A 136,313-nucleotide genomic window follows, 5' to 3' on the forward strand; every position below is an offset into this window, starting at 1 on the left:
ACCTCAGCGTTTTAGCGCTGCCTTGGGCCCAGGGCGTGATCCTCCTTGCATGGAGCCTGCTTCTCCCTCTGGCTGCGTCTCTGCCTCTCTCTCTCTCTCTCCCTGTGTCTCTCATGAATAAATAAATAAAATCTTAAAAAAAAAAAGATAAGGTTACCTTTAGGTTTTAACAAAACAAACATTAAAGCACTAAGCCAGCCATGAATATGAGGAAGGTCATGCTCTGCGGTTTCAGGGATCAGTGGGCTGCAAGTTGCAAGGAGACTTAATTTATTTATTTATTTTAATTTATTTATGATAGTCAAAGAGAGAGAGAGAGGCAGAGACACAGGCAGAGAGAGAAGCAGGATCCATGCACCGGGAGCCTGATGTGGGATTCGATCCCGGTTCTCCAGGATCGCACCCTGGGCCAAAGGCAGGCACCAAACCGCTGCGCCACCCAGGGATCCCCGAGGAGACTTAATTTAAGCTACATTTCTCTCTTACCTTTGTTTCTCTCCTCATCTGGATTCTGATTTGAACAAACCAACAGTAAAAAGACATTTATGAGGGGCGCCTGGGTGGCTCAGTTAAGGGACCAACTCTTGATTTCGGCTCAGGTCATGAGCTCAGGGTCATGAAATCCAGCCCAGCGGCCAGCTCCTCCTGGAGTCAGCTTGGGATTCTCTCTCCCTCTGCCTCTGCCCCTGCCCTCCTCATGCTGTCTTCAAAATAAATAAATGAAATCTTAAAAATAAATAAATAAATAAATAAATAAATAAATAAATAAATAAATAAAATCTTAAAAAAGAAAAGAAAAGAAAAAAGATATCTATGAAACAACAAGGGACTTCTGAATACTGACCTATATTAGATAATATTAAAGGATGGCTTTTTTTTTTTTTTTTTTGGTGTGATGGAAACGCCTTTTAGAGATACATACAGAAACATTTCCAAATGAGATGACGTATTACCCAAGATTTGCTTTGAAATAATGAGAGAGGAGAGGGAGCAGAATAAATAAAACAGGACTGGCCATATGTTTGAACTACAGAAGCTGGGTGATGGGTCCTTGGGAAATCCTTAACTATTCCAATTTAAAATTCTCTTAATATGTTGGGGGGGGGGGAGATTTAGCTGTTTAGAAGAGAGAAAAGAAAAAAGGGATATTTTTTCAAGTAAAACGTGAGCGCCTTCACCCGGCTTGACTGCCGGCCAGCAAGCCTAGGGTTGAACGACCCGCCGAGATGCAGGAGCGAGGGAAGACGGCCCCGCCCGCTCCAGGCCACAAAGTGCCCTCGTCTGGGTTTTTCCAAGAGGTTGGGGCGCCCCCGCCAGGACGTGGGTTCCCACCCCTGGACTGCACCCCGCGGGGCCCGGCAGCCGTCCACGCCTGCGCAACACCGCCCTCCGCGGAGGAGCCCGAATCCCTTCATCCCACAATCCCCCGCGACCTCCGCTTGAGCTTGCGTGGAGCAAAATGAGGCTGGGGTTCTCGCATGGTTTTCTGGGAAATGCAGTTCGCGTGCCAGGCTGGAGCCCCCGCCCCGCCCCCGCCCCGCGCCCGCGAGACTCCGCGCTTCACCCGGCGCCGCGCGCGGTTCGCTGAGCAGCGCGCTGCTGCCCCCACGTGGCGGCTGAGGGGCTACTGCACGCGTCTGGGACGGTGGGGACGCCTGAGGTCGCAGGGACCTGGGAACTTCTGGGAATCTCCGGAGGGGTGGGGTGCGGTAAGAAATTAGGGGCAGGTCCCGCCGTGGAGATTAAATAAAGGGTTCCCAATGTTGGCTGAGAGTAGTTCTTATACCTACTGCTAATATTTACCGAGTGGGCATTTACCTGCAGCCGACTTCAGCACTTCCTATGCCTTAGCTCACTTAATGCTCACAGCAGCCGTTTTGTCATCAGCCTCAATTTATAGGAATGAAGCTGAGACCCAGAGAGAAGGAACACTTACTTGTTCAGTCACCCTGCAGGGCAGCCGGGGTTTGAACCCAGGCTGCCTGGCTTCCGGGTCGTGCTCTTCCTCAGTGTTCCACCACCTCTCCCAACCTCCTCAATAATCCCAAGTTGGTAACCGGTGCGTGAATCAACTCCAGCAAGCCATTAAGCACGCTCAGTCACTGATTTAGCTCAGCTTCAGCACAAAGGTGGCATTCAGCCTGTTTGTGGTTAGCACAGGGATCAAGTTCCTGATGGGCACGAATCACCAAAGGGATTATTTCAGGCCTACAAGGCCTGTCCCTTTTTGTTCAGGTGACTGCTATTCAAATGTCCCTATCCCCATTCCTTCTCTCATACCAGCACCACCTGGCAGATTTGGTGATTTTTGTTTTCCTTCCCCCACTGCCAGCAACTTGATTCATAATTATCACAGTTAAAAACAAGAGAGAGAGAAATTACTTGATCATTTTTTGTCTCCCTTTAACTCCCAAGCAAGGACTGTGTCCGATTCATGAATGTGTCCCTAGTATCAGGCCTGACATCCACGGGGGGGGGGGGGGGGGGGGGGGGGGGTGTTCATAAACCGTACAGAGCGTTGGATATTTACCGTCTTCCATCTGCAATGACCTAAAGACTTCTGAAATCAAGGCCCATGGACTCTGGATGAACTTAAATTGGTGGGTGCTGGGGGGAAGTTGGGGGACATCCCCCCTAAGGCTCCTCACTCTGACAACTCCCTAACATGGTAGGGGCCTAACCCTTGGGATCTTTTTCTGAAATAACCAGTTTTGGGGGTTATTTTTCGGTTTTTGTTAACATTGAAAATTCCAGTGGTGTGTGTGTATGTGTGTGTGTCCAGGTGTGTATCTATTACTGTGGGTGTGTGATGTGAATCTGTGTTCCCTGTGTGAGACTGTGTGTGCACTGTAACCTCTCATGTCTGAGTGTGAGCCTCCGGTGTGTGTCTCCAGGGTCTGGGAGTCCAGGAGTGTGAGTGTTCTGTGTATCTAAGCAACTGCGTGCATTACCGAGGGCGTCAGAGTATATATACAGCAGGCCGTTTGAGGATGTGAGCAGTACCCCCCGAGGATCCCCTCAGCCCTTAAACAGTTCAACTTCATTCTTCCTAGCATGGTTGTGCCTGCCCCGCCTGCCGCTGCCAGCTCCCTCTCCAGAAGCTGTAATTAATTGCAACAATTAAGTGGAATCTCCCAGACAGCCACCCCACTGGGAATTACTTCAAAGCGCTAACAAGGCTCCTTGCAGACAGACACACACACACAGTGGGATTCAGGCTCCCCGGAGGGCAGGGACTGCCTGCGAACAAGTCACACAGCTGAGGGCACAAGGTACTTTGCCCAGCTCTACAATCCTAGGGGGGGCTTCATGCTACTTCTAGTCTTCTGATTTCTTTCTTTTTAAAAGTATTATTAAGGGGCGCCTGGGTGGCTCAGTCAGTTAAGCATCTGCTTTCAGCTCAGGTCCTGATCCCAGGGTCCTGGGAGGGAGCCCCATGTCCCTGCTAAGCAGGGAGCCTGCTTCTCCCTCTCCTCCCTGCTCATGCTCTTTCTTGCTATCTCTGTCTCTTTCTCTCAAATAAATATTTTGTAGAAAATAAAAATAAAAGTATTACATGAACAGGTAAGGTCTCCCACCCACAGGAACTGTGGTGGAACTACTTACTGACCCCCAATATTCCTTCTCCCCAGCTTCTGCGGTATAGGAACTTTCTTTTTTTAAAGATTTTATTTATTTATTCATAAGAGACATAGAGAGAGAGAGAGAGAGCCAGAGACACAGGCAGAGGGAGAAGCAGGCTCCATGCAGGCAGCCTGACGTGGGACTCAATCCCGGGTCTCCAGGATCCCTCCCTGAGCTGAAGGCGGGACTAAACCACTGAGCCACCGGGGCTGCCCGATATAGGAACTTCTGATATTTGGGGAGGAACATGGCTGCCCAGAATAAAAACTACATTCCCCGGTCTACAAGTGGCCAGGAGACAAAATTCTGGCCAAGGAAATAGAAACATGTTCTGAGTTGCACATATTTCTGAAGGGCAAGAGGTGTCCTCCTTCCCCTTCCCCTCTCGATGTTGCCTGGAGCTGACGATGTGGGAATCACGAGAAAGAAGAGCAACAAGATACATGTATGGAGACTGGCCTCTGACACAGAGGGATCACCATACCAGCTCTTGGTGGTTACACGAGACTTTACATGAGAAATAAACTGCCTTATTTAAGCCACTATTATTGTGGGCTCCTTTGTTACAGCCGCATAGCATTACAGTAACTAATTAAGGACAAAAAACAGTCTCATGGGCCCCCAGCTATCAGGTAAGGAATAAAGCCTCGTCCTGCCCAACCTCTACCTCATCCAGCCTATTTCACCCTCACCTATCCCCTCCCCCCACCCCATATTCATCAAGTCCTCCAACACTTCTCAGGTTTCCAGGAAATTTAATGCATGAGTCTCAAAAGTCAATAGCAAGGTGAATAAAATAAAAACGGGCTTGGGGAAGAGGGCCATGGGCACACACAGGGAGGGGCAATGAGTAGGCCAGTTAGTTGGAGCTGGGGGATGCCTTTCCTCAGGTGTCACATCTCATCCAACCCGTAGTCTTCCTCAGGAAAGTCCCCCACTGTCACAACCGATGGCTTGACGAAGGCGCCGTACTTGGCCTGGCATTCGAAGTAGCGTTTCCCATTCACACTGCAGGGCAACATGGGGAGGCAGTGGTCAGAGGGGCCCCAACACGGCTCCCACTCAGGGATGGGTGGGATGCCAGGATGGGCAGGCTCAATCCAAACGCACTTACACACAGAAGCACACGTATGCACACATAGATGCCTGAATGGGACCGTTCATTACCTGCCGTCGTTCTTCCCTAGGGGCTCATCATAGCGGACGCCAATCCAGTAGCCAGGCTTGAAATCTGTGAGTCCTGTCCAGGGAGGAAAGCCCAATGAAACTTCTAGCTGCAGTTCATCCCAGATTCATGCCCACTGACTCAGTATAAAGCCTATCCTGGCAAAAACCACTCCTTGTTAGCACCCAGGGCCACCTCCATCTCCTGCCCAGACTAATATGATAGCCTCCTTCATTGGTCTCACTGTTCTAGCTCAGATACGTTTTTTTTTTTTTTTTTTAAGATTTTATTTACTTATTCATGAAAGACACACACACAGAGAGAGAGAGAGAGAGAGAGAGGCAGAGACACAGGCAGAGGGAGAAGCAGGCTCCACGCAGAGAGCCTGATGTGGGACTCGATCCTGAGACTCCAGGATCACGCCTTGGGCTGAAGGGGCGCTAAACTGCTGAGCCACCCAGGCTGCCCTTCTCAGGATCCGCTATTTACTCAACATCCCCACTCAGAGGAGTCTTTGTAAAAATTTAAAGGAAACAGCACTGCTACCTTGCCTCAAATTCCTCAAAGGCCGCCCATCCCATTCGGCATAAAATCCACACTGCTTACGATCAAATGATTTTTGACAAGGGTGCCAAGACTGTTCAATGAGGAAAGAATAGCCTTTTCAACAGATAGTTCCAGGACAACTAGATATTCACACTCAAGAGAAGGAAGTTGGATTCCTATCTCATGTCACACATGCAAATTAACTCAAAGTAGGTCTAAGACCTATATGCAAAACACATCACTATAAAACTCTTAGAGGAAAATACAGGAGTAAAACTCTGTGACCTTATCTTAGGCCCTGGCTTCTTAGATATAATACCAAAAGTGTAAGCAACAACAACAAAATAAATTGGGACTTTAAAATAATTTTTTTTCTTAAAGATTGTATTTATTCATGAGAGACACACACACACAGAGAGAGAGAGAGAGAGAGAGAGGCAGAGGGAGAAGCAAGCTCCGCGCAGGGAGCCCGATGTGGGACTCAATCTTGGGTCTCCGTGATCACACCCTGGGCTGAAGGCGGTGCCAAACAGCTGAGCCACACGGGCTGCCGCCAAAAATTTTTTAAATGTTATGCTTCAAAGGACACGATCAAGAAAGTAAAAAGACAACCAACCCACAGAACGGCAGGAAAAAAAAAAGGAATGGGAGAAAATGTTTGTGAATCATATATTTGATAAGGGAGTTTTATCTAGAATATATAAAGAGGGCAGCCCGGGTGGCTCAGCGGTTGAGCGTCTGCCTTCAGCCCAGGGTGTGACCCTGGAGACCCGGGACTGAGTCCCATGTCAGGCTCCCTGCATGGAGCCTGCTTCTCCCTCTGCCTGTGTCTCTGCATCTCTCTCTCTCTCTGTGTCTCTTGTGAATAAATAAATAAAATCTTAAAAAAAAAAAAAGGATATATAAAGAATTCTTAAAACTAGGTAAGGGCTGAACTGTGTCTGCCAAAACTTACACGATGATATCCTAACCCCCAGTACTTCAGAATATGACTGTATTTGGAGACAAGGTCTTTAAAAAGGTGGTAAAGTTAAAATGAAGCCATTAGGGTGGGAGATATAATCCAATCTGATTGGTGTCTTTATAAAGAGGAAATTTGGACACACAGACACCAGGGATGTGCCTGCACACAGAGGGAAGAGTGCTGGTGAGGACATGGAGAAACCAGAGCCCTCACACACTGCTGGTGAACTATGGTGTGGTGCAGCTGCTCCAAAGGTTAAACAGAGCTACTGTGTGACCCAGCAATTCCACTCCTTCTGCAGAGAAATGAAAATATGTGTCTGCACAAAAACCTATTCAATGTCCACAGCAGGGGCACCTGGGTGGCTCAGGGGTTGAGCATCTACCTTTGGCTCAGGTTGTGATTCCAGGGTCTTGGGATCCAGTCTCGCATTGGGCTCCCCACAGGGAGCCTGCTTCTCCCTCTGCCTATGTCTCTGCCTCCCGTGAATAAATAAATAAAAATCTTAAAAGAAAAAAAAAAAGAATGTCCATAGCAGTATTATTCATAATAGACAAAAAAGTGGAAAGGACTCAAAAATCCACCAGCTGATGAACGAATGTATAAAATGAGGTGTACCTAACCAATGCGGCATCATTTGGCTATAAAAAGAGACGAAACAGGATGCCTGGGTGGCTCAGCAGTTGAGCGCCTCCCTTTGGCCCAGGGCATGACCCTAGAGTCCCGGGATCGAGTCCCACATGGGTCGGGCTCTCTGCATGGAGCCTGCTTCTCCCTCTGCCTGTGTCTCCGCCTCTCCCCGTGTGTGTCATGAATAAACAAGTAAAATCTTTAAAAAAAAAAAAAAAGAGAGACAAAACCCTGACATAGGCTACAACACAGATGAAGCCTGAGAACGAAGTGAAACAAGCCAGTCACGAAAGACCACCTACTACAGGATTCAGTTTATGTGAAACGTCCAAAATAGGCAGGTCTACAGAGTCAACATCGACTAGTGGCTGCCCAGGACTGGGGGAGTCGAGGCTTCAGAAATGGGGAGTGGCTGCTAATGGTTATGGAGTTTCTTCCCGGGGAGATGGAAATGTTCTAAGACTGGTGACGGCTGCACACTTCCGTGAGCACACGTAAGACCAACAACTTGTATACTTTAAGTTTCACGGTATTTGAATTACACCTCAATGCAGCTGTTATAAAAACAAACCCCACGCTGCTCCCCACTGTGTTCAAGGCCCTGCACGTCCCACGTGCCCGTGCTCGTGCCCAGAGCTCACGTCTTACCTCTCCCCCCATGTCCTCCCCACTCCCCACGCTGACTTCCTCTCTCCCCCTTGGATGGGCCCAGCCAGGCCCAGCCTGTCCTAGCTCCTGGTTCTTGCTCCTGGGCCTCTGCACTCACCACGCCCTCTGGCGGGAGCACTCAACCCCCTCCTCACCCTTTCGCGCCCCGCCCCAGCTCCCAGGAAGCTCCCCCCATCACCCACAGGAGGGCAGGGCAGAGCAGGTGCTGCTGCCGCTGAGCTCACACAGCCCCACCCTCATCACCTGGGCCCCTGCCTCCCCCATCTCAGCTCTGACCCTGCGCCCTGTGCCCTGTGCATTCACCTCAGAACCAGCCCCTCTGGCCTCCACCTCATCTCACAACCCCACTGTTCTGCCTCTGCCCCCCACTTCCCTGCCAGGAACACTCTGGGCTGTCACTGTCATTGCTGGGTCTGTCTTCCCAACCGGCCGGCCTGGGATCTCCCTGAGGGGCCCAGTCTCCAGCATCGCCCACCTCAGGGCTGAACACAAGGCCTCAGTGGGCCACGTACCTACATACATGACGGTGCCCCGGCGAGGGGGCTGCCCAGGCGCCCGCACTTCACAGCGGCTGCCCACAGGGATGGCACTGGCCTGGGTCTTCTCCTCGTTCAGGCGCTGGGTGGCCTCGGCCTCCTGCTGTGCCCGCTCCTCTTCGTTGTACCGGCCCAGCTTGCTGCGCTTCAGGAAGGAGCGGACCGAGTCTGAGGGCGGGGTGGGGGACAAGGCTTAGACGTGCGTGCCCTGGTCTCATGGGACAACTTGCCACCCAGGCAGGGCCAACATTCAGAAGAAACTCTTCTGTTCTGGCCCCCTGGGCCTCCCCACAATCTAGATGCTGCCTCCTGTCTTCCCATGACCCCACCTTCCTACGTCCCTTCAGCATCATATTCCCTCCCCAGCCTCTCGTCTCACCCGCTACACATCCGATCTGTTCTGCTCATGCCACCATGTGACACTAACTCCCCTGCTACGTGTGACCCCCCCCAAGACTCCCCTCTCATGCTCCCTCTGCCTGCCCACACTCCCTCACACCTCCTAGCCCCCATTCACACCCCACGCCCTGTGCCCCTGCAAGCCCTATCTGTCCCCACAACAAACCCATCCCACGCCCTCCACCTGCCATGTCTGTCTGTCCCCACTGCCCACACCACTGGCCCCCCTCCCCTGTCTGCCCCCCACCCCTGTCCACTGGCACAGACTCCTTCTGGCCCCCACAAGCCCCCATCCAACCCCCTGCGCCTGTACCTTGCCTCTGGTCGTAGGCTTCTTGTGAGATCTGGTATTTCTCCACCTTGGACACATCCTCATACTCCCCAAGGCGGGCACCACTGTGGTCAATGACCTGTAGTGAGGGGAGCGATGTCAGGGGGGATCCAGGCCTGGCCATCCAGCTTGGGATGCTGGAGGCAGGGGCTGCACACTGGAGCATTCCCGGGATTTAAGTCTCTCCATCTAGGAAAGACCATATTCCTCTACCCTCACCTTTACCCAGGGCTCCTCTCCTCTCCTGAGCCCAGCAGAAGGGGTGAGAACACCCTGGCCATCTCCCCTCCCTCACCCCCATCCAAGCCCTCAGAGGCTGGATCTGGACCCAGACAATCCCCACATGCTGCCGCCAACATCACTGGTGGTCCAAGATAGTTGGAATTGAAGACAGAGCTCAAGTTTTGCTCATGAGACTTCTGGGCAGCACATCTGTCCCTCTCTGGGTCTCTGGGACCCTCCTAAGCTGGACCCAACCTCCGGCCTCCCCTGAAGCATCTCTTCCTGTCTGTCCCCCCAATATTCACTCACTCACTGCTGCTATGCTCTTCCGTAGCCCCCAGCTGGGCTCCATGCTGGGTGCTAGGGACACAAGCTCATCTGCTGGCAGCCCGACCACAAACACATGCACGTACTAAACACCAGATGACAAGATTCTACGTAGATAAATACCACCAAGAGGCTCAGGAGCATGAGAGGGTGGTCAGAGTAGGTTTCCGAAGGGAGGGGATGTCTGAGCCAAGGCCCAAAGGCAGAGAAGGAAGGACAGGCACCAAATCTTGGTGCAGAAATGACCTTAGCCCTTTTCAGGAACAGCATGGAGGCTATCGCAGCTGGAGCGGAGACCCAGGGGAAGGTGGGAGACACGACGGGTCACTGTAGACTTTGGTTTTCACCCAGATCAAGATGCAGCCAGGGAGGCGCTGAGCCAGGAGCGCTCTGACCCAACTCGGAGCATCACAGGCTCCTTCTGGCGAGCCGACTGCAGAGGGCCCAAGGGTGAGAGGATGGAGGCTGGGCCAGGGCAGGGGCAGTGGGGGAGAAGAGTGCTAGTCAGGATCACTAAGAATTTCTACTTTCTATATTAAAGATCTTGTGAATTTGACGTGGGTATTATTATAAGCAAAAAATGTAGATAACGTTATATATGTGTGTGTGTGTATATACGCACATAAACACACACACACACACACATATATATATATATATATAAACATTTTAAAATTGTTTTTAAGTTGGGACGCCTGGGTGGCTCAGCGGTTGAGCATCTGCCTTTGGCCCAGGGCGTGATCCCGGTGTTCCGGGATCGAGTCCCACATTGGGCTCCCTGCATGGAACCTGCTTCTCCTTCTGCCTGTGTCTCTGCCTCTCTCTCTGTCTCTCATGAATAGATAAATAAGATTTTTTTAAAAATTGATTTTAAATAATCTCTATGTCCAACATGGGGCCTGAACTCACAACCCTGAAATCAAGTCACATGCTCTACCAACTGAGCCAGTCAGGCACTTCAAATATATAGGAAAAAAAAAAAAATATATATATATATATATATATATGTAATATTTATAAACAGAAAAAGAATTTAAAACAACAAAAAAAAAACCTCCCCAGAGGCTCTGCCTCTGGGAAACCTTCCTCAAATGACCTCAGAAATTAAAGGCCTGTCTACACCTGAATCCATGTGTGAAAATCTCCTGTTGGAGGATGCCATGACCCACACCCGACCCACCAGCGTGCGGAGGCTGAGGCTGCCCCGGTCAGCCCAGGGACTCCGTCCTGTGCCCAGCACTATCCTGACCCATTCCCACTATGATCCAGGCCCCACCGCACCACCTGGACGGTGGAAGCAGCCCCCTCCCAGGTCTCCCTACTCCTCTTGTCTTCTGTAGCCTGCTCCCCACACACAGTCAGAGGGAGCCTACGAACATCTGAGTCAGGCCAGGACTCTGCTGCCTCGGAGCCCTTCCCTGCCTCCCCTGATTCCCACTTCCCCCCACCAGAGGAGAGGCCCCTCTTCAGCTCCTGTACCTAACTGAGCTCCCTTCCACCCCATGTTTGCACATGCTGGGCCCTTTCCCGGGGTGCTCTTGTCTCTTCTTCAGTTTTTTGGGTTTTTTAAAAATATTTTTTTAATTTAATTTATTTATGATAGTCACAGAGAGAGAGAGAGAGAGAGATAGACAGAGGGAGAAGCAGGCTCCATGCACCGGGAACCCGACGTGGGATTCGATCCCGGGTCTCCAGGATCGCACCCTGGGCCAAAGGCAGGCGCCAAACCACTGCGCCACCCAGGGATCCCTCTCTTCTTCAGTTAACTCTTCCAATTCTCCAGGTCTCTGCTCAGGCGTCACCTCTTCCAGGAAGTCCTCCCAGACCTCACTGATAGGTCAAGTCCCCCAGTATCGGCTCTCTCGGCTCTGTGATCTCTTCCTAATGGCCCCGGGTCTCTGACATTTCATGTTTGTTCCTGTGAATATCTTGCTAACATCTACCTCACACACTGGACAGAGCTAAAAACAGAGACCTCTTCAGACTTGGCCCTTGGCATGACACAAATGCTCAAAAAACACCTAGGAGGTAAAAAAGGAACCAGTTCTCTGAGCATACTGACTCCCACAGTCATGCAGACTGAGGCGATAATTCTAACTATAGTTCATTCTTAGGAAAGTAAATTTCAGTAAGTTTTTTATTTTGCAATATGAAGTTAATTACACCATTTTCTGAGTCTTATTTTATGGATTCAGTTCAGTATTCAACAATGATTCATTGAGCATTTTCTCTGTCCTCGGCATTATTCCAGCTGCTGGCGGAAATGCACAGTATGTTACAGGGTGCTAGGAGCTAAGGACAAAAATCAAATAAAGTGGAGAACAGAGAAGATTTAAATTTCATACTGAGATCTATGAAGGCCTCACATTTGGAGGGTGACATTTAGTGGAGGGGGCGCCTGAGTGGCTCAGTCGGTTAAGCATTCAGCTAGGGTCAGGATCCCAGGGTTCTGGGATCGAGCCCCACATCTGGCCCCCTGCTCAGCAAGGAGTCTGCTTCTCCTTCTCCCTCTATCTGCTCATGCTTTCATGCTTTCTCTTTCTCTCCCACCCTCAAATAAATAAATCTTAAAGAAAGAAAGAAAGAAAGAAAGAAAGAAAGAAAGAAAGAAAGAAAGAAAGAAAGAAAGAAAAAAGACTGGAAGGGTGGGGTGAGCCATGTGAAGCCATATAAAAAAGAACTATGCGAGTGTGGGGTACACAGCATATGCAAAGGCCCTGAGGTGGAGGTTACCTGGGATACTGGGATGTCTGAGGAGTAAGGGGGGGACAGAGAGGAGGATGTGAGTTGATGCATGCAGAGGCCCTCCGTGTTCCAACTTCTCCCAACACTTCCAATCTCATCACTTACCCTGACCCCCCTCACACTCTATGCTGTTCCCTCCACCTGGCATGCCCCTCCCGCTCCTTATCTTAAGTTGTCCTTTCCTCATCTTTCGGGTCTCAGCTCAGGCATCCCGTCCTTCAGGAGGCCCCTTCTGATACTTCCAGGAGGAGTCAGGCACCTCTCTGGGCGCCCCCAGTTCCCTGGGCCTTTCCCAGGCGGGATCGGACCCCTCTGCCTGTCACTGTCCAGAGATGGCTAGGTGTCTCTCCCTGCTGGACTGGGGGCTCCACGAGAGGAGGGCCTATCCTGGTTATCACACAGAGCAACGTACAGCCAAGTATTTGTTCAATAAATAAATGAATGAGGGGGGTCTCACGTGGATGCGGCAGCCGTCGTCTACGGGGTACGAACCCAGCAGCGCATCCTCCTGGTCCAGCTTGCTGTAGAACTTGTCGTCAGCTCCATACAGCTCCAGTTCCATGCAAGACGCAGGACTGCCCACCACCAGCTCTAGTTTACACTGCGCGGGGAGCAGCCGGTGGAAGCCGGTGGAAGCCGTCAGCGGCCCCACCCTCTGCCGGGAGGCTCCACCCCTCGCTACATACATTCGCAGGTTTGTACTTGCGAATTTATTTATTTAGACATTTTTTAATGTAAACGTGGGCCTCGGACTCACGAGCCGAGATGGAGAATCGCCAGCTCTTCCAGCTGAGCCCGCCAGGCGCCCCGAGGGTCCGCCCCTTGCAAAGACCATCACCCCATCCCCGCTCCTCCAAGGGACCCACCATTTAGGAGCCACCCGGTTATCCTTGGCCACGCCCTATGCAACCTCTAATTTTCCCTGGCTTCGCCCCCCATTTCTGGAACTTCAGGTTCGCCCCGGCCCCGTCCGCCCGCGGCCCAGCCCCCAGGCGGTTCCACCGGGTTGGTCCCGGCCCCTCCTCGCGGTCGGGAAGCCCCTCCGTGCCTTCCTCGCCCCGCCCCTCACACCTACGCCCCGCCCCGGGCCCCGCCCCCACGGCCACACCTTGAACTCCGCTATGGTGAGGCTGCGACTGTACCGCTTTTCAGAGCGGAAGCTGTTGAGAGAGCTGCTGATGAACACGGTCACGGTGGGCGCCGACAAGCCCGTCACCTCCATCTCGCCGCGCCCTGCCGGGGTCCGCAGCCCGGTCGGTCGCCTCACACCGGCTCCGCAGCCGCCGCCGCCGCTTCTGGGATATCGGCCCCGCCCCCTGCTCCGGACCCGGCCAATCCTCGCCCTCCCGCGAGCAGGGCCCGCCAATCGCCGCCGTCCCTTTCCACGCCAGGAAGAGGCCTCCCCCGTGCTTGGGTGGGCCCAGCCAATCCCGAGAGGCCTTCCATGGAGCACAGTTCTTCCAATAGCCGCCCGGGAAACGGCCCGGCGGACCGAGGCTGAAGCCCACAGGAAGGACTGGCAAGAGTTACCTCGTCCGCGCATGTGCACTGGCTGTCAGCCAGGGACTGTGCAATGGCTTCATTCATGCTCCGCGCCTTGCTTATTACGAGAAGCATCGTGTTCCTGGCTCTCGTCCCATACTGCTCTACAAACTGCGGAAGCGAGGCTCGAAAGTCGGAAACAATTACCGCAGGATATCAGAAAAATTAAAGCAAGTTGTTAATGGAACCTGGGCGCAGAGAGCCGAGCACAAAGCCACTGGGAGCCGGTGCACGTGTGTAGCCCCGCCCCGCCGTAGCGCGAAGCAACTAGGCGTGACCCTTCCCGCGACCCGTCGCGCGGCGGAGCCTGTGCGCAGGGCTCGGCGGGCCGGGTGTCGCTATGGAGCCAGACGGGACCTATGAGCCCGGTTTCGTGGGTATTCGATTCTGCCAGGAATGGTGAGGCCGGGGCTGCGAGTGCGCAAGGGGAGCAAGTAACGGCCCCAGGACTGACCTCTGGCTTCCTCCCCCCGCAGTAACAACATGCTTTATCCCAAGGAGGACAAGGAGAACCGCATCCTGCTCTACGCGGTGAGCGCGGGCGGCCGCGGCGCCCGGGTCCCCCCAGAACGGTCCCCGGTTCCCGGCGTGGCCCCAACCTACTCCACGTGCCCTTACCCCTCTCGACGCCCCCTTCGTGTTTTGGTCTCGTTTTCTATCCCCTGGGTGAACCCTAGTCTCTTGTGTGGCCCATCCCGGAGGTGATTCCTAACATACTCCGTTACCCCAACTTGGAGACCCCATGCTTTAGTCATCGCCTCCGGGGAAGGCCCAGCCTTCCCTTCCAGTCGCCCCGGATCTCTCCGTGACTCCCTCCCGCCACGCTCGCCCTCTCTAGTGCCGGAATTGCGATTACCAGCAGGAAGCCGACAACAGCTGCATCTATGTCAACAAGATCACGCACGAAGTGGAGTGAGTGGCAGGACTAGAGCCTGGGGACGGGGTTGTTGGCTGGGGAGGCCTCATCTGGGCCTAATTATTCACTTCTCCCCCAGCGAACTGACCCAGATCATCGCCGACGTGTCCCAGGACCCCACGTTGCCGCGGACCGAGGACCACCCGTGCCAAAAGTGAGCGCGCTGTTGGTGCTGGGGATGGAGAGCGGCTCGTCCTTAACGGGTGTTCGGAGGAGGGGAGGGTATGGTAGGCTGAGCGGCTGCCTGTCCTCCCAGGTGTGGCCACAAGGAGGCGGTGTTCTTCCAGTCACATAGTGCCCGGGCTGAGGTGAGTGGCAGGAGGACTTTGCAAGTCGCAGGGTTGGCCCTCCCCGGGCAGGGATGCCAGTGTTGGGGGGAACCCTGCCCTTCCGGATGTCCCCCATCCCAATGGGGAAAGCCCCTTTGCCTGTTATCTCGGGGTGAGGGTCTGCTGGATGTTCTGTGTTGTACCCTTCTGTGAGGTCCAGACCCTTCCTAACTGCAACCTTTCTGCCAGGACGCCATGCGCTTGTACTACGTGTGCACGGCCCCACACTGTGGCCACCGCTGGACCGAGTGAACTATCCTCCCCCGTGTGTAATAAATGCTGTGTTTTGTGCGTGCATTTCCTGCATTTATTTGCCTCTCGTGAGTTGTGTGGGATGCACATTCTCAGGCAGTGCGATGTAGAGCACGGTGCTGCACGTAGGCGTCGGGCCTCGAGCAGGTGAAGCCACAGTCCTCACACACATGCAGCTTCTCACGGCGCTCACGGTAAGCATAGCTGGCCGGCTGCCCGTGCACCTTGGCGAGATGAGCTTCAAGGGAGCAGCGCTGTGTAAATGCTTTCCCGCAAGCTCCACAGCGGAACGGCCGGATCCCTGTGCAGAAGGGCAGAGTGGGGAGGACAGACAGGGGAGTGGCCTCCAAACCAAAGCCTTCCCACCGTGCCTTCCAGGAGCATTCCTGCATCCCTAATCCTATTTGTCCAGACTCCTGTGCCCATGTCCCACCGTGTGCTACCTCCACCCAGTGCAAACATGGGCCAGACACGTGTGTTCCCCCTCTGCTCATCAGGAGTTTCCTTCCCCAGGGGGAGAAGGAGAAGGAAGGAGGCTCTGCCTTACATCTTTCTGTTTAGGACCTAAATCATGTAACTACTACGGTCTTCATCTGTACCCCTCAGCAGGCTGCTACCCTGGCACCACCTTATACCTACTGGCTGGGATCCTTAAATAGGAGGTTTTCCAAGCCTCCTGGTAGCTGAGTCTCCACCCCAAACACACAAATGCTGGAAACTCCACATCCTGGGGACCTTTCTCCCAATTTTGTTCCCAACCTTCCTGGGGCCCAACCGCCTTTCCCTATCCCTGCCCCTCCTCACCAGTGTGAGTCCTCATGTGACGCTTGAGGTCGAAGGCATCGTGAAAGCCTTTGCCACAACAGCGGCACACATGGCGGCGTGCAGGGCTGTGGCACTTGAGGTGCCGTGTCAGCATGCGCTGCAAAGGGAAGGCCTTGGGGCAGAGTGGGCAGCCAAGCGTCCCGGGGCCCCTGGGACTGGAGGCCAGACTGCCCTGCCTTGGCTGTGGGAGGCATATGGGAGTTAGACCCCCTGGGTGGGGCAAATGGAATACCTAGAACCAGGAACCAAGGAGGTCTGGGAAGGCCCGAGACTGCTCTTTGTGTGTGAAAATGCTACCCTCTCTCCAAGGCCTTCCCTGGCCCTTCCCCATTGCCTTTACCTTGCTTTATATTTCTCCATAGCACATCTTCCAACATGTATTTTTCTAATTTTATTATCTATAGCTATAGCCCCCACCAGATCCAGGAAGGAATGAATTTTTGTCTCATTCCTGGTAAATATCCATTCAGGAAAGCCGTTCCTGGCTTTCAACAAATACTGATATAATCTCAGTCACATATATAACCTGGCTAGTGCTTTCCTTCTTCCAGGTCATGCACAGCTGAATACCCCTTCAGAGGGTCCCCAGCCTTCCCCCACCCCCCACCCCTATCTTGTTCCTGTCACTTTTGTCTGATCTGACATAAAGCAAATCACCATCCACTTGGCTTGAATCTTGTTCTGCCCCCTGGACAGAGAGACCTCTGGGGGTAGGAAATGTGGCTGCCCACTCGGGAAATGGTGCCTGGGCTGAAGCCTAACAGTGAGCTCTAATAAAGGAAAGGCATTTCCAGCAGAGAGAACAATAGATGGAAAGGTCCTGAGGCTGGAGAGGCATGTACAAATGGGCTCAGGAATTAAGGGGCAGTCAGGTTCTGTCTCGGCTGAGAGTGGGCAGGGATGAAACTGAGCAGGGTCCTGTGGTCCAGCTGCAGACTCACCGCCGCCCAAGAATCCCGGAGGCCAGAAGATTGGCGTGCCGGTGGGCCCTGCTGGTTGCTGCAGTCTAAGGAGAGAAATCCAGATGGTGATGCTTTGTGTCTCACCTACCCTTCACCTCCAGGCCCAATGAGGGGCCCACCTGGAACATAGGCATCTCCTCGAAGCTGGTCAGGCAGGTGGCCCCAGTTGGGTGGCTGTGGACGCCGACTCCTGACCAGGAAAGCACGGGGCATCACCTCCAGGAATGGTGAGATGGCCTTAGATGGATGCCTCCCTCTTCTACTTGCAGTCACACCTCAGCCCCAGGATGACTAGGAGGGGGAAGGGAAGGAGGAAGGGGGGAGCCTTGGAGGAGCCTCATTCTCTCCATGCAAATATTGTGACCAGCCCAGGGAGCTGACTTAGCTGGCTCCAGTTACCTCTGCCCCAGGACCCACCATTCCTCTCCCTTCTACACCAGGTTCCTGAGGGCACTTTCCCACTACCAGGGGTCTGCCTAGTGCTAGGACCCCCAAGAACATCAAGCAAGGGCAAGATTGGAGCCTAGACAGCTCCTGGAAGGGGGATAAAAGAGACTCCAGGCGGGGGCTGTCTTCTCAAAGTAGCAGCAGGGCCCAGGACCTGAGGGTCTGTTTGCCAGGCAAATCAGCCGCCAATCGGACATCCAACAGCCTGCTTGGTTATTCAAATCACAGCAGCTGTCTGAGGAAGCTGAGGGGGTGGGGTGGGGTGGGGTGCTGTGATTGCTTGCCCCAGAGGGTGGAGGGACAGTAGGGTCCACAGGTAAGGACAAAGGGAGGATAGAGGCTATGCATCTTCCAACAGGAGGCTCTACCTCTCAGATTCTCAGACGCCCAGAGCGGACATTCGGGCCAGAAGCTGTTGAGGTGGAGCAGGTATTAAAATATTGGTGTGTTAGTAGCCCAGCTCCTAGTGCTTGCCTGCCACGCCACTTCCCCACTGTCCCACAGTCCAAGAGCCAGAGGGGGTCACCTGACACAGCCAGGGCCTCCCAGACCTACCCCCACACACTAGCGAGTGAGTCTTGTTCTGGACTGATCGTTGTCTGACTTCTTAACCAGTGGTTAAGGATTTTTAATATTCTCTGTGCAGTTACTTCCTCTCATTTATCCAGTCAGCAATTTCCTGAGCTCCAACTATGGGCCAGGCTAGCTCAGCACTAAAAACGAGCACATAACTTAGCCCACGGGGGAGACACGCCAGTAACAGCCCAGAATGACAGGTTATGATGGGGCATACACAGGCAAAGTGATTCCAACTGCAATAGAGAAAACTCATGGGGCTCAAGGGAGCCCAGAAGAGGCTCCTGATCCAGCCTAAACGTTGAGATGACTGCTGGGGTGTAGCTCTGAAGGAGGATGAGGTTTCTGGTGAAAGGGGGAGGGTGTTCCAGGCGGAGGAGGGAACAGTCTAGACAAACGTTTAGTGGTGAGAGCAGTGTTATTTCTTCACACTCCCTAAGCGTCAGTCCTGCTGATTCATTTTTTGGGGCAACAAGGGAGGCAGAACTGACAGTCTATCAGCCCAGAGCTTTGCCACTTTATCTCTACAGGACCCAGGCAAGTCACTTCTTGCTAAGCCTGTTTCTTCACCTGGAAAATGGGACAAATGTGTCTCCCTATCACTGGTTTGTGTCAAAGATCCATGTAGATCATGTGGGGAGAATGCTTAGCATGCAGCATATGAACAGGGTGGTTGTTAGGAAGGCTTGAGGGGTAGCTAGGCAAGCATCTGAGTTTCAATCAGCCCATCTGGAAAATGGGGTTTGAAGTGTCTCCATCTCACAACTGTGGATTTCACACAGCCGTGGCTGTCCAGTGTGGGAGCACAGGGCGGAAGTCGCACTGATGAGCTAGCAAATGGTTGGGGGGAGCCATGGTCCCTTTCCCGGTGCGCAGGTCTCCCTGCCCAGCACCATGTCTCTTGGGGCAGCTGGTTCCTGTAATACTGAAAACACACTAGGGAAGAAATCCAGGGCTGGGGAGCTGGATTGCCCCCAGGCCCTCTCTGTCCCATTCCTCCCCGCTCTGCATCCTGGAAGGCTGACTGGGGTGGGCCACATCATCTGGGCTCCCATGCCCCTGGCTCCCAGGAGGACTTGGACAATGGGGAGCCCCCTAGAAGATGGGGGAGCAGATTCTTTCCCTATGGAGTTACCAGGCACCCGGCTCCCCTCAGGGCAGCCTGCTCTCCAGGCCTGGCTCTTCTGGGTCCCACTTTGCCCCCCTTGTGGCTCCAGCTCTCCGGGTACCAGTACAGGATACTGTACCAGCCCTGTGATTTCCTGGTTCCCTGCCCACTTCTTTGCAAATGATCCCTTCACCAAACTGTCTTTGAAATACCCCGCGTGGAGGGCAGCCCAGGTGGCTCAGAGGGTTAGCGCCGCCTTCCGCCCAGGGCGTGATCCTGGAGACCTGGTATCGGGTCCCATGTCGGGCTCCCCGCATGGAGCCTGCCTCTCTCTCTGCCTTTCTCCTGTGTTTCTCATGAATAAATAAAATCTTAAAAAAAATACCCCGTGTGAGCATGCTGGCTTCTTCCTGCTGGGACCCTGGGTCCCCAAACCGCACGCGCACACATTCATCAGCAGTGGCTTCTTAACCAATTTGTCCAAGGAGAGTCTGGTCTTTCCAGGGCTGAAGAGCTTAGTATTAAGTGGAGAGTGGTAGACACACTGGGTCCTCTCTACAAGCCCCCCTCCTCTTGGGCTGAGAACCCTTTTGTTTGAACAGTGGTATGTCCAGGACAGATGGTTGGTCCAAGCAAGTCAAAGCAATCTCCATTCTTCTTGCCCACAACTACTCTAGAAGGGGAAGGGTCTAGGAAGGCTTAGGACTTTCCTCACTACCCTGGCAGCTGCCCTCCTTTGGGCCTTTGGGACTGGTTGGGTGAGGGCACACTGCTGAGTGCTGGTATGGCAGCCGTATGGCGGCCAGCAAGGCCTAAGCCGGAGGTGGAACTCCAACTCATAGGGTAACAAAGCAGGAACATAATCAATAACAAGTATCCCTACAGCTTGGGCCCCCCTAAGCCAGCTGTTTGCTACGTGGGACTCAAAGGATGCAGGGGAGAGGAGGGGTACATTCCACAAAGGCTCAAGATGGTCTTCTGGGTGTTCAGGGGCCTGGATGCCAAGCCTTGCCTCAGGGATCTTAGAGGACTATGGCCAGGCAAGGCAGGGGCAAGGAGAATGGGCCCCCAGTGGCCTGTAACCTGTGGGCCTGGGCGGAGAGTCTCCGGTGGGGCAGGGAGAGGGACTTCAGGAAATAAGTAATACTGGGCATCTCCTTAAATACCAAGATCAGGCATCTGATTTAGGGGGGGAAATTGTGCTGTGAAAGTTTCTTGGATTTAAATGTCACAAAGCAATGAAGACCCCGCCCCTTGAACCCCATTCTTCCTCCCACCTCCTCTTGCCTTCTTCATTACTGTCACATACATTTGACCCCCTCAATGCGGTTGCATTGGCTATTGTCTGCTTGGATACTTCCCCAAGACATCTATGTGACCTGTGCCTTCCCTCAAATGTCACCCCGAGAGGCCTTCACCGGCCCATCAACCAGCAGTTAACTCCCTCAGCTTACCCACAGTTCCACAGATATTTTAATTCCTATTTGGTCTCTAGAAGGGTAATGCCATGAGGGCAGATGCTTTGCTGGTCTTGTTCCTTATCCTGTAGGAGATGTAGACAGACACAGGTACCCAGCAGTGTTTTTTGAACTGTACAGTTGGTGCTGATGTGTGTCAGTGTTTAGGGAGACAGCAGAGGACCATGTCCTTATGCCGAAGGGTCTGGCTCTGGCATTAGGCAAGTCCAGGTTTGAGTCTCAGCTCTGTGGAATCCGGGGCAAGACTGGCTCTCTCTGAGCAGAGGAAGTCAGGCAAGTGGTGGTTCAAGTCACAGCAAGCCGCGAGGCGAGGCTGTGTTTTAGGAGGGGGCCCTGCCCTTGCTGGCTTCCTCTTGATAGAGAATTGGGGCAGTGGGGGCTTTTGTGGTCACAAGAGTGGCCTTCTTGGCAGACATGCCACATGGCTAGATGCCTGCTGCCTGGGGAAGCTGGTACCAGAGCTGGCAGCTTAGGAGATGAATCTGGATGTAGTCTTCCCACTGGACAAAGAATAATTTGTCCCAGCTGCTGGATGGCCTGGGCATGTGGCCCGACTGTCCAGTCAGTGGGCTTGCTGGTCTCTTAATCCCCCTATCACAGATGGAGACAAAAGCCTGGGCTTGGCCTGGGGACCATGAACCAGTGGTATAGCAGGTGTGTCCTGGGAGTCAGGGCCTGGCACCTGGTGACAGCAGTGGCTCCAGTACATTCTGGGGCACTGGTAAGGGGCAGAGGAAGGGTTTGCCCTCTCCTTGGGGAATAGTTAGGCCCCACCTTGGGGAATAGCAAAAGGACCACAACTGATCCCATAGTGGCTCAGCGGGGATGGGAGACATGGGATCCAGGTGTTGGGATCATCATTACTGCAGTTCCTGTATTTCTTGGGAATGTTGGTCCCATTGATGGAGTCCTGGAACAAGGCAGGGCACTGGGGCTGACATCCTCCAGGGGAGACAGGAAGGGGACAAGTGGGTGAGGGTACAATGCTGGGCAGCCAACACCTACAGCACACAAATTTCACCCCTTCCAGGGTTTATCCACCTGTATTCCCTGGGCAGTCCACCCTGCCCTCCTTCCCCGCATCCGCCTGAGGGGGCTCTGTGGATGCACCCTGACAGGCACCAGGAACCATTCCTTGAAGTTGTCAGTTTATTTGCTTCAGACACCGATTTCCTCTGAAGCGGCCGGGCTGTCTTGGGGGGGGGGGGGGGGGGCGCCAGCCCTCAGTGCCCCCGGGCCTTCCTCCGCACAGCCTGCACCAGCAGCTCTGAGTAATGTTCCAGCAGGGCGTGCAAGTCTGGGCTGGCCAGGGGGCACAGTGTCGGTGGGGAGGGGGAGCCCAGGCCAGGCTGGGCCTGGGGTGGGGCCACATCACTCCTCAGCAGCCAGCTGTTGGCCTCTAACTGGCTATGGATCCAAAGGAAGGTGGAGGCCAGCTCAGTCCGTGCCTGCCGCTGCTGCTCAGTGCTCATCTGGTCGTTGGAGACCACCTGCGAGGGGTACCGACCTTGTCAGGGGCCACCACCCAGCCAGCTCAAGCAGGCCGTCCCAGGGAGCCCCCCGGCCCACGCCTCTGACCCCGGGGCTCGGCTCACCAGGTTGTAAAGGTCCATGGCTTCTTGGAAGGCAGTCTGCAGTCTGTGCACGATGGTGCTCACACTGCTCAGTTCAAGGGGAGTTGGGGGCAGGAACCTCAATGGCCCCCCAGGCTCCTCCCAGTGTCTAGGGCCGCCCTGGACCAGACTGAGCGCATCTGGGGTTAGAAGGGAGGGAATGAGAAAGACACCTCCGCTTTCCAGCTGGTCTCAGAAAGGCCGGGATGGCTGGGCTGCTCTCAACTGCTGTCCCTCCACCTGGAACACTTCCCTCGGTCCCCTGAGGCTCACTTCCCTCCCGCTCTGCTCAAATGCCCTCCTTCTCCAGATTGAAGCCTTTTCTCATTATCCTTCTCTAAAACTGTAACCACTGCCCCCTGCTTGTTCCCTAAGCCCTCTCTCTTATTTCTGTCCTTAGCACATACTCCTTCGTGACACACTAAACACTTTGCTTCATGTCTGGCCGTCTCCCCAGTTAAGGGGTCAATTCTTTGTGGTCTTGTTAACCACTGTGCCCCTAGAACAAAGCCTAACATGTATGAAGTGCTCGCTAAAGATTTAAGTGAACGAATGGTGCAGCCCCCGTGGCCAGGTCAAGTGCCCACCGTTGGAGCTAAGCCAGCTGTACAAGGGATGAGCCTTGCCCAAGAGTGGTACTCACCAGGGGCGGGCTCCAGGAGGGAGGTGACATTGCCAGGGACCCCGGGCCTGGTCTCTGGAAGCGAGGTGCTGTTGGGGTGGGCAGGGGTGTTGGGGGACTCAAGGACCAGGAGCCTCGGGAGAAAGGTGGAACTGTGGAGCCCCAGGGAGCTTGCATCCACGGGGCTGGGGACTGGGAAGGTGGCTTTTGTGATGCTGGGCTGGGTGGCCACAGGATTCAACGGGGGAGGGGACAACAAGAGCCTGTCGCAGATGCTCGACAGGGTCAGCTTTAGGCTGGCCCGGGCCTCGTGGTTGCCCCCCAAGGAGAGCAAGGCAGGTTCTCGGCCCTCGCTGTTAGAGCCCGGTGCTGCCGCGGTGGGGATGGCCTGGAGCTCCTGGCCCAGGGACACCAGTTCCCCAACGGAGGACGGCCTGGGGAGGGGCCTGGCCAGCTCAGCCAGCACGGGACCCTCATTGTCCTCGAGGGAGATGCTGCGTGACATCTTGGCGCGGGAGCTCGCAGCAGCTGCCATGTAGGAGTGGGAGGAGGGGCTGTGGACACCCTGAGTCAAGCCTGGAGTGGGCAGGGCTGTGGGCATCAGAGGCTTCCCGTCAGCAGGCAGCACTGAGGAGGGGGCACAGGGTGCCAGGCCTGAGAGGCAGGAGGCTGTAAAGGAAGCAGCCAGCTCACTCTCACACCCCAGCCAGAGAGCTGATGCGAGGGGCCCACCCCAGGAGGCTGCAGGGGCTGAGTGGCCTCTGCCCATCCCTACTGCCCCATAGTTCAGATGGGCACCGGGGCCATTTGCTGAGATGCCCAGGGCTGTTTATCTGCAGATGGGGGCACTCACTCAGTGGGAACCAGGCCTCCAGGGTCTCAAGGGGCTCCTCAGTCTTTTTCCCAGTGAGGACCTGCAAGCACGACCAGGAGGTGGGGACAAGAAGGCCTCCTGCTCCCAGCCCTAAGTCCTGAAAGAAGTGGCCCCATACTCACGCTGGTTCTGCCTGGGGAGGTGTAGCCAGCGCCTACTCTCAGAGGCTCTGCCCTGGGCTGGCTGCTTCCAAGGTCCGTGAATTTGACCTCTGGGGACTTCACCAGGTGCAGGGGCAGCCGGGGAGGGAAGGTGTGGGTAAACCTGTGGGAAGGAAAGCAGGGGTTTGTGGCTGGCCTGGGGGTTCCTAAGGGGACACAGTCCCGCCCTGCGGGAGAGAGCGAGCTTGGGTGGGAGGGGCACCTGCTCCTACCTGGATGTTTTCTGGAGACTCGAGAGGAACTGAGCTGAAATGCTCAGCCGGGGATTGAAGAAGTCTTCAGCCTCAGGGGCCTCCAAGTCTCTCAGGGATCCATGGAAGAGCTCTAGAGGAAGAGGCCAACAGAGCCCTCAGAATCCCTCCAGCTGCCCAGCCCTGAGCCCAGGAAGACCCACAGACCAGCAGGTGGATCCCCAGAAACGCCATCAAGAGCCTACACCCATGCCTGGGGAGCAAACACAGCATGGAGAAGAGCCTGCGTGGCTCAGTCCTGAGGATAAAACGCAAGCCCTTCTCCACCCTTGCTAGCCATGCAGGGAAGCCCTACCCACCCTACCCGAAACACCTATGCTTTGCCCAGCACTGGATGGCCTGCCCAGGCAGGGCCCTACCCTCGGGGTGAGCGTCAGTAAGCGTCTCAAAGTGGTGGCGGAGGAACTTCTCCTGCTCAGGGGTCTGGGGCAGGGAGCCGTTGGATATGCCCAGCACCTCAGGCTGGGATAACTCTTCTGCGGTACCTGGGCATCCTGGGGAGAGGCGAAGGGGAGGCGAGGGGGCGGGCAGGAGAGAGTCGTCAACACCATGAGTCATGGCAGACGCCCAGACAAACAAGCTAGACGCATAACAATGGAGAGAGCTAGACTGGCCCATCACACACCCTGCTGCCACTAGACCGAGGAGAGGCTAATGGCTCTGTCTCCCCAGCGAGGAAATGGAGGCTCAGTGGGCATCAAGTACAGGGCTGATGTGGGGAAAGTGATTATACCTCATGACCATCCCCCAGCCAGCCCCACACCCCGTCTTCCCCATATCTGGCCCCATATCTTACCCGGTGTGCCGGGCATCATCATGTTAAACCGAGGGGTTGGCTGGGGAGGGGACGAATGGATGGTGGTGAAGCTGCACTCCAAGTCGGTCTCTGACTCCCCAGAGTCTGGAGGGGCAGAGCGGGAGTCAGGAGTCCAAAGCCAGGCCCTTACTGGGTGAGTCAGGTAAGTGGCTCAGCTTCCCAGGGCTTCAATTTTCCCATCTGGAGAATGGGGGTTAATAATATCCTCTCTCCATTTTTATGGACCAATAAGTTCTTTGAGGAAGCGGCAGAGCTGGGCTCCTGCCAGTGGGCAATAGGGCTCCAGAATCCTCAGGTAACAGAAAGGACCCATGCCTGTCTCTGTGATAGGACTCTGAACTTCAGAAAGACGGAGTCAGGTCACCATTAACACCCAGAAGGGGGCCTGGCTGAACCAACAGATTGCTGCAGGGTCTCTGCCTATCCCCACTCACCTTCGGGTGAGCTCTGATCCTTCGAGCTAATGGAGGAGCCTCTGAGGTAGGAGTCACCCTGCTGGTCTCTGGGCTTCCCCTTCATGTCCTTTGTGCAGTAATCGCTGCAGTGGGGGTGAGAACATATTAATAGTAAAGAGCTGGCCCCCACCCTGAACCCCCAGACATCTGTGCCCTGCTCCTACTGGGAGCAAGGCCTCGCCTTTCCTGCCTCCTGTGCAACCCAGGCCTACTCCACTCCCACAGGCCTACTGGGAGAGCAGAGAGCAATTCTTCCGGGGCATGCCTATCAGCCCAGGCCTCCCCTCTCCAACACCGTAAGGCTTCCCTTGGTGCAAAGGACACCCACCTGTCTGTCCCTGTGACTGTCACCTCTGCCTCCAGAGAGTAGATGATGAGTTCACCGTCCTCAGAGGACTCCCGCTGTAGGGGCAAGAAGGAGGGGTGCCCACAGCCATTCTCCTGGGGGCTCTCCGACTGTGGGGTGAAGAGAACACAGCCATCTAAGGTAGCCATGGCATCTGGGGCCCTTTGGGAGCCAGCAAATGGGCCACCAACACCCATAATAACAGGAAAGATGTGCTGGCCACTCACGGGAAGCCAGGGCCTGGCCCCTTATGTGCTCATCTTGAGCTCATTCTGTGCTCCTCCTGCACGACCATCAGTCAGCCCCTTTACACGTAAGGAATTGGTATGGCTCCAACCCTCCAAGAATATGTTTGCATGACATTTAAGAACAAACTAATCCTTGGTGAGAGATGAGAAGACTGCTCACCACAGGTGGGGGTACTGACGAGGAGGGGCACGGGGGGGTCTTCCAGGAGGTAGAAAAGACTCTATATTTTGGCCTGGGTGGGGGGCACATAGGTGCATACATAGGTAATAATTCTCCAAGCTGTATACCTAGGGTTTGTACACAAAAGGGCACGTGTATTATTCCACAAAAGTTTGTACAACAGAATAAAAACTAATTTTGTTTGGAAAATAACAGAACAAGAGCTAAAGTTGCTTCAGGACTTCTGAGGGCCCAGGCCCTATTCTCAGCACTGGATTCCTATCAAAGCCCTCTGGAGGCTTTCTTTTTATGACCATTTTTTAGAAATAAATAAATATATATATATATGTGTGTATATATATATATATAATCTTTTTTTAAATGACCATTTCCTTTTTTAAAAGCAGAAGCCTAGACAAGCCTTGTGACAAGTCACCACATAGCCAGGAAGGGGTAGGGCCAGGGCTCTATCGCTCAAATGCCCCCAGCCAGGTATAGGCCTGTTCTCGGACCCAAGCTTTTAACCCTCAAGCGACCCACCCCCAGGCTCCTAGTCTGCCCTGGGAAGTCTCACTTACCCCAGGCCCAGGGCCTCACCCTCTCGCCCCCAACCATGTCACGTAATCATCTTTCACCCCCTAGAGTGGGACGGGTTAGCCTGATTTTCAAAAGGAGACTGCCAAGGCCCCGAGTCCAGGGTGGGCAGTCACAGTGCAGGGCCTGTGGGCTGGGCTGGGCGATTTGTACCTCACTCAGCAGGCCCACCAGGCTCTGGGGCTCCACTGTATCCAGAACAGAGTCCTCCAGGCTCTCAAGCTTCATGGGGGTGAAGTAGCAATCCAGGTCCTGGGCATCCAGGATGGTCTTGAGGGGATTCTGGTCAGCCCGCTCTGCCCAGCGGCCATGTGGCTTGTAGCTGCGCTTGGCATGGAAGGCTGAGCCATCTGTCACATCGTTGTCTCCTAGCTGAGGGTGACAGAGGATGGTCAGACAGCTGGCCAAGAGCTCACCAACTCCAATGGGGCCCAGGGACTCTGCATAGACTCCATCCAGTCTCTTGGCTTTATTTTTAAATTTTTATTTATTATTTTTTTAAGACTTTATTTATTCACAGGAGACACAGAGAGAGAGGCAGAGACATAGGAGGAGGGAGAAGCAGGCTCCCTGAAGAGAGCCGAATGCGGGACTTGATCCCAGGACCCCGGGATCACAACCTGACCTGAGCCAAAGGCAGACGCTCAACCGCTGAGCCACCCAGGCGTCCCTAGTCTCTTGGCTTTAAATACCACTCAGCAACAACTTCCAGATAAACGTCTCCAGCCCAAACCTCTGTCCAATTACAGAAGTGCATACACAACTGCTTTCCATCTATATGGATTCTTAGTGATACTTCAAAGTAGGCATTTGAAAGCAACTCCTGATCTTTCCCCCAGATCAGCTTCTGCTGCAGCATTCTCTGTCCTATTCCCACTGGTGGCTCGGGCCCTAAACCTGGAGATCACCTCTCACCCTTCTATTGTCCCTCATACTCCATACTGTATTTCTTCAACAATTCTCTCAACACTGCTATCCCAACAGCATCCAAGATATGGCCACTTCTCTCACCCTGGTCCTGCCCAGTGTGGCCTCTGAAGAAGACTGGCTTGAGAGACAGTGGAGGGTGGGTGTTTCTGAGAACTCAAGCTCTGGAGCAGCCCTTGTTCACTAATTCCTGTGTGACCCTGGACAAGTTACTTAACCTCTCTGGGCCTCAGTTTCTCTATCTGTGAAACAGGGATATGAAAAGCTCCTGTACCTCAATGGGGATCAGGTGAGATAATACACATAAAAGACTTAGAACTGGGATGCCTGGGTGGCTCAGCGGTTGAGTGTCTGCCTTTGGCTCAAGGCATGATCCCGGAGTCCCGGGATCGAGTCCCACATTGGGCTTCCTGCATGGAGCCTGCTTCTCCCTCTGCTTGTGTCTCTGCCTCTCTGTGTCTCTCATGAATAAATAAAATCTTAAAAAAAAAAAAAAAAAGACTTAGAACAGAGCCTGTGCAGAGTCAAGTGTGCTACGCATATTCACTGGCTGTAATTCCGCCTGTTGTAGTCACTGATAAGGAGGAGCCTGAGGTCTTGAGAGACCTGGTCTGCAGGGGAGGGGATGGCAGAGATTTCCCAGAAGGAAAGGTTTTGATCTGAGGACTAACACTGTTACTGAAATAAACTGTCCAACCTAGGATGTAGGATTCTGCTGCCAGCTTCTTCTTTTTAAGGATTTTATTAAAGAGAGAGAGAGGGAGCGACCGTGTGCATGAGCAGCGGGGAGGAGCAGAGGGAGAGGCACACTTCCTACTGAGCAGGGAGCCCAATTCGGGGCTAGATCCCAGACCCCAAGATCATGATCTGAGCTAAATGCAGATGCAAAACAACTGAGCCACCCGGGTGCCCCTCTGCTGTCAGCTTTTAACCCACCAGCTCAAAGCCTGCCCCTCCCCCAAGTAAACAACTATTCATTCAATCCTAGTATCATCTTTGTCCCTTTCTTTCTCTCACATCCAGTCATTGGGTTCCACCCTCAAAATCCACCGAAAATCCACCCATTACTGCCCACCCCCCAACCCAGCTCAGCCTCCAATATCTCCTGGATGATCCTAACAGCCTCCTCCCTGGACCCCTGCTTGCCCCTCATGTTCACTTTTGCATTAGATCATGGCTTTCCTCAGCTCAGAGCCCTCCCTTGCCTCCATCTCACTCAGTGCCTGGGATAAAAATAAGTGGGGAGGACGATAAGGAGTGTTTGAGGAACGCAGTGCAGCCCACATGGTGCCATGTCATCTGGCCCCCATCACCTCTCTAAGCCCCTCTCTCCCCACCCTGCCCTCATTCACACTCAACCCAGGCAGCTGGGCCTCCCTGCACCTCGGAACATGCTAATAAGCACATTCTGCCTCATGGCCTTTGTCCTGCTTACTGTTCTCTGCCTGGAACATTCCTTCCCAGGACCTGCATTTCTCCCTTGTTTCAACTCTGTTCAAATATAATCTCAGTGAGGCCTTTTTTGTTTGTCTTAAAGTTGTTGCCCCTTCCCCCCAACCCTTGCTATTTCCTTCTCATTTTTTTTTTCCTCTGCAGCATTTATTAACTTCCCAAATACTATGCATCTTACCTGTTTAATATGGATGCTGTCCATCTCCCACACTAGAAAATGTCTGCCTTGCTACCACATATAAGGGTCAGAACAAGCCTGGCACAGGTGTAGGTGATATCTACACAGGTGTCGCATGAATGAATGGGTGTCTAAGCTGAGACTGGAAGGATGATGGGGCTCTCCAGGGAAATGAGAGACAGGGAGAGGGATATGGGCTCCCAGAAGAAAAGCATGAAGGACAGCACCCCTACTTTGCCAGCCCTAGGTGTCCTGGTCTCCGGGCAGACTCACCAGCCGCTTTGCCCACAGTGGCAGTTTGCCATTGGTCAGGAGACACTGAGGATCTGGAGAGAGACATGGAATCCATGAAAAGAGACTAAACAACCCAAAAGACAATGGGCAACATACATAAACAGGCAATTCTCCAAAGAGACAATACAAAAAACAAGAGACATAACAAACGATGCTCAGCCTTGTGAACAGTCAGGAAAATGCAAATTTCCATAAGACATCAAAACTAAAACGCTTCATATTACCAAGCATTGGCAAAAGTGTGGCAGGTCAGAGGGCTTTACACTGCCAGGTGGGGCAGTAACTGGATTTGGAGGGTCCTAGGGGTTCCCTTTTGAAATAAAGTGTGTACTAACCCCATGGCCTGGGAGTGCCAGCCCTTGCCTCTGTCCTGAACGAACACTCTCACGTGTGCCTGAGGCCGAGGAGCAGTCAACAAGGCCATATTCACAATGGTGTACAGTTGGCAAAACCCTAAATGTCCATCCAGAGGTGAATACCTTAAAATATCCTACTATATGCTGTTGGTTGAAAGAGGGAGGCCTCTAGGGCGTCTGGGGGGCTCAGTCAGTTGAGCATATGACTCTAGATTTTGGCTCAGGTTGTGATCTCAGGGTCGTGGGATCCAGTCCCATGTTGGGAGTCAGACTCCTGATCAGTGGAGAGTCTGCATGAGATTCCCTCTCCTTCCCCCTCTGCTCATGGTCCTGCTCTAAATCAATCAATCAAATCTTTTAAAAAAAGAAAAAAAGAGGGAGGCCCCTGTTTTGTATCCACTAACATACAGGTTGAGGTTTTTCTTTCTTTCTTTCTTTTTTTTTTTTTAAAGATTTTATCTATCTTTCTACCTACCTACCTATGAGAGAAAGAGAGAGAGCAAGCACGAGGGTACACACATGGGGAAGGGCAGAGAGGGAGGAAGAGAAAAAGAATCTCAAGCACACGCCACACTGAGCGCAGAGGGTGACACAGAGCTTGATATTACGACCTGAGCCGAAACCAAGAGTTGGACTGACTGAGCCACCCAGGTGGCCCCCAACAACATATTTCTGAGAGAAAAAATATACAGAATGATGTCTGCAATAGAATAGAATTTATGTACCTAAATCTGACATGTTCTGAAGGCTGTGTGCATATGTATACAAAAGTTCAGGAAAAGGCCTATAAGGATTCATACCAAACTGAAAGAAGTGGTCACCATGGAGAGGACATGGGATTGGGTGTGAGGGTGGCAACAAAGAAAATTCACTCACTCTGATTTTTTTTCCAAGGCTGAATTCTTTTTTTTTTTTTTCCCCCAAGGCTGAATACTTACATTCATGTTGCCTACTGTCTAGTCAGCCCCTATTGGCAAGGCCCCCACCCCACACTGAAGCACCTGGCCTCTCTCAGCTGGAGAGTCAAGGCCAATGGGACCCAAGAGAAGCCTGCAGTGGGCTTCTGGGCAAGTTTCCTCTCTAAAGGAGACTGTAGGATGGACCATCCTATGCAAGCAGCAGCCATCTTGCAACCATGAAGCCTAAGCCCAGGGGATGTATAGAAGGGCAGAAATTTAGAGAAAGCCTGGCCTGCTACAAAGTCATTGAGCTACTACTATTCTCCCTTTTGAACAACAGAATCTGTTGTCTTCTGGGGAAGAGCGCCCTGTTTTTTCCCTGGGCCATCCCCTGCACCCCTGCCCACCCTCTTTGGTCAGGTGGTCCCAGTGGAGCTGAGTCAAGCCTCCCCCTTCAGGGAAGACCACATGACTTAGACCTGGCCAATCACAGCCACTGGCTCAGAATTGGGCACCATGTCTCACACCGGAACCATGAGTCACAAGCCCAGGATTCTGCTTGAGCTACTGGGAAAGAGATGCTCTTTTTTCTATCGAGTTTTATTATCTAGAGCTGCTGGGAGGATCTTTGCCCCCAGGAAAGGGAGAGTCTGCCTGAAAGCAAAGCTAACATGGAAAAAAGCAGAGCCATGAGACAGAAAAAAATATATTCCTTCAACATCACCTGACTACCAGGATCTGGCCATTGCCTGAACCCAATGCTCTGATTTTCAGGTACATGAACCAATAAATTCTCTTTCCCCTAATGAGTCTGGTCGCTATTACTGAAGGAGTTCTGACTGATAGGATTATTGAGCTACAATTCCAGGCTCTGAAAGCCAAGTAGTAGGTGAAACCCAGCAACGATCCTTACACTGAGAGTCCAAAATAGGGCCCCCTTGGAAAGGTGCCTTTCCCAACCTGGGTCCAAGCTGTCTTTGGACGGGGTCTTCAGCAACTCTTCCGAATCACACTCTTCCTCCAGCTCCTCCTCCGTCTGCTCTCCAGGGCTTAAGGAGCAAATCTCGCTGGGCATGGATGTATAGGTCTCCTGCCTGAGGCCAGGAATGGGGGCAGCAAGGAGAGAAATAGGTAAATGGGGTGGGGGTGGGATGGACAGGGATCCGCCTAGGGCTGAGCCCTGTGCTAGCTTCCATATGAACATATTATAGACTTCTGGTCAAGATGGGGCCGGGAGGGGCACTTGGGTGGCTCAGAGGTTGAGCATCTCCTTTTGGCTCAGGTCATGATCCCGGGATCCTAGGATAGAGTCCTGCGGGGAGCCTGCTTCTCCCTCTGCCTGTGTCTCTGCTTCTCTGTGTCTCTCATGAATAAATAAATAAATAAAATCTTAAAAAAAAAAAAAAAAAAAAGGGATCCCTGGGTGGCTCAGTGGCTTGGCGCCTGCCTTCAGCCCGGGACATGATCCTGGAGTCCCAGGATCAAGTGCCGCATCAGGCTCCCTGCATGGAGCCTGCTTCTCCCTCTGCCTGTGTCTCTGCCTCTCTTTCTCTCTGTGTCTCTCATGAATAAATAAAATCTTTAAAAAATAAATAAATAAATAAAATCTTTAAAAAAAAAAAAAGATGGTGCTGGGAGATCTCACCTGCCACATCTGTTCTGCTGGAAATGCCAACACAATAAGTACAATATAACAAAGCCTGGGCTCAAAAAATAAGACAAACTCTCTAAGGGCCATAGCAACGTAACTGAAAGCAAAGCAGAGATTGGGGCTTGAGTACTAAGCTGCCACATTCTGTTCTGGAAAGTGTGTGTGAGTGTGAGTGTGAGTGTGAGTGTGCGTGGTAGGATGGGTAGCAATGAGGTTTTATCTTCTTTGGAGTACAGGAGCCTAAAACACGCTTGACAAGAGGTGGGCAGTGGAGGACACCGAAGGCAGAGTGTAAGCCCCAAAACCAGGAGCCAAGGGGAGCTGCCCATTCCCTTGGTACCTAGTTCTGTAAGACCTCCAATGCTACATAGGACAAGAGGCTCATGGCCTGGCCTGGTCCCTGTGGGGAGGCAGTGGCAAAGCCTCAAAGCAGAGAAGGACAAGGACGGCTCCAGAGGCAGAAGAGAGGATAAATCCCCAAATCTCCCCCTCAACTGAGACATCTATACTAAAATCCCTAACAAAAATCAGAATATGAATTCATGCCAAATAAAACCGGTCTTGCAGCAGAAAGACTTTGAGGAATAAGACACATCAACTCCACTGGATGCTTCTCCGACTCTGTCCCTCCCCACTGCATACTGGGTCCAGAGCCTCCCCTTGGTCCCCACAGTCCCCTGGAGTGTCCCCACCGCAGTGTGCACAGGCTCTCCAGGCATCCTGTTTTTCTACTTCAAAACCCTTCTCACATGTATTATCATAAATTTGTACTCAAAGTCTGCAAGTGTGCAGAGGCAGGGCCTAAGGCTGTCCTGGCCACGGCTGTGTCTGCAGCATCAGTCCTCATGGGGCCCAGGGCGGGAAGCCATTTCTTTTCTCTAGCAGACAAACAGGGGACAGCCAAGTGACTACAGGACCTGGGCTGGCTGCTCCACCTCTCGTCCTTCCTGTTCTGCTGCTGCTGTTGCTCCCGGTGGTTAATCTCCAGCAAGTGCTGCTTCATGCAGTTAGTGATCTCTGGGCCCAGGTGCCAGATGAACACACAGCTGGAGACCAAAGAGAGATGTGGAAGGAGCAAGAACAGTGAACATGAGGCCAGCGGAACCTGGAGCCACCCAGGTCACCGCAGCCAAGACCCCATTCATTCCCTGGCCCCTCCCGGAAAACACATCCCTGCAGCTTAATGCAAGGGCTCCAGGCCACACTGGGTCTACATCCTGGGCAGGGTTCAGAGCACCCCAGGAAACCAGGACCTGTTCTGAAGACCTCAAGACTCAAGGAAGGGGTCTGGGGAAGGACATAATAAATCAAAGGGAGTGACAAAAGGGACTTCCTTGGGCACCAGCCACATGTCAAGGACTTTATACACTATCTTATTTGATCCTCACTGCAGTTTGTCAAAGACATGGGGGTCATCTTTTACAGAGGGGCAAACTGAGGCTTAGCGCTGGGAATTGACCTGCTCAAGGTGCCAATTAAGTAAATGGCAGATCTGGGATTGGAACTCAGGGCTGGTGTGACACCGAGGTACATGCCATCAAAGGAAAGAATAGTAAGCTGGAACCCACGGTAGAGCTCTCTTAACGGACAGGTTTGGAGTTTGGTGTTCCTGCTGTCTGAGCCCCTGCACTCCCCAAAGCAATGGTCTTGCCCGGTACTGGAGGGAGGCCAGCCAGGGGTGGCCTCTAGGCCTTTCCCACCTGTCTCCAGATACTGTGATCAAGTGACGACAGTCGTAGGTGAACTTCATGCTGGTAACAATTTCTGAAAGCAGAGCAGAGAAGCTGTGCTGGCTTTCTGACCCAGAAGGCTGTGTGGGGACACATGGGGAGGTGTCTTCCCACCACGGAGGGAGGCACACCCACCTGAATGACCAAACATCTTGGCAATGCACTCGCCTGAATAAAAGTCAATCACCGAGATGCTTTTGTCGGAGCAGCTAGTGGCCAGGAAGGTGCCTGAGGGGTCCACGTGGACCTGCCAAGAAGAGGACCCACATGACAGTGCAGCTGCTTCCTCCCTGTGGCAAGGCCTGGGTCAAACATCACAGCCTCCACAGGATGGATGACCCTCTTATGCCGGACACTTGGCACCTGACTTGTCCCAGGTAGCCCTCGGGACATACACCCTGGTTAGGATAGGAACTCCTGTTCCCACTTCACAGGTGAAAAAATTACCAAGCACCCCCCGTGCCAAGCATTGTACACATGCAAACTGATTTCTTCCAGAGAAGAACCCTATGATTCTTTTCTTTTCTTTTCTTTCTTTCTCCCTCTCTCTCTCTCTCTCTCTCTTTCTTTCTTTTCTTTCTTAAGAGACTCTTTCTATCTGCATTTTACAGATGAGGAAACAGGCTTCAGAGGAGATGACCCGTGGCCAAGGTCACGGCCTGAGACAGAGCTATTAAGAGTCTGACCTTAAAGCCTAAACTCAAAACAACTCCCTTACTTCAGGGGCTCTGAGAAGGTTCCCCAACCTTGTCCTGAAAACGTGGCAGGGGGCAAGCCTAGTAAAGGAGCCCAGGCCTCTTTGACTGTTTCCACCGTACTATGGCCACTCAAAACAGAAACCACTTAAATGTGCCCGTTTGGGGAAGGGCTCAGTAAATAAAGGTAAAACAGTCTGTGATGCCCTCAGCTCCCAAGCGATCTTGGTCAGCTAGGCCAGACTGGGTGCTGGCCAGCTTGTGATCCTTTGATCAGGTGCCCAGGAGGCCACAGGTCTCAGGTGACCCATCAGGGTGGCAGATGGACAGGGGGAACATGTGTGGTTTTCACACTAGAGATCCTAGCTACTCACCTTCAGCAGGGACCCTTCGTCACCCTGGGAGCCTTTGTAGCACTTCTTCTGCTTTCCATTCACGGTGTTGTAGACTCTGGGAAGGTGGGGGCATAACGTGGCCAACGCGGCCCTGCCCACCTGCCCCCTCTTACATGTGGTTCCAGACCTACCGACCAACCATCTTCCTCTCCCCTCGAAGCCCCTTGTCACCTCTTATCCCCATCTGATGCCTGGACTGAAATCCCATCTCAGGGAATGAGATGCTGTCTCAGGCTGATGTCATGGAGGTTACATACTGGATATTCACTGAGTTAGTTGTCTGCTGAGTTAATGTCTGTCTTCCCTGCTACAGAGCAAGCAGGATGCTGGCACTCAACTTGAATGAGCAGGGCAAAGAGGTGGAGAACCTCTTTGTACACGCTCTCCCCATGCACACCCCCTTTCTCCCCTCTCCTGGCTCACTCCACATCCTTCTCAGTCTCACTTCAGATGTTCTCTCCATCAAGCCCTGCTTGATCCCCAGGTAGGATCAGGTGTCTCCCTAGGATCCCCCAAGTCCCGGCCTCTCCCAGCCCTGACCGCTCCATGCTGTCACTGTCTAGTGAGGCACCCATCTCTCCTTCCTTGGACTGTGAGCTCCATGAAGGCAGGGCCTGGGGCTGCCCTGCTCACTGCTATGTCTCCTATACTATCCATCCCAGATGGGTGCTCAGGGAATGTAGGTGAATGGATACATCTGAGCCACATCAGCCCCTCTCAGTCACCCCACATAGGCTTCCGGAGGGCCAAAAGGAACCCCTTTCTGGCCTGGAGGCTAGGCCTGGGTGAGCTCCATTCCTAAGAAACACCCAATAGGTCCTTCCACCCAACCCAGCTGCCTCAGGGACCAAATGGGCAGGGGAAGGAGACTGACACCTCATGAGCACACAGACCCAACTAGGTCTCATACAGGTCCCACTCAGAAACCAGGCCAGGGGCAGCCCAGGTGGCTCAGCGGTTTAGTGCCACCTTCAGCCCAGGGCATGATCCTGGAGACCTGGGATCGAGTCCCATGTCGGGCACCCTGCATGGAGCCTGCTTTTCCCTTGGCCTGTGTCTCTGCCTCTCTCTCTCATGTCTTTCATGAATAAATAAATAAAATCTTAAAAAAAAAAAAAAAAAACCCAGGCCAGGCCGACTAAGAGCCCAGGGCAGCTCCTTACCTCACATTGCGGTCCTGGCAGGCTACAGCCACATACTTCTGGGTGATGTCAATGTCCATGTCATACAAGGTGGTCTTCTCTGCCACATGGTGGGTACGGACAAAGTGTAGTCCATCTGAGGTCTGGCAGGACAGGCAGAGCCTTCAGAGGACACCCATGACAAGCTTCCCTCCCCACCCCTAAGGAGGAAACCCACTCTACCCGCTGGGCACTGCGAAAGTAGATGCTCTTGTCAGCCCCACAGCTGATCATCTGGATGTCTCTATTGCCTGGAGGAGAAAGAGGTGGTACATTAGACAAGGCTGGGCCACTGCTGAGCCTGACTGGGGTCAGGGTCCCTAGTTAGGAAACTTACTGCAAGGGAACTCTGCTGCGGGATCAGGGAGGGATCCCTGGAGGAGGTGCAAGTAGTATCCTAAGATGTGAGCTGTGTGCATGAGGTGGTACAGATAGAGCAGTGGCATTGCAGGTCTCTGAAGACCAAGGGCAGAGAGGGAAACAGGCCAGGGACACAGAACGGGCACCACGTCTGATTTGGGATTTGGAAAGGTGATTTGGGTGACAGAGGGGAGGCGGGACCAAAGCAGGGGACAAGTGGAGACAGGTAGACTGCTGGGAGGTTCATGCCATCATGAGCAATCAGAGCATCCACACATACATCAGGCCAGGCCCCATAACATAGGTGCCTCCCCCTTGACTGCTCACAGCTCACTCCATTGTACAAATGTGAACCCAGGGGCTTAGAGTCACACAGTCCTGGTCTCAGGGCACACGGAGAGTCGGGACAGGGTCAGGATTAGACCCAGGCGTTTTCTGGCTAACCACTGTGCTCTGAGCCCTGGCTTCCTCTCCATGCCTCTGATTCCAACAGGCCAGATTGCTAATGTGTCAGGACATGACCTCACCTAAGTTCTATTCCTGCCAAGAATGTATCAGCGGAATGAAATTGTGACGAAAACAAATTCAAATTGAAGGAAATTCTATAAAATGACTGGTCTATAGCCTGCAGAAAGCCATGTCAGAAAGACAAAGGGCCTGACAGTCCCCACCCCATGGAGTTCTGTGAAGCCTGTGGAACAGTGGCTGCCACCTGGTTAGCACTATAAATATTCTTGCCTTTCTTCTTTTTTCTTTATAGAATTAGAATAATAACAGCACAAATACCTCAGGTGTTGTGTTGAGGATGTAAAGACAGAACAGATATAAAACACTTAGAGCCCTGGTACCACAGACCTGCTGCTTCATGGCAGGATACCGGAGAAACTCAGGCCTGACACACAAGATATAACTCAAGCAGGAGTCACTGGCCCACAGAAGGGAGTGAGTCCCGTGTGGGGGAGGGAGCGTGACCTGGGAAGGACCCAGAGAGGCCTGCAAGTTACTGGTAATGTTCTGCTTCTTAACCTGGGGTGGGGAGCCCACATGCTTAGCAATGTTAGAACACAAGCGATCAGAACAGTCACTGGTTATAAACAATAGGTATGTCTGTTCTAGTTCATACCCACTGATTATGAACCTTGATGGGGAAGTTCAATGTATTATTCTGCAAACTACGCATATTGTATTCATTTGTTTGGATATGTTTCAGATAACACTGTTAAAGACCGAATCCTTTTTTAGCATGGCAGCACCATCAGGTTTCGACCAGCTAGAGTCCAGTTTATACTGACAATAAAATTGTCCGTGTTGTGAGCATAGCCCAGCTGGAACAGAGCACCCAAAAGCTGGGTTTAGGATTCATGTCCTGTCAGACTGGCTGGGAACTCTGATAAAGCCTACACCCTGTAATGCAGAAGGTGGCCTTAAGGACCAACTCCTGGGCTACCCCTTGGGTCATCATCACTGCTCTCGGATCCAGACTGTTTGTTAAAGCTGAGGTCACTGGTGGCCAAACTGCTAGACTTGCTGACTTATTCCAACTCTATCCCATGGAACGAATAGGTTTTTAAAGATGTCTGAGAAGTTTTAGCTGATCAAATCTGGCTGTCTTCATCGACACATCAAACATTGTTAACTTCTTTTAGCTACAGAGAGGTAGGGCAGGAAGTAGGGAGGACCAAGGGACAGTAGTACATTCTCAGTCATAAGATTACAGGTAAAAAAAACCTCTTCACAGTCAAGAACTTAGAAAAGTACATGGGTATATTCTCTCCATGAATATATTCTTCTGGAACATCATTTTGAATATGCTCTTGGGTTCGATCAGTTAACCCTACAGGACCCACCTCCCCTCCCCTTGGAATCCTTTAGGGCCAAGGACCTCTATACTGAATCCTTTGAGTCTAGAGGAAATCCCTTTGATTTCCTAGTTGAGTGTGGGCTTTGTCAGCAGCCCTACACAATATCCTAAGCCTGCAAGCACTGGCTCTGTGACTCCAGCTGTAAGTGTGAGGATCCTCCCCAGCACAGAGTTAGCTTCCAGCAATTTTCATGGTCACCTATTTTTCTGCCAAGGTCACCAGTGCCCACCCTGCCCTCTCACAGGATTGGCACCCTGGTTTCCTTTAGGGGAGCAACATTCATCTAATTCCGGTCCTCCTGGATTGGAGGCAGAGGCAGATATGGGCTGGGGGTGCATGAGTCAGACCTGGTCCAAGAAAACATCCCAAAGCCCTGGCACTGAGAGCTGTTCTGAAAAGAGCAGATGCCTCAAGCCAGCACAAGGGAAGTCAGCTCCCAATTTCTGCCAAAATAGACAGGAAGAGGGAAAATCTCTTTTCAGTGGCACAGTGATAACCAAGATGCTGCCCATCACAGAAAGGCACAGCTGACAGAGGCAGTCTTGAAAGGTTAAATAAACAAACCAACCAACCAACCAACCTTTGGATCCAGCTGGGCCTGAATCCAGAGCTTGCTTTCCCCTCTTGTTTAAGCTAAAGGGAGTCTTACTGTTGTTACTTGCAGCCAAAGGAGCACGCCAAACAAGGCGGAGGAAGCAGGAAGGGAGGGGCTCACCAGCAAATTTGATGGCCGTGATGGAGGAAGAGTGGTCATCCAGGGTCTGCTCCAGATTGTAGTTCTTCTCCACATTCAGCACATGGATCAGTCGGTCCCGACTGGCTGAGGCCAGCAAGGTCAGCCCTGTGAGTGGACAGGGTAGCCTTGGGTTCCCAGGAGGCTGCTCAATGCCTTGGCCTCCCACACGGCAATGAGACTGGGCTTCCCCAGCCTTGAAGAAGGGGTCTTTGGTTCTGTAACTGCAGCCAACTTGCCCCAAACCCAGGAAGGGACAATTTCCTCAGCTATCTGTAGTCCTGCCTCAGGGCCCCCAAACCCTGGCATTTCACACCCCATGGCACCAGTTCAGGAGGATGAATCTTCACGTACATACGGACGCTCTGCCACCTGTACCCATAGCAGATATCCTAGCAGAGCCCAGAGCTCCTTCCTGTCAAGTCCAACTCTTTGGCTTCCCATGTGAAGCCCTGTCAACTTCTCAGGCTCCCCGGAACACTGTTCCCTCACTCCCTGAGCTCTGGCTCTCTGGGTCTCGACCAGGTCTTACTGATGACCACACTTCTGCCAGTACGCCACACTTCTGCCAGTACGCCCCTCAGACAGTGGTACCCTGGTCGCCTGGCATGTCTGAGGGCTAATACATGACTGGAGGCAGAGGAGAGCTTGGGAAGGATGCACTGAATGAAGACAGATATAAAGAACTGCAGAGGATGGGGGAACAGGGTGTTTGAGGAAATGGAGGAGGAAAGAGCATGGGACAATTGCTAACGTATCAGGACACGACTCCACCTAAGTTCTATTCCTGCCAAAAATGTATCAGCGAAATGAAATCATGATGAAAACAGACAAACTCAAATCGAAGGAAATTCCATAAAATGACTGGTCTATACTCTGCAGAAAGCCAAGTCATAAAGACAAATTAAGGCTGTGGAAATGTTCCAGAAAAAAGGTGACAAAAGAGCTATGAAAACTCAAGTGTGAACCTGGACTGGAAAAGAAAGGTGCTATAGAGGACAATACTGGGACAGCCTGTAAAATAGGAATAAAGACCACAAAAGGGAGGACTATAGGATAAAGTGAAACCTCCACAACTGATGTGCACATGGCCATGTAAATGGATGTCCTCATTGCTAAGAAATGTTCACAGACCCACTGGAGAGTGAAAGGTCATGTCTTTAACTACTCTCAAAGAAATCAGCAGAAAAAAAGAAATGGATATGCTAGTATTCTATTAGCATGAGTATATGTACACACACATGCATAGAGACAGAAATGGAGATGGGGAAGCAGATTAAGTCATACACACAGTTATAGGGTCATACAGAATTGAAAAGAAAAAAACCCTGAGGAATCTGGGTGAAAAGAACATGGGTATTCATTCTAGTACTCATGCGATTTTTCTGTAGGTATCAAACTTTCCAAAATAATATGTTTGATATGTGATCTATAACTGTTGATCTATCTTTTCCAGTGGAGAATGAGCTCATCCATACATTCTTTCATTCAGCACTCACCTCTTTAACCTGAGCGCTGTTTGGGGCGCTGAGAACCAGGGCCAGCAAGTCCAGCCCAGTCCTGCCTTCCAGATTCTTGTATTCTAGAATCCCAGCTACCCTGACTCAGGGCCCAGCAACAGGGGCGCTTACACAGCCCCATCAGACATCAACTACCTGTTTCTATGGCTCTGCTGGGGGGCCCTGCTCCCCTGCCTTCCCCCTTCTACCCTGTATAGGTTTACCTGTCTCAGGCTTGGAGTACTCCAGGCACAGCACCTCAGCATCATGGGCTTCCACTTTGACCAGCTCATCCATGAAGTGTAGCTCGTGGATCCTGGGAGACATACTGTCCACTGTACCCTACCCAGAGCCCCCGCCCCTCAGCTCTAGGTGCTCTGCCACTGCTAGAAAATGTCAGAGCTGCCCGCGAGGCAACATGGGGGACTCCCTGCCCTGGCCAGCTAGTCAAGAGATGCCCAACCATTCTTTTCCTCTAGAAACCTGCTTTCTCAAAGGTTTGAGAATGGTTTGCCCACCTCAGTGAGTGGGCACCCAGACCCTTATGGATCCATGGGTCAGGTCTAGGATAGTCCTCTGGGGGAAGAGGAGTGGAGCAGGGTGGTGTCAGAGGAGATCCCTGGGGGTGGGGGAGGGGCTGGGGGTCAGAGGTCATAGGTCAGACTAAGGATAGGACCTCTGGGTGGGGAATACTTCACTACAATCTCTCATTCTTAAAGACTCAAATCTAAACTTTCCTCGTTCTCTCCAAATGAAATCAAACCACCTACAGGCTATCTAGGATGATACAAGAGCCAGTTATCCCAGGTCCTCCACTCTAGCTGTGTGACCTTAGCTTAGCCACCGGCCTTTCCTGCCTCATTAACCTATCTGGACATGGAGCTAATACCAGCACTTGCATCAGAGGTGGGTGAAATGACTATGTTGGTTGATGCAGCATCAGGCCACATGGAGCATGTGCTCTCTACCTTCCCACCCTCAACGGCCTTCCATTCCTCAACAGGCCTCGGCACCCAGGGGGTCACAGCCATCATATTCTGTCAGCAGCTACTGGGCCAGTAATATCTTAAAAAAATCTCATAGTGGGGGTAAACAGCCTGAGCTCTCCAATGTCCCATCCTCCTGGCCCCCCTCCTGCGCCACCAGGACCCCTCATGCCCCAGCTGGCATCCCCTCTGACTATTCAGCACCAGTATCACATGGCTGGTAAAAGTGTCACCCTAGCCTGCAATTGTGCAAGTTTGCCCATCTACAATGCAGGCACCATTCGCAAGCCCCAGCTGCTGAGGTCCTGGAGCTACACTATCTCAGCCCTCTGGAAGACACTGCTTAGCTTACGTTCTCAGGGATGGCTGGTTTCCAGACTGCCATTCACAGTCCCTCATTCTCAGTGGGGAAGCAGAGGTGCCCAAGTCAAAGCTCCTTCACACCACCCTCAGGACCCAAGCCTGAGCTGGGAAGTGTACATTAGTCATCTGCCAGGGCTCACTTGCCTCAGATTTCCACTTCGGTCACCTGAAGCCAAGTGCTGGCCATCAGGACTGACCTGCATGACTCGGACCCCAGCCTTCACATCCACAGGTATTCCATTCTCACTCCCTCGGTCTGGGAAGTGGGACATGTCCTGCAGGTGCTGGATGTCATTCTCTACATACACTACCTTCAGCAGGGTCTGCAGGGAGGAGAGGGCTGAGGTCAGTGCTCTGGGAAGGTCTGAAGCACATCTGCAATTCTGTCTCCCAATAGCCATGCTCTCATTCTTCATAGTAACAGAACTCCATTTTTTAAAAAATATTTTATTTATTTATTCATGAGAGACACAGAGAGCAGCAGACATAGGCAGAGGGAGAAGCAGGCTCCCTGCAGGGAGCCCGACGTGGGACTCAATCTCAGGACCCCGGGACCACGCCCCAAACCAAAGGCAGACACTCAACCACTGAGCACCCAGGAGCCCCCAGAACTCCAAATTTAACCTTCTCTACTGAGAATAACTGTTTCCTACCCTCCCCTGCAGCTAGATGAGGCTCTGTGAATAAACTCTGGTCAATGAGATATAAAACAAGTGAGAACCCTTCTGCTTCCTTTTCCTTTGTTCTTCTACCTGGAGCTCTAGCAGCCATATTGGATGACAAGGTCAAGGGCTATTCCAAAATGACAGAGTGGAGAGCTGAAGGCTCTTGGGTCTCTAAGGACTTCCTGTAGCTGCCAAAACAGCTTGGACTTCAGGCTATTTAGGAGTCAGAAAACCAAACGTTTACCTCTTATTTTGGATTTTTCTGTTGTATGCAGCTAAATGTAACATATCACAGGTATGGAAAAGAAGGTAGTAATACTAGGTGAAGGGGATGAGGGAGTAAAGGGGCACCTGCTATACACACCCTGCATAAGGGTCAGCCACACTGACCATTCAGGTTTTTCAACTCATCAGACTCCCACCTCAGGACCTTTGCACAGGCTAGTCCCTTGGCTTGGACACTCTCCCCTCCCCTCTTTACTCATTCCAATCCTCCATATCTCAGTTGCCTCTTCCTCTAGGAAGCTGCCCTTGACACCACAGATAAAATCAGATGACACTTATATATCCTACTAGCATTTCGCAATTTTCTTTCATGGCGATTATCATGCTTGTGATCATATCATAGGGGCGGCGCCTGGGCGGCTCAGTGGGTTAAGCATCTGACTCTTGATTTTGGCTCAGGTTATGATTTCAGGGTTGTGAGACTGAGCGCTGCGGTCAGTGAGGAGTCTGTTTGAAGATTCTGTCCCTCTGCCCTTTATCACTCTTCTTCTCAAATAAATATTTTTTTTAAATGATTATTTATGGGGTGTTTGGGTGGCTCAGTCAATTAAGTAACTGCCTTTGGCTCAGGTCACGGTCCCGGGGTCCTGGGATGGAGCCACACGTTGGGCTCCCTGTTCAGTGGGGAGTTTGCTTCTCCCTCTGCCCCTCCCCTGCCTATTCTCTTTCTCTCTCTCTCTCAGATAATAAAATCTTTAAAAATGATTATACCATAATTTGTGCAGTTACTAGTTCACTGCACAGCGCTTAGCATAGATCTTTTTTTTTTTTTTTTTTTAAGATTTTATTTATTTATTCATGAGAGACACACAGAGAGAGAGAGAAAGGCAGAGGGAGAAGCAGGCTCCATACAGGACGCCTGATGCGGGACTCGATCCTGGGTCTCCAGAATCACACCCTGGGCTGAAGGCGGCACTAAACTGCTGAGCCACCCAGGCTGCCCCATAGCGCAGATCTTAATAAGCATCTGCAGAGAAGATGAATGCACAATTCACATCTCAGCTCCTAAGAGAAGCTCCCTCACCGACCTAGCAATATCAACTATTTCTTCAGCAAAGTTTTCTCTATATCCTCCCATCATGGCTCTCTTTGGGGTCCTGCCAGCACCCTTACCCAAGGCTTCACAGTTTGGCAGCAAGGTAGACAGGGGAAGCCTCTCCCTGGTTTGGTCCACCAGGTGCTCTTCCAGGAAGTTCTGACTTAACACTTAGGGAACAATTTCATTTCTATTGAATATGGCAAGTTGCCTGGAGTAGCTGTGTTGACACGTACCTGGAGGGCAGGAGCTGACTAGAAGAGAGAAGCCGAGAGGAGAGACCATGCTACTTCAGAAAGAAAAAGAAAGGAGAGAGAGAGAAACGAGAGAGGGAGACACAGAGTGCTTCCTGGTCCCTGCATCCAGGGAAGCTTAACACCAAGGTCCATAGGATTTTCTCCTACCCCTCTATCCTAGCTTAAAGTACATCTCTGTTCCTCCTAAAATATGGTTCACAATTAAGCCACTCACGTTACTGAAGATATTCTTCTGCCATTCAGAGTCGGGACTGCTATCCATGTTCCAAAAGCGGATGGTGTTGTCTGAGGAACAAGTAAGAAAAGATCCTGATGGCAGACAAGCTCTCTGATCTTCAAACTCAGGATACACCTACAGTTCCCAGAGAATAAGGCAAAGAGTGATTCATTACAACCATTTCCATGACAGCACTGGGATATTCTATTGTATTTTGGTGGAGAAAAAAAAAAGGCATGTTGCAGATAAATAGGCATAGTGTAATGTCTTCTATGTTAAAAATAAACAAGAAAAAAAGGACACTACATGCTACCATATGTTGTCCATGCACCATCTTCAGCCCAGGTCATGAAACATCCTCGCACATAAATTTCCAAGGCAAATGGGCAGCCCAGTCAAAAATCACTAAGCAAAAAAGGAAACAAGGTACCATGGGCAAGAAGCAGCAGAAAAAACAGTCCACCTTCAAATACTGGAAAATCAGACAGAATATAAAATAACTCTGTTTAGGGATCCCTGGGTGGCGCAGCGGTTTGGCACCTGCCTTTGGCCCAGGGCGCAATCCTGGAGACCCGGGATTGAATCCCACATCAGGCTCCTGGTGCATGGAGCCTGCTTTTCCCTCTGCCTGTGTCTCTGCCTCTCTCTCTCTATCATAAAAAAAAAAAAAAAAAAAAAAAAATTTAAAAATAAAAAAATAAAAAATAAAATAACTCTGTTTAATGTGTTTAAAGAAATAGAAGAACTTTGACAAAAGTAAGAGTAGTCAACCATAAACTAGAAAAAATAACCAAGCAAACCTGAAAAAGAACAAAACAGAACTATTTCTAAAAACAAAATACAGCTCAGAGTCAGAGAAATAACATATAAAGGAATTTCAAAATATGGAATACTGAGTTCTGAGATGATAATAGCAGCAGCATAGATTTTTTTTTAATCTAAAAAACCCACACAAGGCACCTAGGTGGCTCAGTTGGTTAAACATTCGACTCTTGGTTTTGGCTCAGGTCATGATCTCAGGGTCATAGGGCCGAGCCCTGCCTCAGACTCTGCACTCAGCTTGAGTCTGCTTGAAGATTCTCTCCCTCTGTCCCTCCCCCAACTCGCACACATGCACTTTCCAAATGATTAAATTTTAAAAATCCCCACATAAAAATGAGTGACCAAAAGCACATGAACAACAATACAGCAAAACTAGGTGATAAGATATCCTCTTAACTCCCAAAAGATAAGCAGGTAGGGACAAACTATCTCTAGTCATAAGATCTACACATCATCAACATGTGTATGAGAGAAAGTAGAGGGAAGCAATGAAGACCCTGACAGATCCAACAAAGGATAACCCAAAGTAGCCAACAGGTATTCATGGGAAGGTACAACAGGCCAAACTGAACAGTTTAAATTGGGAGGGTTTTATCCTCTCCAATAGTGGTTTAACTGCAAGGTTTGGCAGTTAGGTCTGAAGGGGAGTTTGAAGAAATAGTTGATATTGCTAGGTCAGTGAGGGAGCTTTTAGGAGCTGAGATGTGAATCAAATCAGGAGGGTTTCATCTTCTTCAATAGTAATTGAGTGCCAGGTTTGGCATTTAGAAGTCCAGGAGCAGTGAAGCCCATAAACTCAAAACTGACCTGCCAGGGCTCTCTTTGAGGACAAAGGCCTATCCTGAGGGCAAACTACTGAGTGGAAACAAAACTGATCAAGAGAGAGCCAGGAGAGCCAGAGTAAAGGGAAGGCTTAGAACAGAGTAGAGGTACACATAAACAGGAACATAACAAGGAAATATCAAAAGGCAAGCTGCCATATTTTTTTAAACAGTATAAAAATCATGGAAGATGGAATCTTTTCCTGAGAAGTAGGAAATGTTCTGAACACCAACTTCTGTGTTTTGTTTTGTTTTTTAAGGAATGTCTATACCCAAGATGGAGCTCAACCTCACAATCCCAGATGAAGTCTCATGCCAGGCACGCCAACTATACCAACTTCTAAAAATTCGGAAAAACCAGTATTACATAAAAAGGAAAACAAAAAAAGGACCAAACTCAAGTCCCAAACAAAGTTAAAATAAAAGGAAAAGAAATAAAGCACACCAGAAACATATTTCCACAAAACAAATCAAAACTGTAACTTACTATTTCAAGATAAGCTAGAAGACATTAAGAAAATGATCTGAGATATGGATAGCAACCTAAATCACAATTAGAAAAACCAGAAATAAAGGATGCCTGGGTGGCTCATGAACCGTTCCTGACAAGTCTTCCAAAGAATGAACTCTGAACTACAAAAACAACTGGAGATGTCAACAAATATCTGTATGTAAATATCTGTTACTTGTAGAACAAAGAATAAATATGGGTCAAGTGACATCACTGAAAATGGCACAGTAGGGAACTCCAAAAACTATCCCTCCACCAAAGCAACCTTAAGCTGGAAAAAAACTATCAGAATCAACTTTTTCAGAACCCCGAATCTAACTTACAATAACCAGGAGGAGCTTAAAAAAGAAAGAAAGAAGCTGCTGAATTTTGACATTTAAGGAAACTACTGTAAAATCATTAGCTGACTACTCAGATAATGGAAAAGAGACTTCAGTGACCACACATGAAAAAGAATACAATCTTTACAAAAGTAGTTCAGAAAAATCACTAAACAATTACAACCCACATAACAAACCCTAGCGGGGAGGAGAATTTGATTGCCAGTCATCACATTATAATAGTCAAAATACCCAGTTTTCAACAAAAAAATAATGAAAGAGAAGAAAAGAAGAAAGCACAGCCCATTCATAGGAAAACAAAAATTAAGAGAAACTGCCTGAGGAAGCCCAGATTGGACTTATTAAACAAAGAATTTAAATCAACTGTCTTAAAAATACTGAAAAAGATCAAGGAAATTGTGGACAAAGAACTAAAGGAAACCAGAAGAACAATGTCACATCAAATATGGAATATCAAAAAAAATTTTAAAAAGGAACCAAATAGAAATCTAGAGCTGTAAAGTATAATAACTAAAATAAAAATTCAGTAGGGTTCAACTGCAAATTTAGTGAGCAAAAGAATGAATCAGTGAAGCAAAAATAGGTCAATTGAAATTACCCAGTCTAAGGATCAGAATGAAAAAATTTTAAGAAAAATGATTAGAACCTAAGGAACCTACAGAAGACCACAGAGAACATCAACATACACACATAGAAGTCTAGAAAGAAAGAGGCACAAAAAAATATTTGAAAATATTTGAAAAAAATAGAGGCTAAAACTTCTCAAATTTGATGTAAGACATGTATCAACACAAGAAGCTGAAAAAACTCCAAGCAGGATAAACAGACTAAAAAAGATTCATGTCAAGACACATCACAAATTACTGAAGCCAAAAGCCAGACAAAATCTTGAAAGCAACAAGAGATAGATGACTTATTCCATACAAAGGATCTTCAATAAAATTAACAGTTGGTGTCTCAACAGAAACCATAGAAACCAGAAGGCAGGGACAACATATTTAAAGTACTACAGACAAAAAATTGTTAACCAAGAATTCTGTACCTCGCAAAACTACCCTTTATTTTTTTTATAATAAATTTATTTTTTATTGGTGTTCGATTTGCCAACATACAGAATAACACCCAGTGCTCATCCCGTCAAGTGCCCCCCTCAGTGCCCGTCACCCATTCACCCCCACCCCCCACCCTCCTCCCCTTCCACCACCCCTAGTTCGTTTCCCAGAGTTAGGAGTCTTTATGTTCTGTCTCCCTTTCCGATATTTCCCACACATTTCTTCTCCCTTCCAAAACTACCCCTTAAACATGAAGGAGTGGGCAACCCAGGTGGCTCAGCGGTTTAGCGCCGCCTTCGGCCCAGGGCAATTCTGGAGACCAGGGATCAAGTCCCACATCGGGCTCCCTGCATGGAACCTGCTTCTCCCTCTGCCTGTGTCTCTGCCTCTCTCTCTCTGTGTCTCTCATGAATAAATAAATAAAATCTTAAAAAATAAAAAAAATAAATAAACATGAAGGAGAGGGGGAACCTAGGTGGCTCAGTTGGTTAAGCATCTGCCTTTGGCTCAGGGTGTGATCGCTATCTGGGGACTGAGTCCCACATCAGACTCCCTGCAGGGAGCCTGCTTCTCCCTCTGCCTATATCTCTGCCTCTCTCTGTGTCTCATGAATAAATAAAATCCTTAAAAAAAAAAAAAAGTTTTGGGATCCCTGGGTGGCTCAGCGGTTTAGCATCTGCCTTGGGCTCAGGGCGTGATCCCAGAGTCCTGGGATGGAGGCCCACATCGGGCTCCCTGCATGGAGCCTGCTTCTCTCTCTGCCTGTGATTCTGCCTCTCTCTCTCTCTCTGTCTCTCATAAATAAATAAATAAAATCTTAAAAAAAAGAAAAAAAAAAGACAGCTCTAGGGAAATTATCAATAAGGAAACAGAGGCCTGCAAAAAACACTATAAACCAAACAGATTAACAAATGTATAAAGACTATGCCACCCAATAACAGCAAAATCCATGTTCTCAAGTGAACATGGAGCATTCTCCAGAACAGACCACACATTAGGTAACAAAATAAGTCAATACATTTAAAAAAACTGTAATCATACAAGATATCTTCTCCAACCACAATTGGAATGAAATTACAAATAACAGTAGGAAATTTGGAGAATTAACAAATACATAAATATTAAACCATACACTTTTACACAATCAATGGGTCAAAGAAGCGATCAAAGAGAAATTAGAAAATACTGTGAGACAAATGAAAATGAAAACACATATACCAAAATCATGGCATGCAGCAAAAGCAACACTCAGAGAGAAACTTACAGCTCTAAATGCCTACATTAGAAAAGCAGGTTGACAGGACGCCTAGGAGGCTCAGCAGTTGAGTGTCTGTCTTAGGCTCAGAATGTGATCCTGGAGTCCTGGGATCGAGTCCCACATTGGGCTTCCTGCACGGAGCCTGCTTCTCCCTCTGCTTATGTCTCTGCCTCTCTGTGTCTCTTATGAATAAATAAATAATCTTTAATCTTTTAAAAAAAAAAGCAGATTGGGGCTCCTGGGTGCTCAGTTGGTTAAGTGTCTACCTCAGCTCAGGTCATGATCCCAGAGTCCTGAGTCCACTCCTTGTTCAGCAGGGTATCTGCTTCTCCCTCTGCCCCTCCCTAGCTCATTCTCTCTAATGAATTAAAAAAAAAAAAAATTTTTTTTTTTTTAAAACAGGCGTCTGGGTGGCTCAGTTGGTTAAGTGTCTGTCTTTGGCTCAGGTCATGACCCCAGAGTCCTAGGACTGAGCTCCTCATTGGGCTCCATGCTCAGTTAGGAGTCTGCTTCTCCCTCTGCCCCTCTCCCTGCCCATGCTTTCTCTTTCTCTCTCTCAAATAAAAAAATAAAATCTTAAAAAAAATCCCATCTTAAAAAAAAGATAATGGTTATCATCATCATCACCATCATCATCATCATCTCAGATGCGCCTGGGTGGCACAGTTAAATGTTCAACTCTTGGTTTTGGCTCAGATTGTGATCTTGGGGTCATGGGATGGAGCCCCATGTTGAGCTCCACAATTGGCCCAGAGATTCTCCCTTCCTCTGGGATTATCCCTCCCTCTGTTCCCCTCCCATTGTGTGTGCACTCTCTCAAAATTAAAAAAAATCTTAAATCAAGAATGTCTCACCTTAAGAAACCAGAAAAACAAGAGCAAACTAAACCAAAAGCTAAAAGGAAGAAGAAAATAAAGATTACAATGGAGATAAACAGTCTTTTTTCTTTTCCCCAGAAATGGAAAACATGATCCTAAAATTCATATGGAAAAAAAAAAACTAAAAAAATAAAATAAAAATAAAATTCATATGGAATTGTAAGAGATCCCAAATACTCAAATGAATATTGATCAAACAAACAAATCTCAAAGTTGTTAGGGACACCTGGGTGGTTTAGTGGTTGAGCTGCCTTTGGCTCAGGGTGTGACTCCTATCTGGGGATGGAGTCCTGCATCAGACTCCCTGCAGGGAGCCTGCTTCTCCCTCTGCCTATGTCTCTGCCTCTCTCTGTGTCTCTCCTGAATAAATAAAATCTTAAAAAACAAAACAAATGCAAAATAATGGAGTTGGACCTCTGCATCAAGTATATACAAAAATTAACTCAAGAGGCAGCCCCAGTGGCTCAGCGGTTTAGCGCTGTCCTCAGCCCAGGGCATGATATTAGAGACCTGGGATCGAGTCCCACATCAGGCTCCCTGCATGGAGCCTGCTTCTCCCTCTGCCTGTGTCTTCGCCTCTCTGTGTGTCTCTCATGAATAAATAAATAAAATCTTAAAAAAAAAATTAACTCAGGGATCCCTGGGTGGCACAGCGGTTTGGCGCCTGCCTTTGGCCCAGGGCACGATCCTGGAGACCCGGGATCAAATCCCACGTCGGGCTCCCGGTGCATGGAGCCTGCTTCTCCCTCTGCCTGTGTCTCTGCCTCTCTCTCTCTCTCTGTGTGACTATCATAAATAAATTTAAAAAATTAAAAAAAAAAATTAACTCAAAAGAGATCAAAGACATAAATGGAAGAGCTAAAACAATGAAACTTTTTATTTTTTTGAAGATTTATTTATTTATTTATTCATGAGAGACAGAGAGGAAGAGAGAGAGAGAGAGAGAGAGAGACAGGCAGAGGGAGAAGCAGGCTCCATGCAGGGAGCCTGATGTGGGACTTGATCCCGGGACTCCAGGATCACGCCCTGGACCAAAGGCAGGCACTAAACCACTGAGCCACCAGGATCCCCCAAACTTTTTTTTTTTTAAAGTGCTCCAGCATGGAGCCCAACATGGGACCTGATCCTAACTCTGAGATCAAGACCTGAGCTGAGATGGAGAGTCGGACACTTTTAACTGACTGAGCCACCCAGGAGCCCCTAAAACAATAAAACTCTTAAAGGAAAAGCAAATCTTCATGATTGTGGATTTAGCAATGGTTCTTTATAGCTATGACACCAAAGATACAAGCAACAAAAGAAAAAAATAGATAAATTAGACTTCATCAAAATTAAAAACCTATGGGATCCCTGGGATTAAAAAAAAAAAAATTAAAAACCTCTGTACATCAAAGGATACCATCAAAAAAAGTGAAAAGATAACAAAAAATGAGAGAAAATATTTGCAAAGCATATATCTAATAGGGTCTAGTATCCAGAATATATAAAGAACTCTTACAATTCAACAGGAAGACAAACAACCCAAGTAAAAAATGGGCAAAAAATTTGAATACACATTTCTTCAAAGATATACAAATTACCAACTAGTATATGAAAAGAGGTTCAACATCACTAACCATTAGGGAAATGCAAGTCAAAACCACAATATAGTACCACTTCACAAACACTAAGATAGCTATAATTTAAAGCAAAAATCAAAAAAACTCGTGCTGGTAAGAATGTAGAGAAATCGGAATTCTCATACATCACTGGTGGTAATGTAAAATGGTGAGGGGTGCCTGGCTGGCTCAGTTGGAAGTGTATCACTCTTGGGATGCCTGGGTGGCTCAGCAATTGGGCATCTGCTTTTGGCTCAGGGCGTGATCCTGGGATCCAGGATTGAGTTCCACATCAGGCTCCTTGCAAGAAGCCTGTGTCTTCCTCTGCCTCTGTCTCTGCTCCTCTCTCTCTGTCTCTCATGAATAAATGAAATCTTTAAAAAGAAAAAAGGAAGTGTATGACTCTCAATCTCAGGGCCATGAGTTTGAACCCTATTGGAGTACAGAGATTATTTAAATAAATTAAAAAAAAAAGGGAATGTAAAATGGTGCAGCTGCTATGGAAAAGTTTGATGGTTCCTCAAAAAGCTAACAAGATTTACCATATGGCCCAGCAATTCTGCTCATGGGTATATACCCAAAAGAACTGAAACCAGATATTCAAAGCTTATACATGAACATTCATAGCAGTACTATTCATAATAGCCAAAAGGTAGAAACAACACAAATGTCCACCAACTGATGAACAGATGAATAAAATGTGATATATCTGCACAATGGAATATTATTCAACCTTATAAAGGAATAAAGTACTGAAACATTACAACACAGACAAACCTTAAAAAGAGAGGTGTCTGGGTGGCTCAGTTGGTTAAGTGTCTAACTTCAGCTCGGGCCATGGCCTTAGAGTCCTGAGATTGAGCCCCACATCGGGTTGCCTGCTCAGTGGGGAGTCTGCTTCTCCCTCTGCTCCTCTCCTTGCTTGTGCTCTCTCTCTCTCTCAAATAATTAAAAATCTTAAAAACCAAGACCCAAAACTTTGAAAACATAATAAGGGAAAGAAGCCAGACACAAAGTCCACATATTCTATCATTCCATTTGTATGAAATATTTAGAACAGGCAAATCCATACCAATAGAAAGCAGGTTAGGGCTGGGGCAACGGGAATAGGGAATGATTGGTTAATGGGTACAGAGTTTCCTTTTAGAGTGATGAAAATGTTCTAGAACTAGATAATGGGGATGGTTGTATAACACTATGAGTGTACTAAATGCCACTGAATTGTACATTTTAAAATGATTTAGGGGGGTCTGGGTGGGTCAGTCAGTTAAGTGTCTGACTCTTAATTTCGGTTTAGGTTGTGATCTCAGTGTCATGAGATTGAGCCCTACATTGGGCTCTACACTGATCCTGCAGTCTGCTTAAGATTTTCTCCCTCACTCTCCCTCTGCTCCTTCCCCTGAACCTGCATGTGCAAGCATGCATGCATACACTCTCTCAAAACAAATAATAAATGGCAAATTTTATGCTATCTGTATTTTAACACAATACATATGTACACTTATACTCCCCTAAATAAATGGGGTCAGAAGGAAGAGAACATGGTATATAATGGCTACATGAGCAGGTCACATAGATGTTGAATAACTATTTTTTAAAATTGGGAGAGAATGGAGAACATATACAAAAAAAAATTATTTAACTCTTTTTAAAATTGAGTAATTGTCATTCTTAGACTGTTGTACACATAATGTGAGAATAAATAAATGATTAACGGGATATTCTAATTCCATCATCCCCCGTGTCTTTAGCATTCTGGAAGGATCAGTCTAATACCTATGAACATCCCCAACATTCAGACTATGAATTTGAAGTACCAATACAACTTGAAACCAAAACTTAGGGCTTCTTTAAGAAATGATTGATTCCAGTCTGGGATAGGAAATGTACAAGATGAAGCTGGAATATCTTGTCATCTCAAAAAACAAAAGGTAGCTACCAAAGAAAGACTACAAGGGTCATGTCCAGAGGACTCAGAAGCCAACTTGAAGAGGCTCCCAATGGTCAAAGATGGGACAATTTGAGCTTCCATAATGTTAATAATTGCAATGGATTAAAATATATCCAATATATTTACATATGAGTGTATAATGATATTAAATAAAAACAACTAGTTACCTTCAGAGGACAGGGAACCAATTCATTATCTTGAAAACTGGTAAATAAAGGGAAAGAATCAAGCATTTATCCTGCCTTTCCTATATGAAGTGTACCACTGGGTGACCAAATGGTAGATGAGGGGAAGTGTTTCTTCATATAAGTAGTCCAACTAATAAAAAGAAATGATAGAATTAGAATATCACCATATTGCAACCCCCAAGGAATAGATGGATCTAGGCATTGAGCATCAATAGCTCCTAGCAATTATCAATAAACTGTACATTTCCTTTGTATGATTTTCTAGATCTGTTATTTAAAAAAAAAAAATTGAAGGACAAAGAGGGTTAGGACATTAGGAGTTGCAGAAGAAGAGAAAGAATGGGGTAGAGGCAATTTTTAAATCTGTACTGGCTGTTCTTTCCAGAACTGATAAAAAGATGCACCCACAGATATTTTTGTTGAGGAGACAAATACACATAAATAATAGGCAAATGCAAAGGAAAAAGAACTGAAAGAACACATAATAAACTAATAACAAAGGTGAGGGTGAAAGTGAACAGGATTGGGGGGTGGGCAGATCAAAACAGACTTTAGCTTTGAAACATTTCACCCTTTTTTCAAGGAGAATATATTTATATATAAAATTTTAAAGTTACTTAAAAAACATTCTTGTTGAGTAAAGTGCTATCAACAGAAATGTCAGATCTATGAAAGGCAGATGGATTCGAACAGTCAAAGGGCTGAATAATGGTTGTTGAAAAGGATCGAGTTATTTCTCCTAATTCTGCACTTGGCCACTGAAAACATAATTTCTCTAGGATAAATGTTCCTCACAGTATGAAATTTTCAGGAGGGAAAAGAGGTAGAATACAATTATTTCCCCGCCAGTTGTCTTATCTGCAAGGAAAACTTAGAACAGCTTTAGAGAATGAAAACACCCCCAAAGACTCATTCTCCGAAAATTTCAACACTTGAAAGAGCACTAACCTAATAGCTCTCCACAGCAAGCTCTATGAGGTACACACGCTCCTGCCACGGTCCTCCCAAGTGGCTGCATGCCTCTGCCCCTCACTCCCTGCAGGTCTCTGCTTGAAGGTCACGTCCTCAGAGAGCACCCCTGGTCTCTCTTCCCCTGGTTTTATTTTTCTTTGGAGAGGTAGTGCTGCTTGGCTGTCATTGATGATGTGTATGAGATTACTCTCCCACCCAAATGTGAGCTCCACCACGGCAGGACATTTGTCAGTTTCTTCCCAACTAATGTCCCCAGCACCTAGAACAGCACCTGGCACCAAGTTGGGGCCCATGAGTATCTTGTGAAGGAATGGCTGAATGGGTTCCCCAAACTGCAGAAGCTTTCCCCAGCTGAGCCCCGGATGGGAGCTGAGCATGGGCAGAGAGGAAGGGGGGCTCACCTCCACGTTCCAGACGTAGGAGCTGTGGAAGAGCTCCGACCACATCTTGCCTACTTTGTTGATGTCTTTGATGTCCCAGATGTAGATGCTGTGGTCCTTATACACGCAGGACAGCCACTGATGGATGGGGTCGAAGGTCAGTGCCACTGTATCTGGGTAGACTGCTTCTGCCTTCCTGCAGAAGAGGAAGCTAACAAGGCCACATGGGTTATCAGTCGCCATCAATGGCAGTGTGAGTATCAATGACAGCTGCCTCTGGTGACACTCAAGCTGCCATCAATGACAGCTGCCTCTGGTGACACTCAAGCTGCCTCTTGCTTGGCAATGCCATCCCTTATGATAATTGAGATGGTTCATCTCCCACTCTCAACTCTACTTCTTCTCTCCTTCTTCTTTTGCTTTTGCTTCTAGTACAGTGGTTGTTAACTGGAAGTTCCTGCCTGGCCCCTGAGAACATCTGAATTTTCACCTTCCCTCATCTCACCCAACCCAAGCTCCATCCTTTTTCTGAGCATGGAAGGATAATGGGCATGTACCTTAGTTCTCTCACACTGGCCTCACCAATACATGACCAAAAGTCCCTATGCCAGGGCTGGGGTGCTGTCCCCTGGCCTAGGGCCTCCCTACAAAGGCTATAGTTTACTGAGCACTTACTACGCGACGATCAGAGAGCTTTAGCTATCCTGAATCCTTAGTATCCACGAGAGGTAGGTACTATATTTCACAGATGAGGAAACTAAAGCACACACGGCAAAGGTGGCAGGGGGGCTGGGCGGCCTGGTCACTATAACACAACACTGTGTGTCACTCAGAAAAGGTATCCAGGAGGTAGTGTCCAGCAATTTACAAACAGGCAGCCCCAGGCACCCAGCACCCAGTTAGGTAGCCCTTGCCCCCAATAGCCTTACAACAAAGGGGAAGATACACCATAGCTCAGCCGTTCAACCTGCTTTCAACATGGCAGCCAGACGGATTTAATGCTTAAGGCCAACCATATAACTAATGCCAACGCCTGCAATCTCCAGTGGCTTCCCAATGACCCCAGAAAAGACTATAAGCTCCCCTGCAGGCTTCCATCAATGTTCAGACCAGTCTCCTAACATTCTCCCTGGCACAATGAGCTCTGGCCATGCAGCCTCTAGTTGTACCTGCAACACACCAAGCCCAGGGAACTTTCCCCTTCAGGTCTTTATACTTGCTATTAGGACCTACCTCTCCACATAGCTGGCTCCTCCTCACCAGAGACTTCCTCTGGCTCCCAATCAACATAGCCTGACCCCCAGGCACTATTCCTTCCTGAGTTCCTGGTTTATTTCACCCAAGCATTTATGACGATCTCAAATGACCTTGTTTGTAAACTTGTTTGGCATCAAGCTCCCTCACCAGACTGCAGACTTCATGGTGGCAGAGATTTTGCTGCCTTGTAATAGCTCTATCCTTCCAGCGCAGGGCCAGCCAGATAGGTACATGAAGCTTGATGCACGAATGGATGTCGGGAGACAGACTCTGCGTGGGCCCCTCTCCTACCCTGTGCTAGGCAGTACCTGGGCTCCAGAGCCTGGGCCACGTCCACCCCAAGGTAGTGTGGTTTCGGCAGGTTTGCAAGGTATTGCAGGCTGTGGGCCTGGAACATGCGGACGATCCCATCTGTGCAGCCGCAGAAGATGAGCTCCTGGCTGACACAGAGGCATGAAGATAAGGAGACCTGTGGGGGCAAAGGGGACCCAAGTGGACTTGGTGCTGCATGTGGCCCAGTTCAGAGACACAGGGACTAACAGAGCAGAATTCAGCCTCTGAGAAGCCTTAGAGTTCCTTGGGTTTGAGAAGCCCATTTTGGCAAATGTTAAACTTCTGAAGTCAGGAGATGGCAGTCACTATTGGAGAAAACGTGCCAGCAGGCAGACAGAGGCACAAACTGTGACAGAACTGTTATCACTGTCTACAGAGGAACTCAGCTGTCTGTGGAAAATAATCTGTTCAGCAATTTGTGACTTCAGATAGGTAACATGCAGTACCAGGGTTGAATTTGAGGCTTATGTTTTTCCCCTACTGTTTAAAAACAACTTCATAGAGATACTTCAAAGCAACACAGAAAAATGTTACTATATACAGAAAAGACTATCAGACTATCTATCCTGCCAGGATACACAGATGGAAGGGGCACGAAGTGCCAGACCTCTGGATACAGATTAGAGGAGCTTTTCCAAATCTAGAGGGATTTAATTTATAAGTCATTTAAGACAACTGCTCAGGGGCTAACTGTCCATCTGTTGGAAGCTTTGGACTTGCTTGAGCTGCTAAAGTTCTAAAAAGAAGATTCAAATGAGAAAAAAAAAATGATGTTTAACCAACTAGGAAAAACAGACGAAATTTCAAATTCTTCCACAGGCCTTACACCGTGCCATTAGCCTTAAAGGTGAGTTCTGGAAGAGAGCCACAAAAGGAGTAGGAAAAGGAGGGAACACAAGAAAAGTGTGGATTCAAACCCTCAGATCCTGAAGAAATGTGGTTCTGCAATTTATAGATATATCAGCCTTTAATTTTAAATGTTTAAAAAAAGAAAATGTTACATATTTTAATAGTCTTTTTTGACTGAAACATTAAGTCAATAATACCTTAGTTGTTTTTTTTTTTTTTAATATTTTTATGTATTTACTTATTCATGGGGGGGTGGGACAGAGACACAGGCAGAGGGAGAAGCAGGCTCCATGCAGGGAACCCTATGTAGGACATCCCAGGACTCCAGGATCATGCCCTGGCCTGAAGGCAGGCACCAAACCGCTGAGCCACCCAGGGATCCCCCCTTAGTTTGTTTTGTAAATGCGGTCATCCAATCAATCAATCAATCAATCCATCAATCAGGTCATCCCACCAGCTAAGAGAACTCAGTGAAGAGAAATGGGAACTGGATCTAACAGTCATGGGACAGCAATTATAGCCTTGACCCCATTATAGGGTACCAGGTATGGTGCTAAGCGTCCTTACATTTTACAGATTACAGATGAGGAACCTGTGCTAAAAGCCTTACATTTTCCATTTTACAGATGAGGAACCTGAGTCCCAGGGAGGGAAACTCACTCACCCAGAGTCTCACAAGCACAACTTCTGAGCAGTCAAACCCAGAGCTAGTGGGACCAGCTACTAGGTAGGGATATTATTGAGTGTCCCTTGAGACATGTCCTGGGAAGAGTGTTTTCCCCACTGATGGCAAGGAGGGAGGGTGGTGTACCTTCAAGTCGATCCACTTCTCCAGCACTCTCTTCTCATTGAACTGGCAAAGGAGGCCCGAGTAGGACACACAGAAGGTGTTGCCTGCCATCTGGCCCCGGCCACAAGCCACACCACAGAAGATGTTGTTGTGCAGCTCACCCAGGATGCCCGAACGCCCTACGAGGGGAACTGTGCCCGTCACCTGGAGGCATAGCAGGGCACAGTAAGACACTGTCCACATGGCCTAGACCACAGCAAGGTCACCATGGAACTCTCCCGACCAGAGAATATGACACATAGCTAAACAGAAGGACTCTGAGACATTCCGCCAAATGGAAGAGAAGGAAAGAAAAAAACAGCACACACTTCCAGGCAGAGTGGCTGGAAGGCAGCAGTCTAGGAAAGAGGTCTGGTCCCAGGGTCAGTGGGTGGGGAAGATATTTCCCAGCAGGGCCTCACAGCTCCTGGAGAGAAGCCCAGAAGCTGAAGCTGAACCGGAGGCCAGAAAGCTTCTGAGACCACAGCCTCTAAACCTCAGGTAGAAACAGGAGTCCATACTGCCCTCAGTGGTTACTCCCCAGGCTTGGCTAAGGGGGCAGGGGCAGAAACCTACCTTTGCTTCTGTGGAGACTTCCAAGAACCAGAACCTCACATGTCGGTTCCCTACGGTGACAAAATAGCTGCTGTCCTCTGAGAAGGAGAGAGCAATGACCCTGCATGATACTTTGTTGGAAGCCACCACGATGTCTTTCTGGAAGAATCAATGCAGAGAAGTTCACTCTAGCACCTACCCATTGGATCGTTTGTGCCTTTGCCCTCAGCCCTGCATCTCCCCACCCTCCCCTGCTCCAAGTCATTTTTCTTTGAGTCCTCCAGTGAGCTGCTTTATGGGAAAGCCTATGTGTGGCACTCATATCATTCCCAATACAGAGAACACTGAGGCTTGGAAAGGTTTCCACGTGTAAGTTCCAGAGCTCTCCCCAAGAGTCCAACCTCTATAGATCACACATGGCTGAGCCTTCACAGGATGTAATCCTCTCAATAGTCCTAGATGCTAGGAAGGTGCTTCTCCCTACCTCTTCCAGGCTCAGAGAGGTGGAGTCATGTGCTCAAGATCACACACCAGATTATGAGGAGAGCCAGGACTTGGTACCCATTTCTGCACCTCCAAGTCCTCCCCTAGCTGTTCCAACATCCAGTCTTCCAGTTTGTATCAACTTCTTGAATTCTCAGAACTCGATAAGGTAGATGCTAGCATATCCATTTTACACATGAGGATGACTCACACAGAAGTCAAATCATTTGCTCAAGGTCACAGCTGGTTGACATGAAAATAATTATGTAACTCCACTAGTTGAGAGCTCGTCATATGCCTCACAATGTCTAGAACAGGGACCAGCATACAGTAGGTGTTCAATAAATATTTTCTGGATAAATGAACACTTTACCAAATTATCTCATTTCGTTTGCTGAATGCCTGAGCCTCAGGGTGCTCTGGCAGCTGGCTACCTGCTCATACTCCCACCGGCCATCTCACCTTCCAGTCCCAGACGTTGAGTACCATGTCGTGCTGGTAGCCCATGGACACAATGTGCTTCATATTGGGGGAGAAGGCCACACAGGCCACGCCATACTTGTGGCCCAGCATCTCTGCCACTTGACTCTTCTCATCCACGTCCCAGATGCGCACCGCAGGCCTGTGCCCGTTCTGGGGAAGGTGGGGCCATTACTGCTGATAAGTTGTGTACCAGGCAGGGCTAGAAGGGCTATTAGGGCTGAAATTGGCACTGCCCCAGGACATGCCCAAAAGCCACCACCCCCATCTGCCAAGGGGCTTTCTGGCCTGGGAAGAAGCTATTCTAGGGTATAAGGCAGGGGTATAAGGAGCGATCCCAAGATCCCTTCCCACCCAATCACCATCACAACTCACCTCCCCTGTCACTATGTACTTCCCATCAGGGGAGAAGGCCAGAGCACTCAAAGACTTCCTGGGAGTAAGGAAAGGGGCTGGTCACTGGTTTCAAGGAGGACAGGCAGCCAGACTCCCATCTGGCTGTGCTCCCACAACTCTGCCCACCTTTTGCTCCCAAGCCTTGAAAGAGGCCAGGAGAGGGGAGTGCCAGCAGCTCCCATAGAGCCAATGCTGCCTGTGTGATCAGCACAGCACACAGTGCGTTCCTTGCTTTACCTGCTGTCAGTAGGGGAGCAGTGGCAAAGGGAAATGGGGGAAAAAACAAAGGCCCCAAACCCAGATAGGGTGGTCACTGTACAGGGACCTTCCTTTTCTCTCCCTCAGCAGGGGGTAGGCTCCCTGAGACCCCACCCATCCTGTATCCCTGAGAAATTCAGGAGCAGGAAATGGTACAGATCTGGCCTAACAATGGGGGTGGCGCTGAGGGGAGGAGCCTGGAAGACAGCACAGGAGACAGCCTGCAGCATGTGCTCCATTGCTAAATACACAAAGTATTCTGGAAAACCCATGAACAATCAACATGTTTCTCTCCAGCCTGCACAAGGGCTGAATGACTAGACTAGTTTGCACGTTTTCTTGGCAGCAAGTTTCATGGTTCCCAGACTACACTGTTGTTTTCCTCTCCCTCTCCCTTTTATCTATGTTAATTGTCCAATGATTGTCTCCCTCACATGAGTTAATTAGTGTGCAGATAATTAAGTAAATGCTCCGAGCTTTGACAACCTATCATAGAACATTTATCAGCATCCCCTCAACTCTCTGGTGGCTTCCCATCACTCCTCCAGCGGCAGACAAGGCAAGCTGCCTATGGGATAGCCATTTGCCCCTCCTTGTCCAATTTGGATTAGAACCCAAATTTTAATTAGGATGGCAGTGTCCCCAGCAGGAGTACATTCCTCACCTCTCTTGCAGCTACACAGCTACCTGATTTATTCTATCCAGTGAGAGGTAAGCTGAAATGCTGGGTGGGATTTCCTGAAAAGCTTCTCAAAGGGGATTCTTCGATCTGATCCCCAGTTGTTCTCCTTCTGGACGTGACAGCCAGAACTCCATCTTGGACCATGACACAACCTCAAGAAGCCTCACAACAGGCATGGTGGAACAGAAAGACAGGCACACTGGGGTTCCTGATGCTTACAGAGACACCAGCCATCTGGGTGCCCACCATTGTGCAAGAAGAGTATGCCCTTGTGTCTGAAGCCATGATTGTTGTGGGTTTCTGTTGTGTGCAGCCACTCCTAACCTGTCGCATGCCCTGACCCTATGCCCGGCCCTCTGCAAAATGCTATATGGGCATCACTGCACTGATTCCTCAGGTGCGTTCTCGAAGTCAGGACTCTGAGCCAGTTTTGAGGTGAAGAGACCTCAACACAGGGAAGTCCTGCCCAAGTTATCTAACCTGACAGGGCAGTGCACTGTTCGCACATCAGAATTCTCTGCAGAGCCTTGAAATATGTCAAAGCCATGCTATGACCAGTAAACAAAAGTCTGGGGAGGAACAGGGTAGTATCTGCAGTTTCACAGAAGCTCCCCACAGGATGCTCGCTAATCACCGGAAGAAAAGAGAGGCTTCACGGTGGGAAAGCCCCATGATGGGAAAGCAGATGCCACCTTTGTCAGGGGCCCAAGTGAACACCACTGGTCACAGGAGATACCAGTACCATGCCACTCCCGCTAGAATGCACTGAGGAGAAAGTAGCACTTCTTCTGCTGCAGAACCTCAGTTTATGAGGAAACATCAGACACACCAAAGGCTGGGGCATTCTACAAAATACCTGGCCCATACTCCTCAGGTGTCATGGTCAGGAAAGTCAAGGACAGATGAAAAAACTGCTTCAGTCTGAAGACTAAAGAGACCACTAAATGCAACACGTGATTCTGGACAGAATCCTTTTTTTTTTTTTTTTTTAAGAATTTTATTTTATTTATGATAGTCACAGAGAGAGAGAGGCAGAGACACAGGCAGAGGGAGGAGAAGCAGGCTCCATGCACCGGGAGCCCGACGTGGGATTCGATCCCGGGTCTCCAGGATCGCGCCCTGGGCCAAAGGAAGGCGCCAAACCACTGCGCCACCCAGGGATCCCTGGACAGAATCCTTTTGCTATAAAGAATGTTCCTGGGGGCAGCCCCAGTGGCCCAGCGGTTTAGCGGGGCCTTCAGCCTGGGGCGTGATCCTGGAGACCCGGGATAGAGTCCCTGTGGAGCCTGCTTCTCCCTCTGTGTCTCTGCCCCTCTCTCTGTGTCTGTCATGAATAAATGAAATCTTAAAAAAAAAAAAAAGAAAAAAAAGAACGTTCTTGAGATGCATGGCAAAACTCGAAAGAGACCTAGATGGTAGTGACGTACCAATTTTAATTTCCTGCTTTTGCTGAGTGTATTGTGGTTTTGAATGGTAACTCCTCCCTCCCTGGAAATATACACTGAAACATTCAGAGGTACAGGGGCATCCTGTCGGCAGCTTACTCTCAAATGGTTTGGAAAAAAAATTACCTATATAGATGGTTATACAGGCATTCTTTGTACGGTTCGTTAAAAGTCTAAAACTATTGCAGGGATCCCTGGGTGGCGCAGCGGTTTGGCGCCTGCCTTTGGCCCAGGGCGTGATCCTGGAGACCCAGGATCGAATCCCACGTCAGGGCTCCTGGTGCATGGAGCCTGCTTCTCCCTCTGCCTGCTTCTCCCTCTGCCTATGTCTCTGCCTCTCTCTCTCTCTCTCTCTGTGTGACTATCATAAATAAATAAAAATTAAAAAAAATAAAAAACAAAAAACTATTGCAATATAAAAAGTCAAAAAATTGGGATCCCTGGGTGGCGCAGTGGTTTGGCGCCTGCCTTTGGTCCAGGGTGCGATCCTGGAGACCCGGGATCAAATCCCACGTCGGGCTCCCAGTGTATGGGGCCTGCTTCTCCCTCTGCCTGTGTCTCTGCCTCTCTCTCTCTGTGTAACTATCATAGATTAAAATAAATAAATAAAGATTTAAAAAAAAGTCAAAAAATTGCCAATACCCAGCAGTGGTTTCTGTTTCTGCTTCACCTCGCCTTCACTCACTCCTCCATTTCAGGCACAGGAATCCCTGGGCTGCTCCTCAAAAAACTCAAGATTTGTAACCACTGTAGGGCCTTTGCCCTTGCTGCTCCCTCTACCTGGAACACTCTCCCCACACTTGCACAAGGGTCACCTCCTTACTTCTCTCAGGTCCCAGCCTCCGAGAGGCCCTCCTGGGCCCTCTGACATGGCTCCCTTCTCCCCCACTGGTCAGTGCCCACACACCTGCCCTAATCCTCATCATTTCCTCCACAGCAATGGTCAGAGTTAGCTAGTAGTTTGCCAACTGGTTTAGTCTGTCTCCAACGATGAGCTGTCAACCCTACAAGAGCAGAGATTCTCATTTTTTCTGTTCGCTATCGTGAGCACTGGATCACTACCTAGCACAAGGCAGCAGAATGTCGCCGAACCCATGTGTCAGTGAATGAGTTAGTCACCCACCTCAAGCTTCCAAGCAACATGGGGAAGGGAGCATGCGCCAGGACCCCAGTCCCACCACTACCCAATGCCCAGGCCCCAGCATACCTGGCAGTGTTAAAAATGTGCTGCTGCTTGTTCTCCTTGGGGTTCAAAATCACCACCACACAGCTGGGGAGAAAGAGGAAAATGTGTCAAAACTAAGGGAAGTAATGGGGGTCCAGGGATGATTCTCTTCCCAACAAAAGAGCCCATATATAAATAAGGCTCCCTCTGGACAGAAGATTCTCTCTTCTCCCTCCAGGTATTTATGCTGAGAATTTTAGAGTACTATATATTCTTTTTTACAGATTTTTTTTATTTGACACACACAGAGAGAGAGAGAGCACAAGCAGGGGGAGCAGTAGGCAGAGGGAGAGAGAGAAGCAGGCTCCCCCCTGAGCAGGGAGCCCGATGTGGGGCTTGATCCCAGGACCCTGAGATCATAACCCGAACCAAAGGCAGATGCTTAACTGACTGAGCCACCAGGCACCCCTAAATAATATATTCTTTTTTTATTATTTTTTTTAATTTTTATTTATTTATTTATTTATTTATTTATTTATTCATGAAAGACGAGAGAGAGAGAGAGAGAGAGGGGAGAGAGAGAGAGAGGCAGAGACACAAGCAGAGGGAGAAATGGCTCCATGCAGGGAGCTGGATGTGGGACTCGATCCCGGGTCTCCAGGATCAGGCCCTGGACTGAAGGCGGCGCTAAACCGCTGAGCCACCTGGGCTGCCCTAAATAATATATTCTTAAATAAAAACCAACACTTCCTCTGTCAGGCCCTAGGCTCCTAAAGATCTATGTGCACCATCTCTTTAAATCCTCACAATTGGGGCACCTCGGGGGCTCAGTGGCTGAGCATCTGCCTTTGGCTCTGGTCGTGATCCTGGGGTCCTGGGATTGAGTCCTGCCATCAGGCTCCCCGCAGGAAGCCTGCTTCTCCCTCTGCCTGTGTCTCTGCCAATCTCTCTCGGTCTCTCGTGAATAAATAGATCAAATCTTTATTAAAAAAAAAAAGATTCATTTATTTATTCACGAGAGACACACAGAGAGAGATTGGCAGAGACACAGGCAGAGGGAGAAGCAGGCCCCCTGCAGGGATCCCAACGCGGGACTCGATCCCAGATCCCAGGACCATGCCCCGAGCCAAAGGCAGACGCTCAACTGCTGAGCCACCCAGGTGTCCCAGATAAAATCTTTAAAAAAATAAAAATATCCTGTGACAATTACCAGGTGAAGCTGGACATCTTAGTCTCCCTTTTAGAGATGAGGAAACTTGAAAACCAGAGAAGGAAAATCCTTTGCCCAGGGCCACCAGCAGGTCGGGGACAGAGTGGGAATATGAATCCACACCTGTCAGATTTAAGAGTCCACCCCTGGACTGCATCCCAAAGACTGAATAATAGATACAATTCATCAGGAATGACCACAGGTCTGTCATGCCCTAGAAGCGAGGAGGGGTCCCTTCAGTGCCTAGAACAGACTAGGTCAGTATTTGTGGAATAAACAGTAGGAGGATATTTTTCAGTCCTCTCCACTACCTAAGAGGAAGATATCATTAGTTCTGTTTTATGAATGAAAAAGGAGGTGCTGGGGCACCTGGGTGGCTCAGCAGTTGTGCAGCTGTCTTTGGCTCAGGGCATGATATGGGGTCCTGGGATCAAGTCCCACATTAGGTTCCCTGCGAGGAGCCTGCTTCTCCCTCTGCCTATGTGTCTCAAAAATAAATAAATAAAAATCTTAAAAAAAAAAAAAAAAAGTAAAGAAAAAGGAGGTATTCACAGAAGAGTACAAGTTGAAGCTGGGACACAAATTCAGGCTGTCTGACACCATGGCTTGGGTCTTTCCGAGAATCATTGCCACATGCCACCTGCAGTTACAGTAGGGCTTTCATAGTGCTCACCATAAGCCAGTACTGTTCTAGACACAGATGGATCTGTGGAATCCTCTCCACAGCCCTCAGGGGTAGAGAGCTCATCTGCATTCTACAGATGGAAAAACCAAGTCCCATTCATTCACTCACCCTGCTAGGTAGGCCACATGGCCTGTGTTGGGGTCACAGGTTAGGCCACTGCTGTTCTGGGCTGTGATGCCAAGTACCTTCTCGAGTGACACCTGTGGGGAAAAAGCCCAGGTCAGAAGAACCTGTCCCAATAGATCCTTTGTGGCACCAGTGCCTCAGGCACCCATTCAGTGCCTGTTACATACAACACTGAGCTTCTACAGTCATGCCACCAACACCTAACATTTGTTCTCGAGATTCCTTTGAAGGACACAGAATGGTGAGGAAGACAGACAAAAATCCCTGCCCTAGTTGAGATGGGATGGAGAACATAAAAATATACAGAATATGTAAAATAGATGTCAGATGATGATAGGAGCAAGAGAGAAAAATAAAGCAGGGAAGAAGATTGGGAGTATAGGGGAAGGAGAGGCCTCACTGAAAAGGCGGCCTCTGAGTACATTTCTAAGTATTTTATATGGATGAAAGATTTGAAACCCCACAACCCAAAGAAGAAGGCACAACTGTCATCACTCCAAATTCCCACACCTGTGAAATGGCAAGGTTGGGATACAAACCCAGCCAGTTTCTGGCTCCAAAGCCAGTACCTCGGGCCCTGAAGGAGAGACACAGCAGTGAGCAAGAGTGGACACCATCTGTTCCCTCAGCAAATTCATAGTCTAGAGGTTCAACAAGTAAAAAAACAAATGAATAGTCACACTTAAAATTCTTAAATTCTCTAAGCAAAGTAATTTAAATGAACAAGTGGGATCCCTGGGTGGCACAGCAGTTTGGCGCCTGCCTTTGGCCCAGGGCACGATCCTGGAGACCCGGGATCGAATCCCACGTCGGGCTCCCGGTGCATGGAGCCTGCTTCTCCCTCTGCCTGTGTCTCTGCCTCTCTCTCTCTGTGACTATCATAAATAAATAAAATTTAAAAAAATTAAAAAAAAAGACTTTAAAAAAAATTTAAATGAACAAGTCACTATCATGGTTGATTGAAACTGTTTAGAATATGGACTATTAGAATTGTGAAAATTATAAAATTAGAATTAGAAAATTAGAATTTCATATTTTGAATATACTAGTTTCAAATTATTATTATTTTTTTAAATTTACAGATTGTATTTATTGATGAGAGACACACACACACACACAGAGAGGCAGAGACACAGGCAGAGGGAGAAGCAGGCTCCACACAGGGAGCCCGATACGGGACCCGACCCCATGACTCCAGGACCACACCTTGGGCCAAAGGCAGGCGCCAAACTGCTGAGCCACCCAGGGATCCCCTAGTTTCAAATTATTATAAAGCAAAACATTCTCAAGCAAGTCTTTGGCTTTAGAAATGAGAGGCAAACATAGGATAATAATAGCTAACTCTTCTTGAGCATTTACCAGGAGCCAGGCACTGTTTAAATACCTGTACTGACTTAAGCTCTCAATAACCCTATGATGTGGTCATTATCATCATCATCATCATCATCATCATCATCATCATCATCTCTATCTTACAGATGAGGCTATAAAGGGGCCCAGAGAGGTAACCCACCCAGGAAGGAGCAGCAGCAGGACTCTATTCCAAGCAATCAAACAATGGCACTCACATTGTTTTTCTGTCAACCAGCATTACTGGGCATTAATATAATAAATGGTCATTTTTAGAGTACATTTTTGTAAGCCAGATGGACTCTGTGCCACCAAACAAGAATAAATAAATGACGCCAATTATCCAAGATACACAATCAAAGCAGTAGTAGCTACCACTAATAAGAGTACTTGAAATGTGCCAGGTATCGTTCTAATACTTAAGATACGTGAGTTCGGGATCCCTGGGTGGCGCAGCGGTTTAGCGCCTGCCTTTGGCCCAGGGCGCGATCCTGGAGACCCAGGATCGAATCCCACGTCGGGCTCGCGGTGCATGGAGCCTGCTTCTCCCTCTGCCTATGTCTCTGCCTCTCTCTCTCTCTGTGTGTGTGACTATCATAAATAAATAAAAACTAAAAAAATAAAAAAAAAATACGTGAGTTCACTTAATCCTCACAAATACCCTGCAAGGGAATATTTATATTATCATCATTTGACAGATGAGGAAACTGAGGCACAGAAAAGTTCATAACAAGAACAGAATTAAGGTTTAAGCCCAGACAGTCTGGGTCCAGAGGCCGCTTAACCACGTTGCTGTCTCTCTGAAATCCCCATTGCTATTCCTTTATTTTACATGCAGTTTAGAGCTCACAAGTACTTTCAGGGACATACAAGAGAAAAGCTATGAAGTACAGCATGCTAGGTAAGAGATTAAAGTAGGTGTCTATCTTAGGTTGGGGGGGGGGGTTAAAAAAGGCGGCTCAGGCGGCTCAGGCTAGGGATATTCAGGCTGAGATTTGAGGAATGAGGAGCCAGCCAGGTGGACTGCAGCAAAAAAGTCCAAAGGACTCAGCAAACACTTGGGAGGCGGTAAAGAGCTTGGAGCCTCGGGAAAACAGCTGGCTAGTGTGAGTGACCTAACATTGATAAAAGGGAGGACAATGGAGGTACTGCCAGAGAGGTGGGGAGGGGCCACTTGCCTAGCCTTGCAGCCAGGAATGGGTGATATAATCAGAGTGCAGCAGGACGCCAGGTGGCAGAAACAAGATCCACCAGGATCTACCGTGTTTCCACCCTCTATCTGGCCTCTGCCAAGAGCAGGTCATGGTCACGATTTCATCTCTGCTCCCTGCAACTCCGTGGCATGATTACTGTCAACTTCTCTTTTATAAAAATAGACTTTGTAGCTCGGAGAGTTGGAGAACCATTTTTTAAGTCGCTGGTGTGCTAAGAGAATTCCTTGTACCTACTCTAAAATCGCCTTTGATTTTCTATCTAAGGACGTCGGGGACTATTCTGTACGTCTACCCCCACTTCGGAAGCGCTGCTGAGGTTTTACATTTACTCACAGTGTCCGTAACCTGGGGTGGCAACATGCGCCAAGAATTCCACGTCGGTAAGGGTGGAAGGCAAGGGCGGGCAGGTGGGGAGAGAAGGTGGAATGAGCCGAGGGCTGAGGCGGGGCCGGCGATCCGGGGGCGGGGCCGGGGGAGGCCGCCGAACCCCGGGACTGGGGTGGGCAGGGCAAACAGCTCCTCACCCGGTTCTGCACCGTGTCCTCCGCCGCCGTCGAGAGTCGTGTCCGCCGCCGGAGACAGAGCGGCGGGGCGGGGGGCGGAGAGCACTGGCCCCTCCGCGCCGGAACCCCCGCCGCGCCGGTCGGCAGCTTCTCCACTGCATCGTTGCGCGCGTAGCCTCCGGGCCCCAAGGCCGCCATCGACGCGCCGGAGCCAGGCAACCGTTAGGCTCCTCAACCGCCGCCGCCGCCGCCGCCGCCTTCACGACCCACTGGAAGAGCAAACGGCCGCGGGAAAGCCGGCGCCGCCGCCCATTGGACGCGGCAGGCCCGGGTCTGGCCAATGTCAGGGCCGCCGGGTGCCGGTTTTGACCAATGAGGGCCGAGAGGTGGACCGAAGCCTACGGCCGGGTGGAACCGGAGCTCCTCTACTTAATGCCTGACCAAGGAAGTGGCGTTCTTTACGCGGTCTGTTTTCACCATTAAGCATTTAGGTGTTAACTTTTTTTTTTTAATTTTTTTTTTATTTATTTATGATAGGAACACAGTGAGAGAGAGAGGCAGAGACACAGGCAGAGGGAGAAGCAGGCTCCATGCACCGGGAGCCTGACGTGGGATTCGATCCCGGGTCTCCAGGATCGCGCCCTGGGCCAAAGGCAGGCGCCAAACCGCTGCGCCACCCAGGGATCCCTAGGTGTTAACTTTTTACGTAGCGAAGATCAAAGCCTCCAGTTCGCTTTTTGCCGCACTCCCCACCCCCAGCAACTACCCACGCAGTGGCAGTCGCCCGGATGTAAGGAGGGGTGGAGTCCAAAGAGACCGACCACTCGGCGCATGCTCAGAAAAGCCGCGACTCCCCCCTGTCTCCCCCAACACGTGGTAAGGTCCGGATGCCTAAGAACTGGCTTTGCGCCGACGTCCTCGCGCTTTCCCCACTCACCACGTGACCAGGGCGTAACTGTGGTAACGCGGCTGGGCGCGTAGTGCGCAGGCGCTCTCTTCCCTCCCTGCACGTGATGAGGCACCAAGGGCCATCACGTGAGGTAGGCGGAGAGCGGGCAGGGTGGGGTTCGGCGGCGCCCTGCGAGGATCTAAGTGCAGCTGCAGACTGGGCAGGACTCAGCGGGGTGGAACAGCCATGCCCAAGTACTGCCGGGCTCCGAACTGCTCCAACACTGCGGGCCGACTGGGCGCTGACAACCGCCCCGTGAGCTTCTACAAGTGAGCGCAAGCGCGGGGCGGGGCTCGGGGGGCGGGGCTGGGGTGGGGCTGGGGGCGGAGCCCGAGGGTAACTGCAGCTGTGCCCGCGCGCCTGGTCCAGCTTGCAGGTGTCTGGAAGCAGGACTAGCAAAGTGAAGAGACGGTGTTCTCAGCCCTAAACGCAGCACACGCAGAGGTGCAGAAGTTTTAAACGCAGGGGTGGACGATAAACTACAGGTAGTGAAAGCAGCGAGCATGAGAAGTGGGACTGTGTAGGGGAAGGACCCTAAAACTGCCCACTTGTTATCTCCACGAATTTATCTCAAACGCAAAACATCCAAAATTGAGCTCCTGATCTTGTCTCTCTCCCAAACTTTCCACAGCCTTTCCTATTTCAGTTAAGAGCTCGCTCCATCTTTCCTGTTATTCAGGCAGGAAATCTTAAGAGTCATACCTACCTCTTTTCTTTCCTCACATTGGGGAAAGTAAAAATGAGCTTGAACTGTTAAAAAAAAAAAAGAAAGAAAGAAAAAAAGAGAAAAAAAAATCTGTCCTCCCACTTATTATTCCCCAGCTGGAATAAAAGACACGGGAAAATTCGACTGAAGAGTTAATAAGAGAAAATATTTCTATTTTTCTCAGATGCTGCAGATATAAAGTGAAAAATAATCCTTCTTCTTTGACTGACTGCTGCTTTTTTGCTAGGAAACTTTGTTGTTTAAAATCGTAGACTATCATAAACTTCGCCATTTGGAATTCTATCAGTAATAATGAAACATCTCGCTTAGCACCTGGAAGAGTTGTCACTTTGACACAGGGAAGCAACCTCAGTTGCTTCTGCCCAGGTGCAGAGCTTCAGGTAAGGCATTTCTGGACATAGTTTTTCCACATCTACCTAAACTTTACTGCTTTAAAAAAAAAAAAAGATTTTATTCATTCATGAGAGACAGAGAGAAGCAGAGACACACGGGGAGGGAGAAGCAGGCTCCTCGCAGGGAGCCTGATGCAGGACTTGATCCCCAGAACCCAGGATCACACCCTGAGATGAAGGCAGATGCTCAACCGCTGAACCACCCAGGCATCCCAACTTTATTGCTTTCAAGGAGACAGGACCCTGGACTCACTTTCACAACCCAAACCTAGTATCTGTCCCTTTACACACAGTTCTGCTTTGCTTTAAGCCTATCCAAACAGTTTCATTTACATTTCACCTAAAATTCACCCTTCTCCCAAACTCAAGTAATAACCCTGTCTTTTCCTTTGTTGAGACTCCTCACTTCTGGTATTTCTGGTGTGCAATTTTCCTCATCACAATGGTAAATAAACCTGACTCTTTGGGATGACAGGTGTATCCCTGTTAACCTTAGTCTAAATGGGGTAGGACACATTCCTCATTCAGCCCATCAGCAGATCCTGTTGGCTCTTCCTTTAAAATCTATCCAGAATTGACCACTTCTAACCTTCTCTGCCTCAATTCAGGTTCTGGTCATTACCACCTCCTAACTGCACTATTTTAGTAGCCTCTTCGTTAGTCAAGCCGCTCCCACACTCTGATCCCCACACACAGACACAAGGAATCTGTATATCCCTGAGTCAGATCAGAGTCCTCCTCTGTTCAGATTCTCTCCTGGCTCCCACCTCACTCTATACAAGATAAGGTGAGACTAGAGTAGACAGAAAGCCCTATAGGGGCTGGATCCCCAGTATCTGTATGACCTCATTTCCTTCCTCCTGTCCCTTAATACTGTGCTCCAGTGTCACTGGCAACATGCTGTTCCCCTAGCACACCAGGTACATTGTTGCCCCTGGGACTTTGCTTGTGCTTTTTCCTCTACCTGGAAAGGTCTTACCTTTATGACCACCACTCTATGTAAAATGATAATCCTCTCCCAGATCTGTAGGTATTCTCCCTATTTACCTCCTATTTTACTTATCCTTTTTTTTTAAAAAAAGATTTTATTTATTTATTCATGAGAGAGAGAGAGTGAGAGGCAGAGCCACAGGCAGAGAGAGAATCAGGCTTCACACAGGGAGCCTGACATGGGTCTCGATCCCGGGTCTCCAGTATCACACCTTGGGCCGAGGGCAGGCGCTAAACCGCTGAGCCACCCAGGGATTCCTTTACTTATCCTTTTGATGCTTATCACCATTTGGCATATCACATATTTGATGTATTCATTTATTGTCTTCTCCACTAGAATGTCAGTGACTTTTTTTTTTTTTTGTCATTTCCCCAACCCTAAAATAATGCCTGTTGCATAGGGGGTGCTCAGTAAATATTTGTTGGCTGAATTTCATTAATGCATTTCAGATGGCCTCCCCCAGGAAACTCAGCAATCCCTGTCCCTTGAAGGGACCCTGGTGCAGAGTAAGAGTAATGCAGAGGAGTCTTTAAACCTAAATCAGTGTGTCCAGATTTGCTTTTTTTTTTTTCTTAAGGTACATTGCTCTGGCAGTGTTTATTAATTCAGCAACTCTGAGTGTCTCCTGGAGTATGGAAGCCCCTGCTAGACACAGAGGATCCTGACAGGTCCTGTCCGGACAAAGCTCATGGATAGGTAAAGCATCAAACACTGAAGAACTGAACACACAACCTGGGAGTCACTCCCAGTCTTTCTTCAGCACTGCTGCTGTCAGTCAGTCCATCAACCCATCCTTTGACTTTATCCTCCAAACACATCCCCACCCTGTGACAATCACAACAAAACCCTTCATACCTTGGCAGTAGAGTTATAAATGCAAATGGGAAAATCCTAACTAAACTATTAGGAAACAACAACAACAACAACAACAACAAAAAGCTCTACATTTCTAGCCTGACTACTTCATATTACCTCTGCTCTCATGGTGTAGTTCAGGCTGCCATCATCTGTTAATGAAACATTGTGATAGCTGCTTCCTGGCCTCCCTGCCTACGCTTCTGTGTCCCTGACAAGAGCAACAATAACAACTTATTTAGAGAGCACTTATGCCAGGCACTGTTCTAAGTGCCTCACCTATAATAATGAGAACAATAACAACTGTACAGAGCATCCAGATGATTTTATAAAAAATTAGTTCTTGTCTGTGTTGTTTAAATCCCACCAATGGCTTCCAGACCGTCCTTCACACAAGCTAGCCCATTTCTTCCTCAAGGCTCATCCCTGAGTCAGTCTTACAGAAGCCACATAGTTAAGAGTTTGGTGAGGAGCTGTTTGCAAAGGAGATTCAGGAGAAGGTGTGGATGGCAAGAAGGAACAAGGTGAATCATATAGAGGGAAGTGGCTGCAGGGGAATAACGTAAGGGCCTGCCAGGCAGCCAGAGGAAACATTCATTTGTTTTTGGCCCTTTCAGGAAAATCAGAGTCAGCTCTAATGGGAAGCCTTCTAATGGGAAGTTAGGAATTGCATTTGGCTGGCAGTAAGAAAGTCCTGAGTTTATAGGATATAGCATATAGGATATAGCTACAATAACAGATGCAAAATCTCGTACTACAACAAAAGTTTATTTCTCATTCACAATATGTCCTTTGAAGACCATTTATGGACCTACTGTATAGTATCCTAACCCAGGACTCAGGCTGAAGGAGCCTCCCCTATATGGAAACTTCTGGTCTTGTAGAAGGGGTAAAAGTGAAAATAGGGAGAATCACCCAATGGCTCCTCATAAATTCTATATTTAGATGTGGCCCACATCACTTTCAGTCCTTTGGCCAAAGCAAGTCTGTGCAAGCCTCGGGTCGGTGCAGTAGAGATATGTAATCTTCATGTGGGGAAGGGCAGCAAATATCTTGAACGATAATAGAATCCACTAAGGGTTTATTTTTCTCTCGAATAAAACACATACAGAGGGTAGCCCCGGTGGCGCAGTGGTTTAGCACCGCCTGCAGCCTAGGACGTGATCCTGGAGACCCTGGATCGACTCCCACGTCAGGCTCTCTGCATGGAGCCTGCTTCTCTCCCTCTGCCTGTGTCTCTGCCTCTCTCTGTGTGTCTCTATGAATAAATAAATAAAATCTTAAAAAAAAAAAAACCCACATACAGAGGTTGAAAGACCAGCACTGGTGTGGCAGGCCCACAAATCATTAGGGTTGAGATTCCTTTTTTTCTGTGCTGTTATCCTTGCATGCAGTCCCATGCAAGATGGCTGCCAAGTGCCCCAACCATCAAGGCCCACCATTCCTGGTAAGAAAAGAGAAGGGAGGAAGAGCAAAAGGGGCTCTAACCGTGAGTGGGATTAGCCCTTTATAAATCCTTCCCAGAAACCCCACCTGATGGTGAGTTCTTCATCATTGGTCAACCCAACTACGAAGGAGACTGGGAAATATAATTTAGCAGGGCATTTAATCACCCTGAAGAAATTTTGAATTCATTGTTAGTAAGGAAGAAAATAACTTTTATTTTTTTTGTTTGTTTTTGTTTTGTTTTTTGGTTTTTTTTGAAAATAACTTTTAAAAAACAAATTTTATTTATTTGACAGAACGAGAGAGAAAGTGTGCGCATGCACAAGCAGACAGAGCAGCGGGCAGAGAGAGAAGCAGGCTCCTCTCAGACCAGGGAGCCGGATGTGAAGCTCAATGCCAGGACTCTCAGATCACAACTGGAGCCAAAGGCAGATCCTTAACCGAATAAGCTACCCAGGAGCTCCAGAAAATAACACACACACACCCATTTTTTTTTAAAGATTTTATTTATTTATTCATAGACACAGAGATAGAGGCAGAGACACAGGCAGAGGGAGAGGGAGAAGCAGGCTCCATGCAGGAAGCCCGATGTGGGACTCGATCCCAGGTCTCCAGGATCACACCCCAGGCTGCAGACGGCACCAAACCGCTGCGCCACCAGGGCTGCCCCACACACCCATTTTTAAAGAAGAATTTTTTTTTTTTAATTTTTTTTTAATTTTTTAAAATTTATTTATGATAGTCACAGAGAGAGAGAGAGAGGCAGAGACACAGGAGGAGGGAGAAGCAGACTCCATGCACCGGGAGCCTGATGTGGGATTCGATCCCGGGTCTCCAGGATCGCGCCCTGGGCCAAAGGCAGGCGCCAAACCGCTGCGCCACCCAGGGATCCCCTAAAGAAGAATTTCTAGCAGTTTATGATCTAGAAGGATGACCAACAAGACTAAACGATTCTAGAGAAAAGGAGGACACTGACTACTTAAAGTAGATTCTTAGAGAGCCCGTTGTAAATGTGTTGCCATCCAGAAGAACAAAAGAGAATAAGAAAAAGACCAAGTGAGGAAGAGGTGGGTTTTTTTTTTTTAAGGTTTTATTTATTTGAGAGAGAGAAAGAGAGATCACGAGCAGGGGGGAAGAGCAGAGAGAGAAGCAGACTCCCCGCTGAGCAGGTAGCCTGAAGCAGGACTTGATCCCAGGACCCCCGGATCATGACCTGAGCCAAGGCAGACACTTAACCAACTCAGCCATGCAGGCGCCCAAGGAAGAAGTTTTTCATATTTTCCTCCTTTGCTCCTTGAGGTGCCCTGATCCATTTGAGGACCCTTCGCATTTTTAAGGTACCCTGCCAGATTTCTCACACGACACAAAAGTATTCACTGGCCTGAACTTAGTTACCTGGCCCCACCTACACAAAGGAACCTGGGAAACAGTCTTCTAGCGAGGCACATCATGACCTCAACTAAAGTTGGAGTTTTGTTAGTAAGGAAGAAAGAAAGGGGATGTGGAGTGGTCAGTTGTCAGTCTCTGCCAAGGAGGAGGGGCTGGGGAATGCTGCTGCGAGAGAGTTGTTGTGTGTGTCGAGGCAGAATGGGGTTGATGAGAAGATTTGGATCCCAAACAGAGGCGAAAGGGACTACAGCAGCCAGAGCTCCTGGCTGGGTGCCCTGGGGTTCTGCTCTCTGGGTGCCACAGCTCTTCTGAGTCAGCCTGTGTCCTTTTACCAGCTATACCCCACCCCCACCTGCCCTGTCTGTCTGCCTTTGGGCTGGGAAGTCCTGCTCCTGCACCCATCTCTGTTCATCCTGCCCACCTCCTTTCTTTTTATTTTATTTTATTTTATTTTTTTTTTCCCACCTCCTTTCTTAACGTGTCTTTTCCAAAAGTTTCTTTATACAGATATGAACAAATCTGAACACATGTTCTAATTTCCCCTCTATTGCTATATTAGTTTCCTGTGAATGTTGAAACAAACTTGATGGCTTAAAATAGCAGAAATTATTCTCTCCCAGTTCTGGAGACCAGAAGTGCAAGTCAGTTTTACTGGGCCAGAACCAAGGTGTTGGCAGGATGGCACTCCCAGTGAGGCTGGCTGTAGGAGAGAATCTGTGTCTTGCCTCTTCCAGCTTCTGGGGGCCACATCAATCTCTGCCTTTGTGGTCACATCACCTTCTCTGCTTTCATCTGTGGTAATGTCCACTTGGCCTCCCTCTCGCAAGGATACTTGGGATTGCATGTAGGGCCCAAATGAATGTTCTAGGATGACTTCCTCATCTCAGGATCCTTACTTAATCACATCTTTTGTCATGCAACATAGTATTTGCAGATTCCAGGGATTTGAACATGGATATCTTTGGGGGGCCATTACCGAGCCTGCCACAGTTACTAAAAGCTGTTTGCACCTTTTTTTTTCAGGTAATACATGTGCCTGAAAATAGCACATCAGTTCATAGAGTGCCTCCACATTCTGTTTTAGGGCTGTATGGTATTCCTTTGTGTGCCTGTGCCTGAGTTTGTTACCTTGTCTCCTATAGACCTATAGACGGTGTTATCCTCTGCTCTAGCACCCCTTACTCTGCCCTTTTAACAGACAGAGGCCTCAGAGCCCTCAGCAGAAGAAAGTATCCAGCTGTTTTTTGGTCAACTTCTGTTCCTGGAATTGGTAACTGGTTTTCCATTTTCAGTTGTGGTGTAAAGTTTCTCTTCGAGGTATCTTTGTTTCATACTTAAAGTTGGTCAATTTTAAGAAAAATATGAAGTATATAATGTGACAGATATGGAAGATACTGTGCAGGTGGAGTGTGGATGACTGACTATATTAGTTATTTAATGCTACATAACAAACCATCTCAAAATCTAACCACTTAAACAGTTAATGTGTCACAGTTTCTGACTGCTGCTGCATGACAGACCAATCAGAACTCAATTATGTGACCACCCCTGGCTGCAAAGGAAGCCGGAAAATGAGGTCTTCATTGTGGACAGTCTTGAGTCTCAGATAATCCCCACCCATTCCCACAGGGAAAGCTTTTATTCAGTTCATTTTTTTTAACTTTAATTTTTAATTGTAATATACGTATAAAATCTACCATCATAACCATTTTTGAATATCCAGTTCAGTAATATTAAGGATATTCACATTATTGCGCAACCCAATCTTCAGAACTTTGTCATCATGTGAAACAAACTCCATGCGCATTGAACAACAAACTCCAATTTCCTACTCCCTTCAGCCGCTGGAAACCACCATTCTATTTCTTTTTCTATGAATTTGACAACTCTAGATAATTCATATAAGTGGTATTTTGTGTGTATGTAACTGGCTTACTTCACTTACCATAATGTCTTGAAGGTCACTCATGTTATAGCATGTGTCAGCATTTCCTTTTTAAGACTAAATAATATTCTATTGTATGCATATGCCACATTTTTCTTACCTATTCATCCATTGATGAATATTGGCTTTTGGCTGTTGTGAATAATGCGGTTATGAACATTAGTGTGCAAATATCTTTTCAAGACCCCACTTTCAATTCTTTCAGGTACATACCTAGAAGTAGAATTGCTGGATCATATGGTAATTCTATTTTTAATTTTTTTGAGGAGGTACTGTATCGTTTTCCATAGTGGCTGCACCATGTTACATTTTCCTCCAACAGTGCATCGGGTTCCAGTTTCTGCACATGCTCACCAACACGTTTGGTTTTAATTTTTATTTTATTTATTTATATTTATATTTGTTATTATTTTATTTATTTTTAAAAGATTTATTTATGGGGAATCCCTGGATGGCTCAGAGGTTTAGCGCCTGCCTTTGGCCCAGGGTGTGATCCTGGAGACCTGGGACTGAGTCTATGTCGGGCTCCCTGCAAGGAGCCTGCTTCTCCCTCTGCCTCTGTCTCTGCCCCTCTCTCTCTCTCTCTCTCTCTCTGTGTGTCTCTCATGAATGAAATAAAATCTTTAAAAAAAAAAAAGATTTATTTATTTGAGAGAGCACACGTATATGTGCTTGAGTGTAGGGAGGAAAGAGGGAGAGGGAAACTTTTTTTTTAATTTTTATTTATTTATGATAGTCACACACACACACAGAGAGAGAGAGGCAGAGACATAGGCAGAGAGAGAAGCAGGCTCCATGCACTGGGAGCCTGACGTGGGATTGACGTGGGATTCGATCCCGGGTCTCCAGGATCGTGCCCTGGGCCAAAGGCAGGCACCAAACCGCTGAGCCACCCAGGGATCCCGGGAGAGGGAAACTTTTAGCAGACCCCTCGCTGAGTTCAAAGTCCAACATGGAGCTTGATCTCATGACTCTGAGATCTTGACCTGAGCAGAAACCAAGAGTTAGACACCTAACCAACTGCGCCACCCAGGGGCCCTTAATTTTTATTATTTTTTAAAAAGATTTTATTTATTTATTAGAGAGAGAGAGCGCATGCGTGAGCATGAGCACAAGCTGGGGGATAGGGTGTGCAACAGGAGAGGGACATGCAGATTCGTCGCTGAGTATGGAAGCTGATCCCAGGACCTGGAGATCATAACCTGAGCTCAAGTCAGATGCTCAACCTACTGAGCCCCGCAGGGCCCCTTGTTTTGTTTTTTATAGTGGCCATTCTAATGGTTATGAGGTGATACCTGATGGTTTCAATTTGCATTTCCCTAATGATTACTGACATTGAGTATCTTTTCATATACTTGTTGGCCATTTGTATATCTTCTTTGGAGAAATATCTGTTCTAGTCCTTTGCCCATTTTTAATGGTGTTACTTTTGTTGTTGAGTTCAGAAACCTTTTAACGATTGTTTTCAAGCATACACAAAAAATAGAGTTATATGGGGACAGTGGGTGGCTCAATGGTTGAGTGTCTGCTTTTGGCCCAGGATTCTGGGATTGAATCCCACATTGGACTCCCCACAGGAAGCCTGCTTCTCCCTCTGCCTGTGTCTCTGCCTCTTTCTCTGTGTCTCTCATGAATAAGTAAATAAAAATCTTTTTTAAAAAGTTATATGAATGGATTCTCATGCATAGTCACTCAGATTCACCAATTGTCAACATTTTGCTAATTTGTTTTATCTGCTTCCACCCTGTAATGCATGATTTTTTTTAAAAAAAAAATGCATGCATTTTTTTTTAAAGGGATTTTTCTTAATTTATCTTTATGTTGCTTTATTTTTTTTTAATTTTTATTTATTTATTTATTTTTATTTATTTATTTATTTATTTATTTATTTATTTATTTTTATTTTATTTATTTATTATTAAGCAGGCACTCAACCACTGAGCCACCCAGGTGTCCCTTAATGCATGATTTTAAAGTAAATCCTAGATGTTAGTTCTTTTACCCATAAATATTCAGAATGTTTTTCCAACGGATGACTATTTTAGAAGCATAAACCAATACAATTATCATACCTAGCAAGATTAGTTTCTTACAACTATCCAATACCCAATTTATGTTCAGTTTTCCCCCTACTGTGTTAAAATGTCTTTTTATGAAATGGTTTGTTGCAGATGAGGACCACAATCTGCAATTGGATGTTTCTTATATTTCTTTTCATCTATAACCTCACCCTACTCCTCCTCCATCCCCATCCCCATGAATGTGGACACATTCTAGATTTGCCCAGTTTCATAAACTGCTCTCTCAGGTTCATGTAGAGGAACAGATTGTGGGGGAGGGCAGAGTGGCTATGGGTCGGGAGATTGGGAAAGAGGCTGCTAAAAAAGTCCAGTCAGGAGAGTATGGATGCTGGAAGGGAGGGGCAGCAGAAGTGGGAGAGGTAGGCTGATGTTGGGTGTTCAAAAGCTGGAGCTGAGGGCACCAGGGTGGCTCAGTCAGTTAAGCATCTGCTTTCAGCTCAGGTCATGATCCTGGGATTGAGCCCCACTTCCGATTTCCTGCTCATTGAGGAGTCTCCTTCTTCCTCTCCGTCTGCCTCTCCCCCCACTTGTGTGTGCTCTCACGCACAGGCAAGTGTTCTCTCTTTCTCTGTCTCAGATAAATTCATTATAAAAAATAAAAAGGGATCTCTGGGTGGCTCATGGGGTGCTGGGTGGCTCAATGGTTGTCTACCTTTGACACAGCATAACCTGGGGTCCTGGGATAGAGTCTGGCATCAGACTCCCCACAGGGAGCCTGCTTCTCCCTCTGCCTCTCTTTCTGTGTCTCTCATGAATAAATAAAATCTTTAAAATAAATGAATGAATGAAGGAATGAATGAATGGTGAAGCTGAAGGTTGGGTTGTAGGTTGGTGGTAGAGAGACTCTGGGTAAGAGGCAGGGCCATTTTTGGCCTAGGTAGACAGAAGTTTGGAGCCCAGGGACCTTTGCGTGTGCATGTCCCCAGAGAGAGGTGGGACTGACCTGATATTGCTGACCCTGTAACCCCACTGTCCCTGGCAGGTTCCCACTAAAGGACGGCCCCCGGCTGCAGGCCTGGCTGAGGCACATGGGCCATGAGGACTGGGTGCCCAGCTGCCACCACCATCTGTGCAGTGAGCACTTCACACCTTCTTGCTTCCAGTGGCGCTGGGGTGTGCGCTACCTGCGGCCTGATGCAGTGCCATCCATTTTCTCCCCAGCACCACCTGCTAAGGTGAGCAAAAGGAGGTCCCACTGTTGCAGTCTGACCCTGTCTTCCCCACCTGGAAATGACCTGTGGAGTCTGATCCTCAGCCCTCCTCTCCTAAGGGAAGTCCCTGCTGCAGTCTGACCCTCAGCCCTCCCCTCAAGGAAGTTCCTCCTTGAGGTCTGGCCTTATCTGAGGACAGTTCCCCTTAAAGTCTGACCCTGATGCCTCTCATCCCATGCCTTTTCTTCCAGAGGCAGCAGAATTCCCGAAGCACTGAGAAGCCAGTCGTGTCTCCCTCTTCACCAGAGGCCATGCCCCTGTCTCCGGATCCAGCTGTCTCAGCCCCTGGCCCTATGCACCTTGCGGTACTGGGGTCAGCATCTGGAGGCCCTGAAGCCACGGCCACCATGTTCCTGACCTCCCTGCCCCCTCCTCCTGCTCCTGCCAGGCCACAGCCTGGAGTCCAGGCCCAGAACTCCCTGGCTGGGCTGGGCAGTCTCCTGGGAACACTGCAGAAGCGGGTGTGGAGGCTGCAGCGGCACCATGAGCAGCATCAGGTGCAGCTGCAGGCCCTAGAACAGCTGGTACAGCAGCTGTGCAAGGAGGGCCTGCCAGCTAGGCGCTCCAGGGCCTGCTATGCCTGGTGAGTGTGGCCACCTGGCCCCCAGAACACATATATTTTCATTTTCAGTTCTAGGATCCAGTATTTAAAAGAACATTTCACTCATGTTCCCAAACTTCTGAGTTTTCTTGGGAAAAAAAAAAAAAGTCAATCTGTCAACGCCTACTAACTATTGGTCAGAGCAGGGTAATGGCTGCCCTTACTCTGTGCCAGATAGAGTTAATAACTTAAAACTCATATGACCTTGATGTGGCTGTGGTCCCCATTTTTCAGATGAAAAAACAGGCACCAGGATGCTACAGTAACTTGCCCAAAGTCAGGCAGCCAGTAAGCTGCAGAGTCAACATTCAAACCACGTGTCTGACTCCGCAGGAGGCCAGTGCTCTCCTTTTGGAGAGCTCCTTGCCTGAATCCTAATAGAGCTTGAGTTTGCAGCCTACCTCACAGAGTCTCCCCAGCCCCATCTAAAGGCCCTTTTGCCCCTATGTTTTACTACCAAGTATTGGAGGAGGGTATCATGTCTTGAAAAATCAGTTTGATCAGGCTGTTTCCCTGCTTAAGACCCCAGGACCAAGTTTGGGGTCCCATAGCTCTCAGCCCCAGCTGGACAAGGAAGTGGGAAGGGGTTTCAGAAAGGAGCCTCTCTGAAGTAGCCCTGTAGCTAAGGTTTCTCAGTCTGACAACCAGTGGGTTGCACATGGCTCAGAGATCTGATTTTTTCTGGCCTCAACAGTGTTTTATAGTCATTTTTGGTCTTTCCTGGAGGCTCAGCAGATCTAGCAGCACTGGGTTCATATTCACAGTTCGTGGCAGGTAGCTGGGATGGCAGTGTGGCTACCCCTGGAGGCTCTATGTTTGAGACTAGGGCGTGACTATGCTGGGGCTCAGGGGAGTGTACAGAAGAGCAGGGACAGGCCTAGGACTCTTCCTGAAGCCCACCAGGGCCCCTGGGCTGACAGTGTCTCTCTCTGCCTCTCCTGACCCATTCAATCACCATCTCTCAATGTCCTTCTTTCTTCCCATCTCCACCTCTATGTTTCTGCTACCCTGTCTCTCTGCTCCTCCCCCCCCCAATCTGTCTCCCCATTTCCTCACGTCTCTCTTCACCTGCATCTTTCTGTGTCCCTTATATCACTGGCCCTCTGTATTCCCCTGTTTGGCCTGTCCCCATATCTGTCTTTCCATGTCCCCCACATTTTCCTCTGTTTCCCTGTACCTCTTTACTCCCCCGTGAATGTCTCTCTGGCTTCACATCTCTTCCTGTCTCCCCACAAATCTCGCTGTGTCTCTTGATATCCCCCTTCCACCTCGGCCTTCCTGTTCCTCACCATTTCTCCCCCCTCATCCTTCCTCTTCCTTCCCTCTCTCCTTCTCTTCCCTCTTTCCCCTATGTATTCCATCTCTGTCACTTTGGGACTGCCCAGCTTCCTGGACGTGAGGAATCCCATCATCTGTGGAGGGCCTGACATAGCTGTGGTCATTGCCCAGAGGCCTGCACCTCCCACACTGGATGCCAAGCCTGAGCTCCTGGACACTGAGACCCCCAGTGCATAAGGACCAGGATAGATAATGTCGTGGGACAGATGATAGAAAACAGGAAGAAAAAAAGAAAACAGAGGAAGAGATAATCCTCAAACATGGGCCTGCCTTGTCCCACTACCCGTGCCTGGGCCATTGCAGCACCCCCTTGTACGGACCCTTTGAACCTTGGAGTTGACCTGGGCCCAAACCACATCAGTGCTTATTTCCCTTGATGCCAGGTCCCTGCTACTCCTTGCTTGAACCTTTGTAGTCAGTAAGGCAGTTTCAGAGCAGAATAAGGATTGTTTATTTTGGGGAAAATTGTACCTGGTACCTCATACCGTTGGCCAAGTCTGGTGCCAAGCTGGGAATAATACAGCAGTGAACACAGCTGACAAAATCCTGCCCTCATGGTGCTCCTATTCTGCTTAAGTGGAAGATAAACTAGTAAACTAATAAACAAGATAATTTTGGATTGTGATAAGTGCTGAAAAGACTAAATGAAAATGTGATGGGGTGGGGGTGGTGGATGGATGAATGAATGAAGAGGACTCTTTAAGGAGACGACGTGTGCGCAGACTCCTGGATGAGAGGAGCTGGCCTGGAAGGCATATGGGCTGGATCCTCCGTGGAGAACAGCCCCTGCAAATGCCCAACACCTAGGGTGTCGGCTGGAGGAGGGCAGTGTTGCTATGGCAAAAACTGAAGCGGGGAAGGGAGTGTGTGTGGGGGGGGAGGTGCAATTTTAGATAGAGCGGAGGTCTCACTGAAAAGGTGCCAATAAGTAAAAAAATGAGGGGAGAGAGGGAACCAGGTATCTGGGAGAGGAGCATTTTGGGCAGAAGGAACAGCCGGTGTAAAGGTGCTGCACTGAGGATGAGCAAGGAAGCCAGTGTAGTACAGTGAATGTGGGGGAGAGTGAGAAGAGGAGAAGCTGGAGATGATCAGGGAAAGTTCACCTAGGGCCTTGTGGGCTGTGGTTGACAACATGGGTTTTTTAAAATCTAGAATGAGATGCAGCAAGCAGATGTCTCCAAAATGAGGAGGGCCCTGATGGGGGTATGTGTTAGGTCCCTATGGATGCATTACAGAGAGCAAGTTGTGGGGTAAAGAGGAGGAGGGAGAACGGGAAAGAGGCTGCTGCCATAGTCCAGGTGGGAGAAGATGAAAGACCAGGATGAGAGCCTGGGTGTAGGGTGGGGCATGAAATTCTGGGAATATTTTGGAGATGGAATCACCAGCCTTGATCATTAGAAGGTTGAAGGATGGAAGGCAAAGTCAACCCAGTCCTCTTTGGACTCGGGTTTTGGGCAGTGCAGGCTACAGCCAGGCAGGCATGACAGCCAGACCATGATGATGGAGCCAGGAAGGCCTGGACCCTGGGCTGGCTCCAGGTCTTAGGGGAGATACAGGTTCAGATAGGGTTGGAGGCGTTCATTGGCAGATCTGTCCCCTAGACACAGCTACTGCCATGTCGTGTGGTGATTAAAAACCCTGACTCTCCAGCCAGGCTGTCGGGTTTCAAGTCAGCTCCATCCCCTATTTGCTGTGTGCCCTTGGGCAAGCGGCTTAACCTCTCTGAGCCTGGTATGTGCTCTGTGAGCACTGTGATGCTAACCACGATGACGGACGGAGTCTACAGAATCACGACTCTGAGACCCCCTGATAGGCGGCGAGCACGGAGAAGGGGTTAGGTCTGAGATCGGAGAGAGACAGAGAACACCACCGCCACCACAGAGACCCCTGCCCTGGCTGGCCTGGTTCTGGGCCTGGGGAAAGGCTCTATGTCGGGGATGCACAAAAAAGGACTGCGCCCGCTTTCCCATCCCTCTCCTTTTCCCCTTGTCTCTGCTTCATCTCTCTTTTGATGCCTCACATCCCTTTCCGTGGCCACCTCTCCTTTCTCTCTCCATCCTCCGTGCCTGTCCCCTTCACGACGCTGCCTCGAGCCTTTTCATCAAAGCGAGGAGCCTCCCAGTATCTCCGCCCCCGCGCCTGGTTGGGGGTACCATTGCGCATGCGCCGTCAGCGCCCCTCCCTCTCCACCCCCATCCCCAGTCGGCGTCTGGGCCTCGTCCCCTTCTGTCTCCCTCTCCTCCCGCATCACTTCCCCCGACACAGACACCCCAGTACTCCAGGCTCCCCAGGCTCAGCTTTGGTCTCCAGCCCCATCGGCCGAGGTAAGGTGGGCAGAGGGGAGGCCCGCGGGGAAGGGGAGGGGCGAAGCATCCTGCATCCCGAGATAAACAAACCCGGGGAGGGGGCGGCCTAGACCGAGGGGCCTGACGCGGGGAGGAGAAGAATGGGGGCTGGACCTGGGGGACGTGCCGGGCCCTGGGTCCACACACCGGGGTCCTCCGAGGGGTAATGGTCGTCGCTATGATTGCCCAAAATCCGGAGCTGGGGGCGTGGGAGCCGCTGGGGTGGCTTCTGGGGGCTCACACCCTGGACCCCATGGGGCGCTCTCTCTAACTGACCGCTGTCTTCAGGATTTGCCTGAAAGCCGCCCCCCAACTCTGCACCCGCCCCCCGGAGGGCCACTGAAGACCATGACTAAGACAGATCCCGCTCCGATGGCCCCTCCACTCCGGGGGGAGGAAGAAGAAGAGGAGGAGGAGGATGAGCTGGTCCCCGAGGCCCCCAGCCCCACCCAGGAGCGCCGGCAGAAGCCTGTTGTGCACCCCTCGGCACCTGCCCCCCTCCCCAAAGACTACGGTAACCACCCTCCCCACCCTGCATTTGGTCTGGAGCCTTGGGTGGCCAGGGAGGTTGGGCTGAGCTCTCTGACGGTGATGGTGGGTTGATTCACTTCGAAAGTGGTCTGGGGGAGTCTTGGCCCTTGGATGCCCCCTTCGTTAATTTATTCATTCACCCATTGGAGAATGGAATTAGCATAAGTCTAACCTTTGATTCATGACACATCACTCAATCATTTAGTCATTCAACAAACATTTACTGAAAAGGCTGTCTTGGACCTGGTTCAATGCTAGGAGCCTGGGGCAAAGCATGGAGCCAGACGGAGTCTTTGCCCTGAGAGAACTTACAGGCCTCAGTGACAACCTACACAGATAACAATGTAACATAATATAAATGTATAATTGCAAGACCGTGATGAGAATTGTTTTTGCCAAGAATAGGATGCTGCAGGAGCTTTTTAAGACACGGTTTCCGTGTGGAGGTAACATCTGAGGAAGACCCAAGGATGAGTTGGGGTTTAACAAGCAAAAGGGCGAGGGAAGGGAATGCCCAGAGGGATAACTTCAGGAGTAAAGGCTCCAAGGTAGGAAGTTGTGGAGCTGGGAAGGTGGCTTTTTGGAGAAACTGAAAGTGTCTAATCATTCACCAAGCATTTTTATCCATTAGTACTACTCTGGGTGATAGAGATTTAATGGTGAGTGATCCAGGCATGCATGGTCCCTACTCTTAGGAGAGAACAAGTAATATTTAAATCAGATAAGTTCAGATGGAGTGAATGCTATGAAAGAACTAAAAGATGGACATTATAATGGGGGGGGGTTAGGGGGCAGCACCTTGAGACGGAGTGGTCCGAGGGGGTCTTTCTGATGAGGTGGCATTTAGGCTGAGACCCAGAGCATGAGGAGGAATCAGCTGTGAGAGACCTGGAAAAAGAAAGTTCCAGGCTGTGAGCAGCATGTGCAAAAGCCCTGACAATCCTGACAGGAACAGAAGACAATCCTGGAGCTGTTAGGGAGTGATGAGAGTTAGTTTGGCCATGACTAGATCCTGGCCCCTTAGGGGCTATGGTATGTGTGATGAGAGAAGAGCAGTTGGTGGGAAGATATTTAAAAGCAGAGGAGTGGTGGATCTGATTTGTATTTTTGATTTCTATTTTTAAAAGCTCCCTCTGGCTACTGGTTACAGAGGTGGAGGGGGCTTTTAGAAAATGTTGGCTGGGAGTCCCCAGCAGCTGTAAGTTTAGAAACTAGACGTCAGGTTCAAAGAGTAGGCATCAGTAGGATAGGGCTGGAGAATGGCATCTGTGGCCATGTCACCCACTAGAGGTGGGTCAGAGAGGCTACAAATTGAGCTCAGTCTGATAGAAAAATAAGGTTATCTGGGTGTCTGGTGTGAGGAATCCACCCCAGGAAACTGGAAAATCTCTTTTGGAAATGTGGCTAGATGGGGCTGGGGCCTGTGACCTGTGGCCTGGTGAGAAGTTGGAGGGTGCAGGCTGCCTCTCTGCCCCACCCCTGCCTCCCTCAGAATCTTGTTTGTAGAACAAGGAGGGTTTGGTCACAGAACATGAAGGAATCTGGAAATGTGGTCTAGAAGAGAGAGAGGGCTAAGGTGGACTCCGAGAAGAACTTGTGTATTTGTGTATTAAATGTGTGCCTTTAATTCAGTAGAGATGGATTGAGCACCTACTGCATGCCAGCTGCTATGCTGGGCCCTGGGGAGAAGGGAGCGAATGGGCAGCACAGAAACCTAGTGCTTTCATCCTAGTGAGGGAGGCAAGTGAGAGAGAAAAAGAAGAAAAAAGAGGGAAGAAGAGAAACAAAGGAAAGGGAAGGAGAAAGGGAAGGAAGAGAGGGTAAACAAGTTAATGTTAAGTGGGGGTGCCTGGGTGGCTCAGTAGTTAAGCATCTGCCTTTGGCTGAGGTCACAACCCCAGGGTCCTAGGATCCAGCCCCACTTGGGGCTCCCTGCTCAGTGGGGAGTCTGCTTCTCCCCTGCCCCTCCCCCACTCGTTTTTTCTCTCTGTCAAATAAATATATAAAATCTTTTTTTTAAAAAAGTTAATATTAAGGGGATCCCTGGGTGGCGCAGCGGTTTGGCGCCTGCCTTTGGCCCAGGGCGCGATCTTGGAGACCCGGGATCGAGTCCCACGTCGGGCTCCTGGTGCATGGAACCTGCTTCTCCTTCTGCCTGTGTCTCTGCCTCTCTCTCTCTCTGTGTGACTATCATAAATAAATAAAAATTAAAAAAAAAATTAAAAAAAAAGTTAATGTTAAATAGTATGTGCTGTGATGAAAGAAAGGAAAAAGGGCCCAAGATGGAGAAGGGCACAGGTGCTGATTTACACAGGGTGGTCTGGGAAGCCTCTGTGAAGAGGTGACGTTTGCGGAAAACCTGCAAAGCCTTGAGAAGGCTTGGGCGAAGACCAGCCCAGGCAAGGAAAATAGCAAGTGCAAAGCCACTGAGACAGGAATTTGCCTGGCGTGTTGGAAGAACAGAAGGAGCCAGTGTGGCTGGGTAGAATGAATGAGGGGGAGAGGACAGACGAGGCCAGTTTGTGCAGGGTTCGTGGGATGTGAGGAGGACAGTGGGGTGGGAGCCAGGGTGGGGTTCTGAGCCAAGGAGGGCTGTGGCGTGACTGGGGTATAAAAAGGAGCACACAGGCTGATTCCTGGAGACGCTCTGTCTGTGCCACTTTCCCGGCCAGGTGTCATCTGGGTGTTCATTTACTCATTCATTCAGTATGCACTGAGCTCCTGCCATGTGCCAGGCCCTGTGCTGGCAGTTGGCAGTACTACAGGAGCAGCACCCATCAGAGCCTAATAGGGGGAGATGGAAGTTCCTCTTGGCCCCACCTTGCCCATGGGTACTTTTATGTGTCCTGCACAGTATTTGAAAAATTGAGATTTCTCTTAAAAACTGAGTTTTCTGGCTTTTAATTTTTCTTTTTTCTTTCTTTCTTTTCTTTTTCTTTTTTTTAACTTGAGATTTAGCCAGACTGTGCCCATATTTACCAGGGCAGCAATGTGTTAGAAGCACTAGCAGCTCCCCTGCCCCCAACCCCGGGGGGCATGCAGAGTCAAGGTATTGTGCTGCTTCCACACTCTAGTTTCCAGGAGTGGAGTTTGTTGCTCTGTAGGATTGCTGGATCTGCCAACTTTTCAAGACACACTGGGCATCTGGAGTTTTATGTGAAACCTCCTGATTCTGAAGCCTCATGCTGGCCACACAGAAAATGTCTGTGGCCCTTGCACCATGGTTTGAGACCATGCAATAGAGGATCTTAAAGGCAAAGGCCTAGAGCTGCCCTGCCTCAGGATGGAAAGAGGGCTTCAGCTTGCCTGGGGTGACTCTGGACCTCTTACTACCCTAGCCTTCACATTCTTCGATCCCAATGACCCGGCGTGCCAGGAGATTCTTTTTGACCCCCAGACTACCATCCCTGAACTGTTCGCCATTGTGCGCCAGTGGGTGCCCCAAGTCCAGCACAAGATCGATGTCATCGGCAACGAGGTAAGATGCTTGGGAAGCCAGGGAGGGAGAGGACGGGGTCCCTCACATGTTTGGGTAAACCTCCCTGGTCCCCTGGTATTCCCAGATTCTGCGTCGAGGCTGCCACGTGAATGATCGAGATGGGCTGACCGACATGACACTGCTCCACTACGCATGCAAGGCTGGAGCCCATGGAGTTGGTAAGGTCCCAACCCCAAACCATTAGCCCCAACACATCCGGCCCCGGACCGGACACACTCAAAACCATTCAGAATCCTGGCCCACCCTGAGCCTGCAGCCTAAGGTTCCAAAGCATAGTCCCTGAGGTGCAGAGCCTTCCCTATGCCTTGGGCCCAGGCTTTGGAGGAGGGGACACAAGCTGACCTGGGCTGTTGCGCAGGGGACCCCGCTGCGGCTGTGCGCCTTTCGCAGCAGCTGCTGGCGTTGGGCGCCGATGTAACACTGCGCAGCCGTTGGACCAACATGAATGCACTTCACTACGCTGCCTACTTCGACGTGCCCGACCTCGTGCGAGTGCTGCTTAAGGGTGCTCGGCCGAGAGGTGAGCTGGAGAATCCGGGCTGGGACCCAGGCTAAGGAGGAGGCTGGAAGCAGGAGGAGGGTGCCCTGGATGTGTGTTGTGGGGTGGTGAATGAGGGGAGAGGGGGCCGGGATCCGAGGAGACAGTGGTAGGTTGGAGACAGGAGGTGCAGGTTATGGGGCCCAGACATCCATGACCCATCCCCAGGGCTGGGCAGGGCCAGTTTGGGAGGGGCGGGGCCTAGTGGGGAGGAGGGGAAGGGAAGGGGAAGGAGGGGTGGGCCTCCGCTTGCTGGCTGTGGGGAGCTTTGGGGCCTGTGGGTTAAGAGATAGATTGGGGGAGGCTGTAAGGCAGTGATGGGGGCATGGGTTAGGAGGGTGGCAAGGAGGCAGGGTGCTGAGGCCACTCACCGGAAACCCTCCTCTCACCCACAACCCAGTGGTGAACTCCACGTGCAGTGACTTCAACCACGGCTCAGCCCTGCACATCGCAGCCTCCAACCTGTGCCTGGGCGCCGCCAAATGTTTGCTGGAGCATGGTGCCAACCCTGCGCTGCGGGTACTGCGCCCTTGCCCAGCCCCCGGTGTCTTCCTTCTTCCTTTCCCACCCCTTTTCGGGCCAGCAGAGGATGAGGGGGTTCTAGGACCACTTGCATTTCTGGGAGCTCCTTACAAAAATCACCTGTACATTCAACAAGTGAAGTGATAGTTAGTATTTACTTAGGGTTCATGATATATCAGGTGAACTCTATTATGAGCCCTGTTTTACAATGAAGAAACTGAGGCAAAGAGAGTGATTTTTCCACGGTTACTCAGCAAGGAATACCTTCTCTCAATGCTGACTGACCCTGGGCTGTATGTAGACAATATTTCAAGATCGTGAAAAGAATTGAGACTCTCAGTGAATGAGAAGAGGGGGGCCTCCCCCATAAGTTTAAAACATGATCTTTGACCTCCAACTCATCCATTTCCAGATCCTATTCCTAACACCAATTACTGTGCATTATTCCAGGCCCAGATATCTTGGGGGACATGGCCTGTGTTTCTGAAGCCCTGCCTCTCCTCATTCTCCTTTGGCCCAGTTGGACCCTGACCCAGGACCACAGGAGACCATTTTCAGGGTTCATCCCTCACATGGTCTCATTCCAGGCTTGGGATCTCCTGGGGCATGGCCTCCCTAAGGGCATGACCTATAGACTGAAGTGTGACCTTTATTCCCTTGGCTGTACCCATAGATCCACCCTCAATTACTTGAAATCCCCAGCCTGAGGTTTAGGGTAGATGTCCCAGGGGACATGGGGACATGGGCTATATCGTAATGCCTCACCCCTTCTTATTCCCATATTGGCCTAGGGTATGACCTAGTTCTGCCTTTGCTTTACCTAGACTAGGGGTCTCTGGAAGCATAGGCTCAGTGAAGGCAGAGCCTGTGCCACTGAATCCTCACTTCCTTTCTTCCCATTGGCCCCCAGAACCGAAAGGGTCAAGTGCCAGCGGAGGTGGTCCCAGACCCCATGGACATGTCCCTGGACAAGGCAGAGGCAGCACTGGTGGCCAAGGAGCTGCGAACACTGCTGGAGGAGGCCGTGCCACTCTCCTGTGCCCTCCCCAAGGTCACACTACCGAACTATGACAACGTCCCAGGCAATCTGATGCTCAGTGCATTGGGCCTGCGTCTGGGAGACCGCGTGCTGCTGGATGGCCAGAAGGTCAGAGACTGGGGAGAGGAGGGGAGGGCAGGACTCAGCCCTCACACCTCAGAGCTGGGTCCTCAGGCACAGCGTAGACCCTCTCCTTTGGCTACCCACCCTCCCAGGCATTCCCACAGTTGTTCTGTGTTTCCTTTGTGTCCCACCCTGGGCTGAACTGTCAGTGCAGGGGGGGAAGACAGATCTATCACCTGACAGTGACAGCCCAGGACAGTCATGGCTGTTATGAGGAAGCATAAGCAGATTGATCAAGGCAGCTCTGCACTTGTGAGTTCCCTGGGGCTTTGTGATCCCCACTCAGGGCCCACCTCTGCTCCCACAGTGCTTAGTACTTTGATTGAGACAAAAAGGACAGATCACAACAGTTAGGGGTATGATAGGATGGATGCACCCACTTGAAGATAGGAAGGATGAGCCAGAAGAATAAAAGGAGGAGGGAAGTCCCATGTAGGGGGAGCAGGTATAAATGCTCAGAGGGCAGAGAGAATCTTTATTCATCCAGGTATTCCAACTTTGGTTTATTTATCAGATGTCCCTCAGTCTCCATGCTGGGCCCAGCCCATCCTTGGGAATAAAAGGCTGTGTGAGCCCAGACCCACTTTCATGGAGCTTTTTTCTAATGAAGAAGACACAGCCAATAAAGTAAACCCATAGTTAAGATAAACCTGGTAGCAACCAGGGCTTTGAAAACCATCAGATGCTTGGATTTAGGGGTACCTGGCTGGCTCAGTCAGTATACCATGGGACTTTTGATCTCAAGGTTGTGAATTTGAGCCTCACAATGGACATTGAGATTACTTTGTTTTTGTTTATTCATTTTTATTATTTTTTATTTTTTTGAGATTACTTTAAAAAAATTTTTTTTGACTTAAAAAAAAAGCTTGGATTTAGTAAATTGCCCCTGGGTGTTCCAGAGGTTTCTGTGAGAAGCTGATGTCTGAGCCAAGAGGGGAAGGAGCTCACCTGCAACAACATGGAGACAGAGGAAATGGCAGTATAGAGCCCAGGAGGAGAGAAGGGGTAGTGTGACTGGAGGGGGAAGTGGAGAGGACAGCAGGGGCTGGATCACACCAGACCTGCAGGACACTGGAGGAATTTGAATTTTGTTGCTTGTACAGTGAGAAACCATAAAAATCACATTGTGTTTTCTGATCAAGAGTTTTGCATACATCAGCCCCATCTGTAATACTTTCTGTACGTGATCTAATCAAATTCACATGACAATTCTTTTTCAGTACTTTATTTATTTATTCATGAGAGACATACACACAGAGAGGCAGAGACATAGGCAGAGGGAGAAGCAGGCTTCTTGCAGAGAGCCCGATGTGGAACTCGATCCCGGGACCCCAGGATCATGCCCTGAGCCAAAGGCAGACGCTTAACCACTGAGCCACCCAGCCATCCCCTACGTGACAATTTTGAAAGCAAAATGGGTTGATTCTCCCCATTTTACAACCCAGAAGACTGTTAGAGGCTCAGAGAGGTGAAACCTTTTGTTTGAAGATAAGAACAATAATAACAACCTGCCCCTTAGAGAAACAGCATAGCACAGTGTTTACGAGCTCAGGCAAATGTCAGCTTTGCTATTTTCTAGCTGTGGGACCTGGGGCCACTGATTCCACGTCTCTGAGGAATCAGTTTTTTCATCTCTAAAATGGAGCTAATAATGGTACCCACCTCAAGTAGTCGTAGGAGGCTTAAATTAATTAAAATTAGTAAAGCCCTTAGAATAGGGCTTGGTGCATCACAAATGCTCTTCTGTGTGCCAGGCACTATTCTGATCTCTACACCAATCCTCCAGAGTTGGCACTATTCACCCATTTTATAGATCAGGAACTGAGCCTTAGAGAGTGAAGCAGCCTCACACGATGATAACAGCCATACTCACTGAGGCTGTTATCACTGCAACCAAATGAACTTACATATATTCCAAATGTTTCGATCAGACAGCCAGCCTATGAAGTACTTTGCTATCTCCATTTTACAGATGAAGCTAAGGCCCAAAAGGTCATTTGACCAAAGTGCAAGATACTAATAGTCAACACTCACTGATCCCTCACTCAGCCCCAGGCCCTCTTCTGAGGCTGTCACAGCCCTGTCCAATAGATCTTTCCATCTGTGGTGGTGGAAATATTCTGGGTCTGTGTTGCCCAACAAAATAGCCATAAGCCATATGTGGCTATTGAGCCCTTGAAATGGGGTGAATGCAACCAGAGAAATTAAATTTAAATTTAATTTCAGTTAATTTAAATTGTTCTATGTGGCTAATGGCCGTTTACTGCATTGGACAGGGTAGTTCTATAACCATCTTCTAAGGTAGGTGTGATTTCTAGTTCCATTTCATAGAGGAAGACACAGAGACACAGTGACTTAAGTCACATAGCCAGTAAATGGTGATGTGCAAATAGATTTGAGTTTAGGGCTCCCTCATCCTCTCTCCATGCTGCCTGTGTGCCAGTCATCTATCATGGCCTCTCAAGGACCACTCCCCACCCACCCACCCAAACCATATCCTCCCTTATTTCCTCAGACGGGCACACTTCGGTTCTGCGGGACCACGGAGTTCGCCAGTGGCCAGTGGGTGGGCGTGGAGCTGGATGAACCTGAGGGCAAGAATGATGGCAGTGTTGGGGGCGTCCGGTACTTCATCTGCCCTCCCAAGCAGGGTCAGTCCCACCTGGGGCTCAAAAGGGGTGGGGGTGGGGTCCATTCAGTGGTTCTGGTGCTGTTGACTAGGTGATGGGGCAGGGGAGACGATGGCCGGGCAGAGGGCAGAGGCTTGGACAATTCTCAGCCCAGGCTTTGTCCCCCCAGGTCTCTTTGCCTCTGTGTCCAAGATCTCCAAGGTAGTGGACGCACCCCCCTCCTCTGTCACCTCCACACCTCGGACTCCTCGGATGGACTTTTCCCGTGTCACTGGCAAAGGCCGCAGGGAACACAAAGGTCAGAGCGGGGGCCTTCTGGGTGAGGAGAGCCAATCTGAGGATATTCTGTGGGTAGCCCAACTTCAGTGACTCAGTTTCTCCTCAGGTCCCTGTGTTAGAGGACAATGTCTGAGTTCTTCACTTCTATGACTCTATTTCTCCTTTGAATTAGTACTGGCCCCCCACCCAGTTCTTGAAAGGATGACTAAGTTTCCCCTCAGGTCCAAGGGGTTCCCCCCAGTTTTAGGAAAGAATCTATGGGGTTCCTGGCTTTAAGGACTTGATTTATCTTCACACCCAACTCCTTCCTTCATTTTAAAAGGATAATTTCTGGGCTCCTGACTTCTGTGACTCAGTTTTTCCTTTGGCCTAAATAACCTCAGCTTTGAGAAAGGATTTTGGGGTTCTCCAGGTTCTTGACTCAGTTTCCCCTCAGGCCTTGCCCCCCCCCCAAGTTTTCTGGCAGTTGAGGTTGTTTCCTTCCAAGCCCAAAGCCCTCCTGGTTCTTTTTTAAAAAATTAATTAGTTAATTAATTTTAAAAATTAATTAGTTAATTAATTTAAAAAATTGATTTTTTTTTGCCCCCCACCCCCACACATACCCCAGTTCTGAGGAAGGCTCTAGAGTTCCTGATTAGAGCCAGGACAGAGTTTCTACCTTTGGTCTTTCTGGGTAGCATGAGGTCCCCAGGGCTGGCATCTGGGGGGCCCACTCCGTCCCCTTATACCCTTTACCCTAGGCAAGAAGAAGCCCCCGTCCTCCCCGTCTCTGGGCAGCCTGCAGCAGCGGGAGGGAGCCAAGGCGGAGGTCGGAGACCAAGTCCTTGTTGCTGGCCAGAAGCAAGGGATTGTGCGCTTCTATGGGAAGACAGACTTTGCCCCGGGTGAGGACAGTGATCTGGGGGGTGGGAGGTGGAGGATGGGGTGGGCAGGTGGGACTTGAGGCATGCTGACACCCCACTGCCACAGGTTACTGGTATGGCATTGAGCTAGACCAGCCAACTGGCAAGCATGATGGCTCTGTCTTCGGTGTCCGGTACTTCACCTGCCCCCCACGGCATGGAGTCTTTGCGCCAGCATCCCGAATTCAGAGGTGAGCCCAAACCCCGACCCCAACCCAGGGCACCTCCCAGAACCCTGATCACTGCCCCCCTTCCAGGTGTCTCTCCCTCTCAGACCAGCAGGACGGTGTGGATACCCACCTCCACACCCTAGCTCTCTCTGCGTGGGACCTGTGGGTTCAGCTCCCCTGGGATCTTGTGACTCTGACTCCTCCCACTCTTCTTATGTCTGCCTAGGATTGGTGGATCCACTGACCCCCCTGGGGACAATGTCGGAGCCAAAAAAGTGCATCAAGTGACAAGTGAGTTGGGACTGAGGTGTAGGAGGTAGAGGAGGAGGAGTAAGGGTTTGGGGATAGGAGGAGAGGTCATGGGTTCTCAGGTATGTGTTGATGACAGTATTTAATACGGAACACAGAGTCCAGGAAAATGATGAGGATAGGTGCCATGGGGTATGAGGATGTTAGTGACAAGGCTCTGGGCAGGCACTGGGGACATGGGTAGGTATTGGGGGACACGGAATATTACAAGAGATCCAGATGGGTATTGGAATGTGGGGTCCAGGTAGGTATTGAGGACATGGATGAGTATCAATGACAAGGAGACTAGTTGGGTATTGAGGGTCTGTCATCCCCTCACCTGAGACCTTGCCTTCCCCTTTAGTGACACAGCCCAAACGCACTTTCACGACAGTCCGGACCCCAAAGGACATCGCATCAGAGAACTCCATCTCCAGGTGGGTAGCCAACCCTTGGCCCACGTCCTGTGGGATATTCAGGGAGAGGTTGCACAGGGCCACTGGACACAGGGATCTGGACTTCTGGTTGGGGCCGGAAATAGAGGTTAGGAAAACTTGTGACTAGTCAGCTTACCCAGAAACAGTTCTTAGGGAGTGAGGTCCCCACAATGAATTCTGGTGCCTTCCACTCTTAAGGGGCAGGTAAAGGAGGCAAAATAGCTTCTATTTCACATGAGTCTGAGAAGGCATAGCTGGATAGGTAGAGGCAGAATTCAAAAAGGCCAAATCCCAAACACTTGGGGAGAAGCAGGGGTGGGGTGGGGGGTGATGAGCCGAGATGTCCCCACATCCTACATCAAGGTGTGACAGAAGTGATTCTCCTTTCCAGGTTGCTCTTCTGCTGCTGGTTTCCCTGGATGCTGAGGGCGGAGATGCAGTCTTAGAGGCCTGGATATCTGACAGAGAGTCAAAGAGTCCCCTCTAGCATCTCCTGACACAGGAGCCCCCAAGTCACCCTGAGATAGAGATTCCCAGTAACACATCCAGAATAGAGACCCCATTAGCCAGCCCTCGATCACTGAGGCCCCATTATTAACAGATTCCCTCATGATAACCCCCAAATACAGACCCCATGGTACCCAGAAAGAGATTCCCTGAGTGTAGCACCTTCAGGCTAGTTCCTGTCCCCAACCCCTCAGAGCAGACCCCCAATAACATTTCCACATCATCTCAAATAATGGTGACCTCTACATAATGCTCCAGAGCAGAACATTCCTGAGTCATTCATCACTGGATCAGAATCCTCCCCCATTAACAAAGACCCCCCCACACACACACACATCAAGTCCCCTTGAAATAAACACAGGTCATACCTCCAGAGCAAGAGTAACAGATCTACATTTAACATCAGTCCCCTCAAGATGTTGTGACCCCCATGGTCACCCCAAAAGCTTACACTGCAATCAGAGACAAATCCCTACTCTTACCCCTCAAGAAGAGACCCACATTAACCAGCCCACTGTCACCCCCAATATACAGACACCAAAACAGTCCTGGAAGTGCTAATTACAGGACCCCTATGTCTTCCTGCCCTCTGCGCCCTCAAGAAACCCCCAGTGCCTTGTATGAAGCCCACCCGACACGGCCCACAGCCCCTGTGCTGGCCAGGCTCCCAGAAAATTCTCTATTTTTTAAGTAACGACTTCCCCCTTTGGGGGACCCCAAAATTTGGAGGCCCCATTCTGGGACTCTGGGGATACTAAGCTCCAGAGTACATGTCCCAAATTCCCCCATGTTCCCAAGTCCTACAGCCCCTAGAGGACCCCAAGGCCCTAATTCCCAGGATCCTCAAATCATAGAATCCCCAAATCCCCAGGGAATCCCAAATTTAAAAATTCAATCCTAAGCCCCCAGGAAACCCCAATCATGGAGGTCCTTGTGCCTGGGATGGAGGAAATTGCAGTCAGGATATGCATCCCGGGCTCCCAGGGCACCTCAAGCCCTATTGGTAGGCACCAGGAGACCCCAAACAGGAATTCTCATCCCTGAAAACCGGAGTACTTCAATGCCCTGAGTCGATGGATCTCAAGACACCCAAATGCAAAGAGCCCCAGCCCCCAGGGAACCCCAAATCCTAAAGCCTCCATCTCTAATATATGAAGGGCCCCAAGGCCTTGAGGGGATCCCAAATCCTAGAACCCTATTTCAATCTACGTTCTGGTCACAGGTCCAAAACACCAAATCTGAGTCACTGGCACCAAAGGACCTCACAGCACCCGGGCCAGACCAACAGCCTGAGGGAGAACCTGAAGGCCCAGGGGGTCTAGGGTGGACCTGGGGCCCTGACCACCAAGGACAGCTCACGACTGCCCCTTCACTGCATGTCCCCGAACTCAGCATGACCCCTATCCCCTTCAATAAAGATGTTTCTATGGCTTGTCTGCGTCAGGTCAATATTTGGGGAGTTACGGGCCTGCCTGTGTAGCCCTTACTACAGAGGACGAGAAAGGAAGTCCTTCCTTCAATGGGCATTGAATGATTCCGCCTGCGGGAAGTCCTGCTAACAATCCGGCTTCTTCCTGCCGCTTCCCCTCCCACCTGGGCCCTTCGAAGGCTTCCCCTCCCATCTGGGCCCACTCCGCAGGTTCTGGAGCCTGATTGGTCGGTGCTAGATAAAGACCCGTCTCCGGAGGATCTCCATTGGCTCAGAGCCCGGGAGGCGCGGCCTATCACTGAGCCAGGGTGGGGGCGGGACAATACAGGGCGAGAGCGCCGATTGGGTGGAAGGCGGACCCTCAGGACCTTTGAGAATTCCCGTTGGTTTGAGGAAACTGCGTCAGGAACGTGGGCGGAAGTGGCTGGGAAGGGAATGGGGGTGTTTAATTCGGGTATTGGAGGGGACACTGGTGGACGGTCAGTTTTGGGGGTGGCTGGGGACGGAGATGGGGTCTGAGAGGGCTGAGAACGGGGACCTGGGGAAGCTCGGGTGGGAATTCCAGGGAAGCTCAGAGCGTGGGATTCTAGAAGACTCGGTGTGGGGAGTCTAAGGGGTTCAGGTAGAGAAGGTTGGAGAGGAGCCAGGCTTCAGACTAAAGGCCTAGGGTTGCTGCAGGGAAGGGGCGCTCGGGAGAAGTGTGAAGGGGTCCAGAATGGGGGGATCCGAGGAGACGGAGAGTGGGCCTTTCTGAGACTCGGATCGGGGGCACGCGGGTGTTCAGAATGGGGCGTCTGAAGGGCTGGAGGCAGGAGGAGGGTGCATGGTGACCGTGAATACTGTTGGAGACCCAGACTCATGGTTGCAAGCCTGAAGTTGTTAGGAGGGGGTCTCAAACTCTTTGAAGGGGCTTTGGGGTGCAGCCCTGGAGGCCCTGCGTGGAGCTCTTGAGAACGGCTCCCAGTGAGGTCAGAGGATGTTCTCCGTGAGAGGCTTAAGAGGGCAAAAATGTGTGCCGTTGGATGAGACGTTGTGGATGGAGTTTGGGGCAGTGGGGCAATGTTCTGGGTGCTCACTGTATCTGGGTGGCTTTCGAGATGCCGAGGACTCAGGTGGAAACCAAGTGAGTATTCCCTGTAGAGCTGAGGTGAGGCCCTGGCCCTTGATAAAGCCGAAAATGGGGTCATAGCCTGAGGGTGGGAAGCTTGGTGACTTCAGAGTGTCCTCCCCTTCCCCACAGGACTGGGTGCATGGAGTTGGTGTCGATGGAAGATCAGGACGCCAGGGTCCCCGCCCTGGAACCGTACAGGGTGGAGCAGGTTGTCAGGACTGGGGGTGCAGAGGGTGAAGGTGGGGACTAGAGGGTGGGAGAGTAAGAGTGGGGATAGATAGGCAGACTCCTGGGTTTGTGGGCTGGGACTGCTTGCTTCCCACTCCCCACTTCCCACCCCCCAAGTGGGCATTATTAGTCCTTTGACGTCAGGCCCTGGCCTGTCTGGAAACATCTGGAGCCTCTCTTAGAGGGAGGGTCTGCTCAGTGTTACTAGGGCTCCTATGTAGGTTGAAGGGCCACACTTTCAGGGGGTTCTCTATCCTAGGCACCACCTGTAATCTACTATGTCCCTGACTTCATCTCCAAGGAAGAGGAAGAGTATTTGCTTCGACAGGTAACCTCAACACCCTTCTGTCGTGTTTTTCCCTCCTTCTCAGATCCCTCCCCAACCCCTAAGGCTATAGTGAAGATCCTGGCAGGAAGGAGAGTGCCACCCAGCACCCATCCCTCCTCTTCCCTACTTGCTGCTCTCGCAGGACCTGCTGGGTCTGTCAGAAAGAGCCTTTCCCAGGCAGCTTAGGGGAAACCAAACTGATTCTTAGAAAGGTAGTTATTATGCAGCTCAGACTCCCTGTGCTGGGATAGCCCAGTATGGCCTCCAAACAGATGTTATTGCTAGAAACATGGAAGTTAGAAACCTCATACCCTCTCTACTAAGAGAGCCCAATCCTGCTATCATAGAGAAAGGGGGATTATACATATAGACTGAGATAGCCCAGTTCAGGCCCTTGAGGTTTGGGGAATTAAGACTTTGCAGTTTCAGATTTCTGTGCTGACAAAACCCAGGCATCAGAATGCTACAGGGTAACCTCTTCCCTCTGCTGAAATAGCTCAGCATAGACCCAAAGTCTTGGTAACAAGGTTACCAAGCACAGATCACCTGTGCTGAGATGGCCCAGTATTCTATATTCTATTCTTAAGATTCGGGGTGGGGGGTGGGGGAAAGAATTTATAAAGCTCGGAGCTTTTGCAGCTTCAGAGACTTAGTTACAGAGCACAGAGCTTCCTTGTGCTACCCCAAGTAATCTTGTCTAGTTTGAGTCCCAGGAATAAGTTAGCTGCAGAGCACAGACTTTCTGTTGTTATTGTTGTTTTTTAAAGATTTTGTTTATTTATTTGAGAGGGAGAGATAGTGAGCGCCTGAGCGGGGTGGTGTCGGGAGGGCAGAGGGAGAGCAGAGACTGATGCAGGACCCTGAGATCATGACCTGAGATGAAATCAGTCGGGTGCTTAACCAACTGAGCCACCCAGGTCCCCCACAGAACACACTCGTGTGCTGAGATAGCCCATTCCAGCCCCATAACAATGAAAGAAATGAGATTATTGAGTGGAGTACAGACTTCTTGGAGATTGCCCATTCGAGACCCACAGGATCTTGGCAGTGGAGAATTTTCAAAGTACTCTCTTTGCTATGCTGAGATAGCCCAGCCTAGCACATTTCCTCCCCCCGGGTGATGGGAACAAAGAGGTTTCAGAAGTCAGGCTGTGCTGAGAGAGCCCAGGATTCAGGAAATTACAGAGTGCACACTATTTGCTGGATTAAAAGAGCTCAGTCTAGCCCAGAGCTCTCAATAGATTCAGACCACGATTGTGTAGTTGTGGTTCCTTTCCTGATCCTGGACACAGGGAAGAGGGCAAATAACACAGGCCTGGGAACACTGTATCAGAGAACAATCCCACAGACTTTGAGATGACCCATTTCAACCCCAGGTAGAGGGCCCTATGTTGACCTGGGTGCGAGAATCAGTGAGGGTGATCCTGAAAAAGGACTGACCCCTCCCAACCTCCTAGGTCTTCAATGCCCCAAAGCCAAAGTGGACCCAGCTCTCGGGGAGGAAGTTACAGAACTGGGGTAAGTGTCCCTACCAGGGGCATGGGCAATTTGGGGATATACGCTGGGGCAGGTGGCTCAGATTGTATACTCAAGGCACTGGGTGGGTTCTTGAGGGTTAAAGGGATTCAAAAGGCCAGGAGGATTCTGAGGGGTGAGTGGAAATTCTGAGAGACTAGGGATTTCCTGATGAGTTGGGGATATCTCGCAGTGTCCAGAAGTTTAAAGAAGTCAAGACACCTTGGAAGCATCGGGTAGTGATCTCCAGAGTCGGAGGTTCCCCAGGGTCAGAGTGCTTCCAGCCACTGGGATATCCCTAATGGGGACTCCAGGTGCCAGGGCTCCTTGGTTGGGTGTCCTCAGGACCCCATTGCCCTCTCCCAGGTGGGCTCCCCCATCCCCGGGGGATGGTTCCTGAGCGGCTGCCTCTGTGGCTCCAGCGCTACGTGGACAAAGTATCTGACCTCAGCCTTTTTGGGGGTCTCCCAGCCAACCACGTCCTTGTGAACCAGTATCTGCCTGGGGAGGGCATCATGGTAACCACACACCTTCACCCTAATCCCCAGACCTCTGATCCACCACGGGACAGGGCATCATGTTGACCCACCTCTACTCATTCAGTAGCCACATACCTCCAGCAGGCATTCACCTCCCCATCCCAAGCTGGGGCGCCCTCCTTGAGCCCCAGAGGGTGGGGGGTGTGGACTCCTGCCCTGTCCAGCCCTGGTGCCCACTCCCTAGCCCCACGAGGACGGGCCACTCTACTACCCGACCGTCAGCACCATCAGCCTGGGCTCCCACACCATGCTGGACCTCTACGAGCCGCGGCAGCCAAAGGATGATGACCCTGCCGAGCAGGTGGGCCCTGAGACCCTGCCCCAGCCACTCGTGGGCATTCTGACAATCCACATCCTCCAAGAGGGCCCCAACCCCTCCTGCTTGCAAGGTACCCCTGATACTTTCCCAGACACCTTCCCCAGTCCCCTCAAAGTGGATCCCCTGATGCCCAACAGATCCCCTGGCCCCACATATTCAGAGTGCCCCCAGTAGCCCAAGGTCCATATACCTTATGCAGGACTCCCCAACACTCCAGTAGATAACTGATATCCTCAGATTCCTCAACACCATTTATTCAGGGGTGTCTCTGATATTCCTTTTAGGCATCCTCTTTGCCCACTGCACAGGGCACCCCGACACAGACCTCTCTGCCACTCCAATAGTGTAGATCCGCCTGGTAGGACACTTCAGATTCTCCTTGGGGAGTCAACCCATGACTCGTTGCTCAAGGACGCCCCAGATACACTGACTCCCTTTGCGAGGACCGCGCATGACCACAGCTTCCCTGACCTTGAGTAATACATTTCTGACACCTCACGGTTCACAGAAACTCCCTGGGAAACCCAGCTACTCCTTTTTAGCCCTACATGCTCCTGGGTAGGCTGACACCCCCTTCTACTGTGCTGGTGTCCTCAAACATCCTGATGTCTGCAGACAGACCCAGACCACACCGGCTCCTCGTCGCCTGTGTTCATCCCTCTAGCCCCTCTTCCTAACTTCGGCCAAGCCCTCAGTCCAGTTCCATCCAGTTCCTAAGACTGCTGATCCCTGGGTGCAAGCTGCAGCCAACTTTCTGTCCCCTTCCAAGGGACTGCTGGTCCTGCCCTCCATCCTCCCCCACTAGCTGAGACCCCAGTAGGATCTGCACTCCAGACCCTCAGCCTTTGCCCCTAGGAACTCACTAACCCCCTCCCCACCCCAACCTAGCCCCCTGACTTCTGGGGACCCGCTGACCTTGAGCCCACCCCGCAGCCTCGGGCCCCGCCCCGGCCAGCCACCTCGCTGCTGCTGGAACCGCGCAGCCTGCTGGTGCTCCGAGGCACCGCCTACACGCGCCTCCTTCACGGCATCGCAGCTGCCCGCGTAGACGCGCTGGACGCCACCTCCCTGCCGCCCAACGCCGCCGCCTGCCCGTCGGCGCGGCCCGGAGCCAGCCTGGTCCGTGGCACGCGCGTCTCGCTGACCATCCGCCGCGTGCCCCGCGTGCTGCGCACCGGCCTTCTGCTCAGCAAGTGATGCCAGGTGGACTCATTCTGGGGCTCTCCACCTCCTGACATCTGCGACCCTGTGACCTTGGAACCCTGGGGCAGAGGCGGCTCCCCTCCCCACCCTTCCTGGGGTTATATATTTTCCCAGTAACTTTGTGGGAACTACAGGAAGAGGTCCCATTTCAAATAAACCAACAAAAATCTTTCTTTGGTCTTGGATTGGGTAGAGGGGCAGATGCATGAGTTCCTGAGGGCAGTGCGTCTGGGACCTTGGATGGTGTGGGCCCTGGGGCTAGGTGTATGGGGGTCACTGAGTGGGGTGGAGTCCAGGGCTCTTGAGGGGTCAGGGTCCTATGTGGAAACCCCTTAGGTGGGATGAATGGGGTGAGCCTGGGAGGTTCAGCCAACTGACCCGCTAGAGAGGAAGGAGTTAAATGCTGCTCTCACCTGAGCTGGGCATCAAATTACCTGAGTCCAGGTTCCACTGGTAAGGAGGTGGAGCTGAGCCTGCCCCTGGGCCTCTGGCTGCCTCGGGCCTAAGGTAAGGACTTACCTGCCTGGGTAAGTCCTACTGAGGAGGTCTGGGGGGATACCCCTGACCAGAAAAAGGGCTCTCACTGGGGATCCTCACTGACTCTGTCCTCAGGCTCCCAGCTATGGCCCTGCCCCCATCCCTGGGCCCTAGACTCCCCTCAGAGCCCCTCAGCCACCCCCCTGGAGCTCCTAGGGAACTCGACGTTGCTGAATGCACCATCTGCTCTGCATCTGGAGAGGAGAGAATCAGGTAGGGGCTGGGGTTTCTGAAACTTGGGCCCCAAAAGGGTGGGGGCAGTAGCAGAGGCATTTTGAGGGTGAGAGGTACTGTGGCTGTAATCACCTAGGGACATGGCAGAGGGAGCTGGGGACAGGGGTAGGTAGGGTGGATGATGGGCATCTCGGCTCACACAGAGGCCTGTCAGTGCTTCATACCTTCAGCCCAGAAACGGGTCAGACTCCTTGGATCCTCCCAAACACTTCCAGGGTGGGTTGAGGGGCACTGAGCCTACTGTTGGTCTTCTCAGATGGCCAACACCCTCTTCCAGTGAGGACCCAGCTGGAGGCAGACACCGGGAGGTAAGCTGAGGTGATCCAGGGCCCTTGGGCCAGCCCCCACTTCCTCTCCCCTAGAATCTGGGGATGAGATGATGAGTCTGGGAAAGCATTGGGCATCTGGGGGTGGGGGTGAGGGGAATGTTCTAGGAAATTATTCTTTACCAATCACTATAATCACTTCATTATTTTACCGACTGGGAGAGAATGGTTTCATCATTGACCCTGTACAGTCCTATTCCTTGTGGGGATATCCAGCTCCATCACCCCTCCCTGTCTGGGCCCCCAGACCCCATATGTCCATGTTTCTAGGAGCCTTGAAAACCTGGAGGCTTTGATCTAGAGGTCTTCAGGCCTGGTTCTACCAGGAAGGATTCCAGGTGGGAGCCGCCCTGGTGCAGACCCAGGAAGGGACGCTGCCACAGGAGGAGCCTGCAGGAGATGGGTGGCAATGAGAGTAGGGGCAAGGTCTTTGTTGGCCTACCAGCCCTAACTCCACCCCTTGTATTCCCCAGCATCTCATCTCTGGCCAGGAGGTATTGGAGGCTGAGCAGGACAGTCTATCACTATGCCTATTGGGGCTGGGCCTCCGGCTGCAGGACCTAGAGCAAGGCCTGGGGCCCTGGGCATCAGCCCAGAGCAGGATGGTCCAGCTGCAGGTGGGCAGCGGGAGGCCAAAATGTGGGAGGGTGGGCAGGGCCTCTCGAATGGGTACCAGCTTCCTAGGGTGGGAAATGGGTTTATTCCACGTTCCAGATGTCTGGGTAGGAGAGAAGGGATGTAATTCCAAGTCCCAGATCTCTGGAGCTCCTGCTGTGTGTGGGTAGGGTATGTTGTGTGTGTGTGGGGGTGTCTAACCTTGTGTCCCCAGACCCTACAGGCAGACCTACGTGGGGCAGCCGAGCGTGTGGATGCACTGCTGGCATTTGGTGAGGGGCTGGCACAGCGGAGTGAGCCTCAGGCCCGGGCGTCCCTGGAGCAGGTCCTGAGGGCCCTCAGAGCCCACCGAGGCAGCATCTTTCGGCGACTGTGGTGGCTGCAGGCCCAGCTGGTCACCTATAGCCTGGTATGGCCCACCCTGGCAGTCCCCGCTCCAGGAACCAATTCCACAATCGCCATGACTCTGTCCTCTGACCAGGTATTTGAGGAAGCCAACCCACTGGACCAGGACTTGGAAGTCGAGGGCGACGTGGATGGACCAGGACCTAGTGGGGTCTGGGGACCCTGGGCGCCAAGTAGCCTCCCCATTCCCGCAGAGTTGGAGTGGGACCCAGCAGGGGATGTTGGAGGCCTCAGGCCCTTGGGGCGAAAGACAGCCTGGATGCCAGGAGCTCCTTGTGAGCTGTGTGGCCATAGAGGCCCCCAGGGCAGGGGACAAGACCTTGAGGTGAGAGCAGGTGGGGGATACCCCTCCCCCACAGGCACCCTTGGGACGCCTCTTTTGGGGCACTTCCCTTTCAAGTGGGTCTTGGTGGCTCTGTCTCTCTGGGTCTCTTTCTCTCTTGCTGTCTCAGTGTTGTCCTCCCTCCCTCCTCCTGTCTCTATTGATCTCTGGGACTTATCTATCTCTGTTTCCCTCTTATGGTCTCTATCTGCGTGTCCTCATTTCTTTTCGCTCTTCCTTACTCTCCACTCTGCAGCCACATTAACCTCCTGGTTTTTAAACATTCCCAGTTCACTCCCACTCCCAAAGCTCCCAGACTTATGCCTCCTTCATCTCCTCACTTCATTCCAGTCTCTCCTCAAATATCACCTTTTTAAAAATTTTTAAATTTTATTACTTTTTTAACTGAGTTTTATGCCCAACATGGGTCTTGAACTCACATGCTCTGCCAACTGAGCCAGCCAGGTGCCCTCCGAAATGTCACCTCCTCAGAGAGGCCTGCCCTGACCTCCAGACATGATCACTCCGTAAGCTCTTTATTTCCTAGCAGCACTTACCACATCTTGACATTGTACATTTATTTATGAATGTGTGGTTTCTTTGCTAGAAAATAAGTTCTATGGACACCAGGACTTTGCCGGTTTATAGATTCTAGAACAGTGCCTGGCATGTAATGGACACTCATTAAATATTTGTTAAATGAATGAATAAGTAATATCTCTTCTCTCTTGGTTTCTTCGTCTCTGCCCCTCTCTTCATCTCTCCCTGAGACCTTTTTCTTCCCCCAGAATCTCATCTCTATGACAAGCCCATATTGGCCCTTGACCAATTTTGTCTGTTGCTAGTTCTCCAAGGACCCCCCACCTCTCTTTCCCCGCAGGACATGCTCATGTCGGGCTTCAGCCACCGGAAACACTTAGCAGGTCACCGAAGACGCTCCCTGCTCCGGAAGTCTCAGGTGAGCTGGTCCTCAGCCAGGGGTATCACTTGAGAATCTTGATGGCAAGTGACAGAAACCTAACCCAAATTGAATTACACAAAAAAAGGGATGATATTTTTTCATGTAACTGAAAAGTCCAGGTGCTGCTGAGAAGATCTCAGGTGCTATCCAGGGCTCAGCCCTTCCCTCTCTTGGGCTCTATTTCTCCAAGATGGTTTTCTTCTCAGCAAATGGCTGCCCAGCAACTAAACACTCACATCCCACTGGTTTATCCACCCGAGTAGAAGCAGAGTGCCAGAGTGCTACCGACCTACTGGCAGCAAAGTCCCAGGGCTGATTCCCACTTGGCCAGCTTGGGTCATGGCCTACACCCAGTCACGGTGGCCAAGCTGATGGAGTGCTTTCATTGGCCAGATCTGGCTCACATGCCCAGTCATGGAAGTGGAGTTGTGTGGGGTCAGCTACTCAAGCACCCAAAGGCCTGTGGGTGGGGAGGCAGGATGCCCTCCAGCCCCTGCCCTCATTAAGCCACTGTCATCAGGAACAGGAAGATTGGATGGAGGGCAGACACAGATACCCACCACACTAGGAGATGTTCCAAGTCCATGTGGTTGGGTCCTGAGGGTTCAGGATGTGCCAGGAAAGGAGGAAAAATAAACTCAGCCCTGTAGGTCTGTTATAGTAAGGAAGAATCCAGACTAAGTGCTACTTCCATCCATTCTGCTGCTGGCTGCTGTCTCCTCTTAGGACAAGAAGCAAACACCTCCCAGTCTCCAGGATGTGATGTTGGAGGTAGACCCTGGGTGAGATGCTTGGGAGATGGCTCTGGGGGTGTGGGGTACAGGGCTCAAGGTGGCAGTTTAACACTGCATTTCACACCATATTTCCCTTCACAGAGTCCATCCTCCTGCCTCCAGGCAGTCCCTGACCTTCCTCCTTCTCTTCTTCCTCTTTCTCCTGGTGGGTGCCACATTGCTCCTGCCGCTGACAGGAGGGTCCTGCTGCTCTCCTGCCCGACTGGCCAGGACACCTTACCTGGTGCTCAGCTACGTCAATGGCCCCCCACCAATCTGAGTACACAGCCCGGACATATGTAATAAATGGTCACTGTCAAAGGATGTGTCTTAGTCCGTTGGGCCTGCTATAATAAAATAACAGACTGGGTAGCTTATAAACAATAGAAGTTCGTTTCTCACAGTTCTGGAGGCTGGGAAGTCCAAGATCACAGTGCCAGCAGATGAAGGTCTGCTTCCTGCTTCACAGATGGTCGCCTTCTCGCCGTCTCCTCATGTGACAGAAGGATCAGGATTCTCTCTTTTATGAGGGCTCTAAGTCCCTTCCATGAGGGTTCCACCATCATGACCTGATCACTTCCTAAAGGCCTCACCTCCTAATACTATCACATTGGGGGTTAGGATTTCAACATGAAGGTTGAGGGGGCACAAACATACCACAGCGGAATGCGTGAGGATATTGGGTGTGTGAGTTCAGAATGTGGGATCCAGCTCTGATGTCTGGACAGCCCCTTCCACGGATCCCTTCGCTTTGAGTGTACAACACAGAACTGAATCACCCCATCTTGGATTGGGATCCCGGAGACAAAGATTCTAGCACAAGTAGTTCATTAGGGAGGTGATCCCCTAGGCAGATTAACAGGGGAGTGAGGAAGTGAGCCAGGGAAGGCAGCTAATGAGCTGGTTGCTGCTCTGGGCTCCTGGGGTTCCACCCCACTAGGGGCCTCTGGGAGAATACAACCAAAGGGTGAAGAAGTTGTGACATTTATGCTCCAGCTTCCATATCTCATTGGAATAGGGACTAATCCTGGAGATGCTAACTCCCCTACACTTCCAGCCTCTCCTGTCTGTCAAGGCTTCTCAGGCAAAGAGGCATGGGTGCTTGCACCAGGAAGCTAGGGGTGTGTAGGGAAGGATGCAGGCAATGTGGGGGAGCTGCCAACACCTGCTACGGCCCCTGTCTGGCAGGCATACAGGTGCTCTGCCAAACATTCTGCATGTCTCCCAGGCTGGGCCATCCCTGGCATAGGATAGCGAAATCCCCCTTTCCCCAGGGTCTTGACCTCACCAAGCTGAATTGCCAGGGCTGCATCCTGAGTCCAGTCCTCAGCCTGAGGTGTCTAAGCTTACCCTCTCCTCAGAGTGTATGCAATCAGGACAAGAGGAACAGGACTAGATTCAAGAACAGGAGCCCTGTGCTAGGCTCCTGGATGTGTACTAAACACACATCCCTTCTTTAAAGCTCATGACCACCCAATGGTGTGCTTAATGGGAAACTGAAGCTCTAGAGGGGAAGCCATGGCTCAAGGCCACACAGGGAGCAAGCAGCTGAAGCCCAATTCCCACTGATTTAAGCCGAAGTGGAAACTGATTTTTGTGGATAACTGAAAAGTTCAGGCTGCAAGCCCAGCTGAGCTAGGGACACACACGGAATCTCCATCTCTCAGTTCTGTCCACTGGTTTGGCTTCTTATCTAGTGGTAGCCCGAGTGCCCCTCAAAGCCTCTAAGCACCCCACCAATTGAGCAGCCAATACAACAGTCACCCTTCCCTTACAGTTCCCACCAAAGTCCCCAAGCTGGCTCCCTTGGCCAGTGTCACTTGCTTCCTTGGCAGCTGCTGTCAGCCCTGCCTGGATCATGTGTACTGGAAATGGGGGAGGGGTGGGTCTCCAAAGAAACCAGGGAGGTATCACCAGAAGGGGGAATGGACAGAGGGAGGGAGGCAGGAAGCAGCAGATCCTGAGACCCCAGGTTCAGGGAAAAACCACCAGAACGTAAACCTGGGTCTGTCCTGTTTCTGCACCAAGTCTCTGTCCCAACCAAGGAAGAGCCATGGTCTCCCCAGAGTCACTACAAACAGGGTGGGCAGAGTCCCACCAATGCTAACCCAACCGACTGGGTAATGGAACAGATCTGTGCCATTCACTCACTCACTCACTCACTCACTCACTCATTCATTCATTCATTCATTCAAAGTTGAGTGTCTGCTTTGGGTCAGTTACTGGTCAAAGACCAGGGCTACGACAGTGAACAAGCCAGGCTAAAGATCCTTGTCCCCATGGTGGGGGGGGGGCAGACACTCTAATGGAGATCGGCAGTAAATAAGAGGACTAGGTAAAATGTTATAGGTCAGATGGTGATAAAGCACCAAGGAGACAACGGAAGTAGGCAAAAGGAAAGGGGACACAATTTAATTAGGGTGGCTGGGGAAGGCATCAAGGAGACAATTAGGTCATGATGTTGGCATTATGTGATTATAGTAAATTGCAGTGAGGAAACAAGCCCCAGGACTCCTAGAGTAGTGCTAAAACAGAAATATAATAAAATTATATTTGTTATATATTTATTCTATTATTATATATTTTTATTATTATATATTTTTATTTTATAATTTTATAATTTTATTTTATTATAAAAATATTTTTTATTTTATAAATATATTTTTATTATTATATATAATATAATTTATATATAATTTTATTATTATAAAATTTTATATAATATAATTTTATTATATATTTTATTATTATAATTTATTAATATAATATAATATAATTTTATTATATATTTATAATATAATATAATTTTATTATTATATATTTTTTATATTTTAATTTTATTATTATATATTTTTTAAAGGAAATAGAAGTTTACTGACTACACAAGGGAACAGCGGGCAGGACAGGAAAGGAAACTGTCCGCCAAGAGGCAGTGGTGCAGGGCTCTAGTTACAGGACAGAGCGAGGCATTATGGGAATGTATGGCATTCTCCCCTCTTGGTAACTGGGCCTGGTTGAGGGCAGCCCACTGGTCAGGAGGGCCTATGATTCTTTCCAGGGGGGTTGCTTAATGAGCCTTTTTGCATTCAGCTTGGGGGCCATAGTGGGCCCTTTTGCCTTGCTCCAGTTTTCATTGTTCAAGCCTGTTGCCTAAAAGTGGCCTCTACACACCGCCCACCATCAGCACACCCCCAAACCTCTGTCCTGATGGACTGACAATGACAAATCTCTGGCATTTGGGCAGAGTAGCTGCCCAAATATCCATCTTCAGTAGTTGCTTTAATTTTCAAATTTCTACTAAATAAGGGGCACCTGGGCGGCTCAATCGGTTAAGCATCTGCCTTCGGCTCAGGTCATGATCCCAGGTTCCTCGGATCAAACCTCACACTGGGAAACCTGCTTGGGAAATAGCTTGCTTCTCCCTCTCCCTCTGCTGTTCCCCCTGCTTGTGTGCTGTCTCTCTGTCAAATAAATAAAACTTTTAAAAAATTTATTAAAAATTGTTTAAATTCCTTAGTCCCTAATCACATTTTAAAAAAATTAATTTTTTTTTAAATTTTTTTTTTTTTTTATGATAGTCACACACACACACACACACACACAGAGAGAGAGAGAGAGAGAGGCAGAGATACAGGCAGAGGGAGAAGCAGGCTCCATGCACCGGGAGCCTGATGTGGGATTCGATCCCGGGTCTCCAGGATCGCGCCCTGGGCCAAAGGCAGGCGCCAAACCGCTGCGCCACCCAGGGATCCCCTAAAAAAATTTATTTATTTAGGTTATGTCCACATTCAGTGTGGGGCTTGAACTTACGATCCCAAGATCAAGAGTCATATGCTCTTCTGAGTCATCACATTTCAAATACATCCCAAGTTGCTCCCATTATCATACTGGACAGTGGAGACAGGAAGGAAGAGCATTCCAGGTAGAGGGGAAAAGCGCAAAGGCCTTGAGGTAGAAGTGTGCCGAGCATGGGGGAAGCCAATGTGGCTGGAGCATGAGTCATGAAGGGGGAGTGTGGGAGGAGATGAGGTGAGAGGTGATGGGGCCAGATCAGGTGAGGCTTCTGATCTGCGTTAGGTCCCCCAGACCACTACATTTTGTTTTGTTTTCCCAACTTTAATAATGATACTTTTTGAACTTGTACAAAAGGAGAAGGGACAGTATTACAAGTCTCTATGGAATCATCACCAGTTCTAGTCATTATCAACTCAGAGTCAATCCTGTTTAATCCTCCTAGGCACCCACTCCCATCTCCCTAGATTACTTTGAAGCCAATCCTTTGGCATCACATCCTTTTACTCATGAGCAATTTGTGGAATCTCCAGATCAGGATTGTTTTATTATTTTTTTTAAGATTTTATTTATTTATTCATGAGAAACAGAGAGAGAGAGAGTCAGAGACACAGGCAGAGGGAGAAGCAGGCTCCATTGGGGGAGCCAGACGTGGGACTCCATCCCAGGTCTCCAGGATCACGCCCAGGGCTGAAGGCTGTGCTAAACCGCTGAGCCACCCAGGCTGCCCTAGAACTGTTTTAGAATCAAATCACAGTACTTTTACGCTCTGAAGAAAATCCTAGTCATTCCTCCCTATCATTCATATCCAGGGCCATCCAATGCTGTCTGAGGGAGGGAGCTGAGCAAGAGTGGTGGTAATGTGGAGTGCCTGGCTGCCTCAGTTGGTAGAGCATGTGACTCTTGATCTTGGGGCTGTAAGTTTGAGCCCCATGTTGGGTAGAGATTACTTAAAATCTTAAAAAAAAAAAAAAAGTGTTGGTAACCTGCTGGTGTGGCTAGTGGCTCCTCATCAGGTACTGTGAGTTTCCCAGACTTCCCCCCACTTGTACTCTCTCTCTCAAATAGATAAATAAAATGTTTTTAAAAAGATGCATAGTCTCAGAAAACAGGCTTTACAGATTTTAAATCTCTTGTAAAAATGTGCCCTGTGTATAAAGATCTCTAGTGCCCAAATATGAATGACCACTGACTTTTAATTTTTTTGTAACTTTGTTGCAAATTGCTGAAAACTTAAGACTTATTCAGCAAACTTCCATAGACCCTTTTACCCAGATTCACCAAATGGTAACATTTTACCGGAGGTGCTTCACCACTCTCACTCTTGCTAATATATTTATATATGTACATATATTCTAGACCCATTTGAGACTAAGTTGTAGACATGAGACTCCTTACTCCTAAATACTTTGTGTATAAATTTTTTTTTTTTAGTTATTTATTTATTCATGAGAGATACACAGAGAGAGGCAGAGACACAGGCAGAGAAGAAGCAGATTACTCGCAGGAACCTGATGTGGGACTCGATCCTGGCACAGGGATCCTGCCCTGAGCCAAAGACAGATGCTCAAAAAACAAACAAAAAAAACCAAAAAACCCCACAAAGACAGATGCTCAATCATGCTCAATCAGGCGTCCCACTTTGTATATAATTCTTAAGAACAAAAGCATTCTCTTACACTAGAGTACAGTTATCAGAATCTGGAAAATCAACTCCATTGAATTTTTAAGGATTTTATTTATTTATTCATGAGACAAGAGGGAAAGGGAGGCTCCCTGCAGGGAGCCTGATGTGGGACTCCATCCCAGGACCTCGGGATCACACCCTGAGCCTAAGGCAGAGACGCTCAACCACTGAATCACCCAGGCATCCCCATTCAATTCTGTTATTAATCCACAATACAGACTCCAAATTATCGGTCAGTCCTTTATAGCCACTTTCTTAGATCAGAAGATTCCTGTTTGACGGGGCCAGGGGGTTGAGAAGCACTGACCCTGTGCCTTAGCAGAGTAAAAACATTACACAGAGAGTATCAACCATGTGTGAATATTGGCATACTCTGAGCCAAGGACTTCAGGAAGGTTTATGTGGGACATGATCCCAAGACACAGGAGTTAGGGAGTAGGGAGAGTGAGACAGGCTAGGGGGCATGCCAAAAAAGATGATTCTGGGAGACACCCAGGTGGCTCAGTGGTTGAGTGTCTGCCTTTGGCTCAGGTTGTTAATCCTGCGGTCTTGGGATCGAGTCCTGTATTAGGCTCTCTGCCAGGAGCCTGCTTCTCCCTCTGTGTCTCTGTGTCTCTCATGAATAAATAAATTGACCCTTTTTTTTTTTTTAAGGTGCTTATGGACTGGTAACTGCTGTGGGCAACTGGGCACAATCCCATAGTGGGACTGCTGAGGCACCTTGTGAAAAGACATTGCAATTGTCTCACCAAACAGGCAGGCTGCTGCACTCATGCAGTGACTGCTGTCCTTTCACAGGCTGAGGACTGCCCCTGAGGGTGTTAACCCATAACCCCCAGAAAGCCCTCAGGCAAAGGCGCAGAGATAGACTCAGGGCAGGAAGCTTGCAGTCTCCTGGGATCCTACTTCTTCAGCTCCAAGTGGACCCAACTAGGCAAGAGGGTCCCGGAGTTCGTACATCATTTGCTGCCACGCCACATATTTATTTATTTATTTTTTCTTTAATTTTACTTTTTTATGATAGTCACAGAGAGAGAGAGAGAGAGAGAGAGAGGCAGAGACACAGGCAGAGGAAGAAGCAGGCTCCATGCACCAGGAGCCCGACGTGGGATTCGATCCCGGGTCTCCAAGATCGCGCCCTGGGCCAAAGGCAGGCGCCAAACTGCTGCGCCACCCAGGGATCCCCACGCCACATATTTAATCCACTGTAACAGCTACATGAGGGAGGCCCTAGTATGATGCCCATTTCACAGATAAGGGCACTGAGGAACAGAGAGGTTAAATCACAGGTCCATGATCATATGGTCAGTAAATGTTGGAGTTGGGATCCAAACTTAGGCATTCTAGGTCGAGTCCATGCTCTTAATCACCAATGACCTACAATCTCCTCCCTTGAATCAGGCACTCCCCTCTCATTCTCTCTACCATACAAACTCTACCCATCTGTATACCTGGGTAGAATGTCTCCCTTCCTGACCCAGGTCACCCAGCTCCAGTGGGAACTTGCTCACTACCTACCCTCTGGCTCTGCCAGGAGCTCCCATCCTGGAGCTTCTTAGGACTCAAATCCTCAGAGCCAGGGGTGAGCAAGAGGGAGAGATGAGTGATACAGGGCTGGACGGTAGGAACCTATCAGCCACTTCATGACTTTGGCTTTTACTGAGGTGAAGTCAGGGATGCCTGGATGGCTCAGTGGTTGAGCGCCTGCCTTTGGCTCAGGGCCTGATCCTTGAGATCTGGGATCAAGTCCCACGTCGGGCTCCCTGCATGGAGCCTCTCTGCCTGTGTCTCTGCCGTTCTCTCTGTGTCTCTTATGATTAATAAATAAAATCTTAAAAAAAAAAAAAAGGGACAGAGAGAGATGAAGTCAGGCGCAGATTAACAGGAACACTGTGATGAAAAAAAAAAAAAAAAAACTGAGGCTGAAGAGAGATGAGCAAGCCGAGACAGCTGAAGTGGAAACCAGGTGTGCAAGCCACACAGCCTATGCTCTGGGGCACTCCAGGTGCCTGCTGGAACCCTGCATTTCTTCCTCCAGGCCTTTGACCACACTGGTCCTCCTGCTTAGAAGCCTAACCCTACCATCTGGGAAACTCCTTATAATTCTTCAAATTTCAACTCCATTTCATAACTCTTGGTGCACCTGCTTCCCCCATGCGGATTAGAGCAGTCATGTTTCTCTTCCGTCTATCCTCTCTTTGGTCAGAGGTCTCGGCTCCCCTCCTCTTCCCAATGGCGTTTGCTAAGAATTCATCTGCTTATCACTTACGTAACCGACATGGTGGCAAATACAGTTCAGTGCTGCAAAATGCAGTATCCCAGAGAATGTCTAGGGAAGATCAATACAGGGATAGGGGAGGAGGTATGCCTGGGGTCTATGGGGCCATCTCTCCTCTCCCACCCTGGGCCTTGCTAACAAAGATCCTAGCGTGTATCTGAGGCTGGACTCTTCAGCCAGGTTTGAGGTCCTCAGTACTGCCTCAGGGGTTACTAGTCAGGTCTCCTCAGCTCCACTATTTTCTCTCCCCTCTCACTACCTTCTATTAGGGGGTCAACTGGGGTTTCTTTGGGGTCAAACCAGGGTGGTCCCAAACCAGCCAGGTCCCAAGGATCTGCCCAGGAGCAAGAACTAGGCTGCTTCAACCAATTTGCTAGTCTAGAGGGCTCCAGCGAGGAAGGGACAGCTCTCCACACCTATCCCTCCCAGAGGGCCACTTCCTGGTGTGAGGCCCTTTCCAACAATCCCCAAACATGTGAAATCTTTAAGGCCATCAACAGGGAAGTAATCACATCCCCAATTTTATTCTTTTTGTCCAACAGTCCTGGAAGAAGGGTGCAGGAGTCAGCGTTCCCCTTAGAACTATCAAGTACAGGTCTTGAGGGGTCATTAGTTGATCAGAGGAGCTAAGATACCCCAGCCCCTTCCTCCCAGGTCCTAGACTGCCTCAATTAATGGGAAGAAAGTTTTCCAAAGGGGGATTCGGGGCTTCTCACCATCCATCAGGGTATCTTCTCAAAGTTCTCGGCAAAAAGTCTGCTCTTTTCAGAGTTAAACACAAGAGGGGGGGCCCGGGGTCAGGAGAAGGGCGTCTTCTGTCCGACGGCGGGCGTCCTGGCTCCCCATGCTTTAGGGTTAAGTAGCTCTCAGCTTGACACAGTTCAGCCAGCCGGCTACCAAGCCGCCCCAGACCCTCACGGGGAGAGTTCGACCCGTTACCATGGATCGGGCAAGGTCAGGCACCTCTCAGCATCCATCATCCGGGTCTCTAGGACCTCACGTCCCGAGGAGGGCTCTCCAATTCACCCAATCCATCGAGCTGGTCTTCTCAAGACATCTCCCCTTCCAGCAAGTGGGTTCCCTGGTCCCCCCACGCAGTCAGGAGGGCCCCCGCTTCCCCTGTGCTACCGGGTGAGCTCCTCGGCCTGTCACCGCCCATCGGGAGGGGTCTCAGGTGACCCCATGCTGTCGAGGGGGTTTCTCAGACCACCACCATCGTCAGGCTGGGCTCCCGAGGCCCCCGCGCCGCTGGACTCCTCGGTTGGCCCCTGCGGGCGCACGAAGGCACCCATGGCCTTGGCGTGGCCCGAGCGCAGCAGCTGCAGCTGGCGCCGCCCGCGGCGGTACAGGTACTCGATCCGCAGCACGTCGGAGCGTGGCAACGAGGCGTGCTGCCGGAACTCGGCCCGCACTCGCGCCTCGGCGCCCGGCTTCCCGCGCCCAGCGCGCAGCAGCTCGCGGTACAAGCTCAGAACTTGCCTCTGCAGGCGGCTGGGCCGGCTCATGGTAGCGGCTGGGCCGCGGGCGCCCGCAGGCGACGCCCCGCGAGCAGCGGCCCAGCGGCACCCCCGGGCCTAACCGCCGAGCCCCGCAACAGGCACTTCCGGCCCGCGCACTCCCAGACTTCCGCCTCCTCCTTCGTTGTCCCATTGGCTGTTACGTCACAACGCTGCGGCTCAGGGGCGGGGCTGCTGGTTCCCAGGCCTGCCCCGCGGGGAGTCCGTGTCCTTGAGCCGACTGCACGGAGGCGGAGCGGGGCGAGGCGCTGGGGTCAGATTTGGGGTCGGAAGGGACCAGGATCCCGACCTCACTCCCGGACCCTGGGAGACGGGGAACTAGAGGTTGGGACTTTGCGTCCCCGGGGCGCGGGGCCACTGGGAACATACAGGCACAAGCAGGTTTGGTCGTTAAGTTGTTTATTCAAACAATCTCGGGAAGGTCCGTGGGTTCCCATCGCCAGGGCAGGTGTGCGTCGGGAGGTGCTAGCCATGGGGACGTTCAGAGGGACGGCGTCAGCCGGTGAAGTGTCGGGTCACGGCTGGAGTAACCAGCTTCTCCGCGCTGTGGGAAGACCACCAGAGCGAGGGTGTGAGCCCTCAAGTGCCCCAAGGCAGCGTGGGGCGCAGGGAGTTACGTGGATCGCGCCCTCTGCCGATGTGAGCCGGGTACCCGGGCAGGAGAACGGAGGGTCCTCACCAGTTGTTGAAGCCCGGAGCCCGGCACGCCTGGAACACGTCGATTAGGCTGGCACCCCGGAGTCGTCCTGGGAGCATCAGGTCGTCGGCTGCAACTCCGTTGTAGTCCCCGCAGGCTGCCCGGAGGCGTCCTCGCAGCGCGGGAGAGGCCCGTAAGGCCACGGCGCCCTCGGGCCCCACCAGCACCCGCAGCGTGGGGGGCCGCTCGATGACAACCCGGGAGCCCTCAGCCCAGCGTGCGACCACGCCCGCGCCCACTTGGGCCGGGAGCCGCGCGGGTCGCCCGTTCACCTGCAGAGGGGAGGCGGATCAGGGGCGGGGATCAGGGCTTGAGTCCCAGGCGGCGGCTCCGAAGCCGCGGTGAATCCTGCTGCGCGTCTCTATCACAAACGCATATCCAGGTCTTCGCTAGAGGAATAAGGTCTGGGATTTGCTTTAAAACCCTCCAGCGCGAACAAAGCAAAAAAGAGTGGGAGGAAAAGATGAAAGCAAGCATGGCAAAATATTTGTAACTGTAACAGGGTTTCATAACACCACTCTCTCTTCTCTCTCGATGCTTGAGATTTTCCATAATAAACTCTTTCCTAAAAGGGAGCTTTAGAGAACAAAAAGCCTCTGGAACCTGTCGCATCTCTCTCACCTGTGTCTTCACAATCTAACAACTGTTTACATATACTGTGTGCCAGGCACTATTCCAAGTAAACAAATAATATTTGGTTATTTATAAGATCATGTGTGACAGTATATTGCAGTATGTGATGCAATAGATACTTTAATATATTGTCACCTAATTTTTATTATTTTATGTAATTGATATTAAATTATTTATTTTTAAAAATATTTTTAAAGATTTTTTTTTTAATTATTTATTCAGAGAGAGAGAGAGGCAGGGGGAGAAGCAGGCTCCATGCAGGAAGCCCCACGTGGGACTCCATCCCGGGTCTCCAGGATCACACCCCGGGCTGCAGGGGGCGCTAAACCGCTGCGCCATCGAGGCTGGCCGATATTAAATTATTTAAACTATATTAAATTCTCACTAACACTCTGACAAGGTATATCGGTACTATATGCCTATATGCCCCTTGCCTTTTACTGATTAGGAAACTGAGACCCGGAGAAGTACCGCAGTTTGCCCAGGTTCACATAGCTGGTAAGTGGCAGAGCCAGTTTTGAACCAAAGAGGTCTGATTTCATGACCTGTGGTCTTAACCATTCTACTATATGTACTGTCTCTCCATTAATAACATAAAAGTGGCTGCAGGAACAATCGCAGCTTTAAAATTTTAAGTTTATTTACTTTTAAGTAATCTCTACACTCAACGTGGGGCTCAAACTCATGACCCCAAGTTCATGAGTTTCAAGTTCTTCTGACTGAGCCAGCCAGATGCCCTAAAGACCAGTCATAGCTTCTATTTACTGAACCCTTAGTAGATGCCACACACTTTGCAGGAATCCTCACAGCTACCCTATGTGGTGAGTACTATTCTTGGCACTTTTTGTGGTTGAGCAAACTGAGGTATAGAGAGGCTGAGTCACTTGCCCATAGTTACCTTAGAAGTTTAGGAGACACACGGAGTCTCTTGACCCTTTAACCAAAGGCTCTGGCTTAGCTTACTTGCCAGCTTCTGGCAGATATCCCAGTTCTCTTCCTGGATCGTCCTCCCACTTTTACATTTAGCCTCCACCGCACAGCTATATTCTGTTTCTCAGCATGGGGTTTCAGGTTCGATTTCCTCTTATAAGCACTATCCATTTGCCCAGATTCCAATTCTGCTGCTCTCCTGCTTCCTTGTTCCTTTGGAGAGCCAGGGGTTCTCCACTTGGGCATCTCTCTCTGCTGGATTTCCAACCTCTCCTTATCTGGCTTCTTCCCATCACACCTACACATCCCTCAGTTTCTCCCATAACAACATCATAGTGGTAAATCAGTTCTAAGATAGCTTTGCCCTCTGCCTCTTCCTGGCTTATCTCTAGTCTCATCTGTTTGGCAAGGGGAGTTTGTATGTATAACTCATCAAGAGAGGTGTGTATTCCTGTTATTCCTCAAACCTGCAATCTAGGAGCTGCCCCCCTGATGTGATCTTAAGTTACTAACAACCTCCTTGGCCCTAAGCCCAGGGACATTTAGTGGGCTATTTGAAACTGGGGGTCCTGGGTGGCTCAGTTGGTTAAGTGCTTTCAGCACAGGTCATGATCCCAGGCTCCTGGGACTGAGCCCAGCATAGGGCTTCCTACTCGGTGGGGAGTCTGCCCCCGCCCCTGCCTGTCCCTACAGCTCTTGCTCTCTCTCACTCACTTTTTCAAATCTTAAAAAAAATATATTAAACTTAGTAGTTGATTTTTTTACCACCATTCCCCAAATATGGTCCCTCCTTTTCTCTGGCCTTGTTCTGCAACACTCCTCCCTGCTCTCTTCCCCAGCCTAACATCAGGTTTCCACTCATTTGTCACCTCCTCCAAAAGCCTTCACTGGTCTCCTAAACTGAGGGTACCTCCTCTGGGCTTCCACTGTTTACCTGTGTTTCCCCCATTCCAGCCCTGATACCTCTGTCTGGGCTTCCCCTATTAGAGCTCTGATCACTCAGTCAGTAGTTCCCAGGAGTTCAGCAGGACTTGAGTCAGGGTGGAGTCAGTGGGTCCTGGGAAGTCCAGGGTGAGGTTTATGTGGGGTCTAGAGAGTCATGGCACACATAGCCAATGGAGGTCAATGTGAGATCAGGGTGATGGGAGAGTTCTATGATAAAAGGTTATGGAAGGCCAATGAAGGATCAAAAGGCCCCAGAGATCAGCCGGGTTACAAAAGAGTCTTGATAGAATTGAGGAAGTCCCTTACCCATATTTCCTGATTGGTTCCCACAGCTGCACAGCCATCCCTGAAGCCAACGATCACTCGTGGTTTGAGAGCAGTACAGCCAGGACAGGGCAGGAAGTCAACAATGACATGGAACCAGTCGGGATCCTCAGGCCTGGAACCCACCAAAGTGGCTAGCTCATAGGCAGAGGACATAACAGGCATGGGTGTAAGCCCACTGAAGCCATCAAAGGTGGTAAAGAGGCCCCCCAGCTCTAGGCGGCATGTAGCACCCTCCCCAGCCTCACAGCACCGCACACCGCCATCCAGAATGCAGCCTGTGCCCTGTGGGCAGGAAAAGGACTGGCACTGGAGGCCTTGACCATGCAAGCACATACAGCGTTCCTGGCAGCCAGGCAGGACCAGTGCATCCCCGACCTGCAGAGACAGACAGACTCAAAATCAGATTCAAAAACCATTATGAATATCAACAATCCACAAAACACATGTGTAAAACACATCATGAAAGACTAAGTTCCCTAATATATAAAGAGTTCCCAGAAATCAAAAAGAAAAAACCCGATAAATCTATATAAAAACATGGACAGGGACACCTGAGTTGGTTCAGTGGTTGAATGTCTGCCTTCACCTCAGAGCATGATCCCAAGGTCCTGGGATTGAGTCCCACATAGGGCTCCCTGTAGGGGTCTGCTTCTTCTGCCTATGTCTCTGCCTCTCTCTGTATGTCTTTCATGAATAAATAAAATCCTAAAAAAAAAAAAAAAAAAAACATGGGCAGAGGCTATTCAGAAAGTTAATTAAAAAAAAAAAAGGGATACAAATGTTTCTTAGGCATTTGAAAAGATGCTTAACCTCCTAATAAGAAAAATACAAATAAAAAAATCCATTGAGGTCTTTTTTCCTCTATGAGATAGGTACAAGCAAAAAAGTTTGATGAGTTTCTACAATTGTCTCTCCAAATATCTATTAACTGTACTTTTGGAATTAGGATCTAATCGAGCTTTGTGTACTTCATTTGACTACTGTGATTTTTTAGTCTCTTTTATTCTAGGACAACCTCCCTGCCTTTCATTGGTGTGTGAAAAGCCTTACGGAGCTCTCTGCAAATTCTGATGAGTGGCTAGTGTCAGTGCTGGTGTGGAGCGGACATGCAATGGCAGATGTATCAGGTCTTATGCCCTGTTCCTCCCGGTGTGGGCATCTCTTCATTTCCAGGGTTGGTCTGGGGTTTAAACATTCATGTTTTTTCCTATCCAGTGGCCCCTAATCTATAAGACAACTGTGTCAGTCATCCTGGAGGTCCTTCCTTTCCTTCTGAATGGACTCCAAGAGCTCCAAACCTTGAAGGGAATGCTTTGCCTACTGAGGGTCCAACCATGGTCTTCTGGAAAATGCCTCTGCTTTTTTTTTTTTTAAGATTCATTTATTTATTTCTTCATGATAGAGAGAGAGAGAGAGGCAGAGACACAGGCAGAGGGAGAAAGAAGCAGGCTCTATGCTGGGAGCCTGACGTGAGACTCGATCCCGGGACTCCAGGATCGCGTCCTGGCCAAAGGCAGGCACCAAACCACTGAGCTACCCAGGGATCCCCAAGCCTCTGCTTTCTTTTGGGAACTAGCCCCACTTTTAGTCTGTGGGGTTTGCTGGATGGTATACCTACCCTCTGGCTTCAACCAGATGGTGTCCTTCTGTGAAATTCTGACCAATGGGATGTGAACAGAAGTGGTGTATGCTACTTGTGAGAGGAGGCCTGACCTCCCTGTCCCCTTTTTTCCTGGCCATTTTGATTGAATGTAGATGTGGTGGGAAGCAGGTAATCTCAATACCGCAGGGGAGGCAGAACCACATGATAGAAGGAGCCTGTGTCCCTGACTTGGAGGAGCCAACCTGGTTATTCTTGGACTGTTCGTGAGAGAGGAATAAGTTTCTATCGAGTTTAAGCCACTGTAATTTTGAGCCTCTGTTACAGCATTTGGACCCACAGCCTACTTAATAGAGAAAAAGGAAAAAGGCAGGGATGAAAGACAGGAAGAAACTTGGGTCTTGGTGACATCATTTAAGTCCCTGAATCCAGCCATGCCTGAAGGCCTCAAATTTAAGCAATTAAAAGTAGATATATCTTTGTTGTATTTAAGATATTTGGCATCATTTACAACTGCAAATGCTGACTAATACAGTGTGGTCCAGGGAACATTTTATGACAAGCTATGGGAAACTCTGCACCCATCCGCCCATGCCTGGGGACCTCTCTTACAGGGATGTAGCGTCCACTGTAAAAGCAGCCACAGCGGTCCTGAGACACACAGTCTCTGCCATCAAAAATGAGTCCAGGGTCACACTCACAGCCCTCATAGCACTGGGTAGAACAGTGAGCGGGGCTGGTAGGCTGGACACAGCCCCCATCGCAGGTCCGTGCACAGATGCTGTAGTGGCTTCGGGGTGGACAAGTCAGGGCTGTAGGTGAATGGCAAAGGCCAGTGCTTAGGATTTGAGTTTCCCTCTCCAATCCTGTTGCCTCTTGCCCCAGTCAGGCTAGCTTCCCTTTGGTATTTTCCAACCTTCACTCATTTGCAGTTACAGTTCTCTTTCCCTTGGCTGCCCTTCCCCACATACTCTACTTAACAAATTCCATCTATGTCAGGACTTCTCTGATCCCCATAAGGGGCCTGCAACCTGCCCCAAATGCATTCCAGACCCAGCTAGAGCACTCACGGCAAAGCTTGGGGCCCCTCCAGAGCTTCACAGGGATGCCAGCTTCCTGACAGGCTGCAGTATAGGCTGTGAGGGCATCACAGAGACCCAGGTGCTGGCCATGGGTATGACATATATTTTGCAGACATATCCTGAGGAAAGGCTTAGGGCTGATATGGTCCAGGCAGTGGCCAAAGGGACCATCTGGTGCCTGTAGAAGTCTACACAGTTTGGGAGCATTGTAGATCTGCGGAGGTTGCGTGGGGCAGCTGATGGTAAAGTCAAGATTGGGCTGGGGCGGTGGGCAGGGGTTAGTGATGAGGTCCTTGAACCAAGATCTTTTGTCTATAGGGGGGTCAAGGGGGCCATCTTTGCCACCAAAGGCCCCACAGATCCCCACCAGCTGGCCGTGGAAGGTGGAAGGCACAGTTAGGTGCACCTGGCTGCCCCAGTCATACATAAGATGTAGTCCACAGGCTGTGTGTACCACCACATGGCGGCCCTCCAATGTGGCCCAGGCCTTGCCCCCTGGCAGTACCCAGGGCAGCCGGCAGTGTTCACCATCCACCTGTGGAGGAGGAAAGGGATCAGGATCGGGGCTATGAAGGCTGAGCCTGCTCCCATGTCTCCCAGTAACCTGGATATCCCTCCCAGCTGTTCCACAAATGAGCTGTGAGAGTTGGGTGGAGGAACTTTGCCTCTCCAACTCCGTTTGTAAAATGAGAGGATAAAAGTACCTGCTTCATAGGGTCGTTGGGAGAATTAAATGAATGAACAAAAAGTGCTTAGAACAATACTCAGCATAAGATAAGTGCTTATGACCTGCGCCAAGGTCACCCAAATGCCAGTCAACTCACAGACATGTGGGAGAAAGCTGGTTGGGGTAAGTTTTTGGTGTTTTTTTTGTTGTTGTTGTTGTTGCTTTGTTTTGTTTTTTAGTTTGTTTGCTATGCAGCATTAGCTGACTAATACAGTTGCTATAGTTGCTATAAAGATTAAATGAGATCGTACATGTAGTGCTCAGAACAGTGCCAGCATCATAATAAGCACCACATAAATCCCAGGGCCCTTTCTCTGGCTTTATCTTCCTCATGAAGTCTCACCACACTGCTTTTTAAGGCTCTCTCTACTATTAGATTTCCCTGCGCCTGCTTTGCCTAAGTTTTCACCACAGCCCACCCTATAATTGATTAGCCCACCCTAGTGATTGATTAGGCCCCATCACCTTTCTGAGGCCACCATCTCCTCCTCAACCCCTCTCTTACTTGCTCACCTAGCACAAAGCTACACTGACCACCTGTTCCTCCAACACACCAGGCACCATCCCATTTCCCTGACCTTTACACTTTGTGTTCCCTCTGCCTGGTTTACTCCTTCCCAGATATCCACATGGCCTCCTTCAGATCTTGACTTAAATGTTACTTTCTCAGTGGGTTCTTCCTCCTTATTTAAAATTCTAGGGCAGCTCGGGTGGCTCAGCAGTTTAGCGCCGCCTTCAGCCCAGGGCCTGATCCTGGAGACCCGGGATCGAGTCCACGTCGGGCTCCCTGCGTCGAGCCTGCTTCTCCCTCTGCCTGTGTGTCTGCCTTTCACGTTCTCTCTCTGTCTCTCATGAATAGATAAATAAAAATCTTAAAAAAAAAATTCTAAACCTCTCTATTCTGTTTTTGTATTCTCTCTCTTCCTTGTTTTATTTTTCTTTGTAGCTCTTAAACTCGTCATCTGATGTGCCACTTATTTTCCTCATTTATTTACTTACCACCTGTTTCCCCGGGACGAATGTGAGCTCGCCCAGGACCTGCCCACCATCAGATCCTTCAGGGCTTTCCTGGACCACGGAGACCCTCCATACAATTCACCGCAATGATCCCTCCCGAACGACTGATTTTACCCACGCCCGGGTAGGAGGTGAGAACGCGAATCTAACAGCTACGCTTTAGTGGGCCGCTGCTGTGTTCCCGGCAATGCTTCTACCCGGTCACACACTGGCACCATCTCTTAAGGCTCGAGGGACAGACACGCCCATTTTCCATCGGGTGGGGGAAACTGAGGCACTTCCCGGAGGAAGAGGCGGGGCCCGGGGGCGCGTACCGTGATGACGCCCGCGCGGGAGCGGTCTAGCTGCAGGAGGTGCCCGGAGAGGTTGAGGTGCAGGCTGAGCGGCCCGGCCCCGTCGCGGGCCACGACTACGCCGAAGCGACAGGGCCCCCGGCTCGCAGCGCGCGCCAGCACCTGCACGCAGCGCTCCGGGCGGAAGGGCGCGCGCGGCGGCGGGGGCAGCGGCAGCACGCGGCCGTCGAAGGCGAGCACGTGCGCGGGCCCGGCGAGTGCGCAGGCGCCTCGGCCCTCGGGCAGGCAGCGGCGCTCGCCCCCGCGCAGGCCGCACACCCGCCCGCGCCCGCACGGCCGCGGCGCGCACGTCACCGCGCCCCCCGCGCCGCAGTGGCAGCGGCGAGCGCAGCCGGGCCCCGGGTACCACGCGGTCCCGGGAGCTCGGTAGCGGCCGCCGCGGAAGCAGCCGCACCGGGCCAGGGGCACGCAGGCGGCGCCGCTCAGCACGAAGCCCGTGTCGCACGCGCAGCCCTCACAGCAGCGGCTGCCCCCGGCGCCTCGGCCGGCGCAGCTGGCTCTGCCCGCGCACGTGGCTGGGCAGCACGGGCCGCACAGCTCGTAGTGCGAGTGCGGCGGACACCGCAAAGCTGCGGGGAGAGACAGACAGAGGGACAGAGGGGCAAGCCGGGAGAGAGGAGCAGACAGACGGGGCAGCCACACGGCGGGGAGACAACGAGGGACAGAGAAAGGGACCCCGAGGTGAGGTAGTGGGGCACAGAGAGGGGGACAGAGAGTGAGACGGGCACCAGCCAGGAAGTGTCGTTGCTTAGGCTGCAGGCCCTCCACGTCTGACTCCCCTGCAAGCCCCACCCCCCAGGCCTGAACTTCTCCGTTGGGCTCCCCCGCCCCCCTCCATCCCCTGGGTTCCCAAATTCTAGCTCTTGCCAGCGTCACCCGCTATCCCTGCGGAGTCCCGCGCACTCACGACAGAAGTCAGGCGTCCTCCAGGGGCGCAGGTGCACGCCCAGAGCCTGACAGGCGACAGCGAAGGCGGCCAGGGCTCGGCAGACGATGTGACGAGCGCCGTAGTGGCGGCACGCGTCGTCCAGGCAGTTGTCCATGAACGGGAGCGGGTCCAGCGCGGCGTAGCAGGGGCTGAAGGGGCCGTCGGCCGCCGCCAGCAGGCCGCAGTACTCGTCTCCAGCCAATCGAGTGCGCCTGGCCCCTGGGCACGGGCCGGGACAAAGGGGGCCACAGATTGGACCACAGCCCGGCACTTCTGCCATCTTCCAGGTGTCGGGCACCTGCACGGTGGGGCTGCTCGGGCCCTGTTGGCCACAGAGTCCACACAAGTAGGGTCCGTAGGACCTGGGCAGTGTTACACGCGCCAGGCTGTCCCAATCGTAGGTCAGTGAGAGGCCGAAGGCCGTGTCTATGCAGAGCTGGCGGCCTTGGTAGTAGGCTCGGAGGCAGCGGCCGTGAAAGAAGGGCAGGGATTCCAGAATTCCATCCACCTACAGGGAGGGCATGCAGGTGGGAGAACAGCGGGAGAAGTAGTGGCTGTCAGTAGAAATTCTTGGAAATGTTAATGAAGGATCAGAGAAGGATCAAGGGAAATATTGGTTAACCTGCATAGTCATTAGGAATCATAAGGGGATTCAGTGACCATCTGTGGAGGCTAAATGGAGTGTCAGTGAAGGATTCATTCCATCGGGGTGGGGAGGTCAACGGTAGAGTGATTAGATAAGAGTCAATGAGGGGTCAGTGGGAGACCAATGAAGGGTAAAAAGAATAATTAGGGAGTCAGTAGAGAGGAATCAGTGAGGGATCAATGGGAGGATCAAGAAGGATAATTGGATGAAGTGGATGGACAAATACAAGGGGTACTGAAGATCAAGAAAATGCTTAGGTATGGGCAGCCTGGGTGCGACAGCAGTTTAGCACTGCCTTCAGCCCCGGGGCGTGACCCTGGAGACCTGGGATCGAGTCCCGCATCAGGCTTCCTGCCTGCATGGAGCCTGTTTCTCCCTCTGCCTGTGTCCCTGCCTCTCTCTCTGTGTCTCTCATAAATAAATAAATAAATAAATAAATAAATAAATAAATAAATAAATAGAAAATGCTTAGGTGGTTTTGGGTGGCAATGGGAAGATTCAGCAAGTGGGTAAATGGGGGTAGAATCGAAAGTGTGTTGATGAATTTTAATGGGACAGCCTAAGGAAGTCTCAGTGGGTGAGACTAGGAGTCAAAGACAGGCTCAATTGGTTAATAGAAAGCCCTGAGATTCAATAGAGGAGTCAATGTCAATAGGAAGCTCAATGGGAGAATTGGAAGGGCGAGGGAGCTCAATGGGAAGATGCATAGAGACGTAAATGACATTAATGGGCCAGTCAGTAGATTAGTAGGAAGATCAACTGATTGCTTGCTCAGTACAGAACTGTGGGGTGTGGAGTGGTCAAGAGGACAGTAAATAGGGTTAATGGACAAATCAACATAACAGTTGTAGGATCAGTTGGGGAGAAGTAATGAATGGGTTCCAGGGATATTCAATGGGGGAGAAAGGGAGGATCAATTGGAACATCAGGGCTGAGGGTGATTAAAAGGAAGCCAACTGAGGACTCAGTGGAGGGTTAATGAGAGGGTAATAGGAGACTCAAAGGTAATAGGAGTCTCAAATAGAGAGTCTGTGGGAAGGGTTCAACAGGCAAGTCAATGGGCCACCAGGAACTTGGAGGGCATTCTTGAGGACCAGTCAAGGTTGATAAAAGGTTCATCAGCAGGAAAAGGGGTCACTACACATTACGTGTGGGTAGTGGGGACGGTAAGGAATAGTAGGTTGATCTGGAGCCTTTGAAAACTTACCTGGATGCGGTTGAGATCTTTTGGATTCATGTCCAGCCTCAGGCCACAGGCTAAAAGGGTTAGGGCCTTGGTCCAGCCACGTGGCCGCGGCAGTGGGGTCAAATCCAGGCTGAAGGGCTCAAGGTTGGCATGGGCTGTGCCACAGAGACCCACCAAGCGGTAGACACAGGAGCCAGGGAATTCATAGTGGGTTCCTCCAAATGTATGGAAGTGGAAGTCTCCAGTTGCAATGCAGACCAGTGACTTCTCCAGGACAGTGGGCCTGGGTGGGGGCTGGGCTAACAGGCAATGGTACCAACCACCTGTGGAGGCCTTGCAGTGACCATGGCACTTGTCAGGCCAACACTGGGGAAGCTTGCTCGCCAGGACCCCAAGGGTTGGGCAGTGGCATTGCTGAGTACAGTTATCTGTCCAGAAAGCACGGCCTTGGTGCAGGAAGCAGAAGCAGTGGGCATGGGGCACACACTGGCCCTCTAGCAGCAGGTGGCCAGGTAGGCACTGGCAAGTAGGAGCACAGGGGTGGCTACAGTGCTCTGGGGCTGAGGGGTTGGCACATGTGGCTGGACATGCAGAGCCACATGGAACAAAGTGGGAATTTTCTGGGCACTGGGGGCTGGGGCTGGGGAGGGGTGGGGAAGGTGGAGAAACCAGTGGTGAGGCCACAGAGCTCAAGGCAGGGGCCAAGGTGGCTGTGGGGAGAGAGATCAGGCACCTATGAGTCTTAGAAGTCTGGGTCACCAGTCCTCTCCTTCCCAGGACTTCCCATTCCCTTAGGACTTCCCAATCTCTGACCCCTCAGACCATAGCCCTAGGCACCTTGCAATCGACAGCCTAGGACTCCATCTGTGATGCCACAGACCTCCTTCATAGGGCAGCTGAAGGGGACACAGGCCACACCCTCCCCTAGTTGGCAGGTACAGGAGGAGGAGCAGTTCTTGAGGAGGAGAGTCTGGCCAGGCTGTGGAGGAAGGGAGGGAGGGTGAAAAGTGAGATAGCATCGAAGGGGAGGTGCAGCCAGAGGTTCTGAGAGGAGACCCATATAGGAAGTGCGTGGAGATCAGAGGCAAAGTGGAAGGAAGAGAAGAAAAAGTGAAGCTCTCACAAGGACCCAAGAGGATGCTCACAGGGAAGTATTGGCCGTTGTGGAAGCAAGAACAGTGGTCCACAGGGACGCAGTCACGCCCGGCGGGGAAGAATCCATCATCACACTCGCAGCCCTCGGCGCAGGGAGTGGGGAGCTGCACCACCTCCTGAACACCAGGACAGGCCGCAGGGCAGGGGTTCACACACAGGCTGTAGTGGCTGTTGGGGGGGCACCGCATGGCTGTGGAGAGGTGGCTTGTCGGACTCGGGCAAGCCAGGAGCATGTTCTCCGCTTACCCAGCACCAGCAGATTGCAGACCTCCCCCTTCTGGATTAATCACAACAGCAAAAACAACCAGCAGTGACCGAGCAGTGTCTGCATACATGCAGTGTGCTAGCTACTTTAATGTGTCCTAGATGTGACTAACACGGCTTCCCTGCTCTTTATCTTTTGTGGGGTGTTCCCTCCCGATCCCAGACCCTGCTGAAGGGGTTGACCATTACTCGAACCACCAAATGATTCCACCTCCTATCCTGCTTGTTTGGGTCTGTAGGAACTGTCGATGGATTCTGGTGGTACATGTCTTTTCTTGCCCTCTCTGCCCTTCTAATAATAATAATACCTCCACTTGCTTTTTGGCAACTACCCATCCTTACTTTCAACTTGTGGACTGAGGTGATTTCACATCCAGGTTCCAGGGATGTGTACGGAACCCAGGGCTGGCTAATCAGATCATTCTTCCCTCCTCTGGATCACAATAACTGGACAGGCAAAGCCTGTGGGTTGTTACCCTGGGAGTTTTGCTGGGAAAAGAGTATTACATTTTTGCAAAGGCTTTGATGCTGGTTGGATTGTCAGCCTGAAGTTGCCAAAGCCTTGCTGCTACCACAAGAGGAGAATCTGCTTGAGAATAAAGCTAACAGAGAGGATGGAAGGGAAGAATGAGATGGATGGTTTGAAAGAGAAAAATGGACAGTTGAAAATTCTTAATCCAGCTAAGCCTGAGGATAGAAATACCCTCAGTCTTTGCAGTTATATGTGTTCCAGATCCTTCATTCTTTCTTCAGTTTGAGCTAGGATTCTGACATTGCCATTAAAAGTCCTGCTTGATACAGTGGCCACATTGTATATCCATGACCAGCTGGTCGGGCCAGAGCTGGATAAATGAGCATGACAGACAGAGGGGGAGGTGGCCATAAGTCTGTAAGTAAAGAACAATCCTACAGACTCCCTCCAGGATCATTTGAACCTAGAGGAAGAAAGAGGTCAGAGAGAGATAGATACTGACACCACAATGATAAGTCAAGATGGGGCTGAGAGTCCATGAGGATCTTGAGGATACGTGTGAATGGAGAAATTTGAAGTTGATGAGAATTTGTTAAATAAACAAATATTCAGATGCCCGCTACTAAGTCATTTTCTAGGTGTGTGATGCTGGGCAAATTCCTTAGCCATCTATGCCTTGGTTTCCCTCATCCACAAAGTGTTCTTGCCTAATGGGGCTGTTGGTAGAATTGAGGGCTTAGCACCGAGCATATACACAGTAAAGTCACCTGTTCTTTTCATGTTATTACTGGAACAATTTTTACATTATTGTTGGGAGACAAATTATAGCATAGGGCATCAGAGAGAGGATGGTGAAACCAGGTGGAAAGGCCAGTTCTACTCTATGGGCTGTGAGATCTGGAAAATTCTCTGTGCCTCAGTGTCCTCAATTACAGGAGGCAGACAATGGTCCCTATCTCCTAGAGCAATTCACAGATGGAGTGAGCTGACTTAAAAGCAGGTAAAACAGGTTCTCAGACCCAGCTTAGGTCCACGTCTCCCCCGAGGGCTTGTTAAAACTCCAGAGTTTTTGATTCAGTAAGTCTGGGACAGGGCCAGAGTTTGCATTGTAAACAAGCCCTGAGTACTGCCGATGCTGCTGGTCCAGAGAGAACAATTTTAACGCAGCACCTGATATTGAATGAGTGCTTTGTAAATATTAGCTAAGGGATAAAATCAAATCTGTTTTCCCAACCATAATGTGTGCAGGACTCTGTCCTGTTTGATGCTGGATCTTTAGGGTGGGCCCGACACATAGTAGGTCCTCAACTAACGCGTGTGTTATGAGTGAAGACCAGACCGAGGTGCCCCGCCCCGGACCCCCCTCACCCCCGGGCCAGCTCTGAAAGCCCTCTGGGGGGGCACATACGGCAAAAGCTGGGAGCCCTCCAGGGCCGCATATCCGCACCAGCCGTCTGGCAGGCAGCCACGTAGGCTTGGAGGGAGGCACAGAGCGCTTTGCGGTTCCCGCGGGCGCGGCCCACGTCGGCCACGCAGGCCTGGAAGAAGGGCTCGGGCGGCAGGAGCGCGTGGCAGGGCGCCAGCGGGCCGGTGGGCTCCCGCAGGAGGCCGCAAGCGCCCCGCCCCGCTGCGTCTGTGCCCGCGTCCTCCGCGGCCGGTGGACAGCCCGATCCGGGGCAGGGACGCGGCGCGGCGCAGGGCCCCGGGCTCGGCAGCTGCAGGTCATCCGCCGCGTCGCCGTTGAAGTTGCCGCAGAGGCCGCGCGTGAGGCCGCGGTAGGCCGCAGGCAGCTGCACGCTCAGGTGGCCGCCGGGCCCGAAAAGCAGGCGCGGGCCCCCCCGCACCGCGAGGACCACCGAGGCGCCCCGCGCGAAGGCGCGCACCCGGCCCCTGGGCAGCGCGAAGGGCAGGGAGCGCCGCACGCCGTCCACCTGCGGGCAGGGGTGGGGCAGCCTAGAGTGAGGGGGGAGGTCCGGGTCTGGAGAGAACTGGGGGAAGACTGGGGGGTGGGGGGAGCGGTGAAGCGGCGGGGGGTGGGGGGGCGGTGTGCCACGGGGAAGTGAGGTCGTGTGCCGAAACAGGGGAAGAGTGGACTGGGACTGCTGGGGTGAGATGAGGGGCGTGGGGTGAAGGAGAGGAGTCGAGGGGCATTGAAGGCAGTGCCTGGGAGTAGGTATCTGGGGAGGTGTGTGGAGACCTGGCAGGGGAAGGAGAGTGAGGGGAGGGAGAGTGGTGGGGTGGGCCTGGAGTCCCGGTAGAGGGGAAACCTCTTGCTCAGGGGCTGGAGAGACACCTGAGAGCATCCACGGACCTGGGGGATGGGAGGCAGCAGAGGTCTGTGGAGCCGGCTAAGAGGAGGGAGGGGATGTGGGGACGTGAGGAGGAGAGAGGGGGAGAGAAAAGAAAGGGGAGACCTGGAAAGGAAAAGCAGTGGTGAGGCAGGGGCACCAGTGAGGGGGTCAGCCAAGGGAGCAGGGGTCAGGGAAGGCTGAGTGGGCCTCTTGGGGAAGAGGTAATGATAGATCCCCTATCAGGAGAGGCCCACGGAGATCCAGGTAGAGGAGAGAAAGAGGCAGAGGTGACAATGGGGGTGGGGGGGTGAGCATGGCGGGAGTGGTGAAGAGAGAGAGGAGGGAAGTGGGAGAGACTGGGAGCTTGAGCCTCATGGAACACGGATGCGCAGACCCAACTATTGAGAGAGGAATTGAAAGGGGAAGGGGCAGGAGAGGGAGGAAGTGGAGAAGGGAGGAGGAGGAGAGTGGCAATGAGGTTGGGGAGAGAGGAGGGCATCAGGCGGCATCCTCAGGGAACAGAGACTATGAGGCAGCCAGAGGAGGCGGACCCCAGTGCGGGGGCTCACCGTGATGTACCCCCAGTCCTCCCAGGCTAGGCGGAAGCGGTGGCCAAGCACGCGGAGCAGCACGCTGCGGAGTTTGGGCGTCCCTGGGCCTTTCTCCAGCATCACCTCCAAGGGCCACACACCCGGAAGGCGTCGCCTGCTCGTGCCCACCAATGAGTAGGTGCAGGTGCCCGGGAGGTGGAAGGTGGTGCCATCGAAGGTGCGGTAACAGAGTCTGTCTGAGGCGAGGCAGAAGCCTGGGCCACCTGGGGCTGCGCGGCAGGGTTTGCAGGCCACTCGGCCACCAGGGTGACAGCGGCAGCAGCGGCCAGTGGTGGGGGAAGGGGGCGGCAGTGGCATGCCGGGTTCCAAGTAGCGGCCGGCACTCAGGCAGCCACACTGAGCTGGGGCCACGCAGATGGCGCCGCTCAGCACAAAGCCTGGGTCGCACACACAACCCTCTCGGCAGAGCCCGCTGTCGCAGCCAGGTGGTGGCTTCAGCCCTGCACAAGTGGCTGAGCAACCAGGAGCACACAGCGCATAGTGGGAGTGTGTGGGGCACAGCGGGCCTGCGGGAACAAGGAATGGAGGATTATTTCAAGGCAGGCATGTGCTGTTGGGAATCTCACGCCTCCCCCCCCGCCCCCAGCCTCTGGGGCTCCAATGGGGCATCTGGGGCCTTGCAGGGGTAAAGCTCTACCTGGACAGAGCAGCAGGAACCTTCAGATAGCAACAGACCAGGTGGCTAACCGTGGATCTGAGGAATAGCTAATCTGTAGGGCTTGGGATGGGTAAGGGCTTGGGGGCTGGGCTATGAACAGATCTGAGTCCCTGAGAGGTAAGCGCTGAAGGGTTGGACCATAATCAGGGCTGAGAAGACGGAAGGATGAGAGCTGGGGGCTGGCCTTCAGTCAGAGTAGGCCTGACACTTTAGGATGGGCAAAAGAAAGGTTAAGGGTTTGGTGGGGAGTGGAGGGATGGGTGGAGGCTGGTGCAGTGGGAAGTACAGGGTCTCAGGGATACATTATGCAGGGATGAGCTAGCATTCTGGGACGGGTAACAGCCAAGGAGCTGAGCCTCAGTCAGGAGTGGGGCCAGGTTTCCCAGAGGAGCAAAGATGGAGAGGCTGGACTGAAGCCCTAGGCACTCACTGCACAGAGTCGACTTCCGCCAGGGGAAGACTTCGCCACCCAGCAGCTGGCAAGTTTCACAGTAGAGGCTTAGCATGGGACAGGGTCCAATGCCTAGGCATACATCCACCATGCAATCTTGGACATAGGGGCCTGGTGCCAGCATCTCATGGCACAGCTGGAAGGGACCCAGGGGATCCAAGAGGATGTCACAGATGTTGGCAAAGTGGGCTGGGGTGCTGGTGGTTAGCGGGGTGACACAGGATGGTGGCAGTGGTGGCATCTTGTCAGCAGCATTCAGGCACCCAGTCGGGGAACCCACCAGATAGCTATGGCCGAAGGCCCAAGCCACTGCATCCTCAGGCAGCTTGGTGCCCAGCACAATTCCAGGCACCTGGAGGTCATCCATGGGATCCCCATTGTAGTCACCACACAGCCCCATCACATGGCCCATATATGCTGCTGGAAGATCCAGTACCACTCGGATCCCAGGGGCATAGGTCACACGCAAGCCAAAGGGGCAGCTGACCACAGTGTCCCAGCCACGGCGAAAGATGAGCATACTGCTGTTCATAGCCTGGAATGGTAGATTCTCCCAGTCTCCATTCACCTGTGTGAAGAGGGTATGTCAGGCTGGGGCTCTAGGCTCAGTATCAGTACCAAGGATGCCTATGTCTCTAGGTAAGAGCAGGGCCTCCAGAAGGCCTTGTTGAGGGACTAAGGGTCTGTTTACGATGACCTGAAAGCGCGCTTGGGATGCTGTCCATGGTGCTGATACTTTTTCCAACAAATACTTGGTGAGAACTGTCAATGGGGGTCGGGGGATGTGTGATGGGCATTAAGAAGGGCTTGTGATGTAATGAGCACTGGATGTTATATACAACTGATGAATCACCGAACTTTTTATTTTATTTTATTTATTTATTCATGAGAGACAGAGAGAGAGAGAGAGACAGGCAGAGGGAGAAGCAGGTTCCATGAAGGGAGCCTGACGTGGGACTTGATCCCGGGTCCCCAGGATCAGGCCCTGGACCAAAGATGGTGCTAAACCGCTGAGCCACCGGGGCTGCCCCACCGAACTCTACTTCTAATAAACTAATAATACACTATATGTTAGTTGATCGAACTTAAATGCAATAAAATAAAAAACAAAAGACTTAGAAAAGCAAAAATATACCATGTTGGTGGGCTGGCAAACTCAATAGTCTCCCCACTTTGAATTATAGATTCAATGCAATCCTCTCCAAAGAAAAAAATTGTAATTCAGTAATAAATTAAAAATATTGCCAAGGCAAACTTCTGATGTAAAATAACTGACAGTGTCTGGGTCCTGTCCTCTGGTCAGTGAATACTCGTCCCCACAGTCCCATAGGTACTCTCCCAGTGTCTCTTCCCAGACTTTTCTACCTTGTTGAGAAAATTTGCTATATTGAAGCGGTGTCAGAGTCACTGGGGGCTCTGAATTATGTTTCACAAAGGAGGTAGTTGAGGTCATATATTTTTTTGACCATTTGCAGAGACAGCATAATAGACCTTGGAGCCAAAATGCCAAGGTTTAAATATCGGCTCTGCTGTGTGACCTTGGGCAAATGGCCTCACCTCTCTGAGTCATAGTTTCCTCATCTGGAAAATGGCAATGCCAATTTTCCAGATGAGGACTCTTGTGCAATATGTGTGATGATATTGGCACCTAATGAGTGCCTTCCATGTAGCCTTTCCAACAGCACTACAAGCTCTTTTCCTTTGCCACAAGAAGCTATGGCGGAGTGAGTAAGGGGCTTCTGGACTTAGGGTTTCATCATAATGAGTTAAGGATTGAGTTCTAATTTGGAGGTTAGCTTTAGGGGGTTAAAGTTAAGTGGCTGGGTCAGAGATCATGCGGCAAGAGGAAGGAGGTAGGAGCTTTGGGTTGAGGGTCCAGTATCATAGACAAAAACTCAAGGAATGACCCTAGAGTGAGGTTAGGGGAATCTTGGGATCAGGATTGGGAGTCTTGAGGTGAGGAGGTGAGGACTCTGGGTCAGAGGTCATAAGGTGGGATCCCTGGGTGCATGTGTGGGCAGGGGTGGGATATTCTCACCAGGACACGACTGGGTTCCTTGGGGTCCAACCTCAGGTGACATCCAGACACGTGCACTTCGAGGCTACTCGGGACGCCATCAGGACCAGTGCCCAGGAGCA

General features: G+C 50.5%; 10 protein-coding genes across 31 annotated transcripts; 5 read left to right on the forward strand and 5 right to left on the reverse strand.

Moving 5' to 3' along the window:
• Window positions 1-4,362: 4,362 nt before the first annotated feature.
• TBCB (tubulin folding cofactor B) lies at window positions 4,363-13,477 on the reverse strand. Its single transcript, XM_041746435.1, has 6 exons — window positions 13,267-13,477; window positions 12,616-12,759; window positions 8,847-8,943; window positions 8,111-8,302; window positions 4,792-4,864; window positions 4,363-4,632 (listed from the first exon to the last, which is right to left on the reverse strand). The coding sequence occupies exons 1-6, from the start codon at window positions 13,378-13,380 to the stop codon at window positions 4,518-4,520; spliced, it is 735 nt and encodes a 244-aa protein (XP_041602369.1). The 5' UTR covers window positions 13,381-13,477; the 3' UTR covers window positions 4,363-4,517.
• A 478-nt stretch (window positions 13,478-13,955) lies between these two features.
• On the forward strand, window positions 13,956-15,242 carry POLR2I (RNA polymerase II subunit I). 2 transcript variants are annotated; one of them, XM_041746436.1, is made up of 6 exons: window positions 13,956-14,099; window positions 14,177-14,231; window positions 14,539-14,612; window positions 14,696-14,770; window positions 14,873-14,924; window positions 15,135-15,242. In XM_041746436.1, exons 1-6 carry the CDS (start codon window positions 14,041-14,043, stop codon window positions 15,195-15,197), a joined length of 378 nt encoding a protein of 125 aa, XP_041602370.1. In that variant the 5' UTR covers window positions 13,956-14,040; the 3' UTR covers window positions 15,198-15,242. The 2 variants fall into 2 exon arrangements, with proteins under 2 accessions (XP_041602370.1, XP_041602371.1); XM_041746437.1 differs by having other exon boundaries at window positions 13,999-14,077.
• Window positions 15,243-15,289: 47 nt separating this feature from the next.
• On the reverse strand, window positions 15,290-17,617 carry OVOL3 (ovo like zinc finger 3). Its single transcript, XM_041745995.1, has 4 exons — window positions 17,104-17,617; window positions 16,964-17,028; window positions 16,002-16,203; window positions 15,290-15,498 (listed from the first exon to the last, which is right to left on the reverse strand). Exons 1-4 carry the CDS (start codon window positions 17,195-17,197, stop codon window positions 15,290-15,292), a joined length of 570 nt encoding a protein of 189 aa, XP_041601929.1. The 5' UTR covers window positions 17,198-17,617.
• Window positions 17,618-21,676: 4,059 nt separating this feature from the next.
• WDR62 (WD repeat domain 62) lies at window positions 21,677-69,591 on the reverse strand. Of its 4 annotated transcripts, XM_041737555.1 has the most exons (32): window positions 69,369-69,591; window positions 66,263-66,354; window positions 64,302-64,364; window positions 60,689-60,746; window positions 60,296-60,466; window positions 59,372-59,509; window positions 58,778-58,960; window positions 57,093-57,253; window positions 55,549-55,738; window positions 44,753-44,890; window positions 42,440-42,618; window positions 41,171-41,262; window positions 39,430-39,555; window positions 36,676-36,743; window positions 36,475-36,596; window positions 35,291-35,366; window positions 34,357-34,468; window positions 34,192-34,255; window positions 33,409-33,537; window positions 31,801-31,934; window positions 29,565-29,617; window positions 26,888-27,106; window positions 25,715-25,842; window positions 25,366-25,469; window positions 24,911-25,015; window positions 24,474-24,608; window positions 24,076-24,187; window positions 23,825-23,966; window positions 23,682-23,742; window positions 22,850-23,497; window positions 22,189-22,346; window positions 21,677-22,083 (listed from the first exon to the last, which is right to left on the reverse strand). In XM_041737555.1, the coding sequence occupies exons 1-32, from the start codon at window positions 69,543-69,545 to the stop codon at window positions 21,817-21,819; spliced, it is 4,605 nt and encodes a 1,534-aa protein (XP_041593489.1). In that variant the 5' UTR covers window positions 69,546-69,591; the 3' UTR covers window positions 21,677-21,816. The 4 variants fall into 4 exon arrangements, with proteins under 4 accessions (XP_041593489.1, XP_041593494.1, XP_041593491.1 ...); XM_041737560.1 differs by lacking the exon at window positions 66,263-66,354; XM_041737557.1 differs by lacking the exon at window positions 24,911-25,015.
• A 595-nt stretch (window positions 69,592-70,186) lies between these two features.
• Window positions 70,187-83,897, forward strand: THAP8 (THAP domain containing 8). 2 transcript variants are annotated; one of them, XM_041743452.1, is made up of 5 exons: window positions 70,429-70,565; window positions 72,984-73,102; window positions 81,105-81,297; window positions 81,525-81,916; window positions 83,320-83,897. In XM_041743452.1, exons 2-5 carry the CDS (start codon window positions 73,095-73,097, stop codon window positions 83,447-83,449), a joined length of 723 nt encoding a protein of 240 aa, XP_041599386.1. In that variant the 5' UTR covers window positions 70,429-70,565; window positions 72,984-73,094; the 3' UTR covers window positions 83,450-83,897. The 2 variants fall into 2 exon arrangements, with proteins under 2 accessions (XP_041599385.1, XP_041599386.1); XM_041743451.1 differs by lacking the exon at window positions 72,984-73,102 and having other exon boundaries at window positions 70,187-70,565.
• A 144-nt stretch (window positions 83,898-84,041) lies between these two features.
• Window positions 84,042-98,514, forward strand: CLIP3 (CAP-Gly domain containing linker protein 3). Of its 2 annotated transcripts, XM_041743430.1 has the most exons (14): window positions 84,042-85,596; window positions 85,906-86,131; window positions 89,487-89,626; window positions 89,712-89,805; window positions 90,006-90,167; window positions 90,586-90,704; window positions 91,618-91,854; window positions 94,385-94,520; window positions 94,669-94,797; window positions 95,519-95,662; window positions 95,748-95,871; window positions 96,077-96,141; window positions 96,503-96,575; window positions 96,967-98,514. In XM_041743430.1, exons 2-14 carry the CDS (start codon window positions 85,966-85,968, stop codon window positions 97,019-97,021), a joined length of 1,644 nt encoding a protein of 547 aa, XP_041599364.1. In that variant the 5' UTR covers window positions 84,042-85,596; window positions 85,906-85,965; the 3' UTR covers window positions 97,022-98,514. The 2 variants fall into 2 exon arrangements, with proteins under 2 accessions (XP_041599364.1, XP_041599365.1); XM_041743431.1 differs by lacking the exon at window positions 84,042-85,596 and having other exon boundaries at window positions 85,618-86,131.
• A 408-nt stretch (window positions 98,515-98,922) lies between these two features.
• Window positions 98,923-103,923, forward strand: ALKBH6 (alkB homolog 6). 8 transcript variants are annotated; one of them, XM_041743446.1, is made up of 8 exons: window positions 98,923-98,965; window positions 99,609-99,634; window positions 99,752-99,830; window positions 100,110-100,178; window positions 101,636-101,696; window positions 102,039-102,211; window positions 102,417-102,533; window positions 103,485-103,923. In XM_041743446.1, exons 2-8 carry the CDS (start codon window positions 99,609-99,611, stop codon window positions 103,746-103,748), a joined length of 789 nt encoding a protein of 262 aa, XP_041599380.1. In that variant the 5' UTR covers window positions 98,923-98,965; the 3' UTR covers window positions 103,749-103,923. The 8 variants fall into 8 exon arrangements, with proteins under 8 accessions (XP_041599380.1, XP_041599381.1, XP_041599382.1 ...); XM_041743447.1 differs by having other exon boundaries at window positions 98,944-98,990; XM_041743448.1 differs by lacking the exon at window positions 99,609-99,634 and having other exon boundaries at window positions 98,944-98,990.
• Window positions 103,924-104,059: 136 nt separating this feature from the next.
• On the forward strand, window positions 104,060-108,307 carry SYNE4 (spectrin repeat containing nuclear envelope family member 4). Of its 9 annotated transcripts, none has more exons than XM_041743438.1 (9): window positions 104,060-104,261; window positions 104,367-104,504; window positions 104,782-104,833; window positions 105,122-105,189; window positions 105,325-105,468; window positions 105,681-106,196; window positions 107,074-107,151; window positions 107,805-107,936; window positions 108,030-108,307. In XM_041743438.1, exons 5-9 carry the CDS (start codon window positions 105,454-105,456, stop codon window positions 108,228-108,230), a joined length of 942 nt encoding a protein of 313 aa, XP_041599372.1. In that variant the 5' UTR covers window positions 104,060-104,261; window positions 104,367-104,504; window positions 104,782-104,833; window positions 105,122-105,189; window positions 105,325-105,453; the 3' UTR covers window positions 108,231-108,307. The 9 variants fall into 9 exon arrangements, with proteins under 9 accessions (XP_041599372.1, XP_041599367.1, XP_041599375.1 ...); XM_041743433.1 differs by lacking the exon at window positions 105,122-105,189 and having other exon boundaries at window positions 105,681-105,875; window positions 105,948-106,196; XM_041743441.1 differs by lacking the exon at window positions 105,122-105,189 and having other exon boundaries at window positions 105,681-105,875; window positions 105,948-106,196; window positions 107,881-107,936; window positions 108,030-108,304.
• Window positions 108,308-116,189: 7,882 nt separating this feature from the next.
• Window positions 116,190-117,300, reverse strand: SDHAF1 (succinate dehydrogenase complex assembly factor 1). Its single transcript, XM_041746454.1, has one exon. The coding sequence runs from the start codon at window positions 117,187-117,189 to the stop codon at window positions 116,833-116,835; it is 357 nt and encodes a 118-aa protein (XP_041602388.1). The 5' UTR covers window positions 117,190-117,300; the 3' UTR covers window positions 116,190-116,832.
• An 83-nt stretch (window positions 117,301-117,383) lies between these two features.
• On the reverse strand, window positions 117,384-121,092 carry LOC121485113 (IgGFc-binding protein-like). Its single transcript, XM_041745147.1, has 3 exons — window positions 120,713-121,092; window positions 117,881-118,170; window positions 117,384-117,745 (listed from the first exon to the last, which is right to left on the reverse strand). Exons 1-3 carry the CDS (start codon window positions 121,064-121,066, stop codon window positions 117,697-117,699), a joined length of 693 nt encoding a protein of 230 aa, XP_041601081.1. The 5' UTR covers window positions 121,067-121,092; the 3' UTR covers window positions 117,384-117,696.
• Window positions 121,093-136,313: the final 15,221 nt, after the last annotated feature.

Source organism: Vulpes lagopus, chromosome 2, assembly GCF_018345385.1.
Source record: "Vulpes lagopus strain Blue_001 chromosome 2, ASM1834538v1, whole genome shotgun sequence".
Taxonomy (NCBI): Eukaryota; Metazoa; Chordata; class Mammalia; order Carnivora; family Canidae; genus Vulpes; species Vulpes lagopus.

Excerpts from the sequence above, each read along its gene's own strand:
- SYNE4 (XM_041743432.1), top strand. The coding sequence starts at position 104,377 with ATGGCCCTGCCCCCATCCCTGGGCCCTAGACTCCCCTCAGAGCCCCTC. Across the intron at positions 106,197-107,073 it reads GCAGGGGACAAGACCTTGAG|GACATGCTCATGTCGGGCTT; the intron begins GTGAGAGCAGGT and ends CTTTCCCCGCAG. Across the intron at positions 107,152-107,804 it reads CCCTGCTCCGGAAGTCTCAG|GTCTGTTATAGTAAGGAAGA; the intron begins GTGAGCTGGTCC and ends TCAGCCCTGTAG.
- POLR2I (XM_041746436.1), top strand. The coding sequence starts at position 14,041 with ATGGAGCCAGACGGGACCTATGAGCCCGGTTTCGTGGGTATTCGATTC. Across the intron at positions 14,232-14,538 it reads ACCGCATCCTGCTCTACGCG|TGCCGGAATTGCGATTACCA; the intron begins GTGAGCGCGGGC and ends CGCCCTCTCTAG. Across the intron at positions 14,925-15,134 it reads CACATAGTGCCCGGGCTGAG|GACGCCATGCGCTTGTACTA; the intron begins GTGAGTGGCAGG and ends CCTTTCTGCCAG.
- WDR62 (XM_041737555.1), bottom strand. The coding sequence starts at position 69,545 with ATGGCGGCCTTGGGGCCCGGAGGCTACGCGCGCAACGATGCAGTGGAG. Across the intron at positions 36,744-39,429 it reads CACGGCCATCAAATTTGCTG|GCAATAGAGACATCCAGATG; the intron begins GTGAGCCCCTCC and ends TTTCTCCTCCAG. Across the intron at positions 25,843-26,887 it reads TGGTGGGCCTGCTGAGTGAG|TCGGAGAGCCCCCAGGAGAA; the intron begins GTACAAATCGCC and ends TTCACCCCACAG.
- SDHAF1 (XM_041746454.1), bottom strand. The coding sequence starts at position 117,189 with ATGAGCCGGCCCAGCCGCCTGCAGAGGCAAGTTCTGAGCTTGTACCGC.
- TBCB (XM_041746435.1), bottom strand. The coding sequence starts at position 13,380 with ATGGAGGTGACGGGCTTGTCGGCGCCCACCGTGACCGTGTTCATCAGC. Across the intron at positions 8,944-12,615 it reads ACGACGGCTGCCGCATCCAC|GTCATTGACCACAGTGGTGC; the intron begins GTGAGACCCCCC and ends CCCTCACTACAG. Across the intron at positions 4,633-4,791 it reads CTAGGGAAGAACGACGGCAG|TGTGAATGGGAAACGCTACT; the intron begins GTAATGAACGGT and ends GTTGCCCTGCAG.
- LOC121485113 (XM_041745147.1), bottom strand. The coding sequence starts at position 121,066 with ATGTGCTTGCATGGTCAAGGCCTCCAGTGCCAGTCCTTTTCCTGCCCA. Across the intron at positions 118,171-120,712 it reads GAACCAATCAGGAAATATGG|GTGAACGGGCGACCCGCGCG; the intron begins GTAAGGGACTTC and ends TCCCCTCTGCAG. Across the intron at positions 117,746-117,880 it reads GCTCCGGGCTTCAACAACTG|CGCGGAGAAGCTGGTTACTC; the intron begins GTGAGGACCCTC and ends GTCTTCCCACAG.
- OVOL3 (XM_041745995.1), bottom strand. The coding sequence starts at position 17,197 with ATGCCCCGTGCTTTCCTGGTCAGGAGTCGGCGTCCACAGCCACCCAAC. Across the intron at positions 17,029-17,103 it reads AGGAGATGCCTATGTTCCAG|ACTGCAGCAACCAGCAGGGC; the intron begins GTGGGCCCCTCA and ends TTCTCTCCTTAG. Across the intron at positions 15,499-16,001 it reads TCACATGAGGACTCACACTG|GGATCCGGCCGTTCCGCTGT; the intron begins GTGAGGAGGGGC and ends CCTTCTGCACAG.
- CLIP3 (XM_041743430.1), top strand. The coding sequence starts at position 85,966 with ATGACTAAGACAGATCCCGCTCCGATGGCCCCTCCACTCCGGGGGGAG. Across the intron at positions 90,168-90,585 it reads TAAGGGTGCTCGGCCGAGAG|TGGTGAACTCCACGTGCAGT; the intron begins GTGAGCTGGAGA and ends CCCACAACCCAG. Across the intron at positions 90,705-91,617 it reads GTGCCAACCCTGCGCTGCGG|AACCGAAAGGGTCAAGTGCC; the intron begins GTACTGCGCCCT and ends ATTGGCCCCCAG.
- THAP8 (XM_041743451.1), top strand. The coding sequence starts at position 70,483 with ATGCCCAAGTACTGCCGGGCTCCGAACTGCTCCAACACTGCGGGCCGA. Across the intron at positions 70,566-81,104 it reads CGCCCCGTGAGCTTCTACAA|GTTCCCACTAAAGGACGGCC; the intron begins GTGAGCGCAAGC and ends TGTCCCTGGCAG. Across the intron at positions 81,298-81,524 it reads CCCCAGCACCACCTGCTAAG|AGGCAGCAGAATTCCCGAAG; the intron begins GTGAGCAAAAGG and ends CTTTTCTTCCAG.
- ALKBH6 (XM_041743442.1), top strand. The coding sequence starts at position 99,534 with ATGAGACGTTGTGGATGGAGTTTGGGGCAGTGGGGCAATGTTCTGGGT. Across the intron at positions 102,212-102,416 it reads TGCCTGGGGAGGGCATCATG|CCCCACGAGGACGGGCCACT; the intron begins GTAACCACACAC and ends CCCACTCCCTAG. Across the intron at positions 102,534-103,484 it reads ATGATGACCCTGCCGAGCAG|CCTCGGGCCCCGCCCCGGCC; the intron begins GTGGGCCCTGAG and ends CCCACCCCGCAG.